This window comes from Saccostrea echinata, unplaced genomic scaffold (assembly GCF_033153115.1).
Source record: "Saccostrea echinata isolate AGI-Se365-2 ecotype Australia unplaced genomic scaffold, CSIRO_AGI_Sech_v1 ptg000022l, whole genome shotgun sequence".
In the NCBI taxonomy this organism is placed as follows: domain Eukaryota; kingdom Metazoa; phylum Mollusca; class Bivalvia; order Ostreida; family Ostreidae; genus Saccostrea; species Saccostrea echinata.
In genome coordinates this window covers 4797205-4941383 of record NW_026889771.1, presented here as the reverse complement: position 1 = coordinate 4941383, position 144179 = coordinate 4797205, and the positions used below count along the sequence as shown (strand labels likewise).

Below are 144179 nucleotides of genomic sequence, written 5' to 3'. Positions count from 1 at the left end.
ACTGAATAGTTCTCGAGATATTGCTTGGACAAAATTCGTCTAAAAAATAAGAATAATAATAATAACTAGAAACTCATTGCGAGCAATGAGAGGTCTTCCGTCCGATTCTTAAAATAAAAACGAAAATCCAAGCTGAAAAAGTGATAAAAGAAATTCAGGCACTGGAGATTTAACCCTGATCGTCAGTGTGAAAATTCAACGTGATTTCTTTGATCACTTCCTGTGACAAGCGGAAGTGACGACTGACGCGTTTCACCCAAATGATTTCGCCTCCTCCTCGAGGTTTATTACTCATAAAAGTTTGGTCTTTTAATCTTTTACCTGCTTTTGAGATCTCGCTCAGAAAATTTCTCATTTTGAAGACAGAAAAACACGCGACCGGAAGTGAATTTTTGAAAGATATTTAAGGTTACCCTAGACAATTGCACTATGAATAACATATTTAAAATTCATTTCAAATACTTAATCTATAAAGAATATTTATGGGAAAGTAAAATATTCAAATTATTTAGTTTTTCTCTTATAACCGGAAGTTGTCGTTTTTGTTTCCGATGGGACCAACATCTTTCGTATCTGCGAAAAAGATACAATAAAGTGATGCAATTTTTAATTAAAAAAAGAAAAGTTGAAATTTTCGATTTCTTTGATCACTTCCTGTGACGACCGGAAGTGACGGCTGACGCTCTGAACTCAAATGTTTTGTCTACATCTTAAGGTCTGTTTCTCATATAAGTTTGGTGTCTTAATCTCTTACCGTGTTCGAGATCTTGCTCAGACAACTGATAATGTGATATTCTTTGCATGTAAAATTATATTTATATATGCTTGTAGTAAAGACGCCTAAAATATTACATGGGTCTTTCAAAATGCAAGGATATTAAAGATTTCTTTTAAAAAATGAGAATAGCGCAGAATTCACAAAGAAAAAAAACGCTCAATGTCGTTTATAAAGATGAAAACGTAAATTAAAACTAAGAAATGAGAAAGAAAATTCAGACATAATTGGGAATAAACCCAGATCGCTGCTTTAAAATTTAATATGGACACCACGACACCAGCGCAATTTTACCATCCATCATCGATTTTTGTATCAATGCTTGAAGTAACAAGCGTTAAGGAGGATAAAAGCTTTTTATATATATATATACGGCGGAATTATAAAATGCTAACTAGTTAGCCCAATTTTGTGCAAGCAGATTAACATCGAAATTCGTTAATTGAGTTTAATTAAACAATAACTGTCAGCAGAAGAAATAATCTATTACTGATGAACTGATGATTCTGTTTACTTCTTTTATTCCTTATACATATATATTCAACTTTCTATTCCATGGAATTCCATATACATGTATTTCATGTCCATGTTATCTTTTTCTGCTCTTCTGTATCAGACCATTTGTCTACTATGAAAAGGGAGGGGTGTTACAATACATTATTTCGCGCCAAACGTCACGAGCAAATCTTCGCGCTTTTCTTTAAAATGTTTGTTCTATTGAATGGTTTCCATCAGCATATATATTATTGTATGTACCGTACAAATTACTAATTTTATTGCATTTGGAGGTCAGAATATTTATGTTTTCAAAGACAGATTATCCATTTCCAAAATCTGCCAGATCCAATAATTCCTGTACATTTTATTGATCCTTATGGTAGTTTCGTTCAACAAGACGCTCGGCTGTCTCCGTAAACTCCGACCAGCTCGTCGGAGTTTACGGAGACGGGCGCCATTTTGACCCCGCTTCAAATTTTAAAATGCAAATATCTAGAGTTTGAATTTATCAATTTTAAAACAAATTATATATTAAGCATTTTTAGAAGTGCTTTTATAAACTCTAATAATATCAAAGAAAAATAATGAAAAACAGAAAAGTTGAAAAAATCCATTTTTGAAATTCGCTTCCGGTGGTGACCGGAAGCATCGACGACACACAAAAAATTGGTCAGAACATCTACAAGTCATGCTCTATCATCTTTGACATGTCTCCAGTTCATACCTTTAGCCGTTCTAGAGGAGATAGAAAGACAAAAATCCAATTCAAAATCAGAAAATTGGCCATTACATGGAACCGAAAGAGATTTTTTGAATTTTCTCCTCAAATGCACAAAGTTCATAATAATGTCCATTATCCCTGTAAAAATCACTGAAAACCACTGAATAGTCTTTGAGAAAACGCGTGCACAAAATATGGAAGGAAAAATAAGAATAACAATAATAATAATAAGAAACAGTAGAATCACTATAAGGTCTTCCGTGAAAACGGAAGACCTTAACTAGAAACTCATTGCGAGCAATGAGAGGTCTTTCGTCCGATTTTGAAAGTAAAAATGTAAATTCAAGCTAAAAAGGTGATAAAAGAAATTCAGACACTTTGGAGATTTAACCCTGGTTGTCAGGGTGAAAATCCAACGTGCTAACCATTAACCATTCACTTTTTTGCATCACTTCCTGTCACGACCAGAAGTAACGGCGATACATGATTTCCTCGCGATTCAAATAAACTGATGAATGACTATCAGTTCTGAAAGTTTTACACTTCAGTCGTTTACTGTTGCCGAGCAATTTCTAATTCTGAGGACAGGTAAACACGCGACCGGAAGTGAATTTTATAAAAAATCTCTGACGTTTTTCTATACATTTGCAGTATCTACAAAATGCATAAAAAAATTTCAAGTACTTTATCGATAAGCAATATTTATGGGAAGGTTAAATATCGAAGTAACGTAGCTTATCACCTAAAACCGGAAGTTGACGTTTTTGTTTCCGGTGGAATCTAACATGTTTCAAAACAGCGAAAGAGATGCAATAAAGTGATGCAAACTTTAATTTAAAAAAGAAAAGTTAAAATTTTTTATTTCTTTGATCACTTCCTGTGACGACCGGAAGTTACGACGGACGCGTTTACCAAAATGGTTTTGCCTACTCCTCAAGGTCTGCTACTCATAAGAATTTGGTGTTTTAATCTTTTACTTGTTTTTGAGATCTCGCTCAGACAAGTTTTCATTTTGAGGACAGAAAAACACCCGACCGGAAGTGAATTTCTGAAAGATATTTAAGTTTACTTTAGACCTTTGCAGTCTGAATAACATATTTAAAATTCATTTCCAATATGTTATCTATAAAGAATATTTATAGGAAAGTAAAATACTCAAATTTTGTAGTTTTTCTCTTATAACCGGAAGTTGTCGTTTTTGTTTCCGGTGGGACCAACATCTTTCGAATCTGCGAAAAAGATGCAATAAAGTGATGCAATCTTTAAATAAAAAAATAAAGTTGAAATTTTCGATTTCTTTGATCACTTCCTGTGACGACCGGAAGTGACGGTTGACGCTCTGAACCCAAATGGTTTTTGCTACATCTTAAGGTCTGTTACTCATATAAGTCTGGTGTCTTAATCTCTTACCGTTTCCGAGATCTTGCTCAGACAACTTCTCATTTTGAGGACAGAAAAACACGCGACCGGAAGTGAATTTTTGAAAGATATTTGAGGTTACTCTAGACATTATCTGTCTGAATAACATGTTTAAAATTCATTCCAAATACTTTATCTACAATAGATATTAATGGGAAAGAAAAATACTCAAATTATGTAGTTTTTCTCTTATAACCGGAAGTTGACGTTTTTGTTTCCGGTGGGACCAACATATTTCAAAACTACAAAAGAGATGCAATAAAATGATGTAAGAATTGATTTAAAAAAGGAAAGTTGAAATTTAACGATTTCTTTGATCACTTCCGTAAGCGACCGGAAGTGCCGACGACAGACGAAAAGGTGCCCTCTCCAATCTAAAAGTCAAGTTCTATCATCTCTAACAAGTCTCCAGTTAATATCTTAAGCCATTCTCGAGAACACTCGCGGACAAAATTGCATTTTAAAATCAGAAAATTGTCCATAACTTGGCACTGGAACCGAGTTTACCAAAAAACGGAATTTTATATAAAATTCATATAAAGTCCTTTTATCCCTGAAAATTTCAAGGAAATTCATTGAATAGTTTTCGAGAAATCGCGTGCACAAAATTTTGTCTAAAAAAAGAATAATAACTAGATGAGATCTCGTTGCGAACAACGAGTGGGTCTTCCGTCCGATTTTTGATAAGATGAGATAAAATTTGACTGGGATTTTCGTTCAAATATAATGATATAAATAAATTGTTAAGACGAACAATTTTGCATTAATAATGTTTTACAAAATATTGATCATTAAAGATTATAGATTAAAGACTTTTCGGCCCTTCTTGGCCCCTAATGTGAGAGGTCAGCCCCTTTTTCTTGATATCATCTTAAAGCTCTCATGATTTTGAACACTTTTTGTTCAACAACTATTCAGAAATTCTTTTTTGTTTTCGGAATATATGCAAAAGAAATATTAAGGGCCGGCCCTTCAAGTCTTAAATGGGGACGTCTAGCAAAAATTCAAAGAGTGCATATTGTTTAGAATATTATTTTGAACGTCTTTTGTTCAATACTGTTTATCAAAATATTCTTCCTTTTCAAGACATGTTGCGCCAAAAATTATGCAATTTGGCTCCCTAAAGACCCCTTATTTCGTAACATATGATATCAACATCATGTTATTTAGATAAAGTGTGTGAAGAAAAACTATTTCGCCTCAGTGATATATTACAAAATATTGATCATTAAAGAGTAATTGATTTTATACTTTCGGCGCCTCTCGGCCCCTTATTTAAGGGGTCAGACCCTTTTCCTTCATATCACCTTAAAACTCTCATAATTTTTTACACTTTTTCTTCAACAACTAGTCAGAAATTCTTTTTCGTTTCTGAGATATTTGCAAAAGGAGTATTTAGGGGCCGGCCCTTCAACTCCTTAATGGGGACGTTTAGCAAAAAATGAAAGGTAGGATCTTGTTAAGAACATTATTTTGAACATCTTTTATTCAATATTGCTTATCAAAATATTTCCCACTTTTGAGATATAGAATTCCAAAGATTTGGCATTCTGGCCCCTTATGGCCCCTAATTATGTAACATTTGATGTGAATATTATAATATATAGTCGTACATTGTTGAGATAAACATTTTTGCTTCAGTAATGCATTACAAAATATTGATTGTTAAAGAGTTATTGTTCAAAGACTTTGGGCCCCTCTCAGCCCCTATTTTAAGGGTCCAGCCCCTTTTTCTTCATATCACTTTAAAGCTCTCATGATTTTGAACACTTTTTGTTCAACAACTAGTCAGAAATTCTTTTTCGTTTCTGAGATATTTTCAAAAGGAGTATTGAGGGGCCGGCCCTTCAACTCCTTAATGGGGACGTTTAGCAAAAAATGAAAGGTTGCGTCTTGTTTAGAACCTTATTTTGGACATCTTTTGTTCAATATTGCTTATCAAAATATTTCCCACTTTTGAGATATAGAATGCCAAAGATTTGGCATTCTGGCCCCTTATGGCCCCTAATTATGTAACATATGACATAAATATTATAATATATAGTTGTAAATTGTTAAGATAAACATTTTTGCTTCAGTAATGTATTCCAAAATATTGATTGTTAAAGAGTTATTTATTTATTACTTTTAGACCCTCTCGGCCCCTAATTTGATGAATCAGCCCTTTTTTCTTGATATCCTGTTAAAGATCTTGTCATTCCGCACAAATATTGTTCAGTATCTTTTAACAAAATATTTATACTTTTAATGATATGATACAAAATGTCTCAAAAATTCACTCATGATTTGTGTCCTAAATTTTGACCCCTACCGAGCTTCCATACTAGACACTTCCGGAAAATATCTAAACCCAGGTGCATAATGGCAACATGTCCTCTATCATCACTGAAAATTTCAGCGTTCTAGCTTAAGCCGTTTTTGAGTTCCATTACAGACAAGGAGGTCCTCTGAATTTTATTAAAAGGGCGATAACTTTTGACCGGAAGTGATTGTCAAAAAAATATTTAGCCGGAATTAACTTCAGATAACCTAGCACCAACCCTGAAAATTTGATGCAAATCCATCAACCCATCTCTGAGAAATCGTCTGCACAAAATTTGTGCAGAAAAAAAGAATAATAACTAGATGAGATCTCGTTGCGAGCAACGAGTGGGTCTTCCGTCCGATTTTTGATAAGATGAGATAAGAGTTTGAATGAGATTTTCGTTTAATGATATAAATAAATTGTTAAGACGAACAATTTTGCTTTAATAATGTTTAACAAAATATTGGTCATTAAAGGGTTATAGATTAAAGATTTTCGGCCCTTCTTGGCCCCTAATGTGAGAGGTCAGCCCCTTTTTCTTGATAACATCTTAAAGCTCTCATGATTTTGAACACTTTTTGTTCAACAACTATTTAGAAATTCTTTTTTGTTTTCGGGATATATGCAAAAGAAATATTAAGGGCCGGCCCTTCAAGTCCTAAATGGGGACGTCTAGCAAAAATTCAAAGAGTGCATATTGTTCAGAATATTATTTTGAACGTCTTTTGTTCAATACTGTTTATCAAAATATGCTTCCTTTTCGAGACATATTGCGCCAAAGATTATGCAATCTGGCCCCCTAAAGACCCCTTGTTGCGCAACATATGATATCAACATCATGTTATTTAGATAAAGTGTGTGAAGAAGAACTATTTCGCTTCAGTAATATATTACAAAATATTGATCATTAAAGAGTTATTGATTGTGTACTTTTGGCCCCTCTCGGTCCCTTATTTAAGGGGTCAGACCCTTTTCCTTGATATTACCATAAAGCTCTTATGATTTTTTACACTTTTTGTTCAACAACTAGTCAGAAATTCTTTTTCGTTTCTGAGATATTCACAAAAGAAGTATTTAGGGGCCGGCCCTTCAACTCCTTAATGGGGACGTTTAGCAAAAAATGAAAGGTTGCATCTTGTTTAGAACATTATTTTGGACATCTTTTGTTCAATATTGCTTATCAAAATATTTCCCACTTTTGAGATATAAAGCGTCAAAGATTTAGCATTCTGGCCCCTTATGGCCCTTAATTATGTAACATATGATGTGAATATCATAATATATAGTTGTAAATTGTTGAGATAAACATTTTTGCTATAGTAATGCATAACAAAATATTGATCGTTAAAGAGTTATTGTTCAAAGACTTTCAGCCCCTCTCAGCCCCTATTGTGAGGGTCCAGCCCCTTTTTCTTCATATCTCTTTAAAGCTCTCATGATTTTGAACACTTTTTGTTCAACAACTATTCAGAAATTCTTTTTCGTTTCCGAGATATTCACAAAAGAAGTATTTAGGGGCCGGCCCTTCAACTCCTTAATGGGGACGTTTAGCAAAAAATGAAAGGTTGCATCTTGTATAAAACATTATTTTGGACATCTTTTGTTCAATATTGCTTATCAAAATATTTCCCACTTTTGAGATATAAAGCCTCAAAGATTTAGCATTCTGGCCCCTTATGGCCCCTAATTATGTAACATTTGATGTAAATATCATAATATATAGTCGTACATTGTTGAGATACACATTTTTGCTTCAGTAATGCATTACAAAATATTGATCGTTAAAGAGTTATTGTTCAAAGACTTTGGGCCCCTCTCAGCCCCTTTTGTGAGGGTCCAGCCCCTTTTTCTTCATATCACTTTAAAGCTCTCATGATTTTGAACACTTTTTGTTCAACAACTAGTCAGAAATTCTTTTTCATTTCTGAGATATTTGCAAAAGAAGTATTTAGGGGCCGGCCCTTCAACTCCTTAATGGGGACGTTTAGCAAAAAATGAAAGGTTGCATCTTGTTTAGAACATTATTTTGGACATCTTTTGTTCAATATTGCTTATCAAAATATTTCCCACTTTTGAGATATAAAGCCTCAAAGATTTAGCATTCTGGCCCCTTATGGCCCCTAATTATGTAACATATGATGTGAATATTACAATATATAGTCGTACATTGTTGAGATAAACATTTTTGCTTCAGTAATGCATTACAAAATATTGATCGTTAAAGAGTTATAGATTAAAGACTTTCGGCCCTTCTCAGCCCCTAATGTGATGAGTCAGCCCTTTTTCTTTGATATCATATAAAAGATCTTGTAATTCTACACAATTTCTGTTCAATATGGTTTAACAAAATACTCATAGTTAAAAAGTTATCGTAAGAAATGTCTCTAAAATTCACTCATGATTCGTGTCCTAAATTTTGACCCCTACCGAGCTTCCATACTAGGCACTTCCGGAAGATTTGAAAACCCAGGTGATCAATGGCAACATGTCCTCTATCATCGCTGAAAATTTCAGCCCTCTAGCTTTAATCGTTTTTGAGTTCCATTGCAGACAAGGAGGTCCTCTGAATTTTGATTAAAGGGCGATAACTTCCGACCGGAAGTGAATTTCAAAAAAATAAAAAAAACGTATAAGGTTCAGACAAAGATACATCTTCCCTGAAATTTTCAAGTAAATCGATCGAGCCAACTCCGAGAAATCTTCTGCACAAAAATTGTAAAGAAAAAAAAAGAATAATAATAATAATAACTAGATGTGATCTCGTTGCGAGCAACGAGTGGGTCTTCCGTCCAATTTTCGATAAGATGAGATCAGAATTTTACTGAGATTTTCGTTAAAAAATAGTTATATAAATAAATTGTTCAGACAAAAAAATTCCCTTCAGTAATGTGTAACAAAATATTGATCAATAAAAAGTTATAGATTAAACACTTCCGGCCCGTCTTGGCCCCTTACATGAATGATCAGCCCCTTTTTCTTGATATCATCTTAAAGCTCTCATGATTTTGAACACTTTTAGTTCAACAACTATTCAAAATTTCTTTTTCGTTTCGGAGATATATGCAAAAGAAATATTAAGGGCCGGTCCTTTAAGTCCTAAATGGGGACGTCTAGCAAAAATTGAATGATTGCATATTATTAAGAATATTATTTTGAACATCTTTTGTTAAAATATTGGTTATCAAAATATTCTTCCTGTTCAAGATTTATTGCGCCAAAGATTATACAATCTGACCCCTAATTATCCCTTATTGTTTAAGATATGGCGTGAACACCATGTTTTATAGCTAAAGAGTGTGAAGATGAACTATTTCGCTTCAGTAATATATTACAAAACATTGATCATTAAATAGTTATTGATTTAAGATTTTCGGCCCCTCTCGGCCCCTATTTTGAGGGGCCAGCCCCTTTTTTTTCCATACCACTTTAAAGCTCTTATGGTTTTGAACACTTTTTGTTCAAAAACTATTCACAAATTCTTTTTCGTTTCCGAGATATATGCAAAAGATATATTTAGGGGCCAGCCCTTCAACTCCTAAATGGGGATGTTTAGCAAAAATCGAAAGGTTACTTACTGTTTAGAACATTATTTTGAACATCTTTTATTCTATATTGCTTATCAAAACATTTCCAACTTTCGAGATATAAAGTGCCAAGGATTTGGACTTCTGGCCCCTTAGGGCCCCTAATTATGTAACATGTGATGTGATAATCATAATATATAGTTGTAAATTGTTAAGATAAACATTTTTGCTTCAGTAATGAATTGCAAAATATTGATTGTTAAAAAGTTATTGATTAAAGACCTTTGGCCCCTCTCAGCCCTTATTTTGAGGGGCCAGCCCCTTTTTCTTCATACCATTTTAAAGCTCTTATGATTTTGAACACTTTTTGTTCAACAACTATTCAGAAATTCTTTTTCGTTTCCGAGCTATATGCAAAAGATATATTTAGGGGCCAGCCCTTCAACTCCTCAATGGGGACATTTAGCAAAAATCTAAAGGTTAAATATTGTTTAGAACATTATTTTGAACATCTTTTATTCAATATTGCTTATCAAAATATTTCCCACTTTCGAGATATAGAGTGTCAATGATCTGGCATTCCGGCCCCTTATGGCCCCTTATTTTATATCATATGACATAAATTTTATAATATATAGTTGTAAATTGTTCAGATAAACATTTTTGCTTCAGTAATGAATTGCAAAATATTGATTGTTACAAAGTTATTGATTAAAGACTTTTGGCCCCTCTCGGCCCTTATTTTGAGGGGCCAGCCCCTTTTTCTTCATACCATTTTAAAGCTCTTATGATTTTGAACACTTTTTGTTCAACAACTATTCAGAAATTCTTTTTCGTTTCCGAGCTATATGCAAAAGATATATTTAGGGGCCAGCCCTTCAACTCCTTAATGGGGACCTTTAGCAAAAATCTAAAGGTTAGATATTGTTTAGAACATTATTTTGAACATCTTTTATTCAATATTGCTTATCAAAATATTTCCCACTTTCGAGATATAGAGTGCCAAAGATTTGGAATTCTGGCCCCTTATGGACCTTAATTATGTAACATATGATGTATATATATAATATATGGTTGTAAATTGTTAAGATAAACATTTTTGCTTCAGTAATGTATACCAAAATATTGATCGTTCAAGAGTTATTGATTTAATAGTTTTGGCCCCTCTCGGCCCCTAATATGACAAGTCAGCCCTTTTTTCTTGATATCATATTAAACATCTTGTCATTCTGCACAAATATTGTTCAGTATGTTTTTACAAAATAATTATACTTTAAAAGATACGATACAAAATGTCTCAAAAATTCACTCATAATTCGTGTCCGAAATTTCAAACCCTACCGAGCTTCCATACTAGGCATTTCCGGAAAATATCTAAACCCAGGTGCAAAATGGCAACATGTCCTCTATCATCACTGAAAATTTCAGCGCTCTAGCTTAAGCCGTCTTTGAGTTCCATCGCAGACAAGGAGGTCCTCTAAATTTTGATAAAAGGGCGATAACTCCGGACCGGAAGTGAATTTCTAAAAATTGTTCAGCTGGAATTAACTTCAGGTAACCTAGCAACAATCCTGAAAATCTGAAGCAAATCCATCGATCCATCTCCGAGAAATCGTCTGCACAAAATTTGTGCAGAAAAAAAGAATAATAATAATAATAAGAAGAAGCTTGAAAAAGAAACATAAGAATAATAGAAGGGTCTTCCGCTGAAGACGGAAGACCCTAATAATAAAAGTGAAAAAGACACAATAGAATAATAGAAGGGTCTTCCGTTGGAGACGGAAGACCCTAATAAAAAGAAACAATACAATCACTATAAGTCTTCCGTTGTGAACGGAAGACTTAAAAAGAAACAATACAATCACTATAAGTCTTCCGTTGTGAACGGAAGACTTAATAATAAAAAGAAACAATACAATCACTATAAGTCTTCCGTTGTGAACGGAAGACTTAATAATAATAATGATAAAAAGAAACTAGATGAGATCTCGTTGCGAGCAACGAGTGGGTCTTCCGTCCGATTTTTGATAAGATGAGATAAGAATTTGACTGGGATTTTTGTTCAAATATAATAATATAAATAAATTGTTAAGACGAACAATTTTGCTTTAATAATGTTTAACAAAATATTGATCATTAAATTGTTATAGATTAAAGACTTTCAGCCGTTCTTGGCCCCTAATGTGAGAGGTCAGCCCCTTTTTCTTGATTTCATCTTAAAGCTCTCATGATTTTGAACACTTTTTGTTCAACAACTATTCAGAAATTCTTTTTTGTTTTCGGGATATATGCAAAAGAAATATTAAGGGCCGGCCCTTCAAGTCCTAAATGGGGACGTCTAGCAAAAATTCAAAGAGTGCATATTGTTCAGAATATTATTTGAACGTCTTCTGTTCAATACTGTTTATCAGAATATCCTTCCTTTTCAAGACATATTGCGCCAAGGATTATGCAATTTGGCCCCCTAAAGACCCCTTTTTTCGTAACATATGATATCAACATCATGTTATTTAGATGAAGTGTGTGAAGAAGAACTATTTCGTTTCAGTAATATATTACAAAATATTGATCGTTAAAGAGTTATTGATTGTATACTTTCGGCGCCTCTCGGCCCCTTATTTAAGGGGTCAGACCCTTTTCCTTGATATTACCTTAAAGCTCTTATGATTTTTTACACTTTTTGTTCAACAACTAGTCAGAAATTCTTTTTCATTTCTGAGATATTCGCAAAAGAAGTATTTAGGGGCCGGCCCTTCAACTCCTTAATGGGGACGTTTAGCAAAAAATGAAAGGTTGCATCTTGTTTAGAACATTATTTTGGACATCTTTTGTTCAATATTGCTTATCAAAATATTTCCCACTTTTGAGATATAAAGCCTCAAAGATTTAGCATTCTGGCCCCTTATGGCCCCTAATTATGTAACATTTGATGTAAATATCATAATATATAGTCGTACATTGTTGAGATACACATTTTTGCTTCAGTAATGCATTACAAAATATTGATCGTTAAAGAGTTATTGTTCAAAGACTTTCGGCCCCTCTCAGCCCCTTTTGTGAGGGTCCAGCCCCTTTTTCTTCATATCACTTTAAAGCTCTCATGATTTTGAACACTTTTTGTTCAACAACTAGTCAGAAATTCTTTTTCATTTCTGAGATATTCGCAAAAGAAGTATTTAGGGGCCGGCCCTTCAACTCCTTAATGGGGACGTTTAGCAAAAAATGAAAGGTTGCATCTTGTTTAGAACATTATTTTGGACATCTTTTGTTCAATATTGCTTATCAAAATATTTCCCACTTTTGAGATATAAAGCCTCAAAGATTTAGCATTCTGGCCCCTTATGGCCCCTAATTATGTAACATATGATGTGAATATCACAATATATAGTCGTACATTGTTGAGATAAACATTTTTGCTTCAGTAATGCATTACAAAATATTGATCGTTAAAGAGTTATAGATTAAAGACTTTCGGCCCTTCTCAGCCCCTAATGTGATGAGTCAGCCCTTTTTCTTTGATATCATATAAAAGATCTTGTAATTCTACACAATTTCTGTTCAATATGGTTTAACAAAATACTCATAGTTAAAAAGTTATCGTAAGAAATGTCTCTAAAATTCACTCATGATTCGTGTCCTAAATTTTGACCCCTACCGAGCTTCCATACTAGGCACTTCCGGAAGATTTGAAAACCCAGGTGATCAATGGCAACATGTCCTCTATCATCGCTGAAAATTTCAGCCCTCTAGCTTTAATCGTTTTTGAGTTCCATTGCAGACAAGGAGGTCCTCTGAATTTTGATTAAAGGGCGATAACTTCCGACCGGAAGTGAATTTCAAAAAAATAAAAAAAACGTATAAGGTTCAGACAAAGATACATCTTCCCTGAAATTTTCAAGTAAATCGATCGAGCCAACTCCGAGAAATCTTCTGCACAAAAATTGTAAAGAAAAAAAAAGAATAATAATAATAATAATAATAAAAGTGAAAAAGAAACAATAGAATAATAGAAGGGTCTTCCGTTGGAGACGGAAGACCCTAATTGAAAAAGAAACATAAGAATAATAGAAGGGTCTTCCGCTGAAGACGGAAGACCCTAATAATAATAATAATAATAATAATAATAACTAGAAACTCATTGCGAGCAATGAGAGGTCTTCCGTCCGATTCTGAATATAAAAACGAAAATTCAAGCTGAAAAAGTGATAAAAGAAATTCAGACACTCTGGAGATTTAACCCTGGTCTTCAGCGTGAAAATCCAACGTGCTAACCATTAATCATTCACTTTTTTGCATCACTTCCTGTCACAACCGGAAGTAACGGCGACACACGATTTTCATACGATGCAAATAAACTGATGACGGACTGTCAGTCCTGAAAGTTTCAGACTTCAGTCGTTCATTGTTGCCGAGCAATTGTGAGAACAAATTCTAATTTTGAGGACAGGAAAACACGCAACCGGAAGTGAATTTTATAAAAAATCTCTAACGTGTCTCTAGACATTTGCAGTATCTACAACATGTATTAAAACATTTCAATTCTTTTTCTTTAAGCGATATTTATGAGAAAGTTAAATATCGAAATTATGTATTTTATCTCCTAAAACCGGAAGTTGACGTTTTTGTTTCCGGAGAAGTCTAACATATTTCAAAACAGCAAAAGAGATGCAATAAGGTGATGCAAGTTTTAATTTAAACAAGAAAAGTTGAATTTTTTGATTTCTTTGATCACTTCCTGTGACGACCAGAAGTGACGGCTGACAGTTTAAACCAAATAATTTTGCCTACTCTTCAAGGTCTATTACTCATATAAGTTTGTTGTCTTAATCTCATACCGTTTCTGAGATCTCGCTCAGATATTTTCTCACTTTGAGGACAGAAAAAAAACACGCGACCGGAAGTGAATTTTGCAAAGATATTTGACGTTACTCTAGACATTTGCAATCTGAATAACATATCTAAAAATCATTTCAAATACTTTACGTATAAAAGATATTTATAGGAAAGAAAAATACTCAAATTATGTAGTTTTTCTCTTATAACCGGAAGTTGTCGTTTTTGTTTCCGGTGGGACCAACATATTTCGAAACCGCGAAAGAGATGCAATAATGTGATGCAAGATTTGATTAAAAAAAGAAAAGTTGAAATTTTCGATTTCTTTGAACACTTCCGGTGACGACCGGAAGTACTGACGACGAAAATCAAGGTAATTTCGAACATCTGGAAGTCATGGTCTATCATCTCTAATAAGTCTCCAGTTCATATCTTTAGCCGTTTCTTAGATCCTTCGAGGACAAAATTTCATTTTAAAATCAGGAAATTGTCCATAACTTGGCACTGGAACCGAATTTACCAAAAAACGGACTTTTATATAAACTTCATATAAAGACCTTTTATCCCTGAAAATTTCAAAGAAATTCATTGAATAGTTTTCGAGAAATCGCGTGCACAAAATTTTGTCTAAAAAAAAAGAATAATAATAAGAAACAATAGAATCACTATAAGGTCTTCCGTGGAGACGGAAGACCTTAATAAGAAACAATAGAATCACTATAAGGTCTTCCGTGGAGACGGAAGACCTTAACTAGAAACTCATTGCGAGCAATGAGAGGTCTTCCGTCCGATTCTGAAAAAAAGAAAACTCAAGCTGAAAAAGTGATAAAAGAAATTCAGACACTCTGGAGATTTAACCCTGGTCGTTAGCCTGAAAATCCAACGTGCTAACCATTAACCATTCCCTTTTTTGCATCACTTTCTGTCACGACCGGAAGTAATGGCAATACAAGATTTTCTCACGATTCAAATAAACTGATGACTGACTATCAGTCCTGGAAGTTTAACACTTCAGTCGTTTACTGTTGCCGAGCAATTGACCGAAATTTGACGTTTTATTTCCTGTGGAATCTAACATATTTCAAAACAGGAAAGAGATGCAATAAAGTGATGCAAGTTTTAGTTTAAAAAAGAAAGGAGAGAAATAATATGAGCGCATCCTCTGATCTAAAAAATAAAACAGGTTTTGTAATCCTCAGAAATAGTTCTATCATTTAATAGTTGCATATTTAAGATCAGAGGTTACGTCCTATATTAAATATCGAAAAATAGCTTTAAAAATTTGCTATTTTGTAGAAATTTTCAGGATACGAGGAAAATGACGCATTATGACGTCTTAGTGCATAGGCTAGCCAGAAAATTACGTCATTTTTGATAAATACGCAGTCATCAAAAGTCTAAATGATATTTAATGCATTATCAACTAAAACCAAGCAGTTTCAGTTTTTCTGAAATTCACAGGGCCAAAAAAGGTCCTAAGTGAAACTTGTTCTTGAATATTGAAACCACTACACTAGTGCAACGTACCAGCCATCATCGATGTTTACCTTGCACTCATTCCCTGAAGTAACGAGTGTCAGGCAGGTTAATTTTGTTTTTCTTATAGTGCGGAATTATAGGATGAAAACTAGCCAGCTAAATTTTGTGCAAGTACAAGTAGATTTACATCGGATTTGTTACTTGAGTTTTAACAATAACTGATAGCAGAGAGAATAATCTGTTACTGATAAGAACTAAAAAAAACTATTGTGTTTACTTCCTTTATTCTTTATGCATTCAACTTTCTATTCTATGCAATTCCAAATACAGACATGGCCGTGTAATCTTTTTCTGTACTTCTACACTACTGCATCAGACCATTTGTGAAAAGCGGGTCAAGATACATTATTTCGCGCCAAACGTCACGAGTAAATCTTCGCACCTTTTCTTTGAAATGTGTCTTCAGTTGAATAAGTGTACATGATAGCTTCAATGAAATTTCAAAAAAAAAAAATGTTGCTATAGCCTGATTTTCGAGCCTAAGAATGTATATTTATCACACTTTACGTATAACATATCGATACGGGCAAGTAACATAAAGGCAGCGCTAAGTTTGCTTGCACATTTTATATTCCTCTTTACCCCCAAAGTGGACTATTCCAATAAGTAACACATTAATGAAAAGACTGGAATGTTTTGCAACAAAACACGCTCAAGGAATCTGATACCTATTATGTTCGGTAATTTACATCAATAAAGGAATATAACCCTACTAAAATCAAAGAAAAATATTGAAAAACGTAAAAGTTGAAAAAATTGACTTCTTAAATTCGCTTCCGGTAGCGACCGGAAGTACTCCCGACGTACGAAAAGGCAAACCTGCACATCTAAAAGTCATTTTCTATGGTCTCCAACAATTCTCCAATTCATATCTTTAGCCGTTCTTTAGATCTCGCGCGGATAAAATTTCATTTCAAAATCAGAAAATGTCCATAACTTGGAACAGAAAACGAATTTCTCCAAAATTCTTTCAAATGTAACAATGGCATTTGATAGCGCATTATCCCTGAAAGTTTGATGAAAAACCATTGAATAGTTCTCGAGATATTGCGTGCACAAGATTTGTCTAAAAAATCTATTTTTAAAATGTATTCCGGTAGACAATTTTAAAAGCAAATTATATATTAAGCATTACAATAAGAATCTCTATAAACCCTATTAAAATCAAAGAAAAATATTGAAAAACGTAAAAGTTGAAAAAATTGACTTTTTAAATTCGCTTCCGGTAGCGACCGGAAGTATTCACGATGCACGAAAAGGCAAACCCGCACATCTTAAAGTCATGTTCTATGCTCTCCAACAGGTCTCCAGTTCATATCTTTAGCCGTTCTTTAGATCTCGCGCGGATAAAATTTCATTTCAAAATCAGAAAAATGTCCATAACTTGGAACCGGAAGCGAATTTCTCCAAAACTCTTTCAAATGTAACAATGACATTTTATATCGCATTATCCCTGAAAGATTGATGAAAAACTACTGAATAGTTCTCGAGATACTGCGTGCACAAAATTTGTCTAAAAAATAAGAATAATAATAATAACTAGAAACTCATTGCGAGCAATGAGAGGTCTTCCGTCCGATTCTGAAAATAAAAACGAAGATTCAAGCTGAAAAAGAGATAAAAGAAATTCAGACACTCTGTAAATTTAACCCTTGTCGTCAGCGTGAAAATCCAACTTGCTAACGTTATCCATTCATTTTTTACATCACTTCCGGTCACGACCGGAAGTACCAGAAGTAACGGCTATACAAGATTTTCTCACGATTCATATAACTGATGACTGACCATCAGTCTTGAAAGTTTTAGACATCAGTCGTTTACTGTTGCCGAGCAATATTGTGAGATCAAATTCTAATTTTGAGGACAGGTAAACAAGAGACCGGAAGTGAATTTTATAAAAATCTTTGACTTTTCTCTAGACATTTGCAATATATACAACATACATAAAGTCATTTCAAGTACTTTATCGATGAGCAATATTTATGAGAAAATTAAATATCAAAGTAAAGTAGTTTATCTCCTAAAACCGGAAGTTGACGTTTTTGTTTCCGGTGGAATCTAACATATTTCTAAACAGCGAAAGAGATGCAATAAAGTGATGCAAGCATTAATTTAAAAAAGAAAAGTTAATTTTTTTTTAGATTTCTTTGATCACTTACTGTGACAAGCGGAAGTGACGACTGACGCGTTTAACCCAAATGGTTTTGCCTACTCCTCAAGGTCTATTACTCATAAAAGTTTGGTGTTTTAATCTTTTACCTAGTTTTGAGATCTCGCTCAGACAACTTCACATTTTGAGGACAGGAAAACATGCGACCGGAAGTGAATTTTTGAAAGATATTTACGATTACTCTAGACATTTGCAGTCTGAATAACATATTTAAAATTCATTTCAGATACTTTTTCTAGAAAAAAATATTGATGGAAAAGTAAAATACTCAAATTATGTAGCTTTTCTCTTATAACCGGAAGTTGTCGCTTTTGTTTCCGGTGAGACCAAGATCTTTCGAATCTGCGAAAAAGATGCAATAAAGTGATGCAATTTTTAATTAAAAAAAGAAAAGTTGAAATTTTCGATTTCTTTGATCACTTCCTGTGACGACCGGAAGTGACGGCTGACGCTCTGAACCCAAATGGTTTTGCCTACATCTTAAGGTCTGTTGCTCATATAAGTTTGGTGTCTTAATCTCTCACCGTTTCCGAGATCTTGCTCAGACAACTTCTCATTTTGAGGACAGGAAAACACGCAACCGGAAGTGAATTTTACAAAGATATTTGATGTTACTCTAGATATCTACAGTTTGAATAACATATTTAAAATTCATTTCAAAAACTTTATCTACAAAGGATGTTAATGGGAAAGAAAAATACTAAAATTATGTAGTTTTTCTCTTATAACCGGAAGTTGTCGTTTTTGTTTCCGGTGGGACCAACATATTTCGAAACTACAAAAGAGATGCAATAATGTGATGTAAGTATTGATTTAAAAAAAGAAAGTTGAAATTTTATGATTTCTTTGATCACTTCCGTAAACGACCGGAAGTGCCGACGACGAACGAAAATGTGATTCCACAAATTTAGAAGTCACGTTCTATGCTCTCCAATAAGTCTCCAGTTCATATCTTTAGTCATTCTTGAGAACATTCGAGGACAAAATTTCATTTTAAAATCAGGAAATTGCCCGTAACTTGGAACCAAAATGGAATTTTCCAAATTTTCCTTGTGATGAAACAAGTTCATACAATGACTAATTTTTCCTGAAAGTTTCACGAAAAACCACTGAATAGTTTTCGAGAAAACGCCTGCACAAAATTTGGTCAAAATAATAATAATAATAATAATAATAATAAGAAACAGTAGAATCACTATAAGGTCTTCCGTGAAAACGGAAGACCTTAACTAGAAACTCATTGCGAGCAATGAGAGGTCTTCCGTCCGATTCTGAAAATAAAAACGAAAATTCAAGCTGAAAAAGTGATAAAAGAAATTCAGACACTCTGGAGATTTAATCCTGGTCGTCAGCGTGAAAATCCAACATGCTAACCATTAACCATTCACTCTTTTGCATCACTTCCTGTCACGACCGGAAGTAACGGCGATACAAGATTTTCTCACGATTCAAATAAACTGATGACTGACTATCAGTCCTGATAGTTTTAGATGTCAGTCCTTTACTGTTGCCGAGCAATATTGTGAAAAATTCTAATTTTGAGGACAGTTAAACACGCGGCCGGAAATGAATTTTATAAAAATCTCTGACTTTTCTCTACACATTTGCAGCATCTACAACATACATAAAATTATTTCAAGTACTTTATCGATAAGCAATATTCATGAGAAAGTTAAATATCAAAATAACGTCATTTATCTCCTAAAACCGGAAGTTGACGTTTTTGTTTCCTGTGAAATATAGCATATTTCAAATCAGTGAAAGCAGTGATGCAATAAAGTGATGCAAGTTTTAATTTAAAAAAGAAAAATTAATTTTTTTGATTTCTTTCATCACTTCCTGTGACAAGCGCAAGTGACGACTCACGCGATTAACCCAAATGGTTTCGCCTACTCCTCAAGGTCTTTTGTCCATTAAAAATTGGTGTTTTAATCTTTAACCTGTTTTTGAGATCTTGTTCAGACAATTTTTCATTTTGAGGACAGGAAAATACGCGACCGGAAGTGCATTTTTGAAAGATATATAAGGTTACTCTGGACATTTGCACTCTGAATAACATATTTAAAATTCATTTCAAATACTTTATCTAAAAAGAATATTTATTGGAAAGTAAAATACTCAAATTATGTAGTTTTTCTCTTATAACCGGAAGTTGTCGCTTTTGTTTCCGGTGAGACCAAGATCTTTCGAATCTGCGAAAAAGATGCAATAAAGTGATGCAATTTTTAATTCAAAAAAGAAAAGTTGAAATTTTCGATTTGTCTGATCATTTCCTGTGACGACCGGAAGTGACGTTTGACGCTCTTAATCCAAATGGTTTTGCCTACATCTTAAGGTCTGTTCCTCATATAAGTTTGGTGTCTTAATGTCTTACCGTTTCCGAGATCTTGCTCAGACAACTTCTCATTTTGAGGACATAAAAACACGCGACCGGAAGTGAATTTTACAAAGATATTTGAGGTCACTTTAGACATTTGCAGTCTGAATAACATATTTAAATTTCATTTCAAATACTTTATCTACAAAAGACATTAATGGGAAAGAAAAATTCTCAAATTATGTCGTTTTTCTCTTATAACCGGAAGTTGACGTTTTTGTTTCCGGTGGGACCAACATATTTCGAAACTACAAAAGAGATGCAATAATTTGATGTAAGTATTGATTTAGAAAAGGAAAGTTGAAATTTTACGATTTCTTTGATCAATTCCGTAAGCGACCGGAAGTGAAGACGACGAAAAAAAAGATAGATTTGCATATTTAAAAGTCATGTTCTATCATCTCTAATAAGTCTCCAGTTCATATCTTTAGCTGTTCTTTAGATATCCCGTGGACAAAATTTCATTTTAAAATCAGAAAAATGGCCATAACATGGAACCGGAAGCGAATTTTTCCAAAATTCTTTTAAATGTAACAATGTCATTTTATGGCGTGTTACTCCTGAAAGTTTGACGAAAAACCACTGAATAGTTCTTGAGATATTGCTTGGACAAAATATGTCTAAAAAATAAGAATAATAATAAGAAACAGTAGAATCACTATAAGGTCTTCCGTGAAGACGGAAGACCTTAATAATAATAATAATAAGAAGAAACAGTAGAATCACTATAAGGTCTTCCGTGAAGACGGAAGACCTTAATAATAAGAAACAGTAGAATCACTATAAGGTCTTCCGTGAAGACGGAAGACCTTAATAAGAAACAGTAGAATCACTATAAGGTCTTCCGTGAAGACGGAAGACCTTAATAATAATAAGAAACAGTAGAATCACTATAAGGTCTTCCGTGAAGACGGAAGACCTTAATAATAAGAAACAGTAGAATCACTATAAGGTCTTCCGTGGAGACGGAAGACCTTAACTAGAAACTCATTGCGAGCAATGAGAGGTCTTCCGTCCGATTCTGAAAATAAAAATGAAAATTCAAGCTGAAAAAGTGATAAAAGAATTCAGACACTCTGGAGGTTTAACCCTGGTGTCAGCGTGAAAGTCAATCGTGCTAACCATTAACCATTCACTTTTTTGCATCACTTCCTGTCACAACCGGAAGTAACGGCGAAACAAGATTTCTCATGATTCAAATAAACTGATGACTGACTATCAGTCCTGAATTTTTTAGACTTCAGTCGTTTACTGTTGCCGAGCAATATTGTGAGAACAAATTCTCATTTTGAGGACAGGTAACACTCGACCGGAAGTGAATTTTATAAAAATCTCTGACTTTTCTCTAGACATTTGCAGTATCTACAACATACATAAAATCATTTCAAGTATTTTATCGATAAGGAATATTTATGAGAAAGTTAAATATCAAAATAACGTAGTTTATCACCTAAAACCGGAAGTTGACGTTTTTGTTTCCGGTGGAATCTAACATATTTCAAAACAGCGAAAGAGATGCAATAAAGTGATGCAAACTTTAATTTAAAAAAGAAAAGTTAAAATTTTTGATTTCTTTGATCACTTCCTGTGACAACCAGAAGTTACGACTGACGCGTTTAACCAAAATGGTTTTGCTTACTCCTCAAGGTCTGCTACTCATAAAAATTTGGTGTTTTAATCTTTTACCTGTTTTTCAGATCTCGCTTAGACAATTTTTCATTTTGAGGACAGGAAAACACGCGACCGGAAGTGAATTTTTGAAAGATATTTGAGTTTACTCTAGACCTTTGCAGTCTGAATACAATAAAATTCATTTCAAATACATTATATATAAAGAATATTTATAGGAAAGTAAAATACTCAAATTTTGTAGTTTTTCCCTTATAACCGGAAATTGTCGTTTTTGTTTCCGGTGGGACCAACATCTTTCGAATCTGCGAAAAAGATGCAATAAAGTGATGCAATTCTTAAAAAAAAGAAAAGTTGAAATTTTCGATTTCTTTGATCACTTCCTGTGACGACCGGAAGTGACGGCTGACGCTCTGAACCCAAATGGTTTTGGCTACATCTTAAGGTCTGTTGCTCATATAAGTCTGGTGTCTTAATCTCTTACCGTTTTCGAGAACTTGCTCAGACAACTTCTCATTTTTAGGACAGAAAAACACGCGACCGGAAGTGAATTTTTAAAAGATATTTGAGGTTACTCTAGACATTTGCTGTCTGAATAACATATTTAGAATTCATTTCAAATACTTTATCAACAAAAGATATGAATGGGAAAGAAAAATACTCAAATTATGTAGTTTTTCTCTTGTAACCGAAAGTTGACGTTTTTGTTTCCGGTGGGACCAACATATTTCAAAACTACAAAAGAGATGCAATAATGTGATGTAAGAATTGATTTATAAAAGGAAAGTTGAAATTTAACGATTTCTTTGTTCACTTCCGTAAGCGACCGGAAGTGCCGACGACGAACGAAAAGCTGCCCTCTCCAATCTCGAAATCATGTTCTATCATCTCTAACAAGTCTCCAGTTAATATCTTAAAGGTCATAGGAAACGATTCTGAACAACTAGGTTTTCACTTTTTAAACCTAAAGCTATATATGAAAGAATGTTAAATTACGAGTAGTAATATTTTTTGGCCTTTGTTCTACTGAAAAATAAAGGTGAAAACTTTTCAACTTGTTACTTTTCTTACCCGCTTATCGTTCTTGATTTTGTGGTTTTATGACGTCACAAGAGCCCACTGATGTAAACTGAGCATTAGACTAATGTATTTCTACCATATTTTATCTAGTTAATTTAAGCTATTTTTGTACATATAAATGTGTCTATGTTTTCGGGTGAGTTATCTGATTTCGTAGTTCAGTCAATTCAGTTTCAGCGAGTCGTTAATAAGGCACGGCAACTCAAAACTGGAGCTTTTTATCGGAGGATGATCCTGATGAATATTAGTTATAATATAAAATTACGCTTAAATTAAGCTACAACTTCGATTACTTACTCTGCATCAAACCTTTAGAAACAAAAAAATATTTCCCTGTTTAACGCACATATACGACATTCCAAAAGGATTCCATCGTCATTAAAAAAAGTTAATATGTCGTTTTTTATTCCAAGAAAAATCGCATAATGCAACATAGAATAGAGCAATTTATTAAAAGTGACCTTTTCTGCTTAGAATAAAAATTTTGATTAAGCCTATAATATTCTGTTAAAGAAAGATATATGACACGTATATGGAGAATATCCCTAACGTGAATCCCCAAAATAAACACTGGGGCCATGCAGTGGTATTGAAGTCCATGATAAGCGCGAGCCACTGAAATTGTCAGCGTTTTGAAGTTTCGTTTTCCCCGATCTGAAACACACATATTGCTGTTAAAACGATACAGCAATAGAATCCCTGAGTTTATGACATGACCGTATTCTTCTAAAAAAAATATATATATAAAGAAGAAATGTTGAGCCCAGAGTAAATGAGATTGTTACGATGCTGATACTTTGTGCAGTCACGGTTTGACTCGACAATATCGATTTTTGAAATACTCGGTATGTAGTAGTAAACAGTACAGTCCGTGATCAGTTTGCAAATCCATCCATCATTTGCGAGACTACAATTTTAATATTAATGTTCTTTTTAACAGGTAATAAAACTTTTGAAATTATATCCTTTAAAGAAAAAAATCCCCCGTAAATATAATATACACTGGAAATATAAATAGGTTTATATACGATGATAAGTACTGATCTTTGATAAATATTTTAACAAATTGATGGGAAAGATACCTAGATGTCGATTACTAATTCATTCAATATCTACATTTGGTAGAATCCTTATTCTTCACAGAAATATTTCCACATGTTAGAGCTGCCTTTTTTTTTCTTTAATACATATAGGTCTACATGTTTAAACGGCGTTTGTACTAACTCGCATATATACAAGTTTACGTTTAGTTTTTGCCAGAGTTATTTTTAACCGATCTGCAGTGTGTATAAAAATGACACGATTAAGAACTTAAAGAACTTTCAATTACAAAAACAAAGAAATAACAAGGAGGAGGGGGCGCCAGAGAACGGGTATTGGTGGTGATGTTGTACAGTAAGAGAATTAAAGACTGTGTCAAATGATAAGAATTGATTAAATTGTATAAAACAACACAAGAAATTTTTTTCTTGTTTTTTTTTTAAGCCATGTGATGCTACACAGCAGGTGCGTATCGTTTGTCAAGAAAAGAGTCATCATATACTGATACTGCCACTAAAGTGTTGGACTCTGTGTGAAAGTAAAACTAGGTTGTAAATAAATGATTTCATTAAAACAACTGCCCTGGTTATGAAAAATGAATTCATTCTCACTCTCCCTCTCCCTTTTTTCTCTCTTCCGATCGCTTTAATATTTTTCTCTCAATAGATCGAAGTGTTAAACGATGAAAATGATCACATTTTGACTGATAAAACATGCAAACATCTTGCAAATATGCAATGGAATTTTTAAAAAGGAATACTGGCCTGTTTGAAGATCGTATATTTATACAAGGTTTTAGCAATGATTATGATATTCTTTAAAATTAAGCTGCAAAATGACATGATAGTTTGTAAACATTGCGTAGCTTTGAACAGCGACTGGGCCTTACTGACGTCATATGCTAAGGGAGATAAGCAACGTTAGTCAAAGTGAATTTTCACGACTGAGTAATTTTGATCGACTGTGCTGTAGCTATCTTGCGTAAAAAATCCAAAAAACAATTTCAGTCTTATTTTACCAGCTCAGATGAACTTATTCCAGTATGTAACTCAATATGTTCAGGTAATTGTCTCCTATGACCTTTAAGCCATTCTTGAGAACACTCGCGGACAAATTTCATTTTAAAATCAGAACATTGTCCATAACTTGGCACTGGAACCGAATTTACCAAAAAACGGAATTTTATATAAAATTCATATAAAGACCTTTTATCCCTGAAAATTTCAAAGAAATTCATTGAATAGTTTTCGAGAAATCGCGTGCACAAAATTTTGTCTAAAAAAAAAGAATAATAATAAGAAGAAGAAACAATAGAATCACTATAAGGTCTTCCGTGGAGACGAAAGACCTTAATAATAATAAGAAACAGAGTAAAAACAATATGTTCCCAAACTTCGTTTGGGGAACATAATAATCCAAAAGGCCAAATAGTATTAATGGTCATCGGAGTATGTAACTCAACCCTGTAAGTGATCCATAAAAATGCAAGTCATTAACTACATGTACAATGTATATAATTAAACAAAATAAACTTGAAGATATTTTGTTTATAGACAAAGAAATAGGAGGATAAGGGATAAAGAAATAGTAAGTAAAATTCAACAACAAAATAGTGCTTAGTTAAGCATGAAATAGTAAATCCCAAACAATCCACATTCTACAGGCCCCTCTTGATCTTCTAATAACAGTTATTGGGGGAAAAATAAAGGATATTAAGTATTCATGTATACGTCATTTATTTGACATATCAAATTTTACAATGATTTTTTATCATAGGTGAATAAAAGTGAAATTAAAGCTGACATGAATTCTTAAAAACACAACATTTGCATCAATGTACGACTTGTTTCATACCAACTATTCCGCCATATTTCTTTCAGATACCTTGTCTTCTTGTAACGATATATACCCCAGTGCCTTCGTTACACTTGAGTGAATTTTTGGTTTGGCTATCGACGCGTGCACATCTCCGATAGTAAAGTATTTAGGAACACATGGATTGATGAAACATTTTAAAACCATAACAGATAAGAACGGTCATAACACTTATTATGAGAGATTGTTCTTTCTGACGTATCCGTATAAAGTATCCGTATCCGCATACGTATCGAGGTGAGAGAGGCATCTCGATCCCGATGTCTAAACTATTTACTATAATTTCCATCGTTGTTTATTTGGTTTTAAAGCAGCCTCATTCATTTAATAATAGCATATGGTATTTTTTCTAATAAAAAATGTATTAACCTGCTGTAAACGTCTATCATTTCGCTATCATTTCGCTGGAAAATTTTTAAAAAACAGATAATGAAATTAAATAAATTTGTATTTGTTTTCATTATATTGTTTAAAACTTTGATTGCAATTTTGTTTAAGAACATTTATCGGGATCCCCCTCTCTCCCTTAACATTAGGACATTTTATTGATTGATTCTGTAATTAACATTAGATAACATAAAAGTTACCCCCTCCCCCCACTCACACACACACACTTAAATGCAAAAGACGTTGATATCCACACAATCAATAAAACCTTGTAGCCGTTTTCTAAAGAGAATTTGCTTCCAGACCCTTACAAGTATATGCTTAAAAATGCCAGTTCACCCCCCCCCCCCCCCCCCGGTAACACACACAAATTTTCATAGCGTCTGTTGACTTTCTTCATTCTTTTTTCAATGAACTATTTGACAAATACCTGTATGTCTCCCCTTCCCCTCCTCAGTTGAAATTGCTTCTTTCGTGCCTATTCTCATACGACTTGATTTTGCTTTATATTTTGTCCTTTCAGCAGTATTAACTTGAAAAGACTTCATGGCGACAAATAATAGGTAATGAAATGAAAATACAATTGCTAAATTTGATTTTTCCTTTTAGTTCTCTTGTTGTCGTACATGCGTATTATATATAATTCATGGTTTAATATAGAAACTGTTTCATAATAGGGTAGTCATTATCTTAACTCTCTTTTTATAAGAAAGAAAAGAACATTAGGCTAAAAAATTCCAAAACAATAGATTTATCTATTTCTTCTATGCTACCTTGTCTATCTGGCTGATTTTTATTTATTTATTTATTTTTTAATTTTATTTATTTATTTATGCATTTTGGCCCAGATCGGGACAAGTGTGAGTCAATTCAACACGCAATTTATAGAATTGAAGAGAAGAGGCTGCTTCAACGTAGCAGAGAAATAATAAAAAAAAAACACAGAATAAAGGATAAAAGTTTGATTCCGCTTGTACACAAAGAATTACGGTAGTCTTAATTGCAATAAATAAATCATTAAGTAAACTTTAGTCAACATGTATATAAAGTAATGTATAAGACATAAATAAAAAAAATTCTCCGTTTATCTCCTTTTATCGACAATTGTTAATTCATCCCCGATAAAAAAAAAATGCGTGTAATTGCATCACTTTCGGAAATGATAGTCCTTTCTCAAGCTCTCTGGAATTTCGGATACGGCTATTACCTAACAATTTGGGGAATTTAGAGTCTTCAAACCATCACAATTGCCAGCTTTCCAAAGCTTTTCTGGAAAACTATGTCCATCATATATAATCAAATGATATACAGAATGTTAATGATGATAAAAAAGAAAATGAGGATGGAAATTTTCAGTGAACCCCCCCCCCCCACACACACACACACAAACATACACACAGAGTATGCAGTATGGTCAAATTAATCTTTCACAGTTAATGTATATGTAATTATTTTTGTGGAAAAGAGGAACTCAAAACTTAATATCCATACCCCCCCCCCCACACACACACACAGAGTTTGATTAATTTCTACACATTTTTATTGTCAAAGTTTTGCTAAGGTGACTTGTCATTTTTTGGTTTCTCCCTGCCTCGGCCCAGCTTCCGCCTTCTCCACTTTGTTAATCAATTTTAAGTGTCTGCTTGAGGTATACAAACTTATACTCATCTAGAATGTTTGATCTCTGACACCTCGTACAGTTAAACTTTGTTAATTTAAATCCTTGGATATATCGAACTTTTAATTGGTCCAATCAAGTTGCATGAGATAACGAGCGTTGACTGTATGCATTATGGGGAATATGTCTTGTACTGGTAAAGGTTACTTCGAGAATGATACAATAATATATCCTGATATTGCGTGTGTGTTTGTGTGAGAGAGAGAGAGAGAGAGAAAGAGAGAGAGAGAGAGAAGGGGGAAGTCCCTTTTTAACCTTTTTTTTTAATTTTTAAACAATTTAATGAAAATATACATACTTTTTTACTAATTTTATTTTTTTTAAATCCTTCCATAAAATGAAAGGTGTGAACAACAACTTGATATGTTTTATTAGAAATATTACTGTATATCTTATTTTCCAATGAATGAGGTTAAAATCAAACAATAAACGATGGAAATGGTACCCAACGGTTAAATCATCGGGATCGAGATGCCTCTCATACCTCGATACGTATACGGATACGGATACGTATACGGATACGTCAGAAAGAACAATCTCTATCAATAATTATCGTTTTGAATAATATAAATGCAAGTTTGGAAGAAAAAACATAGCTGTGCGTGTATTTTAAATGCATACCAATATATGCACAATAAACTTGAAATAATACATAGTAAAACTCGTACAAACATTTTGCAATGATCTATCGTAAGAATGGAACAAACAAGCAGTGTATTTGCTATGGATGTCCATAGGCATTCAAATACAATTGATGCATATCGAGAGAACACGTCGAACGCTGTAAACTTATTCCTACCTGGAAATAGACCACTGTACCCGTTCGAAGATGTGCGCATACCGAGTGATTTACACTTGTATTCCATTTATTGAAATATGCATCACAAAAAAGTAATAAACTCCACAAATACTCAACAGTAAACACGTTGTCACTTCATCGTACAGCCTACCACTCAAATACACTTAGTCCGTGCTGATCAGATTTTGGTCAGGGAAAATATCAAAAGTGAAAAAGGGAATTATAGCATTTGCGCGACTGGGTAAAAAATAAGAAGTCACTAAAAAGTCTGATTGCTGATTATCTAAAAACTAAACTAAGTAATTTGGTGTAAGAAAATGATTCAGAACACGACATGAAAGCATGTAACCAGAACACAAATTAACAAATATACACACACGTGGAGCGGGGAAGGGGGTAGGGGGTACCTCCTTTTCTCAGAGTGTCTTACAGGCACGTAGCATCTAAGAAATAATTGACATTTTACCTGAAAAATATTTGACAAGCAAAAAAGAAAAAATAATAAAAATAATAGTAATACTTATAATAAAAAAATCCTATTTTGTGGCGGTGATGGTGGGGGCGGGGGGGGGGGACTTTTCAACGATTAGGGGGTAACCCCTCCTAAAAATTGGGGGAAGTGAAGGAAAACAGGCATTTTAAAAGAAAATACGTAGTAGAGGAGGGATAGATTCCATTCATACTATCATTTTCGACAGAAAAGTATTTAAGTATAATGTACAATAATGTTGAATGAGAATGGGGAGGGGGCAGCCAGTCTTAAAATATAAAAAAAAACTTACATAATCAACCGTAAAAGACAGGCCTGTAGAAAGCTTTGGTGAGGGATGCTCCCTCCCACTATTTCCCGAGCATAATGTTTTACTGTTTAGTATGAAACACACACTGAAAGACTGATCCCCTCCACTTTTTGTCCGATGTAGTAAAAATCATGGGAAATGCTATAGTCTTTACAAGGGGAGATCAAGGAATTTTTCTGGGGCAGGTTGGATCAAACCTGCTGAAAAAAATAGTCTCCTTTTTTGACAAGCAAATAAAAAAGAAGAAGAAAAGTACACTCCCAGACGAAAGGGGAATTAAACAATTGTGAAAACTAAATTTCACAGGAATGGAAACATGTGGACCCTTCTCACGTACTTTCCAGAGGAAATGAAGTCAGTTTTTTGTGTTTCTTTATACTATTAGAAGCTCTGAAGAGCACAGATGGTTCCTACCAGAAATTTTTAGACAAGAAAAAAAATATAACCAATATCAGAAAAAAAACTTTCGGGGTGGGTGGGTAGATGGACACTCTCAGGGGCACGTTGTTTTCCTTTCCTATAAACTTTGTCTATTAATTATATAATATTTAAAGAAATAATATACATGCACGCAACCATATTTTAATCATTCAGTCACATTACAAAATTTCTTTAAATGTCTAGAACGTGTAAATATGTGTAATTGTTAAAAAAAAAAACTTTGTGTAATGTAATAATTAGTACTTTTGCATCGCCTGGTGATATCTTTTGCAATGCGAGGATTGTTGAATCTCCCCACTTTTCATTTGGGTGCACGGTAGAACTATTTCAATTATCAACATTACTTTCATATATACTAATAGTGTAATACTTTCTCAACTTTAATGTATACAGAAACATGTACTGTAGATTATTTTATATACACATAATTATGCCTGTGCTTGTTGGCAATTGTATCAATCGTGCTTGTAATTTGTGACGCCTAAAAAGGCCCTGATTTGAAAATAATCTGTCTACAGAAACAAATTGTTCAGTGTGTGTAAATTTAAAATATATTAGTTTTATTTCTAAAATAGTTGAAGCCAGTTCATTTTATGTATTTAAATATATTTGATCAAGGAAAATCCGACCTTTTTCCGAAGTTTGTTTGAAATATATTGAAAAATGTATTCTACATATTCTACCCCCCTTTCATTTTCTTTAAAAGATGTAAGATCCGTAACAAGAATGTATGTTTATGTAATAAATTTGATGTAATGAAGCCACATTCATGAACATACCGACAACAGTTAGTTAGATTTCTGAAACTTTATTTGCGTGACCATATCGTCTAATCATGCAAAACCAGTGTCATTTCCACCTTCGATATTTTCCCTGACCAAAAATGCTGATCGGCAGGGACCACGTGTGTTCAAGTGCTAATGACAATGTGTTTACCTTTGAGTTACAAATGGAGTTATTTCTTCTGTGATGCATTGTTCAATAAAAGGAAAATAGGACGTAATTCTTTCGACATGTGCACATCCCTGTAGCGATAGCAGTATTTCAGGCAGATGAGTTTAAAGCGTTCGACGCGTTTTCTCGGCATGCATGCATGTATAACTTGAATGCGTAAGTTGCATAGTATGTGCTAGCTTATACCGTGTAGCATGCATAAAGCTCAACAGTACAGTGTTATTTGGGAAAGAATGCATATGGTAGCCTTTTCTTCTTTATTGTTCAAATAGTATGTATATCAAACATGCATTTGCCGTTTTGATTTTTATGCAATGCATCTAAATTGTTCAAAATTTATATAATCCTTTCTAGTTTTCAATAAAACTCCTAGTTTTGGTAGGATTGTTAGATTTATTGCATGTTCCAAAACTGCTTTAACGGAGACGTGTACAGGCCTATATGTTTTCGGTCAGTTCATGGCGTGTACCAAAACTTTGCTATCGATGTGTACATGTCGACAGCCAGGCTAGAAAATCACTCAAGTGTAAAAAAAAGCATCGGGGTTTATATAGCCGGTAAAATAAGTGAGCGAATCTTAAAGAAATATGGCGGAAAAGGGAGTACGGGAATGAAATAAGTCGTACAAGGATGAAAATATCACATATTTAAGAGTTCATGTCAGCTTTAACTTCTCGCAGAGTAGAGTACAAAGAAGAGAGTATAGTTTCAATACAAATCAATATTTTTTGAGTATGAAATTGTTGTGGGACATTAAAGCATTTACTTTCTGAATTGCTCAAACTCCATGCAGTAGGATTATGCAAATAGTTTTTCTTAAATGAACTTGTGCATTTTCCCATTTTTTATTTATAAATATGCAGACAACATCAATTTTAATTTGAATTTTCAGAAAATATAGACAACATGCATCCCCATAGAGATTTTAAACAAATGTGATTTCTTAAAGATTTTTACACAGAATATCCAAAAATTGAATTGGCCGACGGCTGTGGACACTATTTTCTAAAGGAAAATAACCTCCCACATTTTGAAACCTTTTCTGTTTAAAACGTAGAAAAGTTACAAAATAATGACGTCATATTTCCAGAACTGTTCTCCTTTATGCCAAATTCTTTCATGATTTATTATTTTCATATATTCAACTTAATATGAAATAAATTTCAAAACCTTTTGACATAAAATGTTTTAGTGCATAATGAAGCCAAAACCCTATTTTCTTCTTTGGCTCTATGTGTGTGCGAGAATTTAAAAAAAAACTGTCAAAAATACCCTTCCTCAATATAGCTTTAATTTGTAGTCTGTTTGCCTCCTTGATGCCCAGAATCAGAGAAGATTTTTAAAGAATTAATATATTCACTATGTGATCAAAAGAGCCACGCCCTCACCAGAAACCCTTACCTTGGGGCAATGAATTTCACAATTTTAGAAAAGGCAACTTTACTCAAATAACCATGCAGTTAATTTGTCTGCGAAATACACTGGATCAGAGAAAGAAGATTTTCAAAGAATTAATGCATTTTCACCATATGAACCATAGAGCCCCATCCTAACACCAGAACCCCTGAACCAAGGGCCATGATTTTCATAATTTGGGAAGAGACAATCTTGCTTATCATAACAATGCATTTAGTATGCAGGGGCAGAGAAGATTTTTAAAAAATTTACACTTTTCACTATATGATCAATAGAGTCCCGTTCTAACACCCAAGCCTCCGAACCAGGAGCCATGAATTTCACATTTTCGCTAGAAGGCTCAATGCTTATTATCATCATACCAACAGTTTAACTGCTCGATGTCCAGGAGTAAAGAAGATTTCGGCGGCGTGATTTCATTGGCTAATCTAAAGCTCGCTCTGACGTGACTGGGATGTTGTTAGGTGTTGTTAGATGCTTAGTCCTCTATGGCACCTGATCCCATCTCTGATGTTTTAGAGGTCCGAGATTGCTCTGCTCCAAATTCGTATTGTTTCAATGGAATTTTGAGCTTGATTTCTGTTCGTTATCTTCATATTTCATGCTTGAGATGCGGTAGCCGATTCGGAATATCTAATTTTAATTAGACTGGGTTAGCGGTTCTAGAGAAGAATTCAGCTGAAAATGATTAAACGTAAACGCACGACGGATGTCGCATGTCGACGTAAGTTGGTCACCTGGGGGACTCAGGTGACCTCAAAAGAATTATAGGTCCTTTTAATTTTTCAGGTATTGCTTCGTCATTATATGAATGGATTCTACATAAAACAGACAATTTAATTATTGTTTATTTTTCTTAATAAGTTAATATATGAAAAACCCGTTTGAACTTTCAACATAATTTGCTCTTTATAAAAATTTTTCTTTCAGCTATAATCACTAATATTCCGTTTATATTAGATATGTAATATTTATCATATAGCTATTTCAAACAAAATAAGTATAGTTTGCACCGAATTAATTAATTAATAATTAACAACTGACATTTCTATCTTTGCTAAAAGATCGAAAATTATTTAACCTTTTCCGACATCAAATTAGCTTTGTATCTTTTTGTACCTGTTAAGAAACAATATATAGCAACACAGCGCTAAAAAATAAAATGTTAAGTAAATATTTAGGTGGTATAATTTGTCCAAACCGGACACCAACGGTTCCATAAAATTTGGCCTATTGTCCTGATGCACCACCTGTTTTCAATATTAGTCGCTAGTTGTATCAGAGATGCAATTGATTTAAAGGTTTCAATTTGCTCATCAACAATTTATGTCTCCTGAGCAACTCTTATCGCGAAATTTTAAAAATACCTGCTGTTTCTAATAAATCAACAGAGGTGTTGTAATAAAAAATAAGAAATATAAACTGAAAAGGCTCACAGCTATCAATTAATAAAAAAAAAAATACAGGAAGCTTGCAGTCAAAATAATTTGGTTATTATAATTACTTGTAGGTTGTGCATCAGGACAATAGTTATTAGTATGTGTGCTGTAGAAAACTAATGATGTACGATATATTAAATCATGTACATGTATAATGATGCGCACTGAAGAGGTAAAATTTCTTGTTTGAACGAAAGTTTGATTTTTTTTTTTTTTTTTTTTTTTTTTTTTTTTTTTGGAACTTTGGTTGTTACATTATGACACGCCTATTTTTTCAGAAAGTAAAAAAAGTTGTCAAATGGTTAATTTAAATACACGTACAACAGATATTCCAGAAATACAATTGCCTGTTAGATTGATCGTCTCTATATAAACACCTTATAATAAGGTGTTCAAGTGACATGTGTTGTGTCATGTACATATTCGTTGCAATACTTTAGTTTTACAGAAGTGGGGAGTCTCCGAATTTCATAAAATCCCAATTTCAGCAAAACTCGTGTCGTTAGTCTCAGAAAGTGGGGTGTCCTAAACATTGCGACGAAAATTGCTTTCTCGTTTCTAAAAAAGTGGGCGTATCATTATGTAACAATTGACGTTCGATAAGTATTGGATACATGCCGAGTACAGTTCTGTATGACTTATGTTAGATATTTTGAGGCCCTTTATAGGGCCGAAAACTGTCTGATACTTTTTCATGCAGAATTGTATGAGGCATATATCGTACTTAAAACATAGCTTTCTGATTTAACCGAGACAATCTGATATTATAAATGAAAAAAGTGTTAATAACGACTGAAGCAATTCTTTCAAGAATGCAGACTTGAAACTGTTAAATGAAAAGTACTCAGTATTCAGGGAATCAGCTACACTGTAGTAGATATTTTAAGAAATGTGAAACGGAGAGTGGGGACAAAATCTACACGGAGCTTAAAGCAAAGTATCAGATTATGATAAAGACAATCTAGTTAATTTTTTTTTTAATGGAGAAGAAAAGATGCAGATATGAACTTTGATTTGAACTGAACAACCACTAAAATAAAGCAGGTGCTGAAGGTATATTAGGCCATTCCATGTTTTTTTTTTATGTTTAGCGTCTGTGTATGCCTTGGTTTTTGACACCCAAGAGCAGAAAAATAAACAAAGTCAGCAATCCAAAAGTTGATTATTTTGCTGGAAACTTGGAATTCTGCCAATTTCTTTCAATATTTGTAGAGAATCTGTCAAGTATTTAATTATCATTTAATACCTTGATTTTGTAAAGGCATTCATCTTTCTAAAATAAAATAATGAAATCAACTTTTTTGAATGTTGTTCTTTATACGTATATAAAGTTTGTGTTTCATTTTTTAGGCTTGTGTGTTTTTGTTGTTGTTGATGTTGTTTTTAATAGGTAGATAGGATTTTTAATGATATGTTGACGATAAACATAGAAAAAAAGTGGAGTGGTCTTAGTTTTTAATTACAGACATGGAAAATAAACTTTAAATAGACTGCATGTGTTTTATTGAAAAATTTTGTGATGTATTCAGAAGTAAAATAATTCTTCTAATTAAAATGATTAAAATGAGAGATTTAACAGCCAACCCTGCTTTCAGTGGTTAAGTACTTCCGATCATAATTATTCAACCAAGATAAGGAAATTTGTGAATATGATTAGCACTAAATGATTGATTGTATTGTATTATCGTTCCAATAACAGCGTTCCAGTTTGTTTGATCGACCTTAGTAATTTTTCACAAATTGATTACTATATTACTCATCGATTGGATGTTTGATTTCAATGAAATCAATACTACTTTGCATATGAAACACAGAATCCAGCAACACTACTAATAATACTGACCAATCAGACTGAATGGCATTTGTAGTAAGCAGCGTTGTCAGGAAAGTTCTCAAAAAGCATGTCATATTTGGGTGTGATTTGACCGAGCGGAGTTTGTACTAGTATAAGAAAAGGAACATTTCGTTATAAATGGAGCTTGTACCTAAGGGGCCGGGATTGGATTTATTCTTTACAAAATATATATTGTCGATTTCTGTTCCGGTCAATGACTTTAGGCTACATACATGTACTAATTCGTTTCCCATGATTTCAGTATATAGAGATAGGATGGACCTTTTCATATTTTCATATTTTTCAGATACATAGCGGTTTCCAGTAAATGTTCTACCAAGCCTCTTTCTTTACTCCTCACTAAAATATTACTTTATTGAAGGAAAAACTTCAGGAGTACTGTTCAACAGTATATTCGCAAAGTGGTGTAAATCAGATGTTGATACTTAAAAACTCCATAGAACTTTTGGAAAATTTGAAATCACAAAATTTTACTAAAATCAATAGCATCAAAACGTACGATTTTTCAACACTTTATACAACCATTCCCCAAGACAAATTGAAGTCCAGGCTTTTTGACATCATAGACAGCTGCTTTTTCAATAAAAATGGAACTCGTAATATACTTACCTTGTTATTGGTTATTTACAAATTATTTTGTTAAAAAGCACTCTGATTGTACACACAAGTACTCTGAAGTTGATATTTAAAAGATGCTTGAGTTTCTGATTGACACTATCTATTTGGTTTTTGGAGATCAGGTCTTCCAACAATCTCTTAGAATTTCGATAGGTACCAATTGCGCCCCCTTATTAGCAGTCCTATTTTTGTATTCATTTGAAGCAGAATTTTTTCAAAAACTTCTACATGAGAACAAAACACTTGCTATGGCCTTGAACTCGACATTTAGATATATCGACGACGTATTATCAATTAATAATAGTTACTTTTATTCATGTGTCGACTCGATATATCCCGGTGAGCTTGAAATAAAAGATACCACAGATTCCGACACATCTGTTTCATATTTAGATATTTTACTAAAAAAAGACGTTAATGGTTACCTAACAACAAAGCTTTATGATAAACGTGATGACTTCAACTTTTCAATCGTCAACTTCCCTTACTTATGTAGCAATATACCCTTATCATGTGCATATGGGGTTTATGTCTCTCAGTTGATTCGATACGCAAGAGCATGAACAATTTCTAAAACGAGGCAAGCTATTGACAAACAAGTTGACGAAACAAGAAAATCAACAGTCTCGTTTGAAGTCATCTTTTCGCTTCGTTTTTCGGTCGATACAATGACCTTGTCAGCAAATACAACATATCATTGAGCCAAATACTGACTGACGTTTTTCATGCCAATTGTTAGGCCATTATTTATACATTGAACTGTCTACGGATTTTTCCGGTTTTTGTTTCCCGATCATGGCAAGGAGCACACAGTGGGTGTGACCGGTCGGCAGGGGATGCTTACTCCTCCATGGCACCTGATCCAACCTACTGTATCGTTTCATTGGACTTTCGAGATTGAATACTATTCGTTATCTTCATATTTCATAGACATTAACTATAAAGCATGATATTGTCAACGCACTTTGAGTTTGTTATCTCAAAATGGTATTTGATATTTTTATTTACTTTTCATTGTAAATAATGGAAATGTCTATAAACTTAATTCTATTCTTGATGTGTGTTTATTTTACAACACATTTCCGTGAATATAATAAAAACATGTCATTAATGTAGTACAGAAATTATATAAATGAAATCCAAGGAAATGTAATTACTGATATGAAGCGCTACTATTTCAAAAGTTGAGATCTTAATTAAGAATATTAACTACAACCATACAAAAATGTTATTGTAAATACATTAAGCTCAAATAATACAAGCAATAAGTATACTTTCCAGTGCAATAACCAAGACATATACTAGTAGTGTGGGCGGAATAAAAGCAATGTAATACACTAAATGCTAAGGAATATCTATAGAATGTAGAAAACACAGCTTATTGCAGACGAGAATACCTGTATCGAGTAACACAGAGTGAATAATTTTTGTCCTCAAAGAAAGTGTGCTACACTGGCTTAAATTTGTTTTAGTTTCAATGGAATTTACTACCTGCTTTCTCTTTAGTGTCTTTTAAATAAAAATAAAAAATGCATAAAGATAGATAATTGAAGAAAAATACACAAGCCTCCATAAACAAATTAAAACAGTCTTTGAAAAGTCGAGAATGTAAAACTATAAAAGTGGCACCAGGTGGAGTCGAACCACGACTCTAAAATGTACCCAGCTTTAAGTCAGCGTTTTTACTATTTGGGCTATTCTAGCTGTGAAAAAGGATGGTATAATTATGAACCAGGTTGTCAAAAACAGGTTTTCTTATTTTTTGTAGTTTTTTTTTTTTTTTTTTTTTTTGGTTGTGAATTTCGACCCTAGGGCAAAGGTGCCCCACCCCACCCCCAAAATAAAAAAAAATCCTATCTTAAATTATTCCTTAGATCACAACCTATCAAAATATCATAATTTTAGTTAGGGACAGGCCTACTCTGAAGGACTTCTAGGCCAAATTCATGCAAAAGTCTGTGGTTTTACGGAGAAAATGCTGTTTTAGCCAATGTTTGAGGTTAATTTTTTAATGGTGGAAATAATAAATTTTAGGTTTAAATTGCAAATTTGAAAAATTTAGACCAATATAGGATAAAAAATAACTAATGAACATTGTTTCTAAATGTGACTTTTTCCGGGAAATTGATCTCTCTTATAGGTCAATTTTTTGAATTTCTAAAAACATCATTTAAAGCTTGAAATTAATAAGGCTAATCTGATACTAATGTACTATATAAGACATGTAGCTACGCAGGTTTGCAAGGGAAATCTTGAAAAAAAAAGTATTGAGTTTTTGTTCCACATCTCCTTTAAAGAAATACCAGTGATTTGTATTAAACAACATAATTTATTATAGCTAAATTTTCATACCGTTCCTTCCTTGTACATTATTTAAGGTTGAATATCAGAAAAGTATTTAGGAACTAGATTGCTATTTCAATATGACATAATGATTATAGGAAGTAAAACCACGTGTATTTTTTGTTTACTCCATACTCGTGAACAATCATTCAACACGTCAGAGTTATTATTGGGTTCTGTGTTTCATATGCAAAGTAATATGCAAAGACCTACACGGAGGCTGTTGAATATAATCAACATGAGGGACCATGGCAATTGGTACAAACGAGAGGTACCAGTGAAGGTCCAACTTAAACGAAACCAAAAAATGTGGGTACATCTAACATTAAAGGGATGCTTGAAAACAATTTAATACCATTTGCAGATGTAACAAAATTTATCAGATATACACTGAATGAAACAACAAAGTATATAGTATCCTGCAATGAACACCCCAATATCATTGTTCTTCACTTTTTTACGAATTATTTAAAAATAATGGAGCCATTAGTATGTGTTCAAAACCTTGAACAATGAAACATAGATGGGATAATGTAACCATACGTGTATTCCTGACCACACCCATGTCAGACGAATTGCTACACCAAATCAATGGCCAGATTATAAATGCATTGATTAAGCAGAAATACTCCAATGATGAAAGGGTCCTGTGTTGTGATCACAGCAACATGTTGGTGGATGGAAATCCAAGTACCGACTATTTGACAGAGAACAAATACGACATTTCTGTCGAGGGGATTTCTCTGTTGGCAGCAAACATTAAAAAGGCAATTCATACCATTTTAAACATTCCCATTCAAGACCGAGGAAGGTCCAGGTCAAGGTCCCGAGCAAATAACAAAAGGGGACGTGGTCGTGGTTATTCCAGCAAGTTCTAAACTTAGAAATTTACTTGTTTTTACTCAATTTAAAGTATTGATTGGACATGTATTACCTTTGACTAAGGATGGATAACCAACCATCAGTCATGTATTTTTCCCCTTTGTACAAATGTACGTAGACAAGTATGGTATTTTTTTTATGCTACTAGTTGCTAATTTTTTCAATTTTATCAATGTAGGTACTGAGTGTACTGATATATCATTACATTATGAAAATGGTATTACTCCGACCTTTGAAAGAAATTGTTATTTCATTACAATGTCTAGATATTGTATCTTGAAATTCTATTATTCTGTTATACTTATGTTTAAAATAATGTTAGGGTGGTACTTTTCTGCAATATTTTACTTAGACCCTCTACAATGACTTTTCAAAAAAGCTAAAACAAGTCATAAACAAAATGAATGATACAACTTTTTTCAACCAGATTAAAAAGTTTGTCATAATTTTTCTTGCTGAAACTCATATAGGTAATGATCAATGTGTACACAAGACAGAATACTATTATTGTCACTCTGTATGTAGATCTGCATCTAAACATAATAACAGAACATTTGGAAGATTAGCAATGTTATGCAAGAGTGAATTCAAACCTCACATAAAAATTCTAAAAAATACAAAAGCTGACTTTCAGTGGAGTAAATTGGAAAAAGATTTTTTCAATCTTCATAAAGATCCATATATTTGCATGATATACAACCCTCCTGAAGGTTCTTTCTACCCCAAGAGTACTGATTATGATATTCTCGATTGTATTGAAAAAGAAAGAATTAATTTTAAGTCGTTAAGAAATATTTTATTATGTGGCGACTTCCATGCAAGAGTCTCAACAGATCCAGGCTATATTGTAAATGATGATAATGAATTTCTTTCTCTCCACTCAACGTACACTAATTAAAAGCTGACGTTTTTTCTTTTATACAAAAACATTTTTATGCATTTTTCCATGTCACTATAGTATAACTTTTATCCCTGTTTAAAAAAAAAACTTTAGAAAACAGTATGATTATAAATAGCTTATCAAGGTGTTTTGAATAGCAAAATCAACCTATACCGGTAAAGCTAATTCAACCACAGAGCTTGATCAATTTAAAGATGCAAGACCTGCAAGTCCAGATTCAAGGAAGAAATAGAAATATGACCAAAAGTCTATATACGAGGGGTGATCAAAAAGTTCGCAAACTATCTCTACATTTACAAAACTACTATTCAGATCAGAATAAAATTTGGCACACATATAGACATACACATGTTCTATAAATAACAGATGTTAAATAATGTTTTGCTCCGCGTTTGTGACGTCACGATGTGAAAATGACGTCAATATGTAGGTCACTTATGACAAAAAATGGTTGGTTCAGTCGTACTCGAGCAACGAACGGCTGGAAAGTTTAACGTATATCTTGGAAATTCCTTTGCAGTAGAATATGATAATTTGTACAAGGTTTATGAAGACAAAAGACTTACCAGAAGTTCACTCATTAATTGGATTGATTGTTTTAGTGAAGGCAGGGAGATGGTTAGAAGTGATGTTTGTTCTGTTGCCCAGCGAAAGCAGGCCTGGGAAAAGATATGTCCTTAGTTGAGCAAATTGTTATGAAACAGCGTCAAGTAACTATTAGAAAAATGGTTGAATATCTTAACAATAATATAATTATTGAATCCCTAAAACATCGTTTACTTTAGACTTTAAACATATGAGATATGATAAATAGAAGGCGCCCATACTTTATCCACATTGGATAAATGACGCTCCCGAGACAGAGGACTCGGGTTGTGATGGGTCACCATACTAATTGTAGGAAGGGATATCCTTATCCACCCATCCTATTGCCGAGATTTGGCCATTTCTGACAGATGGACTGTTCTTGTTATAAAAAGTAACTTGCATGGTAAGAAATATAAGGCTCGGAAAAATGCTTTAGCTTCTGTGAACAGACTGCTATGGAGCATGCATGTCACGTGACTGCCTGGATCACGTGATTCGCGCATGGGCAGAACAATGGCAGATGTGCATTAAAATCGGAGAGGACTACTTAAAAAAATAATAAACACTGAAACCTCATTTTATTTCTTTTAATGAAGTAATTCAATTAGTTTGCGAACTTTTTGATCACCCCTCGTATATTGACTAATAAACAGGTACATGTATGGTGTGAGAAGAGTAAATAATAATGACAAGTCAGAAGTAGGGATAATATACACAAATTATAGGAGTTTTCAACAGTTAAGACGTGCAGAGATAATTCTTTTCCCTTTTTCCCCTTCCTAGCCCCCAGCTTGTTCATGTATGCAAACCAATACTTTGTTTTGACAAAAAAGAAGATTATGAATATACACAAAAATGTGCACAAAGTTTAATAGTGCGTCTCTATGAATGATTTTTCTAATACTAGGAGGGTGGGTTGACTCAAAATCATAAATGGAATATCAAGTAATCTAATCATTGATGCACTTTTGAATTTGATGGCGGGCATATTGTGAACATTTCCAGTTCAAGGGGGGTGAGGATGACCTCCAGGGATTCATAACCTTCATACCATTAGATACATAATGACACAAGGAACAAAATTATGTATGGTCAAGGGGAAGAGTTTTCAACCATTTTTGAGTTTCATGATCATTTGTTGTTTCAGGAACAGGGGGTGACCAGGGAGACCTCGGGTCAAGACCCCTTATACCATTTAATCTTATAATACAAAGACTGCTTTTGGGTTTCCGATTTTATTTTAAAGTTATTTGATCGTTTCCATATCCAGGAAATGGGAATGACCCCGTGGGACTTGCTTCAATGTATAACTTGCATGTGGAATCCGATGATCTTTAACCCTTTTTAAACTACAACCCAACCATTTGCATCTCAGATTATTTAACCCCATTCTATACCTAAACTTGTACTTACCGCCTGTCATGGGTACTGTCCACTTCACTAAATATAATCCAGTTAGAACACACAATAAATCAATTCCTACTGTTTTGTATTTGGGACCTGGTAATATCAACTTTTAAAACTTGCTGAAAAATAGTGGGTCGAATTATTTTGCCTCTCACAATGGGGATTAAAAAGGCAAAAAATTCTATTGTCTCCATTTCAAGCCCAGGAGGGCTATTGAAAACGGTTGTGTAGAAAGTTTTGTTGTGGAAAGTAATAGAAAGAATGTTAGGAACACATTTGAGAATGACAGCTAAAATAAACGGAGAAATAAATCGAGAAACATGAGTACTTTTTGTGCGCTGTATATATTTTTATTGGATGGATCTGTAGCTCTCTCTATTCATCCATCACAATTTTTCAGAAAGGGAGCTACAAAGCTACAGCTACTCTGACAAATGACTTCCTTCTTAATAGTGGGTAAATTTATTTTTATCTATGTTTCATTCATTAATGACTCGCGCCATTTTCATTATGAAATTTTTTTCCAAATGTTAGAGTAAAATCCCCTTCATAAAACATCACGTACAGAAAAGCTATAATCCGGTATATAGAATATGTTAAAATTTCCATTACATTTTTACTCCAATTTTGATTTTCTTTTGTATGATCCCTCTTCTTCTAGTCCTTGTTGGACCTGGAAGAACACACTGATAGGATAAGGAATAGGGATTCCCACTCTCCTCTATCTTGAGCTATTTTCTCCACCTCTCCCCAGGTAAGATTCATGTTTTTGATGGCTTTCTTAGAACATGGCTAACCCATCTCCATCTTTTAATAAGTATGATTTGTTGCTAATTTTTCCATCACTATAGGTTCCACAAAACTTTACCCCAGGTATATAATGTGCTATAAAAATACATACATCAAGCCCTCGAGGAAAGAAAATATATACATCAAGCCCTCGAAGAAAAGTTTCTTTCTGTTGGGGGGGGGGGGATAAAAGAGCTATTCCTAAGAGCATACTATTTTCCCGAACATCTGAACAAATTACGGTATACATAGCGCATATCATAAAACAAAAATTATCATTACAGCAAAAGTTGTAATTTTTAGATGTAAATATGTGAAGGAAGGTTTTCTGAGCTTAAATGGCAAGAAAATGGTTTTAAAAAAGTATGAAATCTTGCACTTTTATTCCTTTTTTTTAAATAAAAATGTTTGATAAATATTCATTCTATAGAAAATCTTAGTGGTTTTGCTTTGAAAGGGTCCAAAACCAGTAACTTTTTCAGAATTTATGATTTATTTCTTATTGACAGAGATGTTGTACGTAGGTGTTATTCTGTTATCAGTTGTTTGTCGGACAATTTGTACCAAACCTTGCTCAACAGGTAAGGAACCGACTCATTAAATTTCCAAAAAAGCAGGTTTTCCAACCTCTTGTCAAATATTGTTTTAATCTTTGAAAACTTTTGTATTAAACTCTATATTAATGCTGACGCACCTAAGTAAAAACATTGAACGTAATGTTTATTAATATTATTCCAGGAAAAGTAAACAAATATCAACTTACATTTTTTTCAAATACAAAATATTATAAAGTGTAATACTATATTTATATATTTTAATGCCTTTACAGTTGAATGTTATTTATTTAAAATCAAAACACGAAAAACAATATATTAGTTCGGTGATTTTTTTTTTTATTTATTTCAGGACAAATGTCTCATTATTTGTTTTTCATTAATGATAATGGACAAAATTACACACCTCAGATTTTAAATAAAACCAGCAACGAAATATGCGACCTGAAATTAAATCAATCATCATCATCAAATTTGACTCATCCTACTATATATGGCGTTAATTCCGATAAGAGTGTTCTAGCTTTTGTGGGAAAAGAAATGTTTCTTGCTCTGAGTGACGAATATCTAGGCACTGAATATGTTGCCTTAGTATACTACACTATTACACGGAAGAGCATCCTGGGATTGGGCAACCCTACAGAACATACTTTGACTGTCAGATTGAAATTCCCTATGAGAAGAGGATCTGATGGAAAGGTATGTGAAAATGAGACTAAAGACCTTACTCTGCAAGGATATGAAGCAAAATCTCTCAAGTTTGACTGCGATATAACGGGGACACACATTAATTCTTCGGAAAAGCTAATAGTCTACACTGCAAGTGTTCCAGTGCAAAAATCAGGAAAAGCAGAATATCTGGTGGAACAACTGTTACCAATCACATTATGGGGAACGTATTACGTGATTGTCCCTGCAGGTGATCGTCCTTACGGTAATATAATTTCGATTGTGACTGCCTTTGAAAACACAACAATCCATATCTCAGGGTATGATTTCGTCACCATTCCAAACAAGTATGATCGAATTCAACGACGAGTCGACCCTTATACGCCATTAACGATTCGAGCTTCAAAAAATGTGTCTGTGATGCAAACATACTGGTACAACACTGGAAATAGTGCATCAGTTTATATAATTCCTCTTGCTTTTAAAACTGATATACAAAGAAATATCGACGACATCGATTACTTGAGATTTACTTATACTAACATCAGCTACAGTGGAAGCGAGTATGTTCCTCTATCTAATTATTTTTTGTACAGAAATCAGTCTGAACTACCAACATCTGCACAAGGTTGTACCATGTCTGCTGCCTTAAATGACACTGGAGGTACCTACTGTCCATTCCTTAAAGACAACAGTGTAAGGATATATGATTTATGCTCATAAAACAACTACATCTATATTTTAGGCGTGTCACTGTAAATGATTCCACTACATTTCTAAACACCTGTTAAAATAAATGTAAGGTACCGGAGCTTAGTGGAAGCCTGGTCACTGCGCGTAATTAAAACAAAGTCTTTTTAGCTCACCTGAGCCGAAGGCTCATATGAGCTTTTCTGATCAAAATTTGTCCGTTGTCTGTTGTCGGCGTCGTTGTTGTCGTCGTAAACTTTTCACGTTTTCATCTTCTTCTCCAGAACTACTGGGCCAATTTCAATCAAACTTGGCACAAAGTATCCTTGGGTGAAGGGGATTCAAGTTTGTTCAAATGAAGGGCCACACCCTCCTCCAAGGGGAGATAATAACGAAATAGCAAAAAATTAATGGCATTATTGAAAAATCTTCTTCTCAAGAACTCATGAAACTCATGTGGAATTATTGTCAGGTAGTGTAGATTCAAATTTTTTCAAATCATGACCCCCGGGGGTAGGGTGGGGCCACAATGGACGATCAAAGTTTTACATAGGTGTATATAGGAAAAATTTTCAAAAATCTTTTTCTCAAGAACAGCAGAGCAGTGATTGGTAATATTTATGTGGAAGCATCCTCAGGTGGTGTGGGTTCAACTTTGTTCAGATCATGACCCCCGGGGGTAGGGTGGGGCCACAATGGACGATCAAAGTTTTACATAGGTGTATATAGGAAAAATCTTCAAAAATCTTCTTCTCAAGAACAGCAAAGCTATGTTTGGTCATATTTATATGGAAGCATCCTCAGGTGGTGTAGATTCAAGTTTGTTCAAATCATGACCCCCGGGGTAGAGTGGGGCCAAAATGGACGATCAAAGTGTTACATAGGTGTACATAGGAAAAATCGTCAAAAATCTTCTTCTCAAGAACAGCAAAGCTATGATTGGTTATATTTATGTGGAAGCATCCTCAGGTGGTGTAGATTCAATTTGTTCAAATCATGACCCCCGGGGGTAGGGTGGGGCCACATTGAATGATCAAAGTTTTACATAGGAATATATAGGAAAAATCTTTAAAAATCTTCTCAAGAACAGCAAAGCCACGGTTTGTCATATTTATACGGAAGCATCCTCAGATAGTGTAGATTCAAGTTTGTTCAAATTATGACCTCCAGGGGTAGGTCGGGGCCACAATGAAAGTTCAAACTTGTAGAGAAAAAAGTCACAGTTAGTCAAAAAATTATGTAAGCATCCTTAGTTAGTGTAGATTCAAGTTTGTTCAAATCATTACCCCCCCCCCTTCACTTTTAGGGGTAGGTAAGGACTACTTAAGCATTTAAACTTTTCAGTACTAAACTGATTTTTCCTTTTTTTCCTAGCCACAGTGCTCAGGTGAGCGATGTGGCCCCTGGGCCTCTTGTTTTTTCTTGTTTGTACTAGCCTCAATTCTTTAAAGTAAAGAAATAGAAATCGTCCATCCATTTATTAAGAGACAGATAGTGGAGGATAGAGAAATTTATTAATCTGCATGAACAGCTTGTTTATTATTTTCAGACTGACAACTTATTGCCAAAAAAGACCAACTTTATTGCGGAAGCTAATTATCATAATTGCTGTAAGTATTGACAGATAAAGTATTGTTTACCGTGTTTATCTTCACTATTTGAGTGATAAAAATACGGAAGCCGGTTGGTGCCAGGTAGAAAAAATAGATCTGGCGGCCTACCGGCTTCCGTATAAAAATGATAATTTGAACCTATATATAATTAATTTGTATGTTCTACTAACTACTTTGTATGTATGGAATAGTTTCAGGTATCAGAGACACTGTATCTGGTGAGTATACACTTACAAGTCCATACAAAGAAATATAACGCGTTTTTGTTCACATTTTAAATTCAGGGTAACTCAATACAAGAGTTATAAACGCTAATTCCCCTAAGAGTGGTACGATACAATTAACATCAGTAGCTTTGAGAATGGATCCAAAATTTTATAGGCTTTAAATTAAAACCAAGAAACCAAGAAACCAAGAACTGATAGAACATTAAGATACCTTCTAATCTTTTTTCTTTTTTTCTTTATTTGGGAGAGAGAGAGAGACTAAATTCTATGTCTTGTGCGCTTAAAGTAAAAATAAATAAAAACTAGTGCTAATTGTAACGAGAACCGTTACATATGTTCCCCAAACGGCTCCCAATCCCTTATGATGCCCCATTCCCTACAAGCTTCAATAAATTAGACATTACTTTTGTAATATAGATGGACACTTTATTTTTAAGGGTATTTCATTGGAAAACTACTCCGATATAGCCATATGGGTATTAGCCAATCAAATTTCAGCGCATGTGCTTGCATATGTTTTCTACATTTTTCACATTAATTTTCTTATAGTGTCTCACAATACATACATTTGTGTTAAATAGTAAAGAATTTCACTGAAAAATAAGAGAGATGTAACCCTTTAAGTATTAGCCAATCAGAATTCAGCATACGTGCATTCATGGCCTTGCATTCAATTTCGATAGTATCATAATGTAGGAGCTCTATGTGCCTATACATGTCGTAAATTTCATCCTGTTTTGTTGAAAACCAAGGGAGTTATAGACATTCAAAGTTTCAACCAATCAGATTGCAGCACACATGCATGCGCGTGTTTTCAAGAAATTTCCTATATAACATGTTGTAGCACCTTATAATATATACTTATATTCTAAATTTCAAAGTATTTTGTCAAAAAACAAGGAAATTATTGAGATTTTTGTATCAGTCAATCATAGAAGAGCGCACGTGCATGCGCGTGAGTTCACGCTAATTTGACCATGTTATCTTGTCTAGACTACTAATATATCTTTATATTTTGAGTTTCAAAGCAATTCATCAAGAAATATAAAAGTTACGGCTTCATCAAGTATATCAGTCATTTCACTCATTGCACGCGCACGCACGTGCATGCATGTGCGCGCAAAATGATCTTCGTTACGAACACCTACAAAACATGCCTATTAACCCTAAAAAGGTTTCATGTCAATCGGATGAGTGGTTCTATGAGAACACTCCCGGACAAAAAAGTACCGGAGAAGAAAGTAGAAAAAAAGAATAATAATAATAACTAGAAACTCATTGCGAGCAATGAGAGGTCTTCCGTCCGATTCTGAAAATAAAAACGAAAATTCAAGCTGAAAAAGAGATAAAAGAAATTCAGACACTCTGGAAATTTAACCCTGGTCGTCAGCGTGAAAATTCAACTTGCTAACGTTAACCATTCATTTTTTACATCACTTCCGGTCACGACCGGAAGTACCGGAAGTAACGGCGATACAAGATTTTCTCACGATTCATATAACTGATGACTGACCATCAGTCCTGAAAGTTTTAGACTTCAGTCGTTTACTGTTGCCGAGCAATATTGTGAGATCAAATTCTAATTTTGAGGACAGGTAAACACGAGACCGGAAGTGAATTTTATAAAAATCTTTGACTTTTCTCTAGACATTTGCAGTATATACAACATACATAAAGTCATTTCAAGTACTTTATCGATGAGCAATATTTATGAGAAAGTTAAATATCAAAGTAAAGAAGTTTATCTCCTAAAACCGGAAGTTGACGTTTTTGTTTCCGGTGGAATCTAACATATTTCCAAACAGCGAAAGAGATGCAATAAAGTGATGCAAGCATTAATTTAAAAAAAGAAAAGTTAATTTTTTTTTTAGATTTCTTTGATCACTTACTGTGACAAGCGGAAGTGACGACTGACGCGTTTCACCCAAATGGTTTTGCCTACTCCTCAAGGTCCATAAATCTTAAAAGTTTGGTGTTTTAATCTTTTACTTGGTTTTGAGATCTCGCTCAGACAACTTCACATTTTGAGGACAGGAAAACATGCGACCGGAAGTGAATTTTTGAAAGATATTTACGATTACTTTAGACATTTGCAGTCTGAATAACATATTTAAAATTCATTTCAAATACTTTTTCTAGAAAAAATATTGTTGGGAAAGTAAAATACTCAAATTATGTAGCTTTTCTCTTATAACCGGAAGTTGTCACTTTTGTTTCCGGTGAGACCAACATCTTTCGAATCTGCGAAAAAGATGCAATAAAGTGATGCAATTTTTAATTAAAAAAAGAAAAGTTGAAATTTTCGATTTCTTTGATCACTTCCTGTGACGACCGGAAGTGACGGCTGACGCTCTGAACCCAAATGCTTTTGCCTACATCTTAAGGTTTGTTGCTCATATAAGTTTGGTGTCTTAATCTCTCACCGTTTCCGAGATCTTGCTCAGAGAACTTCTCATTTTGAGGACAGGAAAACACGCGACCGGAAGTGAATTTTACAAAGATATTTGACGTGACTCTAGATATTTGCAGTCTAAATAACATATTTAAAATTCATTTCAAATACTTTATCTACAAAGGATATTAATGGGAAAGAAAAATACTAAAATTATGTAGTTTTTCTCTTATAACGGGAAGTTAACGTTTTTGTTTCCAGTGGGACCAACATATTTCGAAACTACATAAGAGATGCAATAATGTGATGTAAATATTGATTTAAAAAAAGAAAGTTGAAATTTTACGATTTCTTTGATCACTTCCTGTGACGACCGGAAGTGCCGACGACGAACGGAAAGGCAATTCTGCAAATTTAGAAGTCACGTTCTATGCTCTCTAATAAGTCTCCAGTTCATATCTTTAGCCATTCTTGAGAAAAAGGGGCGACAAAATTTCATTTTAAAATCAGGAAATTGCCCATAACTTGGAACCAAAATGGAATTTTCCAAATTTTCCTTGTGATGAACAAAGTTCATACAATGACTGACTTTTCCTGAAAGTTTCATTGAAAACGACTGAATACTTTTCGAGAAATCGCGTGCACAAAATTTGGTCAAAAAAAAGAATAATAATAATAATAATAATAATAATAAGAAACAGTAGAATCACTATAAGGTCTTCCGTGAAGACGGAAGACCTTAACTAGACTCTTGTTGCCATGGCAACAAAAAAGTCTTCCGTTCTACTAAATCTGTAAGAATTTGCTTTTTTCTGTGTAAAAAACATACATATCATATTTACTGTGAAAGAAATAAATAACTGGAGGAAAGTCCTTTCAGTACTTAAGGTACTTTGATTTTCATGATCAATCTTGTATAATGCATTTGGCACCTATGAGATATTTACGTATATCATAGAGCAAGGATAATTAGCATTTAAAAAAAATGTTTGCAATCAATTCTAAGACAAACAAACAGACGAACGAACACCGTACTATCATAAACTTTACTGTGTATATGTTCTGGCATAATTGTGATGGTGTTATAAAAAAAATATAATGAATTAAGTTAGTATCAAATTAAACGTAAAGTCACTGAGTTTTGAATATAATATAATATTAAGATTTGACAGCATACCTATAAGAAAGATTATTCAATTACAGTAATTATTCAGCAATCGATTGATTGATTGATTGATTGATTGATTGACTATTCATCTTCTTCTCTTAGAATCATTTGGCCCATTTATCACACTGGTCAAATCCTCACATTATATGACAAGAAAAACATTTAGCGTATTAGATAATCACACGCTCTCGTGTTATGATCAATCCATTCTATTCATGTGAATGATATGTAGAATTCAAACGTATGCTGGAGATGCCCGTTTTCATAATTGTATTAAATGTTTAGTCAGTAACACGTCTTTCCGATGATGGCAAATTCACAGCTAATTAATACCTATTTAAAATTCTAATATAAGCCTCGTATTGCACCACCGAAACACTAAATCTGTGTCAGAGTCAAGTGATTTTAGTGCGTTACTGTTGGGACCCACTTTCTTTGAAACAGGTCAAAGTGTTAACAATGAGTAGGTTGTTTGCTTAGTTCATTAAAATTTCAAATTAAATTTTTCTTGGTCATCCTTCCAAAGTTTAAATAAAAGTGATGCACCAACTACGGGTATATATATGATAAATTCTCAAATTTGATTTTTTTGTTTGTTTGTTTGTTCTTTAACGTCCCTCTCGAGAATTTATCACTCACATGGAGACGCCAGCACTCGCCGGTGGAGACTGCAAATTTTTGTCCTATACTTTGGCACTTATCGCCATTGATCAGTGAGGAATCTTTTTTGTGCCAGCACCTTCTGCGACACGGGACCTCGATTTAAAGGATCCAAAGGACCGGTCTCCACGTCCCACAGTCGAAGTTTATAATACCGAGATATTTTATTTATTTTATTTTATTTTATTTTTTCACAAGTTTGTTGCATTGGATTTACTTAAAGATCATACTTCAAGATCATTTCGAACTCAGGCTATTTTATTGCAGTGCAGACAGCGCGGGTGATCTTGATTGACAGGTCAACACACGTGCACTTCGTGTGATACTTTTTAAGCAGAAAAATATACAGAATGTGACCATGACTGACTATGAAATCAGAAAACATTTAATAAAGAATGGGTTTGACTGATATAGAACTAATTTTTGGTCTATGTAAATAGATAGGAGGATCGGGATTAAGAGGGAATCTCTCTCTCCCCCTCTCTCTCTCAGACGTAAATTGAACATTTCATAATGACAAATCTACCATTATAGAATATGAAATTCTGTATACATGTAAATGGTAATTATATTCACATGTTCCAGATTTAAATCTAAAACGAATATATAATTCAAATGCCTAGCTGCACGAACGTCTCCAAATATTAATCAAGACGGGGGGGGGGGGGGGAGCTTCAAAGGAATTAGATAGTTGCATTATAAATTTATGAATTATAAGGAAAAGTACGGACGTCAGTTGCATGTACATAATTATATATCATTACATAAAATTGTGTTCATTCAGGTACATGTATATACTTATCCCACATATCAACAGGACCTGTGCAATTTTTTTATCATGTTTTTTTTTTTCTCAAAAGAAACATACAGAGTAGCATTATTTCACACAGAATCGCATTTTCACATATTTTTTTTTATCTCTGGAGTATTTGACAAGAATCCAAGAATCGCCTTTTCACATCTTTTATAACTCCTTGGGTATATAGAATATAGATCATGTGACATCTTTTTATCAAAAATACATGTAATAACCAAATCTAATCTACATGTATATACTGATTTTCTTTCTTTTAAGTGACAAATATCAATTTATTTCCAAAGGCTTTAATACAGTCTGTATTACAAATTTCTATCGCTCAGTTCCTTTTTAAGTGTACGTAATATTTTTTAATATCGAAAATAAAACTCGGAAATCGGGATAATTTCGCATTCAAATCATAGAGAATAATAAATAGTCTGCATTATAGAAGGCTTAGTAACTATCTTATTCCGAACTTACTATACGAGATAGATAAATTGCATGCCTGTCCATCACTTTAAATGTATATTCAGTGCGTATAATATATTTACTTGAATTACATACCTAGCAGATATAGTAATTTTTTTTTTTACATATATTCATGTGTAAATCAATTAACTGTCAATACAGACTTACACTACACTGGCAACTTCAAACTTTACATGCACTGGAAGCGGTAACCAACGTACTCTTAAATTTTGAAGAGTGAATATAGAACGTCTAAATATTTTGATATGGAGAGTGTATATGTCCCTGACGTCATCGATACTATTTCCGCCTTTATCTCGAAAGTTCTATTCTCACTTACAAGTCAGAGTTATCTTTCTTTGCCCATTGTCTACACACTAGGTAAATAGGGAAAATGGCGGTACCGAAAATCTGCAAAATGTGGAATCTGATTTCAAAACAAATTATATATTTAGTATCTGTAGAATAACCTCTGTTATACATAATAATATCTTGAAAAAATATTAAAAAACAAAAAAGTTGAAAATTGACCAAAAACAAATTCACTTCCGGTTCGGACAGGAAGTACCGGAAACAAACGAAAACAACTTCGAAACAAAGAGAATATCATGATCTAATACTCCTGTAAATTTCACATCTTTATCTCAAACCGTTTCCGGGAAAAATTCCGGACAAAAGTCCATTTAAAAATTGGAAATTCGGCCGTAACTTCGGACCGGAAGTGAATTTTTCAAAAAACGGAATTTTATATAAACTTCATATATCAGCCTACTATCATGTGAAAAATTGTGAAAATCTATCCAACCATCTCTGAGAAATCGCGCTCACAAAATTTGGGAGGAATAATAATAATAATAATAATAATAAAAAGAAACAATACAATCACTATAAGTCTTCCGTTGTGAACGGAAGACTTAATAATAATAAAAAGAAACTAGACTCTTGTTGCCATGGCAACAAAAAAGTCTTCCGTTCTTCTAAATCTGTGAGAATTTGCTTTTTTTCTGTGTAAAAAACATACATATCATATTTACTGTGAAAGAAAAAAAAAACTGGAAAAAAAGTCCTTTCAGTACTTAAGGTACTTTGATTTTCATTATCAATCTTGCATAATACATTTGGCACCTATAAAAGATATACGTATATCATTAGCAATTAAAAAAAATTGTTTGCAATCATTTCCAAGACAAACAAACAGACGAACGAACACCGTACTATCATAAACTTCACTGTGTGTATGTCTTGGCATAATTGTGTTGGTGTTATAAAAAAATATAATGAACTAGACTCTTGTTGCCATGGCAACAAAAAAGTCTTCCGTTCTACTAAATCTGTAAGAATTTGCTTTTTTCTGTGTAAAAAACATACATATCATATTTACTGTGAAAGAAATAAATAACTGGAGGAAAGTCCTTTCAGTACTTAAGGTACTTTGATTTTCATGATCAATCTTGTATAATGCATTTGGCATCTATGAGAGATATACGTATATCATAGAGCAAGGATAATTAGCATTTAAAAAAAATGTTTGCAATCATTTCTAAGACAAACAAACAGACGAACGAACACCGTACTATCATAAACTTTACTGTGTATATGTTCTGGCATAATTGTGATGGTGTTATAAAAAAAATATAATGAATTAAGTTAGTATCAAGTTAAACGTAAAGTCACGGAGTTTTGAATATAATATAATATTAAGATTTGACAGCATACCTATAAGAAAGATTATTCAATTACAGTAATTATTCAGCAATCGATTGATTGATTAATTGATTGATTGATTGATTGACTATTCATCTTCTTCTCTTAGAATCATTTGGCCCATTTATCACACTGGTCAAATCCTCACATTATATGACAAGAAAAACATTTAGCGTATTAGATAATCACACGCTCTCGTGTTATGATCAATCCATTCTATTCATGTAAATGATATGTAGAATTCAAACGTATGCTGGAGATGCCCGTTTTCATACTTGTATTAAATGTTTAGTCAGTAACACGTCTTCCCCATGATGGCAAATTCACAGCTAATTAGTTACCTATTTAAAATTCTAATGTAAGCCTCGTATTGCACCACCGAAACACTAAATCTGTGTCAGAGTCAAGAGATTTTAGTGAGTTACTGTTGGGACCCACTTTCTTTGAAACAGGTCAAAGTGTTAACAATGAGTAGGTTGTTTGCTTAGTTCATTAAAATTTCAAATTAAATTTTTCTTGGTCATCCTTCCAAAGTTTAAATAAAAGTGATGCACCAACTACGGGTGTATATATGATAAATTCTCAAATTTACTTTTTTTTTGTTGTTTTGTTTGTTCTTTAACGTCCCTCTCGAGAATTTATCACTCACATGGAGACGCCAGCACTCGCCGGTGGAGACTGCAAATTTTTGTCCTATACTTTGGCACTTATCGCCATTGATCAGTGAGGAATCTTTTTTGTGCCAGCACCTTCTGCGACAAGGGACCTCAATTTATACGATCTCATCCAAAGGACCGGTCTCCACGTCCAACAATCGAAGTTTATAATACCGAGATATTTTATTTTTTTATTTTATTTTATTTTTTCACAACTTTGTTGCATTGGATTTACTTAAAGATCATACTTCAAGATCATTTCGAACTCAGGCTATTTTATTACAGCGTCGGGTGATTTTGATTGACAGGTCTACACACGTGCACTTCGTGTGATACCTTTTAAGCAGAAAAATATACAGGATGTGACCATGACTGACTATGAAATCAGAAAACATTTAATAAAGAATGGGTGTGACTGATATAGAACTAATTTTTGGTCTATGTAAATGGATAGGAGGATTGGGATTAAGAGGGAATCTCTCTCTCTCTCTCTCTCTCTCTCTCTCTCTCTCTCTCTCTCTCAGACGTAAATTGAACATTTCAGTATCATAATGACAAATCTACCATTATAGAATATGAAATTCTGTATATAAGTAAATGGTAATTATAACCACATGTTCCAGATTTAAAACTAAAACGAATATATAATTCAAATGCCTAGCTGCACGAACGTCTCCAAATATTAATCAAGACGGGGGGGGGGGGGGGCTTCAAAGGAATTAGATAGTTTTATGAATTATAAGGAAAAGTACGGACGTCAGTTACATAATTATATATCAATACATAAAATTGTGTTCATTCAGGTAAATGTATATACATATCCCACATATCAACAGGACCTGTGCAATTTTTTTATCATGTCTTTTTTTTTCTCAAAAGAAACATACAGAGTAGCATTATTCACACAGAATCGCATTTTCACATATTTTTTTTAACTCTGGAGTATTTCACAAGAATCCAAGAATCGCCTTTTCACATCTTTTATAACTCATTGGGTATATAGAATATAGATCATGTGACATAAATAATTTAACTTTTTATCAAAAATACATGTAATAACCAAATCTAATCTATATATTGATTTTCTTTCTTTTAAGTGACAGATATCAGTTTATTTCCAAAGGCTTTAATACAGTCTGTATTACAAATTTCTATCGCTCAGTTCCTTTTTGAGTGTACGTAATATTTTTTAATATCGAAAAAAAAAACTCGGAAATTGGGATAATTTCGCATTCAAATCATAGAGAATAATAAATCGTCTGCATTATAGAAGGCTTAGTAACTATCTTATTCTGAACTTACTATACGAGATAGATAAAACTGCATGCCTGCCCATCACTATAAATGTATATTCTGTGCATATAATATATTTACTTGAATTATATACCTAGCATATATAGTAATTTTTTTTTAGATATATTCATGTGTAAATCAATTAACTGTCAATACAGACTTACACTACACTGGCAACTTTAAACTATACATGCACTGGAAGCAGTAACCAATGTACTCTTACATTTAGAGGAGTGAATATGGAACGTCTAAATATTTATTCTATCTACATATGGAGAGTGTATAAGTCTCTGACGTCATCAATATTATTTCCGCCTTTATCTCGAAAGTTCTATTCTCACTTACAAGTCAGAGTTATCTTTCTTTGCCCACTGTATGCACACTAGGTAAATAGGGAAAATGAGGGTACCGAAAATCTACAAAATGTGGGATCTGATTTCAAAACAAATTATATATTTAGTATTTGTAGAATAACCTCTGTTATACATAATAATATCTTGAAAAAATATTAAAAAACAAAAAAGTTAAAAATTGAGCAAACACAAGTTCACTTCCGGTTCGGACAGGAAGTACCGGAAACACACGAAAACAACTTCGAAACAAAGAGAATGTCATGATCTAATACTCCTGTAAATTTCACATCTTTACCTCAAACCGTTTCCGAGAAAAATTCCGGACAAAAGTCCATTTAAAAATTGGAAATTCGGCCGTAACTTCGGAACGGAATTTTATATAAACTTCATATATCAGCCTACTATCATGTGAAAAATTGTGAAAATCTATCCAACCATCTCTGAGTAATCGCGCTCACAAAATTTGGGAGGAATAATAATAATAATAATAATAATAAAAAGAAACAATACAATCACTATAAGTCTTCCGTTGTGAACGGAAGACTTAATTAAGTTAGTATCACATTAAACGTAAAGTCACTGAGTTTTGTAAAGTTATAATATCAAGATTTGACAGCATACCTATAAGACAGATTATTCAATTACAGTAATTCTTCAGCAATCGATTGATTGATTGATTGATTATACGTATGTTGTTTAACGTCCCTCTCCAGAATTTTTCACTCACATGGAGACGCCACCACTCGCCGGTGGAGACTGCAAATTTTTGTCCTATACTTTGGCACTTATCGCAATTGAGCAGAGGGGAATCTTTTTTATGCCAGCACCTTCTGCAAAAAGGGACCTCGATTTATACGATCTCATCCAAAGGACCGGTCTCCACGTCCCACAATCGAAGTTCATAATACCGAGATATTTTATTTTTTATTTTATTCTATTTTTTCACAAGTTTGTTGCATCAGATTTACTTAAGATCATACTTCAAGATCATTTCGAACTCAGGCTACGTAATTGCAGTGCATACAGCGTCAAGTGATTTTGATTGACAGGTCAACACAGGTGCACTTCGTGTGATACTTTTTAAGCTGAAAAATATACAGGATGTGACCATGACTGACTATGAAATCAGAAAACATTTAATTAAGAATGAGTGTGACCGATATAGAACTAATTTTTGCTCTATGTAAATGGATAGGAGGATCGGGATTAAGAGGGAATCTCTCTCTCTCCCCCCTCTCTCTCTCAGACGTAAATTGAACATTTCATAATGACAAATCTACCATTATAGAATATGAAATTCTGTATACATGTAAATGGTAATTATATTCACATGTTACAGATTTAAATCTAAAACGAATATATAATTCAAATGCCTAGCTGCACGAACGTCTCCAAATATTAATCAAGACAGGGGTGGGGTGGGGGGGGGAGTCTTCAAAGGAATTAGATAGTTTTATGTTTTATGAATTATAAGGAAAAGTACGGACGTCAGTTGCATGTACATAATTATATATCATTGCATAAAATTGTGTTCATTCAGGTATACTTATCCCACATATCAACAGACCTGTGCAATTTTTTTTCATGTTTTTTTTTTCAAAAGAAACATATAGCGTACCATTATTTCACACAGAATCGCGTTTTCACATATTTTTTTTAACTCTTTGAGTATTTCACAAGAATCCATGCCCAAGAATCGTCTTTTCACATCTTTTATAATTCCTTGGGTATATAGAATATAGATCATGTGTCATAAATAATTTAACTTTTTATCAAATTTACATGTAATAACAAAATCTAATCTACAGATTGATTTTCTTTCTTTTAAGTGGCAGATATCAATTTATTTATAAAGGCTTTAAAACAGTACTGTATTACAATTTTCTATCGCTCAATTCCTTTTTGAGTGTATGTAATATTTTTTTTAATATCGAAAATAAAACTCGGAAATTGGGATAATTTCGCATTCAAATCATAGAGAATAATAAATCGTCTGCATTATAGAAGGCTTATAACTATCGTATTCTGAACTTACTATACGAGATAGATAAAATTGCATGCCTGTCCATCACTATAAATGTATATTCAGTGCTTATGATATATTTACTTGAATTAGGTACCTAGCATATATATTAATTTTTTTTTTTTTAGATATATTCATGTGTCGTGTGATACTTTTTAAGCTGAAAAATACACAGGATGAGATCATGACTATGAAATCAGAAAACATCTAATAAAGAATGGGTGTGACCGATATAGAACTAATTTTTGGTCTGGATCGGGATTAAGAAGGAATCTCTCTCCTCTCTCTCTCTCTCTCATGTAAATTGAACATTTCATAACCATAGAATATGAAATTCTGTATACATGTAAACGGTAATGTTATTCACATGTTACAGATTTAAATCTAAAACGAATATATAATTCAAATGCCTAGCTGCACGAACGTCTCCAAATATTAATCAAGACGGGGGGGGGGGGCCTTCAAAGGAATTAGATAATTTTATGTTTTATGAATTATAAGGAAAAGTACGGACGTCAGTTGCATGTACATGATTATATATCATTGCATAAAATTGTGTTCATTCAGATATACTTATCCCACATATCAACAGACCTGTACAATTTTTTTATCATGTTTTTTTTTTCAAAAGAAACATATAGCGTACCATTATTTCACACACTCTTTAACTCTTTGAGTATTTCACAAGAATCCAAGAATCGCCTTTTCGCATCTTTTATAATTCCTTGGGTATATAGAATATAGATCATGTGTCATAAATAATTTAACCTTTTATCAAATATACATGTAATAACCAAATCTAATCTATAGATTGATTTTCTTTCTTTTCAGTGGCAAATATCAATTTATTTATAAAGGCTTTAAAACAGTACTGTATTACAATTTTCTATCGCTTAATTCCTTTTTTGAGTGTATGTAATATTTTTTAATATCGAAAGTAAAACTCGGAAATCGGGATAATTTCGCATTCAAATCATAGAGAATAATAAATCGTCTGCATTATAGAAGGCTTATAACTATCATATTCTGGACTTAATATACGAAATAGATAAAACCGCATGCCTGTTCATCACTATAAATGTATATTTAGTGCTTATAATATATTTACTTGAATTAGGTACCTAGCATATATATTAATTTTTTTTAGATATATTCATGTGTAAATCAATTAACTGTCAATACAGACTTACACTACACTGGCACCTTCAAACTTTACATGCACTGGAAGCGGTAACCAATGTACTCTTAAATTTTGAAGAGTGAATATAGAACGTCTAAATATTTTGATATGGAGAGTGTATATGTCTCTGACGTCATCGATACTATTTCCGCCTTTATCTCGAAAGTTCTATTCTCACTTACAAGTCAGAGTTATCTTTCTTTGCCCATTGTCTACACACTAGGTAAATAGGGAAAATAAGGGTACCGAAAATCTGCAAAATGTGGAATCTGATTTCAAAACAAATTATATATTTAGTATTTGTAGAATAACCTCTGTTATACATAATAATATCTTGAAAAAATATTAAAAAACAAAAAAGTTGAAAATTGACCAAACACAAGTTCACTTCCGGTTCGGACAGGAAGTACCGGAAACACACGAAAACAACTTCGAAACAAAGAGAATGTCATGATCTAATACTCCTGTAAATTTCACATCTTTACCTCAAACCGTTTCCGAGAAAAATTCCGGACAAAAGTCCATTTAAAAATTGGAAATTTGGCCGTAACTTCGGACCGGAAGTGAATTTTTCAAAAAACGGAATTTTATATAAACTTCATATATCAGCCTACTATCATGTGAAAAATTGTGAAAATCTATCCAACCATCTCTGAGTAATCGCGCTCACAAAATTTGGGAGGAATAATAATAATAATAATAATAACTAGACTCTTGTTGCCATGGCAACAAAAAAGTCTTCCGTTCTTCTAAATCTGTAAGAATTTGCTTTTTTTTTTCTGTGTAAAAAACATACATATCATATTTACTGTGAAAGAGAAAAATAACTGGAAAAAAGTCCTTTCAGTACTTAAGGTACTTTGATTTTCATTATCAATCTACCGTTCACGGTAGCTCAGTCGGTAGAGCGCTCGCTCCGTGATCGGGAGGTCGTGAGTTCGAATCTCGGCCGCGACAGACCTAAGTCGATAAAAAATAGGTAGCAACTGTTCCTTCGCCATGCGCTCGGCACTTTGGAGTGAAAGTTGCGGGTCTTTCGGATGAGACCTTAAAAACCGAGGCCCCGTGTCACGGCAGGCGTTGGCACGATAAAGATCCCTCACTGCTCAATGGCCCTGAGTGCCGAGTAAAGGTCAAAATTTGAAGCCCTTCACCGGTATATGGTGACTTCTCTATATGAGTGAAAAATTCTCGAATGGGACGTAAAACAATATACAATCAATCAATCAATCATTATCAATCTTGTATAATACATTTGGCACCTATCAGAGATAAACGTATATCATTAGCAATTTAAAAAAAAAATTGTATGCAATCATTTCTAAGACAAACAAACAGACGAACGAACACCGTACTATCATAAACTTCATTGTGTGTATATTTTAACATAATTGTGATGGTGTTATAAAAAAATATAATGAATTAAGTTAGTATCACACTAAACGTAAAGTCACTGAATTTTGTAAAGTTATAATATCAAGATCTGACAGCATACCTATAAGACAGATTATTCATTTACAGCAATTCTTCAGCAATCGATTGATTGATTGATTGATTATACGTATGTTGTTTAACGTCCCTCTCCAGAATTTTTTAATTTTTCACTCACATGGAGACGCCACCACTCGCCGGTGGAGACTGTAAATTTTTGTCCTATACTTTGGCACTTATCGCAATTGAGCAGTGGGGAATCTTTTTTATGCCAGCACCTTCTGTGACAAGGGACCTCGATTTATACGATCTCATCCAAAGGACCGGTCTCCACGTCCCACAATCGAAGTTCATAATACCGAGATATTTTATTTTTTATTTTATTCTATTTTTTTTACAAGTTTGTTGCATCAGATTTACTTCAAGATCGTACTTCAAGATCATTTCAAACTCAGGCTACTTAATTGCATTGCATACAGCGTCAAGTGATTTTGATTGACAGGTCAACACACGTGCACTTCGTGTGATACTTTTTAAGCTGAAAAATATACAGGATGTGACCATGACTGACTATGAAATCAGAAAACATTTAATATAGAATGGGTGTGACCGATATAGAACTAATTTTTGGTCTATGTAAATGGATAGGAGGATCGGGATTAAGAGGGAATCTCTCTCTCCCCCCCTCTCTCCCTCTTTCTCTCTCTCAGACGTAAATTGAACATTTCATAATGACAAATCTACCATTATAGAATATGAAATTCTGTATACATGTAAATGGTAATTATATTCACATGTTCCAGATTTAAATCTAAAACGAATATATAATTCAAATGCCTAGCTGCACGAACGTCTCCAAATATTAATCAAGACGGGGGGGGGGGGGAGGGGAGGAGGCTTCAAAGGAATTAGATAGTTTTATGTTTTATGAATTATAAGGAAAAGTACGGACGTCAGTTGCATGTACATAATTATATATCATTGCATAAAACTGTGTTCATTCAGGTATACTTATCCCACATATCAAGAGTCCTGTGCAATTTTTTTTATCATGTTTTTTTTTTCAAAAGAAACATATAGCGTACCATTATTTCACACAGAATCGCGTTTTCACATATTTTTTTTTAACTCTTTGAGTATTTCACAAGAATCCAAGAATCGTCTTTTCACATCTTTTATAATTCCTTGGGTATATAGAGTATAGATCATGTGTCATAAATAATTTAACTTTTTATCAAATATACATGTAATAACCAAATCTAATCTAAAGATTGATTTTCTTTCTTTTAAGTGGCAGATATCAATTTATTTATAAAGGCTTTAAAACAGTACTGTATTACAATTTTCTATCGCTCAATTCCTTTTTTGAGTGTATGTAATATTTTTTTAATATCGAAAATAAAACTCGGAAATCGGGATAATTTCGCATTCAAATCATAGAGAATAATAAATCGTCTACATTATAGAAAGTTTATAACTATCATATTCTGGACTTAATATACGAAATAGATAAAACTGCATGCCTGTTCATCACTATAAATGTATATTTAGTGCTTATAATATATTTACTTGAATTAGGTACCTAGCATATATATTAATTTTTTTTAGATATATTCATGTGTAAATCAATTAACTGTCAATACAGACTTACACTACACTGGCACCTTCAAACTTTACATGCACTGGAAGCGGTAACCAACGTACTCTTACATTTAGAAGAGTGAATATGGAACGTCTAAATATTTTTGATATGGAGAGTGTATATGTCTCTGACGTCATCGATACCATTTCCGCCTTTATCTCGAAAGTTCTATTCTCACTTACAAGTCAGAGTTATCTTTCTTTGCCCATTGTATACACACTAGGTAAATGGGGAAAATGACGGTACCTAAAATCTAGAAAATGCGCAATCCAATTTTAAAACAAATTATATATTTAATATTTGTAGAATAACCTCTGTTATACATAATAATATCTTGAAAAAATATTAAAAAAACAAAAAAGTTGAAAATTGACCAAACACAAATTCACTTCCGGTTCGGACAGGAAGTACCGGAAACACACGAAAACAACTTCGAAACAAAGAGAATGTCATGATCTAATACTCCTGTAAATTTCACATCTTTACCTCAAACCGTTTTCGAAAAAAATTCCGGACAAAAGTCCATTTAAAAATTGGAAATACGGCCGTAACTTCGGACCGGAAGTGAATTTTTCAAAAAACGGAATTTTATATAAACTTCATATATCAGCCTACTATCATGTGAAAAATTGTGAAAATCTATTCAACCATCTCTGAGTAATCGCGCTCACAAAATTTGGGAGGAATAATAATAATAATAATAACTAGAAACTCATTGCGAGCAATGAGAGGTCTTCCGTCCGATTTTGAAAAAAAAAATCGTAAATTCAAGCTGAAAAAGTGATTGAAAAAAATCAGACACTCTGAAGATTTAACCCTGGTCGTCAGCGTGAAAATCCAACGCGCTAACAATTATGCCATATGGACTCCCGCTTCAAAATGAAAATGACGAATATCTAGAGTTTGGATTTATCAATTCGAAAACAAATTATATATTAAGTATTTTGAAAAGAGGCTCTCTTAATCCTACAAATATTAAAGAAAAATATTGAAGTTGAAAAAATCGATTTTTAAAATTCGCTCCAGGTAGCGACCGGAACTAACGACGGCGCACAAAAGGCCCCTTCGCCAATCTAGAAATCATGTTCTATTATCTCTTACAAGTTTCCAGCTCATATCTTTAGCCATTCTTGAGAACACTCACGGAAAATTTTAAAATCTCCGCTTTAGAGAAATTGATTCCTCACTCATAACACTATCTGTATTACGTTGTGCATTCCTTTTAACTCCTCCATACATTAAATACTATAAAACGTAAATTGTTTGTAAAAATATATTGCGTAATTCGAACAGAAAATTATACCAGATATCATTTCAAAGATACAGTATTATATTTCAGCTAAAAAATGGTACAAAAAAATTAAGACTTTTTTGGGATTGAGTTCAGGTCGCCCGCGTGAAAATTGAACACGCTTACCATTACGCTAGTGAGACCATTTTTTATAAGAGTCTCTATTATCCCTAGTAAAATCATTAAAAAATATTGAGAAACAAAAAAGTTGAAATAATCGACTTTTTTAATTCGCTTCCGGTAGCGACCAGAACTATTGACGACGCACAAAAAGGCAATTCTGCAAATCTAGAAGTCACGTTATACGCTCTCCAATAAGTCTCCAGTTCATATCTTTAGCCGTTCTTTAGATATACTGCGAAAAAATTCCATTTAAAAATCAGGAAATTGCCCGTAACATGGAACCGGAAGTGAATTTTTCCAAAATTCTTTCAAATGTAACAATGACTTTTTAAAACACATTATCCCTGAAAGTTTGACGAAAAACCACTGAATAGTTCTCGAGATATCGTGTGCACAATACTTGTCTAGAAATATTAAAAATAATTGTAATATTTATTATCAATTTTCAAACAAATTATATATTATGCATTCTGAAAAGAGTCTCTATTAAACCCTACTAATATCATTGAAATATATTGAAAAACAAAAAAGTTGAAAAATTCGACTTTTTTAATTCGCTTCCGGTAGCGACCGGAAGTAGTGACGACGCACGAAAGGGTGATTCTGGTAATTTAAGAGACATGTTCTATAATCTCTAATAAGTCTCCAGTTCATACCTTTAGTCGTTCTTTAGATACGCCGCGGACAAAATTCCATTTAAAAATCAGGAATTTGCCCATAAATTTGGAACCGGAAGCGAATTTTCCAAATTTTACTTGTGATGAATAAAGTTCATATGATGACTCATTTTTTGTGAAAGTTTCATTGAAAACTACTGAATAGTTCTCGAGATATGTCGTGCACAATATTTGTCTAAAAAATATTAAAAATAATTCTGATATTTATTATCAATTTTCAAACTAATTATATATTATGCATTCTGAAAAGAGTCTCTATTAACCCTACAAATATCATTGAAATATATTGAAAAACAAAAAAGTTGAAAAATTCGACTTTTTTAATTCGCTTCCGGTAGCGACCGGAAGTAGTGACGACGCACGAAAGGGCGATTCTGGTAATCTAAGACACATGTTCTATAATCTCTAATAAGTCTCCAGTTCATACCTTTAGTCGTTTTTAAGATACGCCGCGGACAAAATTCCATTTAAAAATCAGGAATTTGCCCATAATTTGGAACCGGAAGCGAATTTTCCAAATTTTACTTGTGATGAACAAAGTTTATATGATAACTCATTTTTTATGAAAGTTTCATTGAAAACTACTGAATAGTTTTTGAGAAATCGCGTGCACAAAATTTGGTCAAAAAAAAAGAAGAATAACTAGAAACTCATTGCGAGCAATGAGAGGTCTTCCGTCCAATTCTGAAAATAAAAACGAAAATTCAAGCTTAAAAAGTGATAAAAGAAATTCAGACATCCTGGAGATTTAACCCTGGTCGTCAGCGTGAAAATCCAACGTGCTAACCATTAACCATTCACCTTTTTGCATCACTTCCTGTCACGATCGGAAGTAACGGCGATACAAGATTTTCTCACGATTCAAATAAACTGATGACTGACTATCAGTCCTGAAAGTTTTAGACTTCAGTCCTTTATTGTGGCCGAGCAATATTGTTAGAACAAATTCTAATTTTGAGGACAGGTAAACACGCGACCGAAAGTGAATTTTATAAAATCTCTGACTTTTCTCTAGACATTTGCAGTATCTTCAACATACATAAAATTATTTCAAGTACTTTATCGATAAGCAATATTTATGAGAATGTTAAATATCAAAATAACGTAGTTTATCTCCTAAAACCAGAAGTTGACGTTTTTATTTCCGGTGGGACCAACATCTTTCGAATCTGAGAAAAAGATGCAATAAAGTGATGCAATTTTTAATTAAAAAAAGAAAAGTTGAAATTTTCGATTTCTTTGATCACTTCCTGTTACGACCGGAAGTGACGGCTGACGCTCTTAACCCAAATGGTTTTGCCTTCATCTTAAGGTCTGTTGTTCAAATAAGTTTGGTGTCTTAATCTCTCACCGTTTCCGAGATCTTGCTCAGACAACTTCTCATTTTGAGGACAGGAAAACACGCGACCCGGAGTGAATTTTACAAAGATATTTGATGTTACTCTAGATATTTGCAGTCTAAATAACATATTTAAAATTCATTTCAAATACTTTATCTACAAAGGATATTAATGGGAAAGAAAAATATTCAAATTATGTAGTTTTTCTCTTATAACCGGAAGTTGTCGTTTTTATTTCCGGTGGGACCAACATCTTTCGAATCTGAGAAAAAGATGCAATAAAGTGATGCAATTTTTAATTAAAAAAAGAAAAGTTGAAATTTTCGATTTCTTTGATCACTTCCTGTGACGACCGGAAGTGACGGCTGACGCTCTGAACCCAAATGGTTTTGCCTACATCTTAAGGTCTGTTGCCCATATAACTTTGGTGTCTTAATCTCTCACCGTTTCCGAGATCTTGCTCAGACAACTTCTCATTTTGAGGACAGGAAAACACGCGACCGGAAGTGAATTTTACAAAGATATTTGATGTTACTCTAGATATTTGCAGTCTAAATAACATATTTAAAATTCATTTCAAATACTTTATCTACAAAGGATATTAATGGGAAAGAAAAATACTCAAATTATGTAGTTTTTCTCTTATAACCGGAAGCTGACGTTTTTGTTTCCGGTGGGACCAACATATTTCGAAACTATAAAAGAGATGCAATAATGTGATGTAAGTATTGATTTAAAAAAAGAAAGTTGAAATTTTACGATTTCTTTGATCACTTCCGTAATCGACCGGAAGTGCCGACGACGAACGAAAATGCGATTCTGCAAATTTAGAAGTCACGTTCTATGCTCTCCAATAAGTCTCCAGTTCATATCATTAGCCATTCTTGAGAAAAAGGGGTGACAAAATTTCATTTTAAAATCAGGAAATTGCCCGTAACTTGGAACCAAAATGGAATTTTCCAAATTTTCCTTGTGATGAACAAAGTTCATACAATGACTGATTTTTCCTGAAAGTTTCATTGAAAACGACTGAATACTTTTCGAGAAATCGCGTGCACAAAATTTTGTCAAAAAAAAGAATAATAATAATAATAAGAAACAGTAGAATCACTATAAGGTCTTCCGTGAAGACGGAAGACCTTAATAATAAGAAACAGTAGAATCACTATAAGGTCTTCCGTGAAGACGGAAGACCTTAATAATAATAAAAAGAAACAATACAATCACTATAAGTCTTCCGTTGTGAACGGAAGACTTAATAATAAAAAGAAACAATACAATCACTATAAGTCTTCCGTTGTGAACGGAAGACTTAATAAAAAGAAACAATACAATCACTATAAGTCTTCCGTTGTGAACGGAAGACTTAACAATACAATCACTATAAGTCTTCCGTTGTGAACGGAAGACTTAATAATAACTAGAAACTCATTGCGAGCAATGAGAGGTCTTCCGTCCGATTCTGAAAATAAAAACGAAAATTCAAGCTGAAAAAGAGATAAAAGAAATTCAGACACTCTGGAAATTTAACCCTGGTCGTCAGCGTGAAAATCCAACTTGCTAACGTTAACCATTCATTTTTTACATCACTTCCGGTCACGACCGGAAGTACCAGAAGTAACGGCGATACAAGATTTTCTCACGATTCATATAACTGATGACTGACCATCAGTCCTGAAAGTTTTAGACTTCAGTCGTTTACTGTTGCCGAGCAATATTGTGAGATCAAATTCTAATTTTGAGGACAGGTAAACACGAGACCGGAAGTGAATTTTATAAAAATCTTTGACTTTTTTCTAGACATTTGCAATATATACAACATACATTAAGTCATTTCAAGTACTTTATCGATGAGCAATATTTATGAGAAAGTTAAATATCAAAGTAAAGTAGTTTATCTCCTAAAACCGGAAGTTGACGTTTTTGTTTCCGGTGGAATCTTACATATTTCAAAACAGCGAAAGAGATGCAAGAAAGTGATGCAAGCATTAATTTAAAAAAGAAAAGTTAATTTTTTTTTTTTAGATTTCTTTGATCACTTACTGTGACAAGCGGAAGTGACGACTGACGCGTTTAACCCAAATGGTTTTGCCTACTCCTCAAGGTCTATTAATCATAAAAGTTTGGTGTTTTAATCTTTTACCTGGTTTTGAGATCCCGCTCAGACATCTTCACATTTTGAGGACAGGAAAACATGCGACCGGAAGTGAATTTTTGAAAAATATTTACGATTACTCTAGACATTTGCAGTCTGAATAACATATTTAAAATTCATTTCAGATACCTTTTCTAGAAAAAATATTGATGGAAAAGTAAAATACTCAAATTATGTAGTTTTTCTCTTATAACCGGAAGTTGTCGCTTTTGTTTCCGGTGAGACTGACATCTTTCGAATCTGCGAAAAAGATGCAATAAAGTGATGCTTTAATTAAAAAAAAGAAAAGTTGAAATTTTCGATTTCTTTGATCACTTCCTGGGACGACCGGAAGTGACGGCTGATGCTCTGAACCCAAATGGTTTTGCCTACATCTTAAGGTCTGTTGCTCATATAAGTTTGGTGTCTTAATCTCTCACCGTTTCCGAGATCTTGCTCAGACAACTTTTGATTTTGAGGACAGGAAAACACGCGACCGGAAGTGAATTTTACAAAGATATTTGATGTTACTCTAGATATCTGCATCTTGAATAACATATTTAAAATTCATTTCAAAAACTTTATCTACAAAGGATATTAATGGGAAAGAAAGATACTAAAATTATGTAGTTTTTCTCTTATAACCGGAAGTTAACGTTTTTGTTTCCGGTGGGACCAACATATTTCGAAACTACAAAAGAGATGCAATAATGTGATGTAAGTATTGATTCAAAAAAAGAAAGTTGAAATTTTATTATTTCTTTTATCACTTCCGTAAACGACCGGAAGTGCCGACGACGAACGAAAATGTGATTCCACAAAGAAGAAGGTACGGTTTTAGCTTTATTGTGCCCTAAAAATTTAATACTTTCAAAAAGTTTTGAAACTGGCTTAAACATTTGTTGAGTATATGACAGTGATAAATCAGGAAAAAATATAGCATGAAAGAGTACCATTCTGGAAATATGACGTCATTAATTTGATGCATTTCTCTTTTTTAAACAGAAAAAGCATTAAAATGACCCATTTCAAGGGTTATTTTCCTTAAGAAAATAGTGTCAACAGCCGTCGCCCACGTTTATTTTCGGATATGTTGTGTAAAATTCTTTGAAAAATCACATATCTCAAAATCTTTGTGGGCGATGCCTGTGGACAATATCATCTGAGAGAAAATTCCATTGAAAATTGGTGTCTTCTGCAACTTTTCAAGAAAATACGGGAAAATGCACAAGTTTATGACGTCACAATTAGCATTTAGGAGGTCATGTGAGAAAAATGATTTGTATGATCTTTCTGCGTGTAATTTCAATGATTCAGAAATCATGAGTTTTATTTTTTCACATTACTTTCATTTTTAAGAAAAACACAGGGCAAAATTTGTATTGAAACCGTACCTTGTTCTTTAGAAGTCACGTTCTATGCTCTCCAATAAGTCTCCAGTTCATATCTTTAGTCATTCTTGAGAACATTCGCGGACAAAATTTCATTTTAAAATCAGGAAATTGCCCGTAACTTGGAACCAAAATGGAATTTTCCAAATTTTCCTTGTGATGAAACAAGTTCATACAATGACTAATTTTTCCTGAAAGTGTCACGAAAAACCACTGAATAGTTTTCGAGAAAACGCCTGCACAAAATTTGGTCAAAATAATAATAATAACTAGAGCAAAGCTCGTTGCAAAGCAACGAGTGGGTCTTCCTTCTTAGCTTGTAAGTTGACGTCGTAATAAAAGGATAAATATTTGTTTAATTTCCACCTAAAGGTTACATGTTTCTGTTTAGATTGTCAACTTTGCTAACATTCTCTTTCTTCTTTGACCAAAATATCAAGAGACCTCATCTCCTGAACTCTGAATCTGGAGTGAGCATGAGGATATACAATTCAACTGTACTCTCTCCAACAGTACTCCTGAAATTGTATCCAAAACACTAATACTCCCAGACCCTCATTTCTTGAACTTTGACTTTTGATTTTTAATTTCTAGACTTTTCTATTCATCTAACATCTCTGATGCAATCATGTTAGTAACATGTGTCATACTACAGAATCATCAGTGTTTTGCTACATCACTGTCATAATAATTGCTTGACAAAACATTTACACAGCTTAACTACATAGTAAGTAATCCAAATGTGTTACTGATTGAGGATATCCATTCTTTGACAATCAGTAAGTAGAAAAATACTCTTACAAGAAATGCACAGGGATGATTTCAGTAAGACACGGTGTCACTTGTGGAAAATTTTAACATAACATGTTTTTTAGCCTTTAACTTAAAAGTTAAACTTCATTATCTCAAAAACCGATATCTAAATACATGTACCATTTATATGGTGAAGTGAGTTGGTACTCCCAACCCCTTATTCTTTAAGTTTTTTACCCTGCATGGTTATCTGGAGTCATTGGATATCTTGATGTTTAATCTTGGTCCAGTTGAAATTGAGAAAAAATGGTTTTACTGTACTTCTTGGGTTCATTTATTCAAATGTTTTACAAGGGGGGAAAAAGACACATGTATTTAATTTTTGTAACATGTTAAAATAATCTTTTACATGTACATGTATATTACACATATATTCAAGTAAATTTTTTTAATAAGAATTCATTAAAAATATTTGAATCCATTGAAGTTGATTGCAGTAGATATAATGTGAATTATGAGCCTAAGACACAACAAGCAAATTTAAAGAATAGTGGTCTCATTCTGTCATTTGTCAACTAAAAAAGTTTGATGATAATAGGCCTGAAACTGTTCAAAATATGCCTCTAAATCATTTTGAAAAAAAATGGCTGCAAAATTTAAAAAGTAGGTAACCATGAACTACTTTTGAGTCAACATGATACGAGGTCCTTAGATGCATCAACTGACAAGATTTGATGATCCTAGTCCTTATAGTAAGCAAAATATCAACATTTTAATAAATGTAATTTTTGGTCAACTTTGAAGTGACCTTGAGACCAAGCCCTTTGTCCCAGAGCGATTCCCTGTGCAAATTTTAATCTACAATATATCCTCATCCTTTTGTGAAAGTTTGGTGATAATCTGCCTAGTGGTTCTTGAGAAGACGATTTTTTAGCAACCAGTACTTTTGGTTTTATTTACCTAATTATCTCCCCTTGTTTAAGGGTCACAACCCTAAGTTTACTATAAACGGGAGCCCTTGGGCCATGGATACACTGTGACAAATTTGACAATAATTGGCCAAGGGGTTCTTGAGTTATGGCCCATATTCTATCAATGCTCACCTGAGTTACTTTGGCCCTGCTGTTCTTCACCAGACCCTCCCTCCCTTGTAATACTTATTGCGGCCCCACCCTACCCCCGGGGGCCATGATTTGAAAAATTAGAATCTACACTATCCCAGGATGATTCCACATATGTTTCAGTTTTTCTGGCCCAGTGGTTCTTGAGAAGGAGATTTTTGAGATTTTGCCTATATATTTTAAACTTTGATTCCCTATTGTGGCCCCGCCCTACCCCCGGGGGCCATGATTTGAAGAATTTAGAATCTACACTATGCCAGGATGCTTCCACATAAGTTTCAGCTTTTCTGGCCCAGTGGTTCTTGAGAAGAAGATTTTTAAAGATTTTGCCTATATATTTCAATGTAAAACTTTGATTCCTATTGTGGCCCCGCCCCACCCCTGGGGGCCATGATTTGAAGAATTTAGAACCTACACTACCCCAGGATGCTTCCACATAACTTTCAGCTTTTCTGGCCCTGTGGTTCTTGAGAAGATTTTTTAATGACCCCATCCTATTTTTGTCTTCTCTTGATTATCTCCCCTTGTAAAGGGGGTTGGTCCTTCATTTTAACAAACTCCCCTTCACCCAAGGATGCTGTGTACCAACTTTGCTTAAATTTGGCTCAGTGGTTCTTGAGAAGAAGATGAAAATATGAAAAAATTACAGACGGATGGACAGACAGCTACACAGATGGACAGACGACGGACAACTGGTGATCAGAAAAGTTCACTTAAGCTTTCAGCTCAGGTGAGCTAAAAAGTTTACGTACACCACACAAATGGCCATAGCATTAGCTCTTTTAGCCTTTGGCTCAAAAGAGCTAAAAAGATAAAAAAGAATTATGTATCTTAGAGTTATCTATTTGTAATCAAAGCTATATTAAAATCAGACCAATTTCTTGAAATAAAAAATTGCACTGTTGTAGTGCAAAAGAATTAATAATATTTTACATGTCGCTACAATATTCAAAGAGGGCATGTTGCAAAATTTTGAATTAAATTAGAGGGGTTATGACTGTTTCTTCGCTAATTATAGATGATCAATGCGAAAACACAAAGTTGAAAATTGCAATGTCATTGAAAGTCTTGGAGAACACCGAGCTATTAAAAAATTATTTCTTCAGACAAGTCATTTTTCAAAGTGCACAGTAAATTTTCCTTAAATCAATGTGTCCGCAAACTTTTCTAACAATCCTCGTTCATGTACATGCCCTTAGCACTGAAGTCATTTGAAATATGCACATATGTCAACATTTGTTGTTGTATATGCCAAAATTGCAGTTCTCTCTAAATTTTTTTGTAAAAATACATATATTACAAGTTCTTAATGTATTAAGGCCTGATGTGTCCATAATCCTAGATGGAAGGACTTTTATCCTTGTGTGACTGTTTAAATTTCACTATGCTGCTTATTCTTCGTCATCTCCAAACAGATGCTCTTCTGGCAAATATGGTCATGCTTGGTATCAAATTTCAGTTATCAGATGGCAGTCACACCTATCCAAAAGAAATTGAAATTTCTCATTTAAAATAAAAAAAACTGTACAACTTATAAATGATAAATAGCGATGTTAATTTTACTCGGACAGCTAAGTCGCACAGTCAGAGGCTTTAGTCAAATGAAAGTCGAGTACTCATTGAAATTTAAATTAATTTTTCATGTCATTTTCCTTTTTGTCTTTAAGAGACTGCTAGCCTGTACAATATTTAAGCTACGTTATAACCATTATACAACAAATTATTGAATCATTAACATTTTTGTAGTAATAAATATATGTATCAAATGTATTTGATTTCAAATATAATTTTTACTGCCAGTGTTTTTTTTACAGTACTTTGGGATTGGGGGGCTGGGGCCCTCAGAATTGGGAATTTCAGCATCAATTAGGCTAAATTGGGAATCTCCCAGAAAGCCCAATCACTTAAAAATCAATTGTCAAAAAGCTTTGTTTTTGTCTTTGTATTACTTTAACAAACAATTGTTATATCTAATCAAGACTATTCTTGGTATGGATTATCTAATTACCTACTTGCATCAAGAACAATAGTGGTATGAATTATCTAATTATGAAGAAATCCAACTTGGCTGAGGTGGCAGAGGATAGTTTTTTTTAATGCCAAACATGTGCCGAGAGGGTACACATATACATGCGATCCATAAAAACATGTACATGGGGACAGTTTTCCAGGGGCTAATTAATTACACTTCATATGCCCATGGCTCACAAATTATGTCAACAAATTACATGTAATTTGCCAGTAGAGTGCACATGTACCAAAAATACACCTGGGGTCTCCCCAAATTTTGGCTTGTTTTTCCAAGATTTGGGCCTCAGTCGTACCCATACAACCCACCCCCAGGCCCGAGTGAGCAGGATAAAACACCCAGTAGTCTGTAAATCAATGCATGCCCTAATGAAAATTCACCAATTGATATGGGGCCATTCATCTTCCCTCTGAGATACACACCTTCTTCTATGGCCTACAGCTTTTCAGTGAATTTCCTCTGCAACTGACCATGTGTCTTAGGTTTGCATTTACAACTCTGTATATAAGCGTCATAGTGACACCTACATGTTGCACATCATTTATTTCAGCAAGCACTCTACTACACTGCAAATGTGTCCCATAATTATTCTAATCATTTTTCTACATAAAATATCACATCAAACAGGGGATATCTCAATTCTTTAAGAAATTTGACCGGGTCTTTAGTACGAAACTATCCCCTGCCACCTGAACAACAAAACCTGCTTGAAAAACATGCAATAAACAAACTAAATTTGATCACATATTTTGTAAGTTTTTCTTTGGGAAAACTTCCATTACATTTTGGGAAAATACAGGCATATTTTCAATTGGGACTGGGGCCGAATTTCGGCCCCAAGTCGACTCTAAAAAAATCACTGACTGCACATTTTATCTATATACAGAACATCAAATGCTCGTATTTATCCTTTCTTTTCCTGCTGCTAGTACATGTACCCGTTTTTTATTTCTTACCTGAAGCCATTTGAATGTGTCTTGTCAGTGACCCGTGATTGTTGAACAATTAAAGTGTAACTCATAAAAACAAAAATTTTAATTATGAGATTTTTTGCATTCAATCAATACAATTTAAAAATGATTGATATTAATATCAGAAAGAAACATCTTTGAATTATGCTCATAACCATTCCCCAATTTACATGTATTTATAAAGTTTTATTATTCTTCATTAATTGGTAGTTGCATTATATGAGATCTGAGATCTTACGAAATTGCAGGTTGAAACTTTACAATTTGGATCCGACATCTTTTAAAGTATGCCAATGCATGTTTGTCGAACAACAAAATTCCTTTGAACAATTAACAAAGACTGGTTAAGCCTTTCCCTGAGTTTGAACACTGATACGTTAATAAATGAACTGAGCAGATCCAATTTTTTTTTACATTATGAATTTAAGAGTAGCTAGCAAATTTTAAACGAACAACCGACTTAACAAATTTTAGTCGATAGTCAATATGATTGAATGATAGTCGAGGACTCGAATATTCATTGACACCCCTAATGAAACCATCAAACAGAGTTCAAAGATACTGTCACATTTTCCGTGTATTATTTGTAAAAAGTACTCTATTAAATAGATGTTTACATGCAGTCAATTTTGAGGATGTAATTACAAAATATAATATAAATAGGGATTAGTTAGTTTTTTTTTCATGATTTCACAAAGGAAATGCACATAACTTATACATGTAAAAAATTTATTAGGGATGGCAATGGTCAACTGGGTAACCATCTAATCAGTCAGAAATATAGTAACCGGTTTAGTATGGGATGACAGGTTATGATTTTCATAACCGGTTAGTCGGTATTTTTTGTATAATATGTACTTTTTAAATAATATACCAGTATACATATTTTTTTTTTTTTAAAATTACCACTTAGATCATGTAGATAGCATGTGTAAAACTAGTCTCATTCAAGCAGATGCTCAACTGTCTCCATAAACTCTTGCTCATTGGAGTTTACGGAGACAGACAAGCATCTGCTTGAACGAGATTAGTTTAAAACTGAAAAGTTGCTATCGACTTATTAAATTATTCACAATATACAGCCACTGTGAAAACAAATCCCCATTATTTTGTCATTACAGTAAAACATGCTTATAAGTGCCAGGGACAAATAATTTTGATTCATTATAAATGTATTCATTTTTCAGTTTAGTTTTCAGTATGTTTTAAAACCACAGGGAATGAAAATCACTTCACTATATGCTTCAATTCCTTATTTAAGTCTGTTCGCAGTAAGCGTGTTTTACTGTATAACCCAAATACCACTCTAAGTTTACATACCCCAATCATAAAAAAATTCTATTTTCTAATTTCAAGAACTAATTTTTTACTAAACAATGTTTTACATGGTAATTAATCTAGTTCATTATCTGTAATGGTAGCCTAGTTGTAGGGCATTCATTTTGTAATCAGGAGGCCTGGGCTTGATTCTCATTTGCTGTGTCAAACCTAAGACATAAACATACAGGTAATGAAGGTTCCTTCACCAAGCGCCCAGCATTAGAATGAAAGTCAAAGGTTTTTCAGATGAGACCTTAAAAACCTCACAGTAGATGTTGGGACAATAAAGAACCCTCACTGCTCAATGGGCCTTAGTGCCAAGTATTAAGGTTTATGTTTGAAGCCCTTCACCAGTATGTGGTAATGTCTCTATACGAGAGAAAAATTCTCAAGTAAGATGTAAAACAACACACAATCAATCAAAGTGTCAGTAAGAAGCTGATCCTTACGTCGCAGGTTCGAATCCCACAGCTGGATGTGGAGATAGGTTCCTCGGATGAAACCGTATGAACCGAGGTTCTGTGTCACAGAAGGTGCTGGCACGAAAAAGATCCCTCACTTCCCAAAGGCCATAAGTGTCAAGTACAGTAGCCCTTTTCACAAAAAATCTTAAGTTTTTGCGTAAGATTTTAACTTAAGAATCTCTTACGACAAATCTTAAGTGCTTTTCACGAACGCATTCGTAGCAGATTGAACTTAAGATTTTACTTACGACAGACTTCATCCCTAGCAACGACTTCAATATGCTTTATAATCCTTAAATAAGTGGGTGAAAATAAAAATAAAACTTAGTTTTCAACATTTGTCAGCAAAACAAACATTATTGAATACAAATATCGAATGCAATCGTTTGTGAAGCAAGGAAGTTTAAAATCTGACGTCACAATCGCAAGTCTGACGTAAAAGTAGGTCATACGAAAATCTTAAGTGAAACTTACATCGTAAATATTTTGTAGTGTATTTCATTTAATTTTTCGAGAATGATTGTGAAAAAAATATAAAATATTATTGGAAGTTGCTTTAAAAAGTTTTATGTAACGTGTATTTTGTTTTTTGCGGTTATATTTTTACAATAAAATCGATTTTAAAATACTTAAGAGAGGGTTGGGGCTCTCGTAAAGTTACGACAGATTTTGCACTTACGACTTTCTTAAGAATTTTTGTGAAAACGATTTTCATCATATGTTTTCACTTAAGATAAAAATATGTCGTAAGATTTTTTGTGAAAAGGTCCACAGGTCTATATTTGCAGGCCTCCACCAGCAAGTGGTGGCATAATAATATGACTAAAAAAAATTTGAAGGGGCAATAAACAAAACACAAATCAATCCTGCAGTCTTATCACAGAAATAATTCAAACTTTTATGTATAAATATATTTCCAAATTTCTTTTGCAATTTAACTGAGTGACATTTTTGAGATTTTCCAATAATAATACACATTTACTAACTGGGTTCGAGGGCAACATGTGTTTTGTCGGACCCAAGAACCAAACTGTTTGCCTGAGGCCATTAGGCCGAAGGGAAACAGTTTGGTTCAAGGGGTCAGCAAATTGCATTTTACCCCGAGAACATGGTCAATAAATGTTTTGTTATATCTTTTTCTTTCTTTTTTTGTTTGACATACATGTATTTTGTAGTGGCTTCCATACATGTGACAGAACTGAAAAACCACAACTGGAGATTTGAAATTTTTCAGCTGGAGTTTGGGTCTCAAAGCTGGAGATTTTTTATCGACATTTTTTTCAAATCGCTAAAGACCATCCAACCCCCTAAATTCAGGAAAAAATACCTTCTCCCAGTTTATTACTTTACAAATTTTATTTTATTAAGTTGTTGTCTAGTTTTAAGAAAAATATGATAAAGTTTTTATTCAAATGAAATGAAATTCAGTATTCAAAATAAATTGGTGAAATTACATGCTCTCATGCATTTAAATATAAGGAAAAGCAATGGGGATTTGACAATGTCATGTCAGGGCTAACAGACAGAGACTGAACCATAAAATAGATAACATACTTCAGTGTTTGTGCGTACATTTATACATTTGCTGGCATATACATGTAAACATCAGTGCTGTAAGCAGCTGTTAAATTTTAGATAAGAAAAATTCTAACCTTCATTTCCATGGTCCACGCCAATCATATATTAAAATGTCACCGTGAACTCTTTCATCACTCGCTACATTTATCACAGAAAACTCCGACACAAGACTGTTCATCGCTGTTAATGTCATATATGGCAAGAAATTGGTACTGTGTATCTACATATATGGCAAGAAATTGGTACTGTGTTTTTAGGTCATACTTTTGTACCCTAGGGTACATCCCCTATTTATCCTTTAGCAATAAGGTTACAAAAAGGTTACAGTATAAAACCATTGAAAAATGAAAGTAGAAAATTTCTGAAGGACTGTTAATGTGACCTGGTTACAGTGGGTACAGAAGTTACTTAATAATACAAATTCTACTTTTATTATTATATGTATTATCTGGATTCTGAATGTAACCAGGGTACAGAAGGTACTATGGCTACATGATTTACCTTTCTAAAATTATACATTATTGACATATTATATGACCTTTGGCACGCAGCAACCAAGTTTCCTATTGACCTTAAGCTTTGGAAACAAAGGGTCACAACCAAACATACATAGCACAGTGTAAGAGACACAAAGTATCGATATATTAAATGCAAATTTTAAAGTGTAAAATTTCAGCTCCTTACCTGACATTTAATTGTGATTAATAGTCCAATGTTCTTAAAAAAATTAATTATCAATTGACTTCAGCATTGCATGCTACACTGGCCACCTGCTACCTATCACATGTCATTTACCTGTGACCCACTCTGATTGGCAAACACAAACTCACAGTGCTTGATGATGTACACTATACACAAACCCATTTATCACATAATAATTATAATGTATGTGTACTATTCATTGTGATCAGTGTTGTTTTCATAACAATTAATATTATTGCTGGAGAATTTTTTAGTAACTGTTCTATGTCAGGTCAGATTATATATAGTTTCATTTATTTTATCTATCTTTGATAAACAAAACTAGCAATATCATATAATAATTAAGTTTGATTTTTGTGTGAAATAACATTAACCTAAAAATTACATACCTTAGATGTCAGTCAAAAATTATCACATAGTAATGTTATCTAAATGTAGAATCGAGCAAATCAGCCGTCCTTATTATTTTTTTTTTCTACATTTTTTTTTTCATTTCTTGTAGTGTAAGTCATATTGGCTAGCTAGTATACCACTATAGTATAATACTATAAAAAAGTGTTTATATATATGAGTTGGCCTCTATGTACTTTCAAATAGTTATATATATAGCCTTGAAAATATATTGAAATTTCAAAATTATTCTGGTATTGTTTTATTCCATCTAAATTTCATGCTAATTTTCTCTTCATTTTTCTTTTGTGTATTTTCTCTTTTAGTAATTTCTTCTCATTAGTCATATATAACTGACAGTATAAATTTAATCAATAATAGTCAATAAGAATTAATTCATATTGAAAGAAAAATCATACTATATAGGTCTACATGTACTTTTTACAAGGTAGTGTACATGCATTCATTCTTTTACTGGTCATTAGACAATTATATAATGCCTCTCCTATGGATATTCAGAAATTATTAATATATACAGTGTACATTATAGGATAAATCTGCATGTACCTAGGGGACAAACTTTTGATTCAGAGGGGAGGGAATATGGCAATTTTTTTTTTTTTTTTTTTTTTTTTTTTTTTTTTTTTTGGTTAGATTATTTATTTTTATGTTGGTGAAGCTTCATTTACAAGAGGATCATGGACAGCTCTATTATAAATTTCATTCACTGAAAAAAAAATGATGAGCAAAAAAGAAAAAAAACCAACAAAAAGGGGGGGGGGTGGGGGTGGAAGGAAATTTGGTTGTTAGAGAAAGACAATTTTTAATAAACCATGTCGTATTGCTAAGTGAATCAGACACAGGAGATTTATAATTATGCAGTACGTACAGTGTAACAGTCCAGTGATTTGACAGACTGGTTGCATAGTTATTGAACCTGATTATTACAGTTGATATTTGTAGGAATGTTGAGGTGAGCTTGTATATGTGCATATTTACTTGACATTGAAGGAATATGTATATGTTATGCTTTCCATGTAGTTGATAGGTGATTATTGACAAGTTTAACTTTAAGTGATTTGTATTTGTTTACTTGGAATAGTTTGTGCACATGTTTTGAGTTAAGTAGGAATCGATCAGCAAAAAAGTTGTAGAATTTTAGCTTAAAGTTGCCAGGGACTTTTAATTGGTATTCCCTAGTAGATAATCCATAGCTTTCTGGAAGATTTCTTGTTTTCCTGTAGTTATGTTCCCCAAACGAAGTTTGGAAACATATTGTTTTTACTCTGTTTCTTATTATTATTATGTTCCCCAAACGGAGTTTGGGAACATATTGTTTTTACTCTGTTTCTTATTATTATTATTATTAAGTCTTCCGTTCACAACGGAAGACCTATAGTGATTGTATTGTTTCTTTTTATTATTATTATTAAGTCTTCCGTTCACAACGGAAGACTTATAGTGATTGTATTGTTTCTTTTTAAGTCTTCCGTTCACAACGGAAGACTTATAGTGTTTGTATTGTTTCTTTTTATTATTATTATTATTATTATTATTATTCCTCCCAAATTTTGTGAGCGCGATTACTCAGAGATGGTTGGATAGATTTTCACAATTTTTCACATGATAGTAGGCTGATATATGAAGTTTATATAAAATTCCGTTTTTTGAAAAATTCACTTCCGGTCCGAAGTTACGGCCGAATTTCCACTTTTTAAATGCACTTTTGTCCGGAATTTTTCTCGGAAAAGGTTTGAGGTAAAGATGTGAAATTTACAGGAGTATTAGATCATGACATTCTCTTTGTTTCGAAGTTGTTTTCGTGTGTTTCCGGTATTTCCTGTCCGAACCGGAAGTGAACTTGTGTTTGGTCAATTTTCAACTTTTTTGTTTTTTAATATTTTTTCAAGATATTTTTATGTATAACAAAGGTTATTATACAAATACTAAATATATAATTTGTTTTGAAATCAGATTCCACATTTTGCAGATTTTCGGTACCCTCATTTTCCCTATTTACCTAGTGTGTAAACAATGGGCAAAGAAAGATAACTCTGACTTGTAAGTGAGAATAGAACTTTCGAGATAAAGGCGGAAATAGTATCGATGACGTCAGAGACATATACACTCTCCATGCACATGCATGCACGTGCGCGCGCGTGCAATTCCTTAAATGACCAATAAAATTTATTTAGTCGAACTTTTATATTTTTTGATGTAATGCTTTTAATTTTGAAGATAAAAATATGTATAAATAGTGTAGACAAGGTGACACAGTCATCTTGCACATACATGCACCTGTGCGCGCATGCAGTGCTAAAATGGTACTTTTATTTGATATAACTATAACTTTTACATTTTTTGATGACAAGCTTTAATACTCAGAATAAAAAGAAGTATTTATAGTGAAGACAAGATGACATGGTTATCATGTACATCCATACACGTGCACGCACGTGTAATGCCTAAATCGACTAATATACTTGATTTTTTAATGACCTTGACCTTTGACCCCTTCACCCAAAGATCACAATCAAGCTTAAGTTTGTGGAAGTATTTACAACTCTCACTTTAACAAATGCTTAGACACACTAAGTACCACCCCCCCCCCTTCTTATAATAAAAAAATTAATAGCAACCTAGAAAATTTTCTCTAAAACTTAAACGACACCTCGGATCACATAAAATTTCAGGGAAGTGCAGAAAAGACCTCATAGAAAGTTTCCTGAAAGTTTTACGGTGAGTCTCTAAAGTACATAGAAATTATAAATGTTTACGGCAAAAATGACAAATTCTGTCGTGTTTGAAATTTAAGTGCAGATGAAAAAAGATATGATATAAACCTTTTATAGCCTATTTCTTCAGATGTCGTTAATAGCATTCATTTCTACTGATACGAAATAATATTTTAATACCAAGCATTCTTCTTTTATTTTACTTTTGAAATTTATTTGAATTTTTTTTAGAATTAAACAATCTACAGAAATAGCGATTTTCGATATATTAAAAAGCAATACACGTTTCTTCCCCGTAAAAAAAATCAGGTATTTGAATTCATGAACAAATATTAATAAGGAGGTGTTAAACAATACCTGTCACATTAGCTGACACCCAAAAACCAGGGTACGTACACGGCATTTTCTTATTTTGTCCATCTGCAAACGGGGCTACCCTCAAATCCACGTGTTTTCAATGTCTTTATAAACATCTCAAAAACACCAAAGGAAGTAGCCTCCTATGCCTTGAAAGAAATAGTTCCTGTCAAAAACCTCGATTTATTTACAAAGTACATAAAATTTACTAGGCACAGGAAGCAGAGTTGTCAAAATGGCCTGGAAGGAAATAAAATAAAAAAAATTCTCAAAAGAAAGGAAAATCAGTTTTATATGTATGGAACTACAATTGACTAAGTTCATTTTGATTGGTCAATTACCGGTGTGATACCCTTAGTCGACTCTAACCCAGTCTTGTCTTGGGAATAAAACCAACTCCGAGCCCGATGTTAAAATCCTCGTAGTAGAGAAATGAGAATTTTGTTCTTTTATTAATTAAGTCTTCCGTTCACAACGGAAGACTTATAGTGTTTGTATTGTTTCTTTTTATTAAGTCTTCCGTTCACAACGGAAGACTTATAGTGTTTGTATTGTTTCTTTTTATTAGGTCTTCCGTTCACAACGGAAGATCTATAGTGATTGTATTGTTTCTTTTTATTATTAAGTCTTCCGTTCACAACGGAAGACTTATAGTGATTGTATTGTTTCTTTTTATTAAGTCTTCCGTTCACAACGGAAGACTTATAGTGTTTGTATTGTTTCTTTTTATTATTATTATTATTATTATTATTATTATTATTATTCCTCCCAAATTTTGTGAGCGCGATTACTCAGAGATGGCTTGATAGATTTTCACAATTTTTTACAGGATAATAGTTTGATATGTGAAGTTTATATAAAATTCCGTTTTTTGAAAAATTCACTTCCGGTCCGACGTTATGGTCGAATTTTAAATTTTTAAATGGACTTTTGTCCGGCGTTTTTCTCAGAAACGGTTTGAGGTAAAGGTGTGAAATTTACAGGAGTATTAGATCATGACATTCTCTTTGTTTCGAAGTTGTTTTCGTGTGTTTCCGGTACTTCCTGTCCGAACCGGAAGTGAACTTGTTTTGAGTCAATTTTTGACTTTTTTGTTTTTTAATATTTTTTCAAGATATTATTATGTATAACAGAGTTTATTCTACAAATACTAAATATATAATTTGTTTTGAAATCAGATTCCACATTTTGTAGATTTTCGGTACCGTCATTTTCCCTATTTACCTAGTGGGCAAAGAAGGATAACTCTGACTTGTAAGTGAGAGTAGAACTTTCGAGATAAAGGCGGAAATAGTATTGATGACGTTAGAAACATATACACTCTCCATATTAACATATTTAGACGTTCCATATTCACTCTTCTAAATGTAAGAGTACGTTAGTTACCGCTTCCAGTGCATGTATAGTTTAAAGTTGCCAGTGTAGTGTAAGTCTGTATTGACAGTTAATTGATTTACACATGTATATATCTAAAAAAAACTATATATGCTTGGTAGCGAATTCAAGTAAATAAATTATAAGCACTGAATATACATTTATAGTGATGGACAGGCAGGCAGTTTTATTTATCTCGTATAGTAGTAAGTTCAGAATAAGATAGTTACTAAGCCTTCTATAATGCAGACGATTTATTATTCTCTATTATTTGAATGCGAATTTATCCCGATTTCCGAGTTTTATTTTCAATATTAAAAAATATTACATACACTCGAAAAGGAATTGAGAGATAGAAAATTGTAATACATGTACAGTACTGTTTTAAAGCCTTTATAAATAAATTGATATCTGCCACTTAAAAGAAAGAAAATCAATCTATAGATTAGATTTGTTTATTACATGTATATTTGATAAAAAGTTAAATTATTTATGACACATGATCTATACTCTGTATACCCAAGGAATTATAACAGATGTGAAAAGACGATTCTTGGATTCTTGTGAAATACTCTCAGAGTTAAAAAAAAAAAAATATGTGAAAACGCGATTCTGTGTGAAATAATGGTACGCTATATGTTTCTTTTGAAAAAAAAAACCATGATTAAAAAATTGCACAGGTCTCTTGATATGTGGGATAAGTATACCTGAATGAACACAATTTTATGCAATGATATATAATTATGTACATGCAACTGACGTCTGTACTTTTCCTTATAATTCATAAAACATAAAACTATCTAATTCCTTTGAAGCCTCCTTCCCCCCCCCACCCCCCCCCACCCCCCCCCCCCCCCCCGTCTTGATTAATATTTGGAGACGTTCGTGCAGCTAGGCATTTGAATTATATATTCGTTTTAGATTTAAATCTGGAACATGTGAATATAATTACCATTTACATGTATACAGAATTTCATATTCTATAATGGTACATTTGTCATTATGAAATGTTCAATTTACGTCTGAGAGAGAGAGAGAGATTCCCTCTTAATCCCGATCCTCCTATCCATTTACATAGACCAAAAATTAGTTCTATATCGATCACACCCATTCTTAATTAAATGTTTTCTGATTTCATAGTCAGTCATGGTCACATCCTGTATATTTTTCAGCTTAAAAAGTATCACACGAAGTGCACCTGTGTTAACCTGTCAATCAAAATCACTTGACGCTGTATGCACTGCAATTAAGTAGCCTGAGTTCGAAATGATCTTGAAATATGATCTTTAAGTAAATCTGATGCAACAAACTTGTGAAAAACTAGAATAAAATAAAAAATAAAATATCTCGGTATTATGAACTTCGATTGTGGGACGTGGAGACCGGTCCTTTGGATGAGATCGTATAAATCGAGGTCCCTTGTCGCAGAAGGTGCTGGCATAAAAAAGATTCCCCACTGCTCAATTGCGATAAGTGCCAAAGTATAGGACAAAAATTTGCAGTCTCCTACGGCGAGTGGTGGCATCTCCATGTGAGTGAAAAATTCTGGAGAGGGACGTTAAACAACATACGTATAATCAATCAATCAATCAATCAATCGATTGCTGAAGAATTACTGTAATTGAATAATCTGTCTTATAGGTATGCTGTCAAATCTTGATATTATAACTTTACAAAACTCATTGACTTTACGTTTAGAGTGCTACTAACTTAATTCATTATATTTTTTTTATAACACCATCACAATTATGCCAAAACATATACACAGTAAAGTTTATGATAGTACGGTGTTCGTTCGTCTGTTTGTTTGTCTTAGAAATGATTGCAAACAATTTTTTTTTAAATTGCTAATGATATACGTTTATCTCTTATAGGTGCCGAATGTATTATATAAGATTGATAATGAAAATCAAAGTACCTTAAGTACTGAAAGGACTTTTTTCCAGTTATTTTTTTCTTTTACAGTAAATATGATATGTATGTTTTTTACACAGAAAAAAAGCAAATTCTTACAGATTTAGAAGAACGGAAGACTTTTTTGTTGCCATGGCAACAAGAGTCTAGTTATTATTATTATTATTATTATTATTCCTCCCAAATTTTGTGAGCGCGATTACTCAGAGATGGTTGGATAGATTTTCACAATTTTTCACATGATAGTAGGCTGATATATGAAGTTTATATAAAATTCCGTTTTTTGAAAAATTCACTTCCGGTCCGAAGTTACGGCCAAATTTCCAATTTTTAAATGGACTTTTGTCCGGAATTTTTCTCGGAAACGGTTTGAGGTAAAGATGTGAAATTTACAGGGGTATTAGATCATGACATTCTCTTTGTTTCGAAGTTGTTTTCGTGTGTTTCCGGTACTTCCTGTCCGAACCGGAAGTGAACTTGTGTTTGGTCAATTTTGAACTTTTTTGTTTTTTAATATTTTTTCTCGATATTGTTATGTATAACAGAGGTTATTCTACATATACTAAATATATAATTTGTTTTGAAATCAGATTCCACATTTTGCAGATTTTCGGTACCCTCATTTTCCCTAGTTACCTAGTGTGTAGACAATGGGCAAAGAAAGATAACTCTGACTTGTAAGTGAGAATAGAACTTTCGAGATAAAGGCGGAAATAGTATCGATGACGTTAGAGACATATACACTCTCCATATCAAAATATTTAGACGTTCTATATTCACTCTTCAAAATTTAAGAGGACGTTGGTTACCGCTTCCATTGCATGTAAAGTTTGAAGTTGCCAGTGTAGTGTAAGTCTGTATTGACAGTTAATTTACACATGAATATATCTATAAAAAAATTAATATATATATATGCTAGGTAGCTAATTCAAGTAAATATATTATAAGCACTGAATATACATTTATAGTGATGGACAGGCATGCAGTTTTATCTATTTCGTATATTAAGTTCAGAATACGATAGTTATAAGCCTTCTATAATGCAGACGATTTATTATTCTCTATGATCTGAATGCGAAATTATCCCGATTTCCGAGTTTTACTTTCGATATTAAAAAATATTACATACACTCAAAAAAGGAATTAAGCAATAGAAAATTGTAATACAGTACTGTTTTAAAGCCTTTATAAATAAATTGATATCTGCCACTGAAAAGAAAGAAAATCAATCTATAGATTAGATTTGGTTATTACATATATATTTGATAAAAGGTTAAATTATTTATGACACATGATCTATACTCTATATACCCAAGGAATTATAAAAGATGTGAAAAGGCGATTCTTGGATTCTTGTGAAATACTCAAAGAGTTAAAGAGTGTGTGAGATAATGGTACGCTATATGTTTCTTTTGAAAAAAAAAACATGATAAAAAAATTGTACAAGTCTGGTGATATGTGGGATAAGTATATCTGAATGAACACAATTTTATGCAATGATATATAATCATGTACATGCAACTGACGTCCGTACTTTTCCTTATAATTCATAAAACATAAAATTATCTAATTCCTTTGAAGCCCCCCCCCCCCCCCCCGTCTTGATTAATATTTGGAGACGTTCGTGCAGCTAGGCATTTGAATTATATATTCGTTTTAGATTTAAATCTGGAACATGTGAATAACATTACCGTTTACATGTATACAGAATTTCATATTCTATAGTTATGAAATGTTCAATTTACATGTGAGAGAGAGAGAGAGAGAGAGGAGAGATTCCTTCTTAATCCCGATCCAGACCAAAAATTAGTTCTATATCGGTCACACCCATTCTTTATTAGATGTTTTCTGATTTCATAGTCATGATCTCATCCTGTGTATTTTTCAGCTTAAAAAGTATCACACGAAGTGCACGTGTGTTGACCTGTCAATCAAAATCACTTGACGCTGTATGCACTGCAATTAAGTAGCCTGAGTTCGAAATGATCTTGAAGTACGATCTTTAAGTAAATTTGATGCAATAAACTTGTGAAAGAATAGAATAAAATAAAAAATAAAATATCTCGGTATTATGAACTTCGATTGTGGGACGTGGAGACCGATCCTTTGGATGAGATCGTATAAATCGAGGTCCCTTGTCGCAGAAGGTGCTGGCATAAAAAAGATTCCTCACTGCTCAATTGCGATAAGTGCCAAAGTATAGGACAAAAATTTGCAGTCTCCACCGGCGAGTGGTGGCATCTCCATGTGAGTGAAAAATTCTGGAGAGAGACGTTAAACAACATACGTATAATCAATCAATCAATCGATTGCTGAAGAATTACTGTAATTGAATAATCTGTCTTATAGGTATGCTGTCAAATCTTGATATTATAACTTTACAAAACTCAGTGACTTTACGTTTAATGTGATACTAACTTAATTCATTATATTTTTTATAACACCATCACAATTATGCCGAAACATATACACAGTGAAGTTTATGATAGTACGGTGTTCGTTTGTCTGTTTGTTTGTCTTAGAAATGATTGCAAACAATTTTTTTTAAAAAATGCAAATGATAAACGTATATCTCTTATAGGTGCAAAATGTATTATACAAGATTGATAATGAAAATCAAAGTACCTTAAGTAATGAAAGGACTTTTTTCCAGTTATTTCTTTCTTTCACAGAAAATATGATATGTATGTTTTTTACACAGAAAAAAGCAAATTCTTACAGATTTAGAAGAACGGAAGACTTGTTTGTTGCCATGGCAACAAGAGTCTAGTTATTATTATTATTATTCTTTTTTCTTCTTATTTCTTCTCCGGTACTTTTTTGTCCGCGAGTGTTCTCGGAAACTGCTCAACCAATTGAGTTAAAACCTTTTTAGGGTTAATAGGCATGTTATGTAGATTTGCGGAACAAAGGTCATTTTGCGCGCACGTGCATGCACGTGCGTGCGCGTGCAATGGGCAAAATGACCAATATACTTGATATAGCTGTAATTTTTATATTTTTTGGTGAAATGCTTTGATACTCAGAATATAAGGATATATTAAAAGTGTGAACAAGATGACATGGTCAACATGCACATGCATGCGCGTGCGCGCACGCGCAAAGCGTAAAAAGACCAATTTACTTGATAATATCGTAACTTTTATACTTTTTGATGAAATGCTTTGATACTCAAAATATTTATATATATAGAAAGAGTTGACAAGATGACATGGTCATCATGCACATGCATGCATATGCATGCACGTGCGCGCGCGTGCAATGTGTTAAATGACTAATATAATTAATATAGCCGTAATTTTATATTTTTTGATGAAAAGCTTTGATATTAAGAATATATATATATATATTAAAAGTGTAGACAAGATGATTTGGCCATGATGCACATGCATGCACATGCGCGCGCGTGCAATGTGTTAAATGACCAATATACTTAATATAGCCGTAACTTTTATATTTTTTGATGAAAAGCTTTGATACTATGAATTAACAGACATATTATAAGTGTACACAAAATGGCATGGTCATTATGAACATGCATGCATGTGCGTGTTTGCGCAATGCTAAGATGACCAATATGCTTGATTTAGCCGGAACTTATATATTTTTTGATGAAATGTTTTGATACTGAGAATATAAAGATGCATATATAGTATAGACGGGGTGACTTGGTCATCCTGCACATGCATGCACGTGCGCGCGCGTGAAATGCAAAAAATGACCAATATACTTCATTGCCTTATTTAATGAAGCTTACAGGAAAAAAGTCACCAAAAGGGAGTTGGGGAGCGTTTGGGGAACATCTGTTACGGTCCCCGTTACAATTATAACTAGTTATTATTATTATTATTCTTTTTTTCTACTTTCTTCTCCGGTACTTTTTTGTCCGGGAGTGTTCTCATAGAACCACTCATCCGATTGACATGAAACCTTTTTAGGGTTAATAGGCATGTTGTGTAGGTGTTCGGAACGAAGGTCATTTTGCGCGCATATGCATGCACGTGCGCGCGCGTGCAATGAGTGAAATGACTGATATACTTGATGAAGCGGTAACTTTTATATTTCTTGATGAATTGCTTTGAAACTCAAAATATAAAGATATATTAGTAGTCTAGACAAGATAACATGGTCAAATTAGCATGAACTCACGCGCATGCACGTGCGCTCTTCTCTGATTGACTGATACAAAAATCTCAATAATTTCCTTGTTTTTTGACAAAATACTTTGAAATTTAGAATATAAGTATATATTATAAGGTGCTACAACATGTTATATAGGAAATTTCTTGAAAACACGCGCATGCAGGTGTGCTGCAATCTGATTTATTGAAACTTTAAATGTCTATAACTCCCTTGGTTTTCAACAAAACAGGATGAAATTTACATGGATAGGCACATAGAGCTCCTACATTATGATACTATCAAAATTGAATGCAAGGCCATGCATGCGCGTATGCTGAATTTTGATTGGCTAATACTTAAAGGGTTACAGCTCTCTTATTTTTCAATGAAATTCTTTAATATTTAAAACGAATGTATGTATTGTGAGACACTATAAGATAATTAATATGAAAAATGTAGAAAACATGTGCAAGCACATGCGCTGAAATTTGATTGGCTAATACCCATATGGCTATATCGGAGTAGTTTTCCAATGAAATACCCTTAAAAATAAAGTGTCCATCTATATTACAAAAGTATTGTCTAATTTATTGAAGCTTGTAGGGAATGGGGCATCATAAGGGATTGGGGAGCCGCTTGGGGAACATCCGTAACGGTTCCCGTTACAATTAGCACTAGTTTAACTTGTTTTCAGTTGATTTTCAGGGGTTTATTGTATAGTTGTAAACTGGTAGAATTCTGAATTGTTTACAAACTTGGTCGCAGGTCAAGCCCGATTGTAAAAGTTCGATAGATTAGGGATGTTTGGAGTTAATTGTGTTATTTCATGGACAATGATTAGTCTATTTCCATTTAGAAATGCATTTGGTGATAGTTTAAAATCAAAATAATGTTTTGTATGTTGTAATTAGATTTTTCTATGGACTTCGCTACTTACGGGAAATGTCATGAGAGATTCTCCAACATCTTCCGACATTTCCAATGTTTTCCAACTTGTACGTCATGTTTTTAATTTTTTTTAAAAAAAGAAGAGATTCAAGGAATTTTTGCTCTTCTACTATGATCATTTATTTAGAGATTCTGGGTTTTTGTGGTAAGAAGTAAGCATAGGTTTGGCCTTCTTGAATTCAGACTTAAAAATACAATGTATCTAATTTTATTGAAGAAGAGCCAGGGATACTTCCAGCTCATTTTAGGAACTTCTGGAATATTTGTGGAAGTTCTGGCCAATTTTAGTGACATTACATGTATTAACATTTGCTGTTTGTTAGAATTTTTAGTAAATTGGTGATAAATTTGAAAATTAAATAAATTAAATTATTTGAAAATCTTTTAATTTATACATTTAGCTGAGGATTTCTAAATTTTGCTATTGTATTAAAATGGAATTCAGATTTGGGAATTTTCAGGAATTTCACTAGTGATTAGGAAATTTAATTATTAGGAAATTATTGGTTTTTAATTTTCATCCAGTAGGTCTAAGAGAAATTTTGAGAATTATTAATTTAAACTTTGAAGTTTTACTTTTCCAACATAAGCATTGTGGGAGAAGTTGGTTATATATACAGACAGTGACTATATACAGACAGACTGATACAGAGTTTAGATTTGTTATTGCTTGTTTCATTTCATTTAATTATATTAAATTGTATTTTGTCTTATTTCAAGATTTCAAGATTTACAAGGGTTTCTAAGTTGAAGATTTCCAGCTAAGCTGGGAATGTGGGATATTAGTAAAGATTAAGTTAGAAGATTCTGGGTACCTAGAGAGAATTTTATTGACTGAGAGATTTAATTCATTTATTAATAAATTTAGAGTAACTTAGAGAGTTTGAGTTAATAATAGGAGGTATAGGTTGTAGACAGTGGAGATTGATTGAGTTGAGCAGTCTAAAGGTTATTGATTATAAAGGGAAATAATTTAGAATTTAACACTGTGTCAATTAAAGGGAGGTGATTAAGTGTTAAATTGTCAAGTAAGTATTAAATTTGAAACCATTATGCCACACAAGCCCTTCTTGGCTCAGATGAGTCTGAGAGAGTATAGACCTATTACAACAGGATCACATTGCTTTCATTTCTTTCCTTACTCGGGAATTTGTGAAAACCTGCTAGTTTTTCACTAGACCATTTTTACTAACTTAATTATAATCCACAGGCATCAATCAGGATAGTGAGTTTTTGTGAAGAATATTACTCCAGTTCAAAACTATACTTCATGATCCTAAAAATATTGGGAAGTGGTGTTTAATTTGGATAATTTTAATGATGAAGACCCCCAGGAATAAACATATCAAAAGTCATGCCATCTAAATGAAGATCATATTTTATTATGAGCTGAAGTGGAAACCTTCATCAAAATTAATAGAGGAAAGATTTATAAGGCTTATATATTAAAGCTTACAATACCTAATAAAATGGTTTATATGGCATATATAGCACAGACTGCTTATAAGTTTAGATACTACAATGTAATTATAGTAAGGAAGTAAGTAATCATTTATTATAATAGTGACATTGTGCATTATAAACATTGTAAGTTATATATTGAAATCAAAATAAACATTGAACTAAACTGCACTCGGTCCATTGGACCTATATAAGCATGCAGATAAATCACTTTGTCCATTAAATTATGTAGAGATTTGTTTCTAAGGATAAAAGCTGTTTATATAAATTTGGCTGATTTTATCTGGTAATTTTGATTTAACGAATTGAACAAATAATGAGTATTATTATTTTGATGTCAGACCAGTATATAATCTATACTGTTTGGTGATCTGGTTTGTGGTCCAAAGTTTTAAAAAGTGGTATAGATGGTAAATGTCTAAGATTTATAAAAAAAATATGTACAGTGGTATTAAATCGAAGATATATATTGATCAAAATATCTCTGAATTTTTCATGTGTAACCTTGGGGTAAGATAAGGGGAGAATTTATCCCCATTTCTTTTTACTTTATATATTAACAATTTAGAAAACTATTTATTGCAGAATGATACCAAATTCTATGTATTATTTTCCAAATCACTCAAAAGGATCAAGATTATGACATACTGCTTTTAAATATACATGTCAAAATGAATAGGAAAATCTAGATTATATCAACTGAAACAATGTGATTTCATTGAATTATCATTATTAAATTGGAAAGATGTATACTCTAAATATAGTGTAAAATTTAGAACTATAAATGGAATCACACAAAAAGAGTAAAATAATGTGTGTGGAAGGGGGCTTAATTACAATATTGTTGAATGCAGTGTATAATGCAGATCTGTTGATTCAGATGAAGATCGGTTGGTAAGGACACTCAGTATACACTGTACCTATTGTTCTCCTGAGCAGGTGTGAAACTGTAAAACCTTGCAATTCACATAGAATATACAAGAAATATACAGATCTCCTTATGTTCTCCATAGGATAGGTGTGAAAATTAAAATCCCTTGCAATGTACAATGAGGAAAATATGTTGGGATGGGGTTGACAGTCATTTTAAATCAGCTTTTGGTCTAAATTTTTTCCCCCAGTTATTCATTTGTAACTATTGAAATAAAACTTTTGAAGAAAAAAAATCCAAAATAGTTCTGTATGAATTTCCCATTTTGACTCTGAATTTCTTTTCAATCCAAACATTCTGGGATATATGTGAACCCCATTTCCCCATTATGGCAACCTTAATTTAGGAAACAAGAGAACATATATTAAGATTTTTTTTAAATTTAATTAATATATAAATTTATCCAGTAAAAGTTTTATTTTTCATTCAATGAGTAGTAAATCTTCTCAGTCATTTTAAAAATAAAATTTTTTCAATCATTTGATAAAGTACATCCCCCCCCCCCAATGATGTTAAAATATTTACCTGTATTTATAAAAATTAAAGGTTTTAACAGCTGATGGAAATATTTCTATAAAATATCTGTAAAATATAGCTTTTATCAAGTGGAAATACTAGTATTTCTATCAATATTCAAATATATATCTAAGAAATCAGCTCGCATTCCTGTTTTCAATTGAGTGTATGTATAAGTGTTAAATTTCCTGTAAATAGCTTTATTTATCAAAGGTCTCAATGACTATTATCGTTCACATTAATTTGATTAAAGAATGTCTGACATTAAACAAGGTTCTATCAATGTTAATCTATATTTACTAATTCATATTTGTTTATATTTTTACAAAAATTTTGTTTTTGCTTTAACAAAGATTCTATAAAAGATGTAATAACAAAATGACAAACTGTAAAAAATATTAAGATTCTTAGAATTTAACTGTCATCATGATGAAGATCAATCTCACAACTGATGGGCCGCTGATTTTCTTTTAACATATCATTTTGTTTGCGGACTGCATGTGCAGCTAGAGTATTCAAAATTGCAGTAAACTGATCATAATTGCAAGAAGTTTTAAATTGGCACCGTAACATGACAGATTATACATATAATCATAATGTCAATTTGTTTTGGATTAACAATTTCTTTCCGTTATTTTCTTTTCATAGAAGAATCATGACAATGTTGTCATAAATTCAGGTAATTTTATTGCTATATCATGTATATAGGTTTAACTGCAATCTGATTCATATCACAGAAAACAAGATTTCAAAGATGCTGACATATTTTCATCTGTCTATATATCGATCTGTTTATAAGAGATGCTCGTGAGCTGTTCATTACAAACGGGTACCCCTGGCCCACTTCCATCCACTCAATATACGTGTTGTGTCTTAATTAAATTTCTAATTTACGGTACATATTTTTTTTTTAAACCTTATTAACATGTTTTATGATAAATAGCTTGAAGTCAGTTTAAATGTATTTATTAAATTACTTTATTCTTTCTTTCACTTGGAATAAAAAAAATGACATCGATAGTATAATACATAATTATATTTATTGATCATACAGCATTTTTGATAAGGTTACTTTGATGACTACGTTTCTTAAAACTTGCATTTTTAAAAAGCACTTTATCACTTTTTAAGTTTTAATGACCTAGCCAGATCACATTTTCACATTTCTCTACAAATTATGCACCAACTGACAAAAAATTTCTTGTTTCTAGTTCTCTAATCTAGATCAGCCCAAAAAAGGGTTCGGACAAATTTGGTCATATCATTTACATTTATAAATTAAAGTCACCAGTGACTTCAGGTAGGGTGCAACACACCCTCTACTAAAGATGCATTTGTCAATCAAGTTGGATAATTCTATAAGCCAAATAATTTTCCAGTTATGAGCCTGACAGGTTTTTCTATATTTGGCCATATCATCTTATAAAATTAAAGTTTAATTAAATTTAATTAAAGTTTACAGTGACCTAATTTTAAAAATAAAAAAAAATGTAAAAAGAAGAAAAATTGTCCAATCAACATGGAAATACTAGGTGCACATCTTCATGTAGTACGTGAATAAGGAGTGTATAAATTTTCAGACAAATCTATGTAGTACTTAGTCTGGACCAGATCATATCTGTTTACATACACTTTGACGGACATGCTGATATCAATTCTAATATAATTCCTAAACTTCATGTTCCTTAACAGGGGGTATAATTATTACATGTACAGACTTTGATCATGTACATATATATACTGCTCAGATATGGCAAAAATTAATAAACAAAAGTTTTGCATGAGTGAATTATACTTCAAGAGCATGGTTGTACAAAATGAATTTTAAAGTTTAATTATCAAATTTCTGATTCTCTAAAGTCTAAATAATAATATTTATTTCTTTATGAACCCCCCTCCCCCCCAAATAGTATTAGAAATTATGGAAGTTTTAAAACCATCACATTAATTTTGTTGTTTAAAATTAAGATATTTTTTAATACATGTACAATAATTAATTCCCAAACTTGTAAAAGATAATGGGGAGATTATCAAGACCAACTTGAAATCTAAAACAAAGCAATTTTATGAAAATTTATATCCTACACCTAAACAGAGAACTAAATAAAATAGACAGAAATTCTGGGTTCAATTTCAAAGATTATATTCACAAACTTTAAGTTATCTAGAGGGCAATCTTAGCTGCAGAACTGTAGCATTATATATGCATGGTTTTACATTTTATTTTTTGATCATAATGCTACAGATCCCACAATGCAAACAATCATGAATAATATGGTGCAATTTATGGTGCAAGATTTTCTGCACATGGTTGGGGAGAATTTCTCTACTTTCCAGCATTTGTCAATCAACTACCTTTTACTCCCTAATTCTGGACAATTTTTTAACCAGACTGAATATATTTTATCCACCTCCTGACCCTTTACAATCGTCTCTACAGACCAATAAACTCGCTTGTTTTGAATAATCTAGCTGCCATATCCGACAAAAATTCAAAACAAATACTAAAGTTAATTGGTCTGTAGTGACATGCAACTATAAATGGTTAGAAGGTGGATAAAATATACAGTTTGCATTAAAAATATGTTGCACCGTAAATTGCACCATCTTTGCACCATCTATAGCGTTATGGTCAAAGACTAATACAAGTGTATAAACGGGAAACCATAACGCTACAGTTCTGCAGCTAGGGGAATCTAGTCTTTATAGAAAGTAAAATTATATATTAAAAGTGGCTTCTATAACTTAACTAAATGAAGGCCAATAAGACACCTGGTACTCAGATGGCTTAAATTAATTTTCTGGAGATCGAGTTTTTAAAGATTTTAATTTCTGAAACATCTCGGAATATTTGTTATCAGGCCCATTAGTATATACATGTAATGTATCCATATGTATGAAAATGATAGTGTGTCAATCACACAGAGGCCCTCGTGTGCGCAGTGGTTAGAGCGTCTGCTCTAAAGAGTCACGGAGTAAGGTGCTGCCATCCCTACGTCGTGAGTTCGAATCCACTGAGGAATTGGAGACCTGTCCTTAGGATGAGACCAAATAAACCGAGGTCCTGTGTCACAATAGGAATTGGCACAAAAGAGATCCCTCATTGCTCAATAGCCCTGAGTGCCGAGTATAGGTATAAATTTGCAGCCCTCCACTGGCAAGTGGTGGCTTTTCCATACAAGTGAAAAATTCTCAAGAAGGGTGTTAAAAAAAAACAACAACAAACATACATACACAGAGGCATGATTGGAATAATCACTATTTTACCTATAGGATACAGACCCATAGACAATAAATTGGCATCTAATTATGTTCCCCAAACGAAGTTTGGGAACATATTGTTTTTACTCTGTTTCTTATTATTATTATTAAGGTCTTCCGTTTTCACGGAAGACCTTATAGTGATTCTACTGTTTCTTATTATTAAGGTCTTCCGTTTCAGACGGAAGACCTTATAGTGATTCTACTGTTTATTATTATTATTATTATTTTCCCGTTTTTTGTCCAAGCGATTTCTCAGAGATGGCTCAATGGATTTTCTTGAAACTTTCAGGGATTATGACAAATAAAATAAATTAAAAACATTTTCAAGGATTTTGCAAAATTCACTTCCAGTCGTCAGATATGTCCGATTTCCGTTTTTTCAAAAGAGATCATGTCCGGACGATATCTCAGAAACGGTAAAAGATTAATACCTCAAACTTTCAGGGATTATTGATCATGACAAGTACGTTTGCAGAATATGTTTAAATTTGTCAGCCGTCACTTCCGGTCGTCACAGGAGGAGATCAAATAAATCGAAAATTTCAACTTTTCTTATTTTAATTAAATCTTGCATCACATTATTGCATCCGTTTTACAGTTTCGAAATATGTTAGTCCCACCGGATACAGAAACGTCAACTTCCGGTTATAAGAGAAAAACTACATAATTTGAGTATTTTACTTTCCAATAAATATCGCTTATAGATGAAGTATTTGAAATGATTTTAAGATATGTTATTTAGACTGCAAATGTCTAGAGTAACGTCAAATATCTTGGTAAAATTCACTTCCGGTCGCGTGTTTTACTGTCCGCAAAATAAGAACTTGTCAAAGTGAGATCTCAGAAACGGTAAGAGATTAAGACACCAAACTTATATGAGTAATAGAACTTAATGAGTAGGCAAAACTTTTTGGGTTAATAGCGTCAGCCGTCACTTCCGGTCGTTACAGGAGGTGATCATAGAAATCGAAAATTTAAACTTTTCACTTTTGAAATAAAACTTGCATCATATAATTGAATCTCTTTCACAGTTTCTATATGTGTTGGTCTCACTGGAAACAAAAAACGACACTTTCCGATTATAAAAGAGAAACTATGTTATTGGGATTTTTAATATTCCCCAAAAATTTCACTTATTGATAAAGTTTTTGAAATGATTTTTACATATGTTATTGAGACTGCAATTGTCTAGTGTGAAGTCAACCATCCTAAGAAAATGCACTTCCGGTCGCGTGTTTTTCTGTCCTCAAGTTGAGATTTTGTTCACCTAAATGCTCAAAAACACTACATGACTGAAGTCAAAAACTTTCAGAACTTATAGTTAGTTACCAGTTTATCTACATCATGTAAAAATCGTACGTTGTCGTCACTTCCGGTCGTGACAGGAAGCGATGCAAAAAAGTGAATTTTTAAAGGTTTTTTTTTTTTTGCAGAAATGTTTGGCTAATGCAGATGTTAGATAGACCGTGACCACGCAAATTATTTTTATACATTTTATTCGTTTGGAGCACTTTCGTTCATGACAAAGTACATAAAGAAAACAGAAAAGTAATTCCGTTTGTTTTTATCTGTATCTACATATCTTTGGAAGCCTTGAGATAACTTTTGTTATTATTTAGAGTAATCTTATTGAGATGATTGTGGTTTTTTTTTTTCAAAGAAGTCAAGAAAACGGAAGACCTGTTATTGCCTAGGCAATAAGTATCTAGTTATTATTATTATTATTATTTTTTTGACCAAATTTTGTGCAGGCGTTTTCTCGAAAACTATTCAGTGGTTTTTCGTGAAACTTTCAGGAAAAATTAGTCATTGTATGAACTTGTTTCATCACAAGGAAAATTTGGAAAATTCCATTTTGGTTCCAAGTTACGGGCAATTTCCTGATTTTAAAATGAAATTTTGTCCTCGAATGTTCTCAAGAATGACTAAAGATATGAACTGGAGACTTATTGGAGAGCATAGAACGTGACTTCTAAATTTGTGGAATCACATTTTCGTTCGTCGTCGGCACTTCCGGTCGTTTACGGAAGTGATCAAAGAAATCATAAAATTTCAACTCTCTTTTTTTAAATCAATACTTACATCACATTATTGCATCTCTTTTGTAGTTTCGAAATATGTTGGTCCCACCGGAAACAAAAACGACAACTTCCGGTTATAAGAGAAAAACTACATAATTTTAGTATTTTTCTTTCCCATTAACATCCTTTGTAGATAAAGTTTTTGAAATGAATTTTAAATATGTTATTCAAACTGCAGATATCTAGAGTAACATCAAATATCTTTGTAAAATTCACTTCCGGTCGCGTGTTTTCCTGTCCTCAAAATGAGAAGTCGTCTGAGCAAGATCTCGGAAACGGTGAGAGATTAAGACACCAAACTTATATGAGCAACAGACCTTAAGATGTAGGCAAAACCATTTGGGTTAAGAGTGTCAGTCGTCACTTCCGGTCGTCACAGGAAGTGATCAAACAAATCGAAAATTTCAACTTTTCTTTTTTAAATTAAAACTTGCATCACTTTATTGCATCTTTTTCGCAGAATCGAAAGATGTTCGTCCCACCGGAAACAAATACGACAACTTTTGGTTAGAAGAGAAAAACTAAATAATTTGAGTTTTTTAATTTCCTGTAAATATTCTTTATAGATAAAGTATTTGAAATGAATTTTAAATTTGTTATTCAGAGTGCAAATGTCTAGAGTAACCTTAAATATTTTTTTCAAAAATTCACTTCCGGTCGCGTGTTTTCCTGTCCTCAAAATGTGAAGTTGTCTGAGCGAGATCTCAAAAACAGGTAAAAGATTAAAACACCAAAATTTTAAGAGTAATGGACGTTGAGGGGTAGGTGAAACCATTTGTGTTAAACGCGTCAGTCGTCACTTCCGCTTGTCACAGGAAGTGATCAAAGAAATAAAAAATTTTAACTTTTCTTTTTTTAAATTAAAACTTACATGACTTTATTGCATCTCTTTTGCTGTTTTGAAATATGTCAGATTCCACCTGAAACAAAAACGTCAACTTCCGGTTTTAGGAGATAAACTACGTTATTCTTATATTTAACTTTCTCATAAATATGGCTTATCAATGAAGTACCTGAAATGATTTTATGCATGTTGTAGATACTGCAAATGTCTAGAGAACAGTAAGAGATTTTTATAAAATTCACTTCCGGCCGTGTGTTTACCTGTTCTCACAATTAGAATTTAGTCCCACAATATTGTTCGGCAACAGTAAAAGACCGAGGACTAAAACTTTCAGGACTGATATTTAGTCATCAGTTTATTTGAATCGTGAGAAAATCTTGCATCGCCGTTACTTCCGGTCGTGAAAGGAAGTGATGTAAAAAAGTGAATGGTTAATGGTTAGCACGTTGGATTTTCACGCTGACGATTAGGTTTAAATCTCCAGAGTGTCTGAATTTCTTTTATCACTTTTTCAGCTTGAATTCTCGTTTTTATTTTCAGAATCGAACGGAAGACCTCTCATTGCTCGCAATGAGTTTCTAGTTATTATTATTTTTCTTCCTGGGTACTTTTTTGTCCGTGAGTGATCTCCGAAACTATACATCCGATTGAGTTGAAACCTTTTTAGGGTTAATAGGAATGTTATGTAGATTTGCGGAACGAAGGTCATTTTGCGCGCACGTGCATGCACGTGCGTGCGCGTGCAATGAGTAAAATGACCAATATACTTGATATAGCCATAACTTTTATATCTTTTGATGAAATACTTTGATACTCAGAATATAAGGATATATTAATAGTGTAGACAAGATGACATGGTCAGAATGCACATGCACGCACGTGCGCGCATGCGCATTGATTAAAATAACCAATACAATTGATATAGACTTAACTTGTACATTTTTTGATGAATTGCTTTGACACTCAGAATATAAATATATATTAGAAGTGTAGACAAAAAGACTTGATCAGCGCATACATGCATGCACGTCCGTGCACGTGCGTGCGCTTGCAATGAATAAAATGACAAATATACTTGATGTAGCCATAACTTTCAACTCTTTTGATGAAATGCTTTGATACTCAGGATATCAGGATATATTAATAGTGTAGACAAGATGACATGGTCAAAATGCACATTCATGCACGTGTGCGCATGCGCAATGATTGAAATAACCTATACGAATGATATAGACTTAACTTGTATATTTCTAGATGAAATGCTTTGAAACTCAGAATATAAATATATATTAGAAGTGTAGACAAGATGACATGATCAGCGCGCACATGCATGCATTTGCATGCACGTGCGTGCGCGTGCAATGAATAAAATCACCAATATACTTGATATAGCCAGAACTTTTACATTTTTTGATGTTATGCTTTGATACTCAGAATATATATAGACATATTATAAATGTAGACAAGACGACATTGTCAACATGCATATGCATGCACGTGCGCGCGCATGCAATGCTAAAATGACCAATATACTTGATATAGCTGTAACTTTTATACTTTTTGATGAAATGATTTGATACCCGAAATATGTAGATATATTTATAGTGTTGACAAGATGACACGGTCATCATGGACATGCATGCACGTGCGCGCTCATGCAATGCGTAAAATGACAGATATACTTAATATAGCCGAATTTTTTTTTATCTTTTAATGAAATTTGAATATAAAGATGTATTAAAAGTGTAGACAAGCTGACATGGTCATTTTGTACATGCATGCCCGTGCGCGCGTGTGTAATGCGTAAAAAAACCCAATATACTTGATTGCCTTATTTAATGAAGCTTACAGGGAATAAGACACCAAAAGGAAGTTGGGGAGCGTTTGGGGAACATCTGTAACGGTCCCCGTTACAATTAATACTAGTTATTTTTTTAATATTATATATAAAATAGCTTGTAGTACCGTTGCAAATATTTGGATAAACTTATCAGTCCTGATAAAACTGGTTTCATCTATAAGTTTTAGGTTAACAAAGGTAAAACACACGATTAACTTATGACATATTATGCAGTATACTGAAGAGAAAGTCTCAGATGCTTGGTCTTTTCCTATTGTCTGATTTTGAGGTACGGGTAACTTTCAATACTGCTTAATAGAATTTTATACCAAATTTAAGAATTAGTTTCCATGAAGTTTGGACCCAATATCCATAAATGGGTTCATTACATTATTTTATCATATAATTTCTTTGGCTATGGATAAAGGTGGCCATCTCTCATGATCACCCTTTAATATCCAAAGAAGAAAAAGACAAGGTCTTTCTTTATCACCTTATAATTTCCTATTCTGTGCAAAACTTTTAGCTGGATGTAAATACAAATATTAAAGAGAAGTTCAGCCTAATCTAAAACCTTGTACCCATTTCTTAGGGCTTGTATCCTGCCGGACCCATGTGTACCCCGAGTAACCTGTGTACCCCTTAGCATTAGCTCTGTCCCTGAAATTTTAAATCAAGAACTTTTGGCCTCTTGGTCCTTGAATCCATTTCTTTAAGTGTTGTAACCTGTTGTACCCAAGTGTACCCTTTGTAACCCCTGTACCCTGTCCTTAAGCTCTCTTGTGTGATATTTTAACTTAGAAAAAACTAGACAACTAAACCCTTGTATCCCTTTATAATAGTGTTGTAACCATCTGTACCCAAGTGTACCCTTTGTAACCCCTGTACCCTGTGCTTCAGCTCTCTTATGTGATATTTTAACTTAGAAAATCTTGGCTTCTAAACCCTTGTATCCCTTTATAATAGTGTTGTAACCATCTGTACCCAAGTGTACCCTCTGCAACCCCTGTACCCTGTGCTTCAGCTCTCTTGTTTGATTTTTTAACTTAGAAAAAAACTAGACTTCTAAACCCTTGTATCCCTTTATAATAGTGTTGTAACCATCTGTACCCAAGTGTACCCTCTGTAACCCCTGTACCCTGTGCTTCAGCTCTCTTGTTTGATTTTTTAACTTAGAAAAAAAACTAGACTTCTAAACCCTTGTATCCCTTTATAATAGTGTTGTAACCATCTGTACCCAAGTGTACCCTCTGTAACCCCTGTACCCTGTGCTTCAGCTCTCTTGTTTGATTTTTTAACTTAGAAAAAAACTAGACTTCTAAACCCTTGTATCCCTTTATAATAGTGTTGTAACCATCTGTACCAAAGTGTACCCTTTGTAACCCCTGTACCCTGTGCTTCAGCTCTCTTGTTTGATTTTTTAACTTAGAAAAAAACTAGACTTCTAAACCCTTGTATCCCTTTATAATAGTGTTGTAACCATCTGTACCCAAGTGTACCCTCTGTAACCCCTGTACCCTGTGCTTCAGCTCTCTTGTTTGATTTTTTAACTTAGAAAAAAACTAGATTTCTAAGCCCCTGTATCCCTTTATAATGGTGTTGTAACCAGCTGTACCCAAGTGTACCCTCTGTAACCCCTGTACCCTGTGCTTCAGCTCTCTTGTTTGATTTTTTAACTTAGAAAAAAACTAGACTTCTAAACCCTTGTATCCCTTTATAATAGTGTTGTAACCATCTGTACCCAAGTGTACCCTTTGTAACCCCTGTACCCTGTGCTTCAGCTCTCTTGTTTGATTTTTCAACTTAGAAAATCTTGGCTTCAGAACCCCTGTATCCCTTTATAATAGTGTTGTAACCATCTGTACCCAAGTGTACCCTCTGTAACCCCTGTACCCTGTGCTTCAGCTCTCTTGTGTGATATTTTAACTTAGAAAATCTTGGCTTCAGAACCCTTGTATCCCTTTATAATAGTGTTGTAACCAGCTGTACCCAAGTGTACCCTCTGTAACCCCTGTACCCTGTGCTTCAGCTCTCTTGTTTGATTTTTTAACTTAGAAAAAAACTAGATTTCTAAACCCTTGTATCCCTTTATAATAGTGTTGTAACCAACTGTATCCAAGTGTACCCTTTGTAACCCGTGTACCCTCTGCTTCAGCTTTGTTTTTATAATTTAGTTTACAAAAGCACTACAGAATATCTACTTTCATTTTCAGTAGGAATATATAGCGTACCCTTTTTGTAACCTTTTGTCCATACATTTCATAAGGATGTACCCTAGGGTACAAAAGTATCACCTAAAAACGCAGTACCAATTTCTTGCCATATCTAGTTAATGTGATCGTCAGAATTTCCTCGTAAACAATTTGCACAAGAATATAATTATATATATCCCTTTAAAACTAATGCTCCCTGTACGCAACCAAGGATTTTATGTGCTTCGTAGATGTGGATTAAACGTGCATTTCTACATACGGCTCGTACGTTAAGAAAATGTACAACTGTCAACTTCACATATTTTCTGTAATTCCGACTTGCATGGCTACTTCCGGGGACGTACTAAGGACTTGATATACTAAAGAACCTGATATTCGACCTGATGATTTTTCAAAAAATAAAATAATCAGATTGAGTGTTATACATGATTTATTTTTTAAAAATTATTGATTATGAAGCATTATGCTATACTAAACTACACTTTTTTTTAAATATTTGCCAACAAAGCATCAGATCAAATCACGTTTTCCGTATATCGGGTCTTTAGTGTCTTCTTCCCACAATGCCGCTCGTGATTGTTTACATCTAGGTTACAAACAAGAGGCCCCGATTAGGACTCTTTCTATACGGATGCATTTGTAAATGTTGATTTTCCTTTACTTGTGTAAATAACTTGCATTTATAAACGATTTAGATAACAGAAAACAGAGAAATCGAATCAAAACAATTTATTTAAAACACAACAACTATCTCAAACCGTACAAGCATGTGTTACGATGCCCTAAAAGGCGTGGCTGGTTTGTAGACAACTTGTTCCTGTACGATTCTCGAATAATTATTATATAAAATAGAATAAAATATAGCACGGAGCTTGTTTCTCTTTATACCACATGACAAGATTTAATATGTTAGAAATTATGTCATTCAAACTTTTTCATAATGTTTTAATATTTTTAGCTATCCAAAAAATACTTTTATGACTTGCTGTCCCCTGAATATAGGAACCAGCCCCTTTTTCTTGATGTTATCTGAAAGCTCTCGTAATTACACACAACTTTCATTCTGTATGTCTTACCAAATTTTTATCAGTTTAAAAGTTATTAAACAAAAAGCAGCAAAATTTCATGGAAAAATAATTCCTAAAACTTGCCGTCACATAGCTTCCAAACTTAAAAAAATTAGCCTACAATTTTAATGTTCTGCGCATCTGCAATGTATTAGTTACAAGTTCTCCAGTTTTCATGCAAATATCATGTGTCGTTATTGAGAATTCTACTGGACAAGAGAACCTCCAAATATCGATTAAAGGGCAATAACTCATGAACGGAGGTATATATCAAAAATTTGAAAAAATCGTTTTTAGGCAATAATACATTGTATCTACCCTGAAAGTTTCATAGCAATCGGACAAAAGGTCTCCGAGAAATCGCCTGCTGAAAATCGGCGGGAAAAAAAATAAAATAATAGTAAGAAACAGTAGAATAACAGTAGGGTCTTCCGAAGGAAGCTCGGAAGACCCTAATAAGTAACAGTAGAATCACTATAAGGTCTTCCGTGAAAACGGAAGACCTTAATAAGAAACAGAGGAAAAACAATATGTTCCCAAACTTCGTTTGGGGAACATAATTAAAGTAATAAATAACAATTAAGGAAATGTTCGAAACTCTGACACTAAAGTTTTTCTGCTGTTAGAAATCAAAACTGGGGTTTATGGAGGCAGAAATTTTAAAATTAAATTAAAAAATTAGTCGAAGAAGTGCGAAGAAGAAAATAGGTTTTGGAGACATGATTGGTAAATAATAAATATTTTGATTTTCTGATAAACATTACTAAAATGAGTTGAGATGACTAATTTAGAGCAAATTAAATGAAATATACGAGAACTGCAGAAATACTGTTTAGAATACATGGAGATGGAAAATTGGAAGTTCGGTAACAACAGGTAAGGTTAAAAGAAGTATCTAATTGCGTCTTAATTCGAAGAACATAGGATCAACCTCTAAAAGCTACCGCCATTAATTATCTTGTGCCGCTCTTGGGGAATTAACGGTGGTTTCACGGAACGTAAATTACACTTTTATTGAGTTTACCAGTGTCTTGTCATGCTGTTCAATTTAAATCATATTTTCACAGTTAGATATTCATCATTATTAGATAACGGAATTTTTTTTTTTATTTTTTTTTTTTTATTTTTTTTATTTTTTTTGGTTAGTTTTTGTTTTTGCTGCAACATATCAAAAACATATCAAAATAATCTAGCCGATAAATAAAGTACCCAAATGTTCCATCATATCTTTATGAATGCCCTTAACAAAAGGCTATTTTAGATAGTATTTATTTTGGATTTACCTCAACAGTGGAAAAATACATTTAAAAACTTTATCTCGTAATTTTGTACTATGTATACACAAATGCCCACTTAAAATACCTTCCCTTTGTTCACTTTAAAAATTGTCTAAGCATCCAACGTACTTGTTCAAGCGTAAAATCGCAATTTCTAATCTTCAGCTTTCGTTCCAGAGAACTTTGGAACCACATTCGTTCTTCCAAATCCATTCTCTAGCACGAATATTTTCTGCGAATTTTTTGGAAATGACTTTTTAGAGGATTTATCAGATAAACAAATCAACGTTAAACAACAGTCAGGAAAAGGGTGCGAAGATCTACTCAATAGTACTAATGAGGCTTATATATCTTTTAATTCCACCTCACCAGTGATCATAACTGCAAACAGGGAACTATCTTTATTATGTCGATACAGAGGAGATGACAGAAGACTTTATACAAATACTTTTATTGTTCCTCCTGTTGACATTCTGAGTACGGAATATATGGTTACTTTACCACCTGAAGATGTCGGTAGCGGATGTATTTTATTAAGTTTGTTTGACAACACCTCATTTGCTATACCACAACTGAATATGTTTGAAACAGTGCAAGGACTGCAACAAAAAAATATTTCTTCTATCAAATCGGGAATGTTTATCGTAGCTAACAAAGTCATTTCAGTTCTATGCTACAGTTACAATGAATATATAATGAGTCATCCCCTTCCCTCTTCCGGAACTTATTTCAAATTAATTAAGTCCGAAAATTTCACGGAGGAGGAGCTGATTATAGCGTCAACAGATGGAAACACAGTGTTGACCTTTGAAATGGCCAGAGAGATGGGCACTAACTATACACAGGTTTATAACAACGCCTCGATGAAAAATATGGGGGACATTGGAATTCATACATGGGCAGAAAATATTTCCTTTTTCTCGATCACTGCCAACAAACCTGTAATTGTAGCAGCCTACTTCAAACAGAATGATAACACATCGAATTCTAAACCGTATAGTCCAAACAGAACTAACTTTGTGTATGTTCCGCCCACATTGAATGAAACTTTGCAGGGCATCTACTTGTCTCGATCCGGATGGCCATATCATTTTAGGATGTCCACAAGAAAATATGTAGGAATCTTTTTGTTTAATATAATCTTCACTGCAAACTTAATTAATGTAAAAAGGATTAACTTTTTTCTCAAATTGTCACCTGAAGTGTTTGCCAGATAATTACATCTAAATTCCTAACAGGGACCAATTTTTTTTCCACATATTTGGCCCTTTATTCAGTGGAAATTGGTCTTTTGATAATACATGTATTTTTATATATTTACATTTGCAAATGTTTTCTTTTATATAACACTATTTAAGCAACGCGTATCTACAGTATTGTGCCATATATTCATAAACAAATGTCGGCGACGTCACGTAAACAGACGAACTACAGGGAATGTTATAGCCATAACAGGACACTTAATTTTGATAATAAAATAAATATATTAAAACTTATCTTATTATTTTGTAATATTGCCCTTGGCACTGACTAGTTTAAGCAGACGTCTTGGAATTGAACGATACAAATTTTGTATGTAGGTTGTTGGGTTGGCTGTCCAAATATGCCGGATTTCACGTTCCAGGTCGGAAGCATTGTTTATATATAAAATTCGTGACCTCAATTTATTTTTTAATAATAACCAACAGTTTTCTATTATATATAGCCATGTCATCAAGTTATTGGCATTTCTCTGCTTAAATCTTGAAAAATAAAATCGTTTGTTGGAAAATGCTGGGCTACAGCGGGCCAAAGTTCTGAATCAAGTTTGTCTATGTATTTTTGTGCATTGATATTACCATCTACGACACAAATTGTCCCCACACCATTCCAAGTTATGCATGCCCAGATCATCAAACTTCATTACTTTGATAGGCGGACCAGGACATAAACACTCGGGCATCCATTCTTCACCCGGTCGTCTTCATTCATACACACGGTTGCTTTCTCCTATTATTATTTTATATTCATCTGTGAATATCACTCTATCACATTCTCCTTCAACTCTCCACAATCTCTTTCCTCTTGCCCACGTCACACGTTTTTGCGGTTCTCGTCGCGAATACGGATTTTCTTTCTTACGATCCTCCTATGAAAATTATTTTCATACAATCGTCTCTTGACTGTTCTCTGTGAAACAGGAGAATGCCTATCCTGATTGATAATATCGGTAATGCCAGCTAACGGAACAGTACGTTTTGTTTTTACAACTCTTAAAAGTTTCCTAGTTTCACGGTTGTCCATTTTTCGTTTTCTTGGGGCCTTTTCCACCGAACCTCTACCTAAATAGCGTTGTACAACTGCATACACACTGTTCCGAGGAATTTTCAACTCAAGGCTTATAGGTGTATATTTTTGTCCTGACAGATATTTGTCAACAATCATTTGTTTCAAAAGGGTAGAAAAGTCTTTGCATTTCCCCATGTTTACATTCACGAGACCTTTTCGTTTTCAGCTGAAGTCATATTTTACAAGTGACGTCATTGATCGATAGTGGAAATTGATAGCTATTTATAGAAGTAAGAAACTTGTATGGTATGATTTTTAATTGATTGTTTCAAAATCATAACGCTATTTTCCCGTTTGTTCATAAATATATGGCACAATACTGTATATCTGTACAAACACAGGTTCCTCACGTCATAAATGTTCGACGTAATTTCTCAGTGACATTATAAAGGGTTGACGCGTTTTCAATGGATCAAACTTGTGTTGAGTTTTGAAAAATAAAACTTTTCACGCCTTAAATATTATTCTCAGGCAAATTTATATTATAAAACAGTCACAAATGCAAAAAGAAGTAATCAGGTATCATTTTAAAACATCTATCTGGATATACACGTAAATACCCTTCGGGCTTTATGGAATTTGATCAATTGACCAACCCGTATTTTTGTATCGATAGATTTTTAAAAATGATACCTTATTTAATAAATAGCCATATTTTCTTTTCCAAAGCTGCGTTGTGTCATCGAAACAACTACAGGCATTTGTAATCATGAGAGATGGAAAGTAGAATCCCTTATTTAATTAATCAAAGCAATGAAATAAGGGTAAACTTTTAAACAGCTTCTTTTTTGACTAGCGGTAGAATTTTTGATACTTTATACAACATATGATTGAAACCGAAGGAAACTTTTTAATTCTCTGTAAAACCATATCATAAAAAATATCCCATGTTTGGAAATAAATTTTTATCCAACTCGTGTTTTCTATCCTCACGTCCAAGGCTAAGGCTAAGGACAGAAGAGATACACGTACATAATTAAAAAAAAATATTTCAATCAAAAATGCATCACAGTTCACTATATTACTTCTATATTCAAGCTTCCTACGTCGAACCAGCTGTTCCCCGGAGATAAAATAGATAATGACCAGGACGGCTTAACTGATGAAGAAAGTTGTCTGGATTTTGAGGAGGGTAAGAATAACGATTAAACCCCAGCGGAAATAAGAGATATACAAGATAGTTAATTTGATATCGTTTATATTATGTCTTGCATAAGCCTTAATTTTACTAAATTTAATTTTGAAAATATTTTTGTTTAAATTACAAAGCTGGTGTATTGTCTGACCTTGACCTAGATGGCTCGTATAGAGAGGACTGTAAAGGTAGGTAATTAATAACATATGATGATAATAGAGATGTCTGATAGAAGGTCCAGAATAGAAATCATTGATATATTTATCTGATAGAAGGTCCAGAATAGAAATCATTGATATATTTGTCTGATAGAAGGTCCAGAAAAGAAATCATTAATACATTTGTCTGATATAAGGTCCAGAATAGAAATCATTGATATATTTATCTGATAGAATGTCCAGAATAGAAATCATTGATATATTTGTCTGATAGAAGGTCCAGAATAGAAATCATTGATACATTTGTCTGATAGAAGGTCATGAATGGAAATCATTGATATATTTGTCTGATAAAAGGTCCAGAATAGAAATCATTGATACATTTGTCTGATAGAAGGTCCAGAATAGAAATCATTGATATATTTGTCTGATAGAAGGTCCAGAATAGAAATCATTGATACATTTGTCTGATAGAAGATCCAGAATAGAAATCATTGATATATTTATCCGATAGAAGGTCCAGAATAGAAATCATTGATACATTTATTTGATAGAAGGTCCAGAATAAAAATCATTGAGAAAAATTTGTATGACAGAAGGTCCAGAATAGAAATCATTGATACATTTGTCTGATAGAAGTTCCAGGATAGAAATCATTGATACATTTGTATGACAGAAGGTCCAGAATAGAAATCATTGATGCATTTGTCTGATAGAAGGTCCAGGATAGAAATTGTTGATATATTTGTCAGACAGAAAACCTAGAAAAGAGATCATTGATATATTTGCCTGACAAAAGGTCTAGAGTAGAAATCATTGATATATTTGTCTGACAGAAGGGAAGAAAAATATCTGACATTAAGAAACACTGCTAGCCCATGGTTGTTCATTTTTATTTCATGTTCACTTCAAGAATGTTTTAAATCCGTCGGATTGGACGTTAAACGTGGACCCGTGTCAAATATTAAAATTTCCATGAAAATAAAAAAAGATCGTTTCACTTGTTTTTGAAAAAGAGTCAGAGAAACTAAGGTCTTCAAAACCTGTCAGTTACAAGGTTTATTGCCGAAAATGGCTGAAATACTGCTGTAAAGCCCTAAATAATCAATCAAACAAGGGTGCTTTGGAAATGCGTTTGGCTCCTTTACAAGAAATGGGTATTATCTCGGTGCGTAGTAATAGGAATATCAAAAGTGAAATGGGAGCCTTATACTAGGACGCTGGACTCTATATCTTCAACAGTACAAGTTCAAAATACAACATCGCTCTGGAACTAAAAACTAAAACGCAGACTGTCTGTCTCGTCCTTATTACTTCTTACCAGAGTTTCAAGATGTCATGCAATAGTGGGTGAAGATGCTGAAGATGCCCAGCCTGCTAATACTGATCATCAAGTTCACTCAGAGAATGAATATAAGGGGATGACAATGCTGATGAGGACTACAGTATTCCAGATGCAGTTCCTGAGCAATAAGATCCTTTATCTCATCCACTGGGATCGCAACCAAAGAATAAAAATCACAATGAACATACATCAACAAATACGTCAAAGCAAAACCAAGAGTCAAAACAAATCGTTAACTGCTGATCAAATTGACAAAATACTCGAGTATAGCTTGTACCAAGGATAACCAATTTACAAAATAAAGTTAAAGATGAATCTCAAACTTCAAGGTAAGATGACAGTCAAATTTAAAAAGAACTGAAAGACAATTTCCACTCCGTAAACAATGCAAAGGGAAAGAAAAGAAAGCGACCTCAAAACAAGAATTTTATTGACACGCTCTTTCACATCTGCAAAAGAGTAAACAAAAGATCATTCAGGCAACAATTGATCGTAAGGCACTCTCATAGTATTTTTTCTTTCTGGACCGGATGGACATGGTTTTACAAATGGAAATTTGCAAATGAAGTTCCAGGTCATTTGTTCAAACCCTTTTTCAACAAACGTGACCAAGAAATCAGGGATTGTAAGGCGCGAAAAAGATGCACAGAGTTAAATTGAAACATATGTCAATACATTCCAGTATCTTTTGTAGATTTCTTTTCTTTCCAAACAAACCTACAAAATTTTTACATCATCTTACCCCCTACAAGGCAAGATATATACCGACTTGTTACTCATCTCCAGAAGGCATTCTTGCATCCAAAAACAAACTCTATAATCATGCGGAACTCTTCCATGCAAACGTTGACTTCTAGATCTAAGCTTCTGACTACAAATTTCAAATAAAATAAATTCATTAATTATATTCAATCAAAAATCGATGAATGATTCTTTCTCATTCTTTTCTCATGGTATTAGAACACCATTAAATCCTGCGTCTGGTCTGATTTTCTTTTAAGAACAACAAAAGCATTCCTGATTAATTATTTGCAAGCTGTTGTTCCCCAAGAATATTTAGTGATTTTACAGTAATTGTTAATCTTAATTTTCAAGACCTTGTTCATGGCACTGGTCACTCATAGGGGTTAAGTAAATTAAATATTACCCCATTTGACTTCTTGACATCAAATGATGACACTTTCATCAGTCAATTAAAGGATTAGTTATTAGTGACAGATTATAACATTAGGCTATATTTTAAGAAAGGATTAATTCCACTGATTGAGTGAACTTTAGTTTTTAGTGAGAGTTAGTTGTTGGACCTTGAGCCGAAAGGTTGGAAAATTAGTAAGAACCATGTAGGGAATTAGGAAACAACTTTATTCTTTTGTTTAGGCCCCATCTTCTAAATATCCTTGGGAACATTTTGGACTTGAATACTTTTGTGTTTTGTAAATGTGAACTATTCAATATTCGATATTGAATAAACTGTTATTCAATCATGTTATTCTGACTTCCTGTATTTTGTGCAATATTCCCGAATCCCTTGAGTAATATTCCTCAAATGAACGTGAACCCCCGAATTATGTCCAAGAAATATGAGCACGCGGTCCCAGGTATACTCTTTTGTCCATATCGTTTTCAAAATATAACTAGATGCTGTCATGAGACAGTAATACCCGCACTAAGGTGTTTGCCTCTAAATGCACACTCCTTCATATTGGGCTTACCAAGGAAAAAGTCCAAATAATTCTATAATTTACACAGTACATGTATTCGTCAAATCGAGCATAAAATGCTCAGGTGACGATGTGACCCATGAAATACGGAAGCGTATTAGGGCCGCAGCAGTATCTTTTATTAATTTTTTATAACAAATTATTAATTTGTTATAACAAATTATTAATTTGTTATAACAAATTATTAATTTGTTATAACAAATTATTAATTTGTTATAACAAATTTTTAATTTGTTATAACAGATTATCAATTTGTTATAACAGATTACTAATTTGTTAAACAGATTACTAATTTGTTATAACAAATTATTAATTTGTTATAACAGATTATCAATTTGTTATAACAGATTATCAATTTGTTAAAACAGATTTCTAATCTGTTATAACAAATTATTAATTTGATATAACAAATTACTAATTTGTTATAACAGATTACTAATTTGTTATAATAGATTACTAATTTGTTATATCAAATTAATAATTTGTTATAACAAATTATTAATTTGTTATAACAGATTATCAATTTGTTATAACAGATTATCAATTTGTTAAAACAGATTACTAATCTGTTATAACAGATTACTAATTTGTTATAACAGATTACTAATTTGTTATAACAGATTACTAATTTGTTATAACAAGTTACTAATTTGTTATAACAAATTACTATTTTTAATAAAGTGAAGGTGTATTCAGATCTACGGAAGCCAGATCGGATCAGAAATCTTATTAAAAGTTGGATTTGTGAAAACAATAAATATATAAGTTCTGCAGCTACAGCTTTTGACCAATTATGTTGATATGTTAATCTGGATTTACATCTTTTAGCACTTAGTTTTATACAGTCAGACATTATTGTTATAAAGATACGATGCATCAAATTCTTTGGTTACTATAATTGCTTATTCTTAGGAGCTTCAATTGAATTTTGTCCTTTCTTGCTCCCCCCCCCCCGGCTCCGTCCTTGACTCCCATCTACCAGGTCATAGCATCCCCACATGTACCAAATGATGATCTACTTTACATACTGCTTTTCAATTTTTAAATGTATCATTAATTTTATGCATATGTGTACCGAGACAAATGGAGAGAGTGATTATAGGCATTTATGCCTACTGTTCAATCCAGTGTATGTATAAAGAATAAAATATATTTTAAACTAAACCGCCGTTCCTAATGCAAAAACCTGAATCTGCTCCTCTGGTGAACCTCCTTGGCCCCAATTTACGCTGGGGGCAATAAAGGCAACATTGACAAAAATGAATTTGTAGATAAATTATCACAGAAAAAATGATAAACACTCTGTAACAACCTTCTCTGAAAACGAAAATAAACAATATTCTTGAGTGGCAAGTACTTGGTAAAATTTGGATTTAGATACCTTGTGTTATCTTTTGATGTATATATGTAATTTTTACAATCAAAATAAGCGCCTTTTGGAAAAGCCCTCAAAGTCCCACTAAAGCCTTCATAACTTATTATTGGCTGAAAACTTTGACAGTTGTTTCTTCAAATTCATTTGTAATTTGTATCCTGGTTGCCTCATATGGGACTACTCATACATTTTACAAGAAATCGGTAAGCAATATAATTTTGTTATAACAATTCACACAAAATATTACACGTGTAAAGAAGGAAAAATTAGATCTTCTCAACTGTTGACCCCTGTGTTGACTTTGAAAAAAAAATTCCATTCCAATGTTAATTTCAATGGACGACATTGAAATCATATTAAATTGTCCGGATCTTCGAATTTCTCTCAATAGGAAGGATCCAACATTCTATATTTCTTCTACATAATCCCTGGGATGCAGCTATTCTTTTAATTGTCTAACAGAGACATTTATTCCAAGAAACTCAAAAATAGTAATTTGTTATTTCAAATTACTAATTTGTTATTTCAAATTACTAATTTGTTATATCAAATTAGTAATTTGTTATAACAAATTAGTAATCTGTTATAACAAATTAGTAATCTGTTATAACAAATTAATAATTTGTTATAACAAATTAATAATTTGTTAAAGCAAATAACTAATTTGTTATATCAAATTGATAATTTGTTATATCAAATTGATAATTTGTTAAATCAAATTATTAATTTGTTATAACAAATTAGTAATCTGTTATAACAAATTAGTAATTTGTTATAACAAATGAATAATTTGTTATAACAAATTAATAATTTGTTATAACAAATTAATAATTTGTTAAAACAAATTACTAATTTGTTATATCAAATTGATAATTTGTTATATCAAATTGATAATTTGTTATATCAAATTATTAATTTGTTATAACAAATTAGTAATCTGTTATAACAAATTAGTAATCTGTTTTAACAAATTGATAATTTGTTATAACAAATTGATAATTTGTTATAACAAATTGATAATTTGTTATAACAAATTAGTAATTTGTTATAACAAATTAGTAATTTAGTAATTAGTAATTTTAGGCAAAAACCTCCTTGAAAAGCCATACCCAATCAATTTTGTCACCTCCCCCCCCCCCCCCAACACACACACATACAATTTGCCTGTTTTTGGAAATAGGCCTAGATGGCAAAGTTATGTTAAAACATCGTTTGTTATGATAATTTAAAATTTGTTCTTGTACTGTACATGTATGTGAACACCTTTTTGAAAATTTCTACATCACATTGGGCTTGCGTCACCCTACCAGTACTAGTACTAGTTTTACCATTATCATTTTTAGATTGCACATGCCATGTGACATGGTGTGGTGCAGTGTTACAATTACATGTATATCAGTGGAAATTAATTCATTTTGTGTTTTAATTGGATTATATTTCATGAAGTTGACAGGACCTATGACAGTCGGTAAGTACACGTTTAAGTATAGATTGGGGTAAAATAAACCGAAATGCAAATGGTTAGGTTAAAGTTTAAAAAGGATCAAAGATCATCGATCGGCAATCTCCTATGCAGAGTTGTCGATCGTTTCTCTCTCAGACACTGAATGTATGAGCCGATGGTAGAGAGTGGATCATCGTATGCCACAATAGACGAATTTCACATTCTGAAGAGTTATTTCCCGTTGTCGACATTACATTCAGTTTAATACAGGCACAGATCCGGGAATTTTTTTCCGGGGGGAGGGGGGGTCCACACCTCAGTCAAAAAAAATTCCAGCCCAGAAATTCCTGAGGAGCAAAAAAAAAAAAAAATCAAACAAACAAAATAAAAACAATGATGGTGGGGTCCATGTTTTTAAAGGGGGAGGGCATCCAAAGTCATTTTTTATTTGCTTCTGTAAATCAATATATAGTCCTATTTAAATAACTCTGCAAATTCCAGAGGGGGGGGGGGTCCAATCTCCCTAGCCCCTCCCTGTCCCTGAAATGACAAATGATCATGTGACTCCTAAATAGTTGAAAACTTTTCCATTTGACTATACATAATTTTGTTTCTTGTGTTATTATGTTATGTACATCTAATGGTTTAAGGTTATGAACCCCTGGAGGTCATCCCCACTCTCTTAATGAACTGGAAATGTTCATAATATGACTACATCAAATTAAATAAAAGTGCATCAATGATAAGATTACTTGCATTTCATTCATGAATTTGGGTCAACCCATGTACCCTCCTAGAATTAGGAATGAAAATCGTTCAAAGAGATGGACCATTAAACTATTTGTATATATTCACATTTTTTTTTATGTCAAACCAAAGTATTAGACTAGTTTGCATACATGAACAAACAGGGGTCTGGGAAGGGGAAGGGGCAAGGGGAAGTAGTTATCTCTTTACGTCTTAATTGTTGAAAACTCCTAAAATGAATGTTAACCTCAAATCCGACTTGTACGTCTTCATTATTTTTAAGTGGTGGTGTCTCTGTATGAGTGAAAAATTCCCAAGAGGGACATTTAACAACAAACAAACATCACACTGCTCAACGCGTTATCGGCTATTTGGTTGTTATCGGGCATTCGGTGGATAACAACTTTTGACAGGTTATTAAATTGTTGCAAATAAACACTATAAAAATAGAAACAGAGACTGTTGATTGTGCTTTTTGTGAACAAGAATGAATACAGATACAAAATAAAGCCCAAATATATCCTATTATAGTATTTGTAAGTCTTGAGAAGACTTTAAAAGTCAAATTTGTTATATTTTGCAAGTTTTTGGCCGATTGGCATTGCTGCATATAGCCCCTCTCTTCAGAATCCTTATATTTACCTCACATTAATTATTGTCCACAATATGACATCGTCAGAATCTCGCAAAGATGTGATCAAAGGGTAAAAATAGCCCTTTTTTAACTTTCAGGATGTTATCGGAAATGCGGTTGAATGGTTCACTTTGTTATCGGAAATTTCGGTTTTAGTTATCGGAAACAAAGGTTGTCATAGGTTAGGAAAAATCTAAAGAAACAACAGAAATCTTCATTAAATCTAAATATTTAAAGTGGCAAGAACACAATTCTAATTTTTAGATATCATTTGTCTCTTTTTAGAATATGTAACTTTAAGAAAAGGAGTGTTTTTTGATCATGAATGTTTTGGCATATCTCATAATCACCGAAATGTGTATGATCTTGACCTGTTCGAAAAATTCTCTGAATTATAAATCTCTGTTGTAACCAAAAAACAAATGCCAAATTTATTTATTGAGATTCTTACGTTGCATTATGCGCAATATAAAAGCATTGCAATAATTGCTAAATTCACAGTAATTCACTCTTAGTTTTCTGTGTGTTGCCTTCCAGTTACGCACTGTTCTTCGCTTTTGTCTCTGTTTTCCTTGCTTCGTTTTTATTCCTTGACTTTGCATTTTTGATCTCCCCTTAACAGTCGTTGTTCCTTTTGTTAGAACTAAGTACATACATGTATTAGTTTGGTATAAAGCAATTAAAGAATCTAAACTCAAGGGTGGTTAAATGAATTTTCCAAAAGGGTGTTTGACAAAATATGACCAAGAATTCCAACTTTTCAGAAGATAAAATGACTTTAATAGTTTACAAAAAGCGTAATTGACGGAAAGAAACTATTTTTAATGAAATATAAAGATAACTTATTCAAGTTCAAAAGTCTATTGAAACAGTATACATTTGGAGCAGAGTAATCACGGAACTCTTAACAACATCAGATGTTGTTTCAGGGTCAAAGAAGGGATAAGCATCCCCTGTCGACCGATCACACCCGCGGAGTGCTCTTTGTCATTATCGGCCGAATGGAAAATCCGTAGACAATTCAATGTGTAGGTGGAGCTCATATTTGGATTTACGATAGGGGTGTCGGGGAGGTTCGGACCTCACCTGAAATTTACAGAGTTATATTGAATATCTAAAAAAGAAAAAGAACCTTGGCACACCCCCTTCCCCATTGAAAACGCGGATCACTGATTGTAGAAAAGGTTAAACATGTGAAGAATTGAAGTGGGAAATGAGTTCAACGGTTTTTTTTAATCAATTTTATTTATTTTTACTGAACAATGTTTTTGTACAAGGATAGTCTCCTTAATCTAATACATACCCAATTATAACAAGAAAGAAATATTTCTTTGCGGTATATTTGCACCTCATTCGATTTCCTCTATTTCAAACCTTAAAATGATTTGATACAAACAATGCTATCGCTCTGTATTGGACAAAACAAACTTTTAGCTCATTGGGGCACTTGAAGTGACGATGTTTTTGCAAAAATGACATAATAGATCGTAAGACCTGACTAACTAAAGAAACTATAGATTTGTTGTATACATGCACATTTACGTCTGAAACCGATGGAAGCCAATAGTGGCTATCTTTAAAGGAAAACAGAAAAATGATTGAACAGATAAGTAGTTCTATTATAAAATCATAATTATAGTTATTTACATGTACGAGGGGCGTTCAATAAATAATGTCACCAATGAGATTCCATAAAATACAGGGTTCAATTGATCTTTTGATTTCTTTTCACGCATAATTTGGTTCATAATCTGTTTATGGTCGTTTATCTGACCACATTTTATCACCGAGTTCTCCCTTGAGAAGCTGAAATATAACCCCTACTCGAGAAACTGCATGAAAATATGACTGGTATAAGTCATCTTCCAATAAGGCGAAATTAGAGGCAACATTAAAGCATGTGTCAGTCTAGGTAAAGATTCAAAAGACATTTTCAAGAATTATGTGATGTGTATGGTAACAAGTGTATGTCTTTGAGACAAGTTTACAGGTGGATTAGCAAATTAAAAAACGACCAAAAAACGACCAAACAGACCTTAAATATAAGCAACGTCCTGGACCACCTCGAACGGCTTCAATTGGTGCATTACTTGCAAAAATAACTAATATCATCACTAATGATGATCGATAAACCATTAAACAGTTAGCAAATTTAGTAGGTATTTCATTGGGACAGTTTTTACAATTTCAAAGAAACACCTAGGTTTCCGGAAGGTTAGTGCATGACGGATCTTTTAACAGAAAAACAAAAACGATTGCGTGTTGAAATGTTTACAAAAAAAACTGCGACGCACGACGTTTCCGGAAATAGATACAGGCGATGAAACATGGATACATTATTTTGAACCTCAGAGGAAAATTGATAACAAGATGTGGTTGACTAAAAAGACAAATCGCCCTGATATTGCAAAACGGTCTCAAAGTATTAAGAAAGTATTATACGCAATTTTCTCTATTAGTGAAGGTCCTCTAGTTCAGGTTGCTCTTCCAGAAGGCCGATCAATCACCGGACACGTATATAAAAATTATGTGATAAAGAAAGTTAAGAGATACTTAGAAAGTAAGAGACCAAAGTCTGGAATTCGCAACATTCGACTTCTCCATGACAACCCCCAACACATAAATCACAGATTGAGAGATCATTTTTCGAAAAAGAAAAGGTTCATGTTTTACCCCACCCTCCCTATTCGCCCTATTTGTCTCCCTGTGAATATTTTTCTTTTCCCCAAATTGAAAATGCACTTCTCAGGAAGAAGATATGCATCAAGGAATGCTTGGGTTCTGCCATTTAGCAGTTCATGAATACCATACCCAAAAACATCATATGAATGCATTCAAAACTTGTATAAAACGATTGAAGTTATGTGTGTTTGTCAAAGGAGAGTATTTTGAAGGGAACCATTTAAAAAACTGACAAAAATATTTTCTTGAGTTCTTTTTTTAACAGCGATGACATTATTTATTGAACGCCCCTCGTATATCAAAAAACTAACAATGGACAGCTAGAAAATTTTCAAAAATCACTTAAAAAACATTACGTTTGTAATTTTCAAGAATTGACAGATTATAATGGACTTTTTCCAATCTATTTCTAAAGCTGAAGGAAACTTTTTAACCTGAGTTTCCGATAACTTACACCTGTAAAAACCGAATTATCCGGCAACATCAACCTTGTTGACGATAACATGTTTTCACCTACCGAGACATTTTAGATGCCTGTTAACTAACCCTTAATTTGGATTTTTGATTTCAGTCTGCTTATCTGTAGGTATATGATTGTCTATAGAATATATAAACTATTTTGTTTAATACAAAAAAATGAAATTGACTTCTATAAAAGCTAAAATGTGATGACATATTCCGAAATTTTTTATAAAATATCATTTGAAAGAGTTGTAGATCTTTTGAAAGAGAGTGAATTGGCTTGTATTTTTTGCTGCTGAAAGTATAATCATATATCTGCCAAAGATCACAAACTTTGTTTGCTGAAGTACGCAATTATCGTTGAATTAAGAAATTTAAAATCCCCTACGTTTTGTAAACATTGCTTTTCTTGCACCGAATGCCCGATAACAACCGAATTGCCGATAACGCGTTGAGCAGTGTGAACATTAATGACTTAAAAAACACAATATACATGTACATGTTTATTAGTCAACAGATATACTTCTGATCATATCTCTAGTTCTCCCTTGAATCAGAAATAATGATATAAATATTTTAAGAATGATTAAGAGTTGAAAAGGTTGTGCATTTTTTAAAATTCACTAAGCTCTGTGGTTGAATTAGCTATACCAGTTTAGCTTATTTTGCTACTCAAAGCACCTTGATTAACTATTTTTAATCATACTGTTTTCTGAAATGTGAAGTTTTTTCAACATGGATACAAGTCATACCTTTTCAGCTTCTGAAAACAATGCATGAAAAAAAACTGCTTTTCAAATACTGTAACTCTTTCCCAGTACTTGTGATCATCAGTTTTTAGCTCACTTGAGTTTTTCTGGTTTTCTGATCACATTTTGTTTGTCATCCATCTGTCCGCCTGTAAACTTTTCACATTTTTGTCTTCCTCACTAGAACCGCTGGGCCAATTTCAACCAACCCTGCCACAAAGCATCTTCGGGTAAAGGGGATTCAATTTTGTTCAAGTGAAGGGTCACACCCTCTTTCAAGAGGGGATAATCAAGAATTAGTGAAAATTTGGTGGTAACATTTTAAAAAAGTCTTATCAAGAACCACTGACTGGGCCCAAAAAGTTGAAACTTTCTTTACATAGACTTAGTGTAGCTTCAAATTTGTTAAAATTATGACCCACTGGGGTAGGGTGGGGCCACATATGGGGATCCAATGTTTTACATAGAAAAATGCAGGGGATTTTTTCCATCATAAATCTTCTTCTCATGAACAGCAAGGGCATTATTGTCGTCCGTTTTCGCAAAAGGGACCTAGGGGACATTAAATCTCATTTGTCTGTCAGTCTGTCCGTTTGTCTGTCTGTCCATCTGTCACAATAAATTTAACCTTGGTCATAATTTCTGAATAATAAGAGATAGCGCTTTCATATTTCACATGTACATTACCTACAAGAACTTTCTAAACATACCATGATTTTTGAACCCATGACCTTGACCTTGAAGTTTGACCTACTTTTCAAAAAATTTAACATTATTTTAAATGATCATTTTGAAAGAGAAAAAGATAGGGCGTTCATATTATACATGTATATTACCTGTGACAAGACCTTTCTAAATATATCATGACTTTTGACTCTATGACATTGACCTTGAAGTTTAACCTACTTTTCAAAAATGTTATATTTCCTTATAACTTTTGACTGAGAAGAGATAGGACTTTTATATTTGACATGTACATTACCTGTGACAAGATGTTTACAAGCATGCTATGATTTTTTTACCCCTTGACCTTGATGTTTTACCTAATTTTCAAAAATTTTAACTTTGGTGATTACTTTTGAATGACATATGATAAGGCCTGCATATTTGAAACAATATGTCATAAATAATGGCATCCCATCCACTAGGACACGGAAAGCAGGGGACCTCAATTCTTTGAATTTGCTTGTTAGTCATTTTGATATGGAAACATCCTCATATAGTGTTTATGCCCTGCCATGAATATGGCCGAGGCATATAGTGTTTGTCATGTCCGACTTCAATAAAACGTCATTTGCTGATACATACTGATGTAAGCTTTTCAACTGCATCAAAATTTTTGACCTTGACTTTTCCTTTGACCTTGACCTTACTTTTCTTAAATTAGTGTCTAGATCAGTTTTGAATAAACAATTCAAGATATATTTATCAAACTTCATATGCTGATATATACTGCTGAGAGATATCAATTGCATCAACTTTTTTGACCTTGACTTTTCCTTTGACCTTGACCTCACTTTTTTTAAATTAGTGTAAATCTACATTTTAAATAAACCATTTCTGATATTTTTATTGAACTTCTATGCTAATAGTAAATACATACTGATATAAGCTTTTCAACTGCATCAGCATTTTGACCTCAACCTTTCCTTTGACCTTGACCTCTCTTTTCTCAAATAAGTGTTAAGCTCAGTTTTAAATAAATCATTCAAGATATTTTTATCAAATCTAATATGCTGATATGTATTAGTGAGAGCTATTCAACTGCATCAAAAACTTTTCACCTTGCTTTTTCCTGTGACCTTGACCTCCCTTCTCTTTAATTTGTATTTTGCTTAGTTTTAAAGAAACAATCTAAGATATTTTTATGTAAGCATGCACCTATACATAATTTTGTGAGAATTTATCATCTATATCCATTTTTTTTAGATTTTAGTTTCAATTTTAAAGAAACTGTTCAAGATATTCTCATCAAACTTCATACACTCATACAAATTTTCATGTTGCATTAGTAATATACATTTGACGGGGCATTTATGTCCTATGGACATATTTCTAGTTTTCAAATCATGACCTCCGAGGATAGGGTCAGGCCACAATAAGGGATCAAAGTTTTATAGAGATTTAAAAGGAAAAAAAAATCTTCAAAATTCTTCTTTTTAAGAACAACATAAGCATGATTAATATGGAAACATTCCCAAGAAGTGTAGATTCAAGTTTGTACAAATCATGACCCATGGGTTAGGGAGGGGCCATTTTTTTTCCTGTCCCTATTTGCTATCCACATGGAAATGCAAATTTTAAAACCATTTTACACATCCACAGGACAAAATCAATCATCTTCCAAATGATTATGATTTAAGGCTAGTGCATAAAATATAAGGGAAGTTCTGGGAACCAAGATGTTTAAGCATGTTAAATATTTTTTTAAAAAAAATTGACCCCCATTTGACCCCCAGGGGGAAAATAAGAATTCCGAAACCTTACTGCACATCTATAGGACACCATCAACAATCTCCCAAAAGATGATTAGGCTACTGTGTAAAATGTAAGAGGAGTTCTGGGAACATTATTTTTCGATCCCTATTTGACCCCATCATGAAAATGAAAATTCTGAAACCTTACTGCACATCTACATGACACCACCAACCATCTCCCAAAAGACGATTAGGCCACTGTGTAAAATGTAAGAGGAGTTTAGGGAACCAGGGGCTTTTTGCATAAAAAACGTCATTTTTCGACCCCCATTTGACCCCCAGGGTGAAAATGAAAATTCCGAAACCTTACTGCACATCAACATGACACCACCAACCATCTCCCAAAAGACGAATAGGCTACTGTGTAAAATGTAAGAGGAGTTCAGGGAACCAGGGGCTTTTTGCATAAAAAACGCCATTTTTCGACCCCCATTTGACCCCCAGGGTGAAAATGAAAATTCTGAAACCTTACTGAACATCTACATGACACCACAAACCATCTCCCAAAAGATGATTAGGCTGCTGTGTAAAATATAAGAGGAGTTCAGGGAACCAGGGTCTTTTTGCTTAAAAAACGTCATTTTTCGACCCCCATTTGACCCTTAGGGTGAAAATGAAAATTCTGAAACCTTACTGCACATCTACAGGACACCACTGACCATCCCCCAAAAGATGATTAGGCTACTGTGTAAAATGTAAGAGGAGTTCAGGGAACCAGGGGCTTTTTGCATAAAAAACGTCATTTTTTGACCCCCAGGGTGAAAATGAAAATTCCGAAACCTTACTGCACATCTACATGACACCACCAAACATCTCCCAAAAGATGATTAGGCTACTGTGTAAAATGTAAGAGGAGTTCAGGAAACCAGGGGCTTTTTTCATAAAAAACGTCATTTTTCAACCCCCATTTGACCCCCAGGGTGAAAATGAAAATTCCGAAACCTTACTGCACATCTACAGGACACCACTAACAATCTCCCAAAAGTTGATTAGGCTACTGTGTAAAATGTAAGAGGAGTTCAGGGAACCAGGGGCTTTTTGCATAAAAAACGTCATTTTTCAACCCCCATTTGACCCCCAGGGTGAAAATGAAAATTCCGAAACCTTACTGCACATCTACAGGACACCACTAACCATCTCCCAAAAGATGATTAGGCTACTGTGTAAAATGTAAGAGGAGTTCAGGGAACCAGGGGCTTTTTGCATAAAAAAACGTCATTCTTCGACCCCCATTTGACCCCCAGGGTGAACATGAAAATTCCGAAACTTTACTGCACATCTACATGACACCACCAAACATCTCCCAAAAGATGATTAGGCTACTGTGTAAAATGTAAGAGGAATTTGAGAAATAAGAGTGTGACAGACGGACGGACGGACAGACAAGAGTAACAACAATATACCCAAACTTTCTTTAGAAAGTGCGGGTATAAAAATAAAAAAGAGAACATTTGTGTATTTCGTATTACTTTATACTAACAAGTTTATCATATATAATTTATGGACAATTAATACACAATGTAACATTTGAATTTTTAAGACGGGTAACTTTTGGAACACATTTGAAGGGGAGGGGGGTGAAGATGACCCCCCCCCCCCAAAGCCCTTCCTTATCTCCTCATCATCGCATCCGAATGTAGCTTCGCACCTGTCCCTAAATAATCAATGAAGAACGTATTTTAAACTCTAATATAGTTGTATAATCTTTTTTAGGATGTTCTGAGGGTGAAGGTATGAACTTGTTCTTTTCTTGTGAAGCATGTGATTTTGGGTTATACCGTGAAAGCAGGTCATGGAACCTCACATGTCAGTCTTGTGGAGAGAATTACACGACATATCATCAACAAAGCAGTTCACAAAATGACTGTATCCGTAAGTTTTTCAACTCAAATATGTGAAGACATCTCCCTTTTAAATGATAATACAGAGTTGAATAATTATAATTCTGTCTTAGCATAAACTGTGAAATCACATACTAATGAATATTTTAATTGGGTTTAATTTTTGTTGTTTCCGTGGTATAAGTAGACCCACTTACATGTATTCATGTCATACACGAAAAGTATAATAATTTCCGAAAGTAAATCGTGTTTCTTGTCGAACCACGAAATCAAATTTCCACGAATCAATATTTTCCGCTCACATAAGGAAATTTGATTCTTCGAAAATACATGTAAGTGATTTTCAGTATATTTATTTCTCTGTATATCAATTACTTCTTAATTGTCAATTAAGACAAAATGCCTAAAGTATCAATAAATCCTTCCTTTTTTGAAATAAATATCATTAACTCTAACTGTTAAAATGAATTTGATTTTTTAAAATAAATATTTATTTCTGAGTCAAGGATAATTATGTAGAGTACATTGTCAACAAGACCAAGATAAATCACGTGAGTCTTGTAGTTTGTGTGCATTTTGTAATTTTTTTTTTTTTACAGCTGTTTGCACTGAAGGAACGCAGCTGAAGAACTATACGTTGCACAATGAAACAAAGGAATGTGAACCGTGTCCAGTTGGGTCCTATAAAAACACGTCACCAAATGACACAAGTTTGAATGTCACTGATAGATTCTTCTGCATTCCATGTCCAGTGAATAAAACAACATATACTGAACGCACTGTCAATTTTACAGAATGCATCGGTAATTATACATTTTCTCGTGAATGCATGATTTTTTTAAAAAAAAAAATATATGAAGCTGTAATATGGTGAGAATTTAACTGTACAAACAAACTTAATTTCTTTTTTTATTAAAGTTTTGCAGTATTTAAAGATATACATGTACATTTATTTTTTTATGATGACGAACAAACTTGAGGCATTACAAATGCAAATTTTCAGTAAAAGAAATCAATATTAAATATAGAGAATAACTAAATATTACCACTTTTTCAAAAGGAAGTTATTGAAAAATTATACCAAATGAAAAAAGAAACAAGCAAAAAAAAAAATTCATTTGACACAAGATTGAAACTTAATTATAAAACACTGAGAAAAAAACGAATCATTTGATTACCCACTAATATAAATTTTAGATATATGTGAGGCAGGCTTTGAGCTGCAGCACGGTAATTCTTGCGCTCAGTGTGAAATAGGCTTCTACAAAAACATATCAAGTGTCAACACCACAGCTTCTATCGAGGAACGTTGGAACTGCACAGCTTGTCGGGGATATTTGACCACCTTAAGCAGGGGAACTGTAAATGAGGAAGACTGTATCGGTACAATTTATTACTCTTGATTTACAAGATGTGTCAATTTTTTATGCATTCTCGTTTAAATTGTATTATTTATAATGTTAGAAAAAGATAAAACTTTCGTGCTTCTTTCATATATCTATTGAATGAATTAAATCTTTTCTTTTAAATAAAGATAAAGAAGCCACGGTAGCAAGAAAAATAGTGACTGTTTGAAATGAGTTTCATTCCACAAAAAATGTTATTAATGTTGCTGTTTAGGATTAAAGGCATTCAATAATATTTACATTTCAAAGTTTTTCCCAAATAAACTACACTGCAAACTTTTAACGCCGGTTTATTTCAATGAATATCTGTCACTAGAATGTGTTTTTTTTTTTACGTAAAAAGCGGAGTCATCCGAGAATTGCCGACTGTTCATACATATTAAGCAGATATTGCAGGTCCAAGGATACTCCGCAGAGTTGTTATGTCAATCAATTGCATATGTAATATAACAAAATAATAATAAGATATAACATTAAATGGTTTTTTTTTTTTTTTTTTTTTTTTTTTTTTTTTTTTTTTTTTTTTACACTTTTCGGTAAAATCAGATGTGGTGGGTATACAAAATTTCATACGTTGTACATGTATTCAAATGTAATAAATTAATAAATGCAAAAACTGTGAAACGTATATCATCATGATTTGCGAAATAATTTATTATCAATTTTAAATTGCTTATGAAGAAAGATAATTTAGAATCCTTTAAATGATACGTTTTTAGAACATTGTTCAGAAGGCAGGTTCTGGAATGGAAGTGTATGCTTGCCTTGTCCAGTTGGTGAATACAAGAACACTTCAAGTGAAAACCTCACACTTTCTTCAGAACTGAGGTGGAATTGCACCCCGTGCGAGGGAGGGAAAACCACATACAGTTCCGGCACTGTTAATAACACATGTATAGGTAAGGTATACAGTCGTTGTCATCGCAAAATGCAACTTTTGGACGTGTAGTTAACTATGATGTAAATAAATGTTTAATTTTTGTTCTTTTCATGTTCAAGAATTGCTTATCAGTTTTGTTTTTTCATTTATTTTCGTACCACATTTACGGAAAATAGAAAGGGAATTCCCTAACTATAGCTAATCCTTTGAAATATCGTCAAAAAAAAAAACAAAACAAAACAAAACAAAATTGAGTAATGCTGGTTTGAAAAGTTTTTTTTTATGAATGTCTCTCAGTTACCCAACAAGGAATATTGTTTGCACTGTAACTCTAAAATAAATCCACACTACGCACCATTTTGTTATATCTTTCTAAATCATGTAAAAATGGTTAATATGCCCTGTGTTTTAGCTCGTTTTGAATGCATAGTTGTTTTGTGTAATGTACCCCAAAAAATTCTAGTCGAATGGACAACCTCACAAAAAGTCAAATTTCATTCATTGTTTGAGCTCAAACAGTGGTTCTACACTGAGGAAAGGTCACATAAAGTATACATAGGTTAATGTAAAGAAGTCGCAATTTGAAGACAGAAGTAGGTCATTGCATCAGTCATGCTACACAATCACGTTTATCTCTAATTTTGGAAAATTAGCATACTAGATTTGAATGCAAGACGTTTTCCTGTTCAAATTTATAACTTTTTGGGCATTAAATACATGTACTAGTATTTCAATATTTCTAAAGTGAGTAAAGATGCAAATCGTTCATCCAAATACTAGTTTTGTTAAATGTATATAAATTTTATTTTACAAAATCGCACATGGGTGTATATTTTTGCGAATGTCAGATGAGTCCGCTGTTCTTTGCTGTTATTTCAGAGCATTGCGAAGAAGGACGCTACTTGGCTGACAATGGAACATGTGTACGTTGCGAGATCGGATCTTTTAAAAACACATCAAGTGAAAATGTTACATTAAGTGAAAACTTAAGATGGAATTGTACTAAGTGCCCAGATGGTAAAACTACAAGCGCACGTGGCTCTTTTGAATGTGTGGGTACGTAGTTGTTGATTATAGGTGGTAGATTGATTGATAATATGTTGTTTTACGTCCCGTTCGAGAATTTTTCACTCATATAGAGACGTCATCATATACCGGTGAAGGGCTTCAAATTTAGACCTTTACTAGGCACTCAGGGTCATTGAGCAGTGAGGGTTCTTTATCGTGCCAACGCCTAACGTGACACGGGGCCTCGGATTTTAAGGTCCCATCCGAAAGACCCCCAACTTTCACACCATTGTGCCGAGCGCTTGGCGAAGGAACAGTTGCTACCTATTTTTATCGACTTAGGTCAGTCGCGGCCGTGATTCGAACACATGACCTTCCGATCACGGAGCGAGCGCTCTACCAACAGAGCTACCGTGACGGTTATTGGTGGTAGAAATAATATTTCAGTTGAAATGTCACATTGTTGCATACGCTCTTTACTAATGCATATAAATATATAACATATATAACACGGGCAAAGTTCATGGGAGTTTGTAATCGTAATTCAGTTATCAACAATCATTCTTGATGGATTGTTCTCTAGTTCAAAGTGACATCATGTTTTCTTTCCAAAAAAGAAATCCAGAAAATGAAGAAGATGGGCAAACAAGGCGCGCAGAATGCCTATAGCTTCAGATATATAAAAATCGTATTCAATTTGTGAATTTAGTATTAGAATTTTAAAAGTTCTTATTATTGAAATTTATGAATTATTATCAGGGGTTCGAACCCTAACAATAACTAGATGCTGTCATGAGACAGTAATACCCGCACTAAGGTGTTTGCCTCTAAATGCACACTCCTTCATATTGGGCTTACCAAGGAAAAAGTCCAAATAATTCTATAATTTACACAGTACATGTATTCGTCAAATCGAGCATAAAATGCTCAGGTGACCATGTGACCCATGAACCTCTTATACGCATTTCATATACTTAATTCATTACCAGTCTGAAATAACAGAATTTAATTAATAATGTAAATTAGGTTTTGATAAAAAGGGGGGGGGGGGTATAAATTTTTGGCCCATAATTGGAACTTTTTAAATTTATTTTCTCAACAACAAATAATATTATTTTTGTACAAAGCGTTTTTGATTAATTTATCAAAATGTGCAAACTTATTTTAGTATTTGATCAGGCAAAAACCTCCTTTAAAAGCCATACCCAATCAATTTTGTCACCCCCCCCCCCCCAAAAAAAAGTGGCAAAGTTATTTTAAAACATCGTTTGTTATGATAATTTAAAATTTGTTCTTGTACTGTACATGTATGTGAACACCTTTTTGAAAATTTCTACATCACATTGGGCTTGCGTCACCCTACCAGTACTAGTACTAGTTTTACCATTATCATTTTTAGATTGCACATGCCATGTGACATGGTGCAGTGTTACATGTATATCAGTGGAAATTAATTCATATTTTTGTTTTAATTGGATTATATTTCATGAAGTTGACAGGACCTATGACAGTCGGTAAGTACAAGTTTAAGTATAGATTGGGGTAAAATAAACCGAAATGCAAATGGTTAGGTTAAAGTTTAAAAAGGATCAAAGATCATCAGCAATCTCCTATGCAGAGTTGTCGTTCGTTTCTCTCTCCAACACTGAATGTATGAGCCGATGGTAGAGAGTGGATCATCGGATGCCACAATTCTGAAGAGTTATCTCCCGTTGTCGACATTACATTCAGTTACAGGCACAGATCCGGGAATTTTTTTCCGGGGGGAGGGGGGGGTCCACACCTCGGTCCAAAAAAATTCCAGCCCAGAATTTCCTGAGGAGCAAAAAAAAAAACAAACAAACAAAATAAAAACAATGATGGTGGGGTCCATGTTTTTAAAGGGGGAGGGCATCCAAAGTCATTTTTTATTTGCTTCTGTAAATCAGTATATAGTCCTATTTAAATAACTCTGCAAATTCCAGGGGGGGGGGGGGTCCAATCTCCCTAGCCGCTCCCTGTCCCTGAAATGACAAATGATCATGTGACTCCTAAATAGTTGAAAACTTTTCCATTTGACTATACATAATTTTGTTTCTTGTGTTATTATGTTATGTACATCTTATGGTTTAAGGTTATGAACCCCTGGAGGTCATCCCCACTCTCTTAATGAACTGGAAATGTTCATAATATGACTACATCAAATTAAATAAAAGTGCATCAGTGATAAGATTACTTGACATTTCATTCATGAATTTGGGTCAACCCATGTACCCTCCTAGAATTAGGAATGAAAATCATTCAAAGAGATGGACCATTAAACTATTTGTATATATTCACATTTTTTTTATGTCAAACCAAAGTATTAGACTAGTTTGCATACATGAACAAACAGGGGTCTGGGAAGGGGAAGGGGCAAGGGGAAGGAATCATCTCTTTACGTCTTAATTGTTGAAAATTCCTAAAATGAATGTTAACCTCAAATCCAACTTGTACGTCTTCATTACTTTTAAGTGGTGGTGTCTCCGTATGAGTGAAAAATTCCCAAGAGGGACATTTAACAACAAACAAACATTAATGACTTAAAAAACACATGTACATGTTTATTAGTCAATGGATATACTTCTGATCATATCTCTAGTTCTCCCTTGAATCAGAAATGATGATATAAATATTTTAAGAATGATTAAGAGTTGAAAAGGTTGTGCATTTTAAAATTCACTAAGCTCTGTGGTTGAATTAACTATACCAGTTTAGCTTATTTTGCTACTCAAAGCACCTTGGTTAAATATTTTTAATCATACTGTTTTCTGAAATGTGAAGTTTTTTCAACATGGATACCAGTCATACCTTTTCAGCTTCTGAAAACAATGCATGAAAAAAACTGTTTTCAAATACTTTAACTCTTTCCAAGTACTTGTGATCATCAGTTTTTAGCTCACTTGAGTTTTTCTGATCACATTTTGTTTGTCATCCATCTGTCCACCTGTAAACTTTTCAAATTTTTGTCTTCTTCACTAGAACCGCTGGGCCAATTTCAACCAACCCTGCCACAAAGCATCTTCGGGTAAAGGGGATTCAAGTTTGTTCAAGTGAAGGGTCACACCCTCTTTCAAGGGGGGATAATCAAGAATTAGTGAAAATTTGGTGGTATCATTTTAAAAAAGTCTTATCAAGAACCACTGACTGGGCCCAAAAAGTTGAAACTTTCTTTACATAGACAGTGTAGCTTCAAATTTGTTAAAATTATGACCCACTGGGGTAGGGTGGGGCCACATATGGGGATCCAATGATTTACATAGAAAAATGCAGGGGATTTTTTCCATCATAAATCTTCTTCTCATGAACAGCAAGGGCATTATTGTCGTCCGTTTTCACAAAAGGGACCTAGGGGACATTAAATCTCATTTGTCTGTCAGTCTGTCCGTTTGTCCGTCTGTCACAATAAATTTAACCTTGATCATAACTTCTGAATAATAAGAGATAGGGCTTTCATATTTCACATGTACATTACCTACAAGAACTTTCTAAACATACCATGATTTTTGAACCCATGAGCTTGACCTTGAAGTTTGACCTACTTTTCAAAAAATTTAACATTATTTTAAATGATCATTTTGAAAGAGAAAGGTAGGACGTTCATATTATACATGTATATTACCTGTGACAAGACCTTTCTAAACATATCATGACTTTTGACTCTGTGACATTGACCTTGAAGTTTAACCTACTTTTCAAAAATGTTATATTTCCTTATAACTTTTGATTGAGAAGAGATAGGACTTTTATATTTGACATGTACATTACCTGTAACAAGATGTTTCCAAGCATGCTATGATTTTTTTACCCCTTGACCTTGATGTTTTTACCTAATTTTCAAAAATTTTAACTTTGGTGATTACTTTTGAATGACATATGATAAGGCCTGCATATTTGAAACAATATGTCATAAACAATGGCATCCCATCCACTAGGACACGGAAAGCAGGGGACCACAATTCTTTGAATTTGCTTGTTAGTCATTTTGATATGGAAACATCCTCATATAGTGTAGATTCAAGTTTTTTATGCCCTGCCATGAATATGGCCAAGGCATATAGTGTTTGTCATGTCCGACTTCAATAAAACGTCATATGCTGATACATACTGATGTAAGCTTTTCAACTGCATCAAAATTTTTGACCTTGACTTTTCCTTTGACCTTGACCTTACTTTTTTTTAAATTAGTGTCTAGATCAGTTTTGAATAAACAATTCAAGATATATTTATCAAACTTCATATGCTGATATATACTGCTGAGAGTTATCAATTGCATCAACTTTTTTGACCTTGACTTTTCCTTTGACTTTGACCTCACTTTTTTAATTTAGTGTTTATCTACGTTTTAAATAAACCATTTCTGATATTTTTACTGAACTTCTATGCTAATAGTAAATACATACTGATATAAGCTTTTCAACTGCATCAGCATTTGACCTCAACCTTTCCTTTGACCTTGACCTCTCTTTTCTCAAATAAGTGTTAAGCTCAGTTTTAAATAAATCATTCAAGATATTTTTATCAAACTTAATGTGCTGATATGTATTAGTGAGAGCTATTCAACTGCATCAAAAACTTTTCACCTTGCACTTTCCTGTGACCTTGACCTCCCTTCTCTTTAATTTGTATTTTGCTTAGTTTTAAAGAAACAATTTAAGATATTTAGAAGATTAATAAGATATTAAGCATGCACTTACACATAATTTTGTGAGAATTTATCATCTATATCCATTTTTTTAGATTTTAGTTTCAATTTTAAAGAAACTGTTCAAGATATTCTCATCAAACTTCATACACTCATACAAATTTTCATGTTGCATTAGTAATATACATTCGGCGGGGCATTTATGTCCTATGGACATGTTTCTAGTTTTCAAATCATGACCTCCGAGGATAGGGTCAGGCCACAATAAGGGATCAAAGTTTTATAGAGATTTAAAAGGAAAAAAAATCTTCAAAATTCTTCTTTTTAAGAACAACAAAAGCATGATTAATATGGAAACATTCCCAAGAAGTGTAGATTCAAGTTTGTACAAATCATGACCCCATGGGTTAGGGAGGGGCCATTTTTTTCCTGCTCCTATTTGCTATCCACATGGAAATGCAAATTTTAAAACCATTTTACACATCCACAGGACACAATAAATCATCTTCCAAATGATCATGATTTAAGGCTAGTGCATGAAATATAAGGGAAGTTCTGGGAACCAGGATGTCTAAACATGTTAAATATTTTTTTAAAAAAATTTGACCCCCACTTGACCCCCAGGGGGAAAATAAGCATTCCGAAACCTTACTGCACATCTATAGGACACCACCAACCATCTCCCAAAAGACGATTAGGCTACTGTGTAAAATGTAAGAGGAGTTCAGGGAACCAGGGGCTTTTTGCATAAAAAACGTCATTTTTCGACCCCCATTTGACCCCCAGGGTGAAAATGAAAATTCCGAAACCTTACTGCACATCTACATGACACCACCAACCATCTCCCAAAAGATGATTAGGCTACTGTTTAAAATGTAAGAGGAGTTCAGGGAACCAGGGGCTTTTTGCATAAAAAACGTCATTTTTCGACCCCCATTTGACCCCCAGGGTGAAAATGAAAATTCCGAAACCTTACTGCACATCTACAGGACACCACTAATCATCTCCCAAAAGATGATTAGGCTACTGTAAAAAATGTAAGAGGAGTTCAGGGAACCAGGGGCTTTTTGCATAAAAAACATCATTTTTCGACCCCCATTTGACCCCCAGGGTGAAAATGAAAATTCCGAAACTTTACTGCACATCTACATGACATCACCAAACATCTCCCAAAAGATGATTAGGCTACTGTGTAAAATGTAAGAGGAGTTTGAGAAATAAGAGTGTGACAGACGGACGGACGGACAGACGGACGGACGGATGGACAGACATGAGTAACAACAATATACCCGAACTTTCTTTAGAAAGTGCGGGTATAAAAATTCCAAGCATCAGAACTTTCTTTGAAATTAACATGCTAACCACTTCGCTACACGGCTAAAGACAAATGGAGGCATTAAATCATGTTTGTGATAAGAACCCTGACCAAATGGACTTCAAGTATTTCTCGAAAATGTACGAATGCTGTGTCATAAAAGTGTATTTGAAATATAGTGGGTCTTTGATATAGTGGATCTTTGCTCCATGTTTTTATTAACCAAAATATGAATATTTTAACGCATACCTTGGGGATAAATTTTTCAAAAAATGGAGCGAAGACCCACTCATATGCAAATTTTTTTGAGAATACGATCCTTTATGCCCTCTTTAGTGTATGCATGTTATTTCATAGCCAAAGAATTTCAATTTTTGTGAGATTTTTGCAAATTGTGGAGATTTTACATAAAGTTAACTTTGATTGATTGATTGTATGTTGTTTAATGTTCCATTGGAGAATTTTTCGCTCATATAGAGACGTCACCGTATGTCGGTGAAGGGCTTCAAATTTAGACCTATACTCGGCACTCAGGGCCATTGAGCAGTGAGGGTCCTTTATCGTGCCAACGCCTACAGTGACACTGGTCGGTTTTTAAGGTCTCATCCGAAAGACCCGTGACTTTCACTTCTAGTTTTGGGCATTTGGCGAAGGAACAGTCACTACTGTTTGCGTTTAAGGTTTGACGCGGCGCGGCGAACGAGAATCGAAACCGGGCCTCCCGATCACGAAGAAGTATACTTTGATGTTAGAGAAAAATCAAAGAAATTTTACTGTAATTGAAATTTAATTTCACTTTCATATTTATCACACCATACCATGGGCATTTCGCTCGCCTTGTTCGCCCATCTTCTTTATGATATAGCCAAATTGATTTTACATTTTAAAAAATGCAATATTAATAGGATAAGATCCAAAAAACGTTTTTCTGTTGATGTAATTTTTTCTAGTTTTGATAGCAAAGGAGTGTGTCCTGTTTATCAAAGTAAAAAGTATTTTTTTTCTTTAGAAACCTGTAAAGAGGGTGAAGAATACAACAAGACAACTAAATCATGTGATAAATGCAAAATAGGCACTTACAAAAACGTCAGCGGAAACCACATTCAGTGCTTTGAATGTCCAGCAAACTATACAACTAGACAACCAGGGAAAACCCGTCGTAATGACTGCAAAAAAGGTTGGAAAGCTAAATCAGTGCTGAAGATACAGAACAAAGTATAGTTTTGAAACCGAAGTGCTCTCTGAAATATGAGCACATATGCACCTTTAAAAAAAAAAGAATTACATGGTTTTAGAAGAAAAAGGAATCATGCTGCATTTTCTCTAAGTCTTTAAAATCATTATTACCCTGGTATACAGAAGAATAAATATAAGAACGGGGAAATGTAATTTTCTCTGAAAGTGTCACATCGACATTACCTTAAAATTTTTAATTTTTATACATTTCCCTTTGGAATTTGCTCTTAAAGTTCTAAGTTAATTAGAATATAGTACTAGATAACTTTTTAAAAAAAGAAATAGTTTAGAAATGCTGCAATATTGGAAGACTTTCAGAGAATAACATATGTAAATACGTATATTTGCTTATTTCTACAGCCGATTGCAGGTGTCCATGTAACATGGTCCATCCAGTGAAAAACTATACAAGTACAGAATTGGAACAGATTATACAAAAGATGAAGAAAGAGTTGGAAGTCAACAAGGAAAAATTATCCTCTAACATCAGGAAGAGGATCAGTGTGATGGACGACCGACCGTCTGCTCGATCTATCGGGGCGTTTGGTGCCGTCATTATCATAGCCATTTTTATTGCCCTGCTTGCACTGGACATTGTGATACTCTTGAACCATTTTTCAGCGATGGTTGGCAAGATCAAAAACTTCTTTGCTAGAAAGTGATTTTTTATTAAAACATTTTCAAGTTATAGTGAGAAAATGATGTAAAATCGTGTGTTTTGTGGTTTAATTTAACTGAAATTGTCATTACAGTATCAGAGCTCAGTGTACTGGAAGCACTCGATTAGATTCATTTCTAATGTTTAAAACTACTACAACTGGCATTTTGCTCTCTCTCTTTCTCTCTCTAATAATGATATATAATAATAATATTAATAATAATAAGTAGTGATAGTGATGTTTATATTAAACAATTTAGTATGCAAGAACTGATATGAAGTGTAATCTCAGTTTTTCAAATCAAGTTCTCACGACTTCGGATTGTGTCTTGTAAAAGAATTTGATAAATACAATAGCCAATCATATTGGCAGTTTACATACACGATGGGTAAACACGCGTTCGATCGATACATGTTTTGTGATAACTTCAATAAGCATGATAAATTCATAATTATGTACACATCCGTTGCTATACGTGAGTTTAACAGAATCGGGGAGTTTCTCAATTTCTCCTATCTTCATAAAATCCCATTTCATCAAAATTCACATTTTTAGTCGTAGAGAATGAGATGTGTTAAAACATTGCAACGAATATGGCTTTTTTGTTTCTAATGAATTAGGTATGTCACAAATGACGTATCAAAACGGTCCATTCAACCGAAAAAAATAACACTTCAATGTACATCATTGTACATTTGTTTTGTTTCCTTTTCGTGAAGATCAATTGAAGAGCAGCAGAAACACCGTCATTGTAGTCAGTTGGTAGAGCGCTTGCTCTGCAGTCCGTAGCCAAGACAAACTTACGTGTAAGTCGTTAAGAAAGGAAGCAACTGTTCCTTCGTAAAGGGCTGGCGGCACTTTAAATGAAAGTTGTGGGTCTTTCGAATGAGAACTCAAAAACTAGGCCCAGTGTTACAGCGATTGTTGTCACGCTAAAGAACCTTAACTGCTCAATTCCCTTGAGTACCGAGTAAATGTCTAAATGTGAAGCCTTTCACAGTCCCAGGCACTTACATAAATGAAATAATCTTGCAAGGGACGTAAAACTTCAACAATCCGTCAGTTTAACACTGAACAACATAGATATAGAGGAAGCTTTTGCAAGATTCATGTTTGTGGGAAGCAGAACAGATGTTTTTTGTCCCCTTTTCAAAAGCCAGGGGGCTTTTGCATCAATGAGAAACATCTGGAAGTCATCAAGATTAGCTTCACGTTAAGTATCTTCAAGAGCAGTGTTTTAGGGGCCCCTCTGTATGGTGCAAAATCATTGAAGTTGTCTTCCAGGCCATATGTTCTCGAAGGATACTGCGAATCATCTGGCCGAAGACCATCAGCAGCGAAGAACTGTTTAGGAGGACAAACATCCAGCCACGCTTCCTAGAGACTAAGAGGAAGATATGGAGAAAGAGAGGCCATATATTTTGGGGATACACTATCCCTATCCCTAGGGACGGAATGAGAAAGGGGAATAAAGAGAGGAAGATCTAGAGAAAACATGAATATAGTAATTATAAAAAAAAAAAGAATAGAAAGAAAGAGAATTGACAAGGGGACAGATCTAATATTGGTCCCAGGCAGCAATTGAAGACCCTGATAATGCTTTATGTGCCAAACTGCATACAGAGGATTAAGTAAGTCTAGCTCTTTTAATCGCACTAGGTTTATTCCCTCTTGATAATATACCGGTAATCTTCTAAGAAAAGATATCATCTTCACATTTTATAGGCATATATTTTAAAGATAAAATATTTTTGATACCCGCCGCTTGAAAAGTGAGGGGGATAAATGTAGTGATGTGGGTGTCTGTCTGGTGTTTTCAGGGGTTTTTGTCCTGTTCACGATTCGTTTTGTTTACCGAATTTATGACAATGATCAATGTTCGTTAGCTTCACAGATTACACTTGAGGGTAGCCTTCCCTAATCCACAAGTCCTAGTACACCACTGAATACAATTTAATCAAAATTTCAAGGAAGCTTTTACTACATAATGGAATTGTGCCTCCTATTTTACGTTTCGTGTATATATATATATATATATATATATATATATATATATATATATATATATATATATATATATATATATATATATATATATATTGGTTCTCTCATAGCATAACCTGGACACGGCCATTCTGTCTATAATATTGAGGTACCCTTCTCTTATCTGCAATTCTTCTCACACCAGTGAATACAATTTAATAAAATTTTTATAGAACCTATTTTAACTAGTGTCATTGTGACCTCCTATTTTACGTTTCGATCTGACAAATATTTGGGGTATCCCACAGCAAAACATGGACATGCCATTCTTGGTACACTTAAGGGTAGCCATCACTTATCTCCGACTCCCCTTACACTACTGAATGTAATATAGTGAAATATCACAGATCCCTTATTATAAAGTGCCATTTTCCTCAACTTGATTCCAATCAGAAAGATATTTGAGACTTTCACAGAATCACAGAAACCCCCTTTAAATATGGAACCCATTTTGTTAAAGCAAGCCTTCCTTAACCCATGCATTGAATTCAAAGGAACTTTCGAAAAAAATCTTTTGTACATACTGCCAATAAATGCACTTTGCCATTATACTCATACATGTATGAGAGGGGTGTCATTTTGTGAGTTCAGTGCTCACAGTACCTCTAGGGTTTTCTAAGCTCTTATATCAATAATTGATTTTGTCGTTTTTATTTTTTTTAATAAAAAAATCGCTTTTTTAGGAATATTTCACTTGACCCTTCTTCACCCTCTTGCAGTGCTCCTTAACCGATCGCTGAAAATACCTATTGCCTTACGTACATTAATTAGTAAACCACTGAATTTAGTTCATTAGTTTGTAAGACATTATTTATGAAACTAAATTAATAAAATTGTTAAATTAAATGTATTTCTATATTTTCTTATTCAGCATAATAAATATAATGCATAGTTTTTTTTCAGAATATCATAGTAAATTAATAAGTAATTTTGACCTAGTGTTTTGTAAAAACTTGCTTTTAAATAAAACAACATAATTCTGAATTACTTGCGGAGTGTTCCAGAGAGAAAGATGTAACATCTTCGTTCTTGACACTTTTTTTCTGGACAATGGAGATTACAGTCATATACATATACATCAACACTAGGATTCTTACATCCTATTTGTTTTAAAAGAAAAAAAAGGCTTGCTTTCACCTATTTGTAAGTAAAAGGTAATAAGGATGTGTCAGTCTCTGTGGTGTTTAACAAGATGTGTCGATTCTATCGAATCAACTTAAGAATGAAAATGAATATTATTAATTGATAAAACAATCTGCTGGAATTCCCATTGGTCCTAATTGCACCCTTTTATTAGCAGACCCATTGGTCCTAATTGCACCCCTTTACTAGAAGACCTATTTTTGGATTTATAGGAAGCAGAATTTATGCAAAAACTTCTACATGTAAAGAAGAAAACTTCTTGTGGCCTTCAACCCAACATTTAGATATATCGACGACGTTTTATCAATTTTAAAGAGAGCATGTCACTAAGCATTGAGCTTCATGCTATATAAACATGGAAAGTGGAAAAAATCATTTCTAGCTTAAATTTTGTGAACATGATGCATATGAATAGTCTTTCAAAAAAAACATACCTACCCAGGCATATGACCTCTTGTTTCCATGGCAACCAGGGCATTTGCTATATTTTATTACAGAAATACTTGGACTGTCTTATCCTGTTATAATTCATGTATTTTACATCCAGACTCCATGTATAATTTTATAATGTGGATCATTAAGTGCTTTGAAATACATTTTTCTGTTTTATAATTGATTTTTATTTGTTTTTACCTATAGAATTATATTACATGAAGAGCCACGTAGTTTGCAAAATCCAGACAACTTTAGAAAAATCTACGTATATCTGTAGAAGGAGAATACTTTGTTCAATAAATTAAATAAATTGGGTAGACACTCAAGACTTTAAGAAAAATATCTGAATGAAATGTTGTAAAACACTGTTGAAAAATGATTGGATTACCTCCCTTGCAAGAGCTCTCTAGCAAAAGAGGTCGGAAAGAATGAAACAGACAACAATAGAGGAATTGCGGGAGAAAAAGGAAAACTTCCAACTTGGAGTAGTTGGACAAAAACAGATAGTGGTATGTTGAATATGTTTTTTTCATGTACATTTTTGGGTAAACTTTTGATAAGTTTATCTTTTTAAAACAAAATTAAAGATTAAGAAGGTACTCAGATTCATTTCTCTTTCCCATGATGTGATACAAACACTGACTGCATAAGTGATGCAACGTACCTACAGCTTGTGAGCAACCTGTTGTATGACCACTTATGTTTAATTCTGCAGTTGTTAGATTACTCTTAATGCAACTAAGGATAGATAAATGCTATAATGATATTTAAAATAATTAGAGATATGTCTAATGATGTTTGTGAATATATACAGTGTATAAAGAGGTCATATGCATAGGGTCACACTGCAGGTAAGACTAAAGTCCATAACCACACAAAAAAGTCATTCTAACTCACCCCCTTCCTCTTTTATAAATCAGAGTTTATATTATTTCACATTAAAACTAAAACTTTGTTCAAATCTTATTTTTTTCTCCTGCATCTAGCTACCATACAATCAATGCAACAAACATATCAAATCAGTTTTTTTTCCTACCAATTGCCAAAATGGATTGGGAATGGTACTGATACCAATTCAATGTTGAAAAATAGCATCGAATTTATTTACCTGTAAGTTTTTAATGAAATAATAATATAACTTGACACAATGAAAACAATGGATTCTGTTGAATCTATATGAAAGGAAGTGTGATTGAAAGTATGTAGGTAGTTTATAAATCAATATGTCTGAGTGTTAATATAATTATGTAAAAGTGAGAATAAAACTTATGAATTGAAAAAAAAATGAATTATTGGGTACAATTCCCAAGTTTATAAAATGTATATAATAAAGTAATCGATAAAATTATCATACCACCCCTCCATCTTCAGGAAACCTGGGACCTCATTATTTTGTCAAAAGAGTCATACATATGAAGGAGGAATTAAGTGATGTTTGTCTATGAAAATTGACCCCACCCCACCCCCACTCCAGAATCCAGAACTCCTATATATATTTTGCAGCTTGTTCATATATCTGAATTGTTCCCTTGTCTGCATATATGTAACTGGTTCATGCTACATGTAATTATTAACATTGACTAGCATGGTGGAAATTATACATGCATATATCATAAATGCAACCTTTACAGAAGATAGGATGTACATGTGTGTTAATCTACTCTAAATGCAACCTTTACAGAAGATAGGATGTACATGTGTGTTAATCTACTACTGTATCACTTATTCAGTAGTAATACATAAACTTTTGTTATTTTTACAGCTATTATAGATAGTTGAAGATGACACCCTGATCCTTTAAAGAAGCCACTGGAGGAAATATATCTTGATTGGAACCATTATTAAAGTTTAATCTTGTTTTACCATGTTCCAAATCAGATATCTGTCTAATAACCACATACCAGTAATCCCCAGAACTGAATCTGAAGGAATGGAGGATTGCATGTGTTGTGTATGTTTTGGATGATATAGACAGTTAATACATGTATGTGCCCAACTCACAGGCAAAACTTGGACTTGCTTGGACTTTTTGTATTGTTTTTGAGCCTCATGTATGTATAAACTGAATATTAAATGATCTAATATAATGACTTTTGAAAGATTATGAAAATTCTTTTTGTATTTTTGAGCCATTAGGAAATGGGACTTGCAAGAATAAGTAGCCACTAAAATTCTATTTTTGGTTCTTAAAATTTTCAAGTTAAAACTGGGGACTTGAAAGAACATTCTGATTTTATTTATTTTCTTAAGGACTAGTTGTCAAAGATTGAAGCATTATTCATGTACTTTAAAGAAACCTCCTCCTTAAAAAGAAAAGTGACAATTTTACAAAAGGGTCAAATTATATTTTTTTCATTTATTTAAAAAAAAAAACAAGGGGGGGGGGGGTTAGGCTGAACTCTAAGGATGTTTTTAATGAATGTGGTCAAATTAATTTTTGTTGAATCATTTTTAGTCTAAATAAACATTGACTTTAGTTCAATCTGATGTGAATTAAGAGGTTGAATGATATAAGCAGAGGGGGGAAATAAAATAGATTTTTCATTAGATTTCTCCTGTAATTGCTTTCAGTAGTGTATTTATGGAACTATTGAAGGAGAAATTTTTAAAGGGCATTAACCACAGCTGTATTTAATGGGCTTTTCTGTTAAAAAATTTGTGTTGTTGTTTTCATCATCTTAAACACTTTTGCATTTTCATCTTTAAATTTACTGAAAATACCATTGGACCATGCTTGACACTGAATATCCTTCAGTACAGGGGCATATTTCAAGTTCGTTCAAATAAGTGGCCGAGCTCCTTCCCAAGAGGAGATAATCAGGGAAAGCCAAAAATAGGGTGTGGTCATTTATATTTGCATAAATCTTAAGAAAAAGATGAAAGGTTCCTGATATATCAAATAATGACCATTGGGTTTAGGATGAAACCACAACAGGGAATCAATGTATATAGGCAAAAAATAAAAACAGCGAAGCCAGGATTTGTCATATTATGCAAGGAATTCTCGGGTAGTGCAGATGTCATTGTGTACTAATTGTGGTCCCAGGGGCTAAGATGAGGCTAAAATGGAGACTTAATGAGAATACATGTACACATTTTCAGATATTCTTTTCAAGAATAGCAAAACCAAACTAAATCATATATCAATTAATTTGCAAAGATTCCCAAGTTATTTAGATTTTAGTTTTTTCCCTCAGATTGTCAACCTCTAGGTATGGATGGGGCTAAAATTTTACATAGTGCAGTGGAGGAAAATTTTAGGGAAAATTAAGGTCCTTTTAATCTTTATTGATGTTGAAGCATCATTATCTAGTGTTGACTAAAGGTTGTTCATGGTGCATTACTTTGCACATGTTTCAAATACATGTACATGTATTTCAAGAACAGGTCATAACAGATAAAATTTTTAACTTTGACCTCAATTAATTAACTGACCTTGCCATTGGGGTCAAGGTCAACAGTAGAGCATGAATTTATCTTCTTGATGTCTAACAGTATACACTGTGCATCAATGTATGAAATATTTGGAGCAAGGTTCAAAATATCAAGAACCATGTAGATTTAGATAGGAAATTATTAGACATAGAATATATAATACAGAATAATTTGATCTTGGGGTCAAAGGTCAAAGTGAGGAGAAGGTCATAGTAGTGCACAACTCATTTCCTGTTACAACTGCACCCATGTGGAATGAGGATATCTTGTTTCTGAAAGGACAACTTACTTCTAGTAATCTGAATTGTTAACAGGAAATCATCTAAAAATGCCCAAATTTGCATATTTTTGAATCTCCATGGCAACAATGTTTTTGAAAGTCTACCCAATTTTATTTTTTAATTTTTTTGTATACTCAAACAGTTACAAAATTTCATTATCGAGTTTACAAGCAGTTATATGGATTTTTGTCAAATGCCTTTTAAATATGTCTTAAATTCAGCTATTTTTTCAATGCTAAAATTGTCGCTTTTTCCCATTGCCATAGCAACGTAACAGAAGAACTTAATTCAATTTAATCAGGCAAAGTAGAACTATCAATTTAGTCATCTTTAAAAAATGGGTAGTTTTAAACCATGTTTTGAGAACATTTGTGTGAAAAATACATTTAATTATGTCAGTATTTGCCTGTTTTGAATGTGAAAAATTGTTCTGGTAACTAAGGAAATGTTTCTCCTTGGATACGACTCAGTGATTATGGTTGAAATCATTAATTTTGTATTTTTCATGTTATTTGTGACAGAAATAATCCATACACACTATTTTTTGAAAAAAAATCATATTTTTGACTTTCCATAGAAAGCTCAATGCTTACTGACATGCTCTCTTAATGATATTCATTTTCATTCTTAAGTTGATTCGTTAGGGTGATGAAGATCAGAAACATTGCGAAGACATTATAATATTGTTAATGTTTGTAACCGCTGGGGATCGACTGCCTTCATTGACGTCCTGTGAGGTAGGTC

The 144179-nt window shown here is 33.2% G+C and overlaps 1 protein-coding gene across 1 annotated transcript; it reads left to right on the top strand.

Moving 5' to 3' along the window:
• Positions 1-44312: 44312 nt before the first annotated feature.
• LOC133190655 (uncharacterized) lies at positions 44313-136281 on the top strand. The gene is made up of 11 exons (XM_061326347.1): positions 44313-44970; positions 105999-106948; positions 109200-109293; positions 109431-109484; positions 124804-124962; positions 125531-125734; positions 126129-126314; positions 127057-127236; positions 128097-128273; positions 135213-135380; positions 135800-136281. The coding sequence occupies exons 1-11, from the start codon at positions 44313-44315 to the stop codon at positions 136099-136101; spliced, it is 3132 nt and encodes a 1043-aa protein (XP_061182331.1). The 3' UTR covers positions 136102-136281.
• The last annotated feature ends 7898 nt before the right edge of the window (positions 136282-144179 follow it).

What these genes read in the sequence shown, in the direction of transcription:
- LOC133190655 (XM_061326347.1), top strand. Translation starts at nt 44,313, where the DNA reads ATGAGAAGAGGATCTGATGGAAAGGTATGTGAAAATGAGACTAAAGAC. An exon ending in TGCCTTAAATGACACTGGAG is followed by an intron (nt 44,971 to 105,998) that starts GTACCTACTGTC and finishes TCTAATCTTCAG; the next exon opens with CTTTCGTTCCAGAGAACTTT. An exon ending in TTGTCTGGATTTTGAGGAGG is followed by an intron (nt 109,294 to 109,430) that starts GTAAGAATAACG and finishes TAAATTACAAAG; the next exon opens with CTGGTGTATTGTCTGACCTT.